Genomic DNA, 144,179 nt, shown 5'->3' with positions numbered 1-144,179 from the left:
TGCAATTAATTTTTTCGAAGAGAAACAAGTCAACTGTATAGCTTGAAATTTACGTGGGATATTCTACGAATAGCGAAGAAAAATCTAGCAAATTTTCGATGCATTAAGGTGACCAGTTTTCCAAAGAAAATATAAAGTACACCGAAAAAAAAATGAAGTTAATTTAACATTCTGGATGTAGAAAAAGTGTGCGGGAACTTAAAAAATGTTGAATTATCCACCACAGCAGTTAGTTCTACATTCTGGCATTGCTAAAGTAACCGCTGTAACGGGGCATTCAGCATTTCATGAGTTCTCGCACGCATTTTTCACATCCAGAATGTTAAATCGACTTCACTTTTTTTTCGGTGTATGACCGAAAATCTGCAACGTTGCAAACGGAGATACGTGGCCTCACATTTTGGCCATCGACGTTGTCCTTTAAGGAGAATTCTACCAATCAAATAACGAGTTGACCCCTTTTTTGCCGAAAGAATTGGTTTCCTTTTGCCAAAAACCGACCCATCAACTGGATTACATTTTGCAAAAAGGAACCAGGAGCATTGCAATGTCGCTCAAATTTTGCAACTTCTTTTGTCTTGGAAGAAAAAGTTTAGTAACTATTAACAGTTTCTATTCTACTCGTTAAAAACTATAAATTTAAGACACAAATTATTACGCAAATTTCATATTTTTTCATGCTTTCGGTAATTTTATTGGAGAGGATGAAGTTGCACAATCTTAGCACCACTGCAATGATTCTGATTCCGTTTTTCAAAATGCAATCCAACTAACAGACGAGGAAAATGAGAGGAGGTCATAGGGACTTTATGCCAGTAACATGGGCAACATCAGGAAGCCACTGCCTGGGCGTCAAGTAAAAACGAAATTGAGATTCCACGGACACGCCGTGCTTTTTTCCGTCAAGCGCTGCGTGTTGCCGCCTGCACAACTTCGGGCTCTCTTGCTAATTTCTCCCCCTCGAATTCATTATCATGAAACTGATTTACGAGCCTCCTTCCAGATTCCTCCGTTCCTCTCCCGTCCCCTCGCCAACTTAAATCTTCAGTTGCCAAATTGACAGTCGACTAGCCGTAAATAAATCTTCAGGGACAACGGACCACTAGACAAGTTAAGAATTTAAGCATTCTGATACACTGAAAAAAAATTCTCGGCGTTTTTACCAAGGTCCGATGGTACCTTTACCATCTCACTTTGCTTACCAATTATTGGTAATTTTACCAAGACAGACTAGTAAGCTTACCTAAAACCCGGTATTTTTACAGGTTTTTTTCCAGGTAAGAATACCACTTTTATTGGTAATCAATTCCCGGTAACTTTGCCATTTTATCTCGGTAATTCTACCACAGTCGATACAAAATATTGGCGTTTTTACCAAAGTCCAGTAAAATTACCAAGAAAGCTCAATAATTTTACCGAGATTTCTCGGTAAAATTTCCAATTCCGTAAATGGTAATTTTACCAAGAAAAAACTGGGATCAAATAGAACCCTGAATTCTTGGTAATTTTACCCTTTTCTTAGTAAATACACCGAGATTTTCTTTCAGTGTACAGGTTCCTTAATCAGAGTTTAACATGAAACACGATTCTCCCATTAAAAATTACTGAAAGCAACTCCTAATTAAGATTTAAACGTTTTTATTTTACATTGGTCACGGGAAATTTGAATTACCCGCTCACAAGAGACGCAATACTGTACGTGAGTCAAATCGCGCACTACAACAGTTTTGCCAGGCTTCTCAATCAAACATTGTTCATACCCCACCCTTTATTGTTCAAAGTGTAAACAATTTGCTGTAGCTGAGCCGAAGCGTCAAGATTGAGATTGCCGCATTTTCGCATCATCGCAGAGACTGCCAACGTTTAGTTTGCGATCTCACTTAAGTAGACCATTGTGTTTTCATGGGCGAGAGGTTTGAATTAACGCGTCAAGAAACATTAAAAGTCTTGGTTACGAGTAAATTTCAGTAATTTTCGTCGGACAAACCGTGTTTTGCGTTAAATTTTGGTTCAGAAACAAGTATCAGAATGCTAACCTTGACTAGTGGTCAACTCGTAGTAACAATTTTTTCCACGCGCAGCCAAGCAAACAGGCGCTAGGTTGCCACGAAAAGCCAGTCTTCTAGCTGATCATTAGTTTTTCCCGCCGATTTTTGGATAATTCAACGCGTAAAATACTCAAAAACATTTTGCCACTATTGGCCCATTTCGAGTTGACATCGCCAATTAAAAACGCCTTCAAATGCGCTTGATATTGTGCAACACACAGGAGTTGAAATAGTTGTATCGAACGAATGGAACCCGGCGTTTTGATTTTACGCGTTCCTTATTCCGAGATGAATGTGTGTGTTTGGCAGCAGAGAATAGTTAAGCTAGTTACTTTTGTGATGTAAAATTGTGATGTAGTTTTTGCAAATGGCTAAAATTATTAATTGTAATATAATTTTTCTTTTTAAAAAGTTCCGTTAGTTTGTTTAAAAGTGCGATAGACATTGAAACGATCGTTTTTCGCAATAATAACGGTGACGCTGGTTTCTTTTGCGTGTATTAGTGACATTCCATTTCTTATAGTTCTATATTGCGAAAAGTGATCATTTTAATGTCTATCACACTTTGAAACAAACTAACGGAACTTTTTAAAAAGAAGAATTATATTAAAATTATTAATTTTAACCATCTGTAAAAACTACATCACAATACATCACAAAAGTAACTAGCTTAAATATTCTCTGCTTCCAAACATACACATTTATCTCGGAATAAGGAACGCGTAAAATCAAAACGCTGGGTTCCATTCGTTTGATACAATTATTTCGACTCCTGTGTGTTGCACAGTATCAAGCGCATTTGAAGGCGTTTTTAATTTGCGATGCCAGCGCTGATTGGGCTGGGTCGAGCTCACTCTCTAAGCATCTGCCAATGATGGCAAAACGTATTTGAGTTTTTAACGTGTAGAATTTTCCAAAAATCGACGAAAAGAACTAATTATAAGCCGGAAGACTGGATTTCAGCGGCATCCAGGCGCCTTTAAATTTTTAGAGGGGGCATTTAAATTTTCAATTGTAAAAATTATCACACCTTTGACTTTACATTAAGTAATGGCTGTGGAAATTGTTCCGCCGGACTTTCTCGATGAAGTAAGATACAAAGTTCCCTCGACAAAATGTTTCCGACTGCTCTACATGGCACATCATTAAAGCAGATATTTTATGGACTGCAAGTATCAAATATTCTCTCAGTCGTAAACGTGGGAATAAAACGACTGTAGATCTCGGATTTTATGGCGCCTTCACAATTTGTAATAGGCCAGATAAGAGCAGCAGAATACACTTAAAAAGCCACTTAACCTGAGAGCTTTTGGTTCTGCATCACTTGAAAAATTCGTGAACTTGTTCATGTTGACTCATAAAAGGTTGCACACCTCTTGCAGGTATTTTTGAAAGAAAAAAAAAACCATTAAAATGTATGGTTACAATTTTACATTTTTCCTCAGGGTTTCATTTTTTTAAAACCTTTTTTTATTCAATATAAGTGATCTCTGTAAGTTGGCTGTTCTAGACGATACCTGTAGATTATCACAACGCACACATTTCGATATATTGCTTTCGGAAAAACACCAACGGATATCATCTCTTGAGAGTGCCAAGTTTTTCGCATTCTGTGTAGAATATTCTGTGAAAATAATTAACAACTATGACGTTCATTGATATTTTAGACGGATAAAATAAGAAAACAGATTTTGAAACGTCGCAATTAAGATACCTACGCATGTTTTGCGACTTTCAAAAACATCAATGCAAACAAGATGTACAGAATTCACGCATGGAAGATATGTTATATTTCCCATCTCATATCGATCGTGCTGTGGGTATTATTCATTGTTCTCATTGTGTGTGACGACTCAGTAGTGGCCTGAGTGATAACTCGCCTATGACACCATCAAGCAATTTAACTGATGTCTTCAAAAACATGAATGAAACATGATTATAAATTCCAAATTACTTTTCTAACAGTAAGTTGATGCATTCATTTACCCCACACCACATAAAAGCTCACTCTCACTGCGTAACAAAGACGAGGTCTACTGACCTTCTTTCTCCTTACGGCGGTTTTAGGTGCTGTTGATGGGCTAATCGATTTCCGGCGGCAGGAACAAGGGCTAAAAGGATACTGAACAAACAATTCAATGGGTTCCATTAGCAACATTCTTTGCGACATCGCCAAGATTGATCAAAGCATCAAATGTCTCTGAGACGAGGCAAATTTCGTTTGCCACTTCGGCAATATTAAGTAATTGGGTATACCTACATTACGTCAAACTGTCATGAAAATAAACGCCGCCGCACAATGGATCCAGTCAATCAGCGAAGAAGGACATAAAATGTTTAACCAAAACTACACATTTTACACAATTTAAACACACAAGTGCGTCAGATTTTAAATTTTAAGGGGTGCATCTAGAAGAAAATATCACGAGGAAACCACTGTTAAAACCCTCAAAGTCTTGTTGAACGGATTTTTAAGCTTTTAAAGTTTCCAAATTTTGTCCGACTTCCCCCATTGACTCGATCCATTGTGCACCATCGCTCACAAAAGGCACTAAAGAGTACAGTTGTACATATTGAGGAGGTGTTAAGTTTCTTGAAGGGCGTGAACAATGACGCATAACGTAAGTATACTTCCTCCTTCCGTATTTTCATGTCAACAATTTATCGGTCCCAGGAGGGGGAGATGATGTAACTTCGTTCAAAAATTCCTGAATTCCTGCCTACTTTAATTTTTAAACTTTACTTTTATACTTTGAATACTTTATTTTTTAAACGGAAAACTACTCAACGGCGATTCTTTAAAACTGCCGTGATTTTTCTTCTCTATGCGGAAAAAAAAACTCTGCAAAAACTTCAAGGAACGATGTCAATTGGACTGAATTTTGCAATTTGGAACTATTAATTCTGGCTGATCCGAAACAACACTTATGTGCATAGGAAAACTAATGGCGCATACGTTGTTTTTAAACCGGGGCAGAATTTATAGTTCCAAATTGCAAAATGCAGTCCAATTTGTTCTCCGAATTTGTGTGAACCGAACGTCCGATGCCCAATATTACACAGACATTCCTCTTGTTTCTTTTTTACCCAAAACCATTATTTCATGTAACTGAACCTCTGAACAGAACTGTTTCACTGGAAGGATCCCCGTTTTACAGGGTAAAAACTCATTTTAATGAAGGGTTTACTTTCTCAGCGCGCGGGCCATTGCGCAACGTAGCAATGGTGTCAAGGAAGGGTTGGGCGCCAAATTCCTAATGAATAGTGGCGGGGCTAATGAGCCATGACCAATGCTGCCATTTCCAGCTAAAATCGCGCATGTGTACGTCGTCTCCACTCCAGTTGCGTTGTTTTAGCTTATGAGAGTCGACCGGCGACCCAGGCCTTTAATTGAAAAGTCAAACGGATGCAGCGATCACGAGACCCCCTGCCCTAGTCCTACCTAGCAGTGCCAATTTTCCGATGATTCTCCCCTGTCCTCGTAAGTCTCGCGGTAAAAAATGTTCGTTTTCTACGAAAAATTGACAACTCTGGTTTCTTCCTCGTCGTCAAGGCGGGGAGAAGCTCCAGGAGCTAATAGGTTTTAAATTGATACCCCAAATTACTTGCCCCAGCACCCGCTGCCGGCTCTCCCGGCTTTCAAAACTATCAGAGACTCATCTCTCGCCCTCACACGAGGGGGGGGGGGGGGCGTGTTATTTAGTCTGCCGTGCTAAGGAAGAACGCCGTATGAACATTCGAGAGTTGCCAAATTTCTCTTGATAAAATATGTATTTTTGATGACATTCATGCACATTTTTATCTGAAATTTTCGGATATTTCAGATTAAGTTGCGTACAAAAACAGTCTGAAAATTTTAGAAGAAAATATTCACAATTTACCCTGTAAAGTCGGTTTTCGTCGAAGGAAACTTGGCAACGTCTGAAGGCTCATACAGCGTTTTTCCTTAGCACGGCAGTCGTCAGAAATGGGTCACTAAACCATGTGTTTTTTATTCACCTCCCTGAAAGTACCAGGTGAGTAGATTACGTGATGATTTATTGCGTATTTTAAGAGCCAAAATCCCGGACGCATCCACTTTTTTTATTATTATTATTTTTAAGGAAGTTCAAACGCGCCGGAATGGGGGGAAATGATGGGACTGGTGTATCACGGCAGTCAAATCGTCATTTCTTGTAACCAGATGAGGAATTCTCTACAAATAAAAATACATACATCCATTTCATCACTTTTGGCGTGATATTAAAACGCCGGGTTCCATTCATGCGATACATCTATTTCGACTCCTGTGTGTTACACAGTATCAAGCGCTTTTGAAGGCGTTTTTAATTTGCGATGCCAGTGCTAACTAGGCTGGGTCGAGCTCACTCTTTAAGCATCTGCCAATGATGACAACATGTATTGGAGTTTGTAAGGCGTAGAATTTTCCAAAAATCGACGGGAAAAACTAATTATTAGCCGGAAGACTGGATTTCAGCGGCATACAGGCGCTTTGTTGCAGTGAGGTAGTGTCTACACAAAGTATAATACATTCGCAAATATACATTTCAAGAGTCGAGAGGGATTTTTTTTTAAAAAAGGTTAGGCATTTATCTCGAAGCAGTAGCGGAAAACATTTATTGGTAAAAAATAAATTTTGGGAGCCTAGGAGGAATTCAGCGCACTAAAGATTTTGGACTAAAACCGAAAATAATGTATTTACTCTAAGGTTTTTACTGAAAATTTCATAATTTACCTTCCTCCGTATATACATTGTCTTCAAAAATGAATTTCTGAAGTTACACCACCTAAGTATTGGGCTCATAAGATCAAAAATCCGATCGGGATTAAAAATATTCATAATGCAAAATCAAAACGGCACAACTTTAACTTATAATATAAACTTTGACTTGGGCAATTTTGCAAGTCCAATTGCACCAGTGCGAAACTATATTTAGGCTAACTCAAAAAAAGTGTGTCGCATTCCAAAAAAATTTGCAGCTTTTTTCGGTTCTCTGAAAGTTAGAAAAAGTCACAACGTGCACTTTCAATCCCACAAGTTTCATATCCGCGCTCAAGCTGTGAAACTCTCTAATATCTCATTTTTCCCCGAAAAAAGTATTTTTCTTTCATTTTCAAGGATTTTCCATCATTAGACTTCTTACCTCTCGCACAGAGCCGTGCTTTTTCCGGCCTTCAAAACACAGCGTTAGACTTGGATCAATGGATTTAAATCCAATTCAAATGCAGAAAAGCTTCTAAGGGCTCACTGGTTTACGAGCACAAGTTGACGTCATAGCTGACAGAACAATTATACGATTCTCGGATAATTTAAAAGTACGTAGATGAAAAGTTTCCCTCGCTCGCATGTAAGGAGAATATGTTTCGTTGTTGGATGCGGATGGAAGTGGAAATAAAATCGTGACGTACAGATTTTTACGGAATGTTACCACGTATCCTTTTTTCTTGATGGTTGATTGATTCCTCTTGGATGATTGGTAAATGCTTAGAATAAGTTATGGAAGTCACTGAATGTTGCTGATATAATGGTTGTGAACATAAAAAAATTATTATGAAATGTATTAAATATATGTTTCATAAACCTATTTAAACAACAGATGCCATATGATCATTCACAATGGACCACATGGATTTTTGTGAATTAAAGGGTCATTTTCTTTAATTTTCACGTACACATAAAGCCATTTATACGAAAAAAATTGTGAAAAACAGCTCTCACGCGTTACCATAACATACACATTTGCACACTTACGGCAGTAATCACTTTCCACTTACACTTAACTTTAACTAAGTTAACTAAACAGCACACTTACGCCATCAACTGGAAAACGATATTTACGGATTAATGACGTTCTCCATTTTTTTTCATTCAACTTATGTTAAGTTATAATTTGTGTACTTTCTTACTACATAGATTTTTTAACTAAATCATTTTTCTTATAAACTTTCGTCAAGGACACATGTACAACCGCCTCAACATCTACCTTGTTAAGTGATTTTATTTGCTATCTCAGTGCAATGAAGTTGGATACTGTCAAAAGCCGTAAAAATATGTCGTCCTTTTTCCCTACTCCTCCATCAATGTGTGTTGTCATAAAAAAAAGTATAGTGCTCGAACAAAATGTAAACTCACAATTTCACCCATGTGCACCTTCAAATCAATTTTGCATTCCCAAAATTTATCGTGAAATCACGAGATACCACTGATTGAGGGATACGTTGGAAAAAAACAGTTCATTTTTTAATAGCTGGCAACCAATTTTTTCCACAGCGGTACGAGAGACAGGTGCTGTAAAGAGATAGTTTTTTACGACTTTGTTTATTACTTTTTTCCCTTTTAAATGGGGGAAAAAAAATCCGTGCTGTCCTCGGAATTTTTAGCCACTGCTGTTCAGTGGAACATGGCGTCTCGAGTGTGCATCATCAACTTTTTAGTGCTGACGCTCACGCATTTTTCAATGTCCGCTCTGACAGCACAAAATATTGTAAGTTTTAAAATTTCAACAAAGAATTTTCTATAACGCAAACAGCTCTGCAATAAGTAATGCCAATATATTTGACATTTTCAAAAAAAAATGAAAGGAGACTGTCTATTAAAGACGGACTTGAATTAGATGTTACATTTTTTTCCCCAAATTTTATTTACATTATGCCAAAAGAAGATCTGACGGGTCTCTTTCTCAAATTATGGACTTTTGAGTATTGATCACTGAATTTTTAAGAAAGTAACATTTCAATTTGCAGACATTTTATTTTCCGTTATACATACCGAGTACTTAATGAAAACAACTGAAGAGAACATTTTTCATTGAACATCATGGAAAAAGACATTTTATTCTGTTGCTTTAGCATTCAAAATCAAATATCTTCGGTTATCACACATCAAACAATAGGTCCTACCTAACCTTCACATCTTATTCGGACCTCTACTAAAAATTGCGAATTTCAAGAATTGCCTGTCAAAGGGAAAATATGTTTTCTCGCACGTTACTTAGTGTAACTTTTGAAGTGGGAACTACACACGGGATGTCAATATTCGAATCGGTTTAAACTTTTTTTATTCGGTGATTTGACAATGTGCGAAGCTTTTAACAACCTTTTTTTCTACATTCTGCTCCCCTTTTCATTTGCGTCACGTCAAAAAAAACCGACTTAATACAGTCTACGATATTGCACACAACTAGCCTTACACTCGATAAATTATAACTTGGTGGAATTTAGTTTGATGAAGAACGCATGACTTGGACTTTTTCGTTTTTTTCCATCCGAACAAATTTGGCTACTTTCGTGTCAGAAGATCCGACGATTTTCTGCAATAAATTTCTGATAATTTTTTATTTGGATGAGAAAAAGTCACGAACACTCGTTGCGAGAAATCCGAGCGGTTTTTTTTATTCTTATTATTTTGAGTGTGTGTCAAGTGTCAACTCAGAGGAGGGTCATTAATTTGGAAACTTAAAAACTGTAAATTTAGGCCGAGTTTTGTAAAAGGCGGATAAAGTCCTTTTGGCATCTGCTTTTTCTCGCAGTTAGTGCTAAAGAGAGTGAAATTTGAGGTAACAACTTGTAATCCGCCCTGCATTAAAATATGGCATTACAGAATAACAAAATAAACAATCAATTTACGACCACATTCAATTTTATTTTTTTTACTCACGTGGAAATTGAGATACGCCCTTGCGTCATCAGAGCGGTTCGTGCACTGTGTTATGTATTTACGCATCCCCACAGTCCATAATCTCTCACATTGTTCCACAGGCAGCTGCAGAGGAACTAATCTGGCAAGTGTCACTGTCCGACCCTTGTGCGAGCCAACCAGCACACCCGAAAAACCCGCAAAACCCCAACGACCCCAATGACACTTTCAACAAGGCAAAGAAGAGCTGCACGGATGCTTGCACCGCCTTCGAACCGCTGTCTGGCGATAGCGAACACTCGACTTGCCCCGGGGCCAAATACGGGGACTGCCGCAGTAATGGAAGACACAGAGCTTGCATGGTCCTCATTCCGAAGGAATCTGTTTTTGGAAAAGATTACATGGAGCCAATGAAGCTTAGTTCCTGCGCCAAGAGGCTCATCGAGCGCAAGACCAAAGAGGAGAAGCGGAAAGAGAAGGAGAAGAAACGGGCGGACGAAGAAGCTGCGAAGAAGCAGAAAGAGGAGGAGAAGAAAGCCAAAGAGTGGAAGAAAAAGTTCGGGGACAAGTGTTTATGTTCAGCGCACAATCAGCCGAAAATCGATGTTTACCTGTTCACGGGATGCCCGAAGTGCTACTGCCTCAGTTGCGTGAACGCTCGAGTACGTCAATGGAAGCAGAACCCGCAGCAGTTGAGATCCTTCAGTAGGTCTTCCTCTTGGAATTGGTATACCTATGTTCGATCCTTAAGCGGTACGTGGAGAGCTCCAGCAGCCAGCAATTCATGGAGGGCTCCGAACAGTTCGTGGGGAGCCACAGCCCCTACCAATTCGTGGGGCGCCACAACTCAGAATAATCCGCGGGGGGTTCCAGCTAGGATTAATTCGCGAAAAACCCCGGCTAATCTTGCGAAAACCCCGAATTATCCTTCGAAACCCCCGGCTAATTCTTCAAAAACCCCGGCTAATTCTTCGAAGCCTCAACCTGTGAAGGCTAACTCGAACAAACAAAATGGTGCTTTTAAGTATTATTATAATAATAATATAGTGGACGATCACCCTCCTTTGAACCTGCCAGTCAGGTCTGCCGGAGGCGGTTTTTAAAAGTTTTCGCGAGGCGGGGCCATTTGCCGCATTAATGTACGGTATTCTAGGGAATCACAATTTTTCATCAGGAACATTTTAGAACGAGAGTTATTGAAATTTCTTAGCTTACAAAAGCCTGTAGGATCATGCCATGAAAGCCATTTTCTCTAACTTTCAGAAATCGTAAAAAACAATAACTTTTTTTTTTTTGGGGGGGGGGGGGGGGGAGGGCATAGTGATTTCTTTTTTAAGAGAAGTTTGAATTTACAAGTTGGGACTCGTATAATGAACCACCAGACAAAACTGAAGTAGGAAAATGGAAGGAAAGGAAGGAAACGTCACATGATTTCTCTTCAAAATCTTACAGAGAAAACCATTCACAGAACGGGAAGTTTGGAAATCATTCCCTGAACGATAATTTACAAGTCTTTTAAATACAGATCAAATGGAAATTAGACTATACAAATTAAGTCATTTGTATTTTTGTCATTAATCAATATTTATAGAAAACATTTATATCTTGCTCAGGAATTAATTTTCAGACTTCCCGTTATGTGATTCTTTTTTCTGGCGGGATTTTGAAGAGAAAACACGCAGCGTTGTGCTTTAATTAGGCGCATTTATGCCGAAAGAAACTATATCACACACAAACCCTATGCACATAGTTAATTTTAGCAATACGTCCAAGTCATGCCTTGTCTAGAGGCTCATTACGCTTGGAAATGTTAAAAGTCAAAGTCTGTATTATTATGAGGATTTACCAGGTGACAAAATGAATTTATAGTAGCTTTTAAGCGCTCAGCCGATAGGCGGCGCTTTTTGATTTCGATTTGCCACTAGAGCTCTAGTATAGTAGGGCGCTCAAGCGGTCAAATGGCGCACCAACTCATCGATGCACGGAACGTCATTTAGGAAAATTTATTTTTTGATTACCTCATAATAGCTCTGTGAATACGATTAAATGCAAATTAGCGTGAGAAATAAATAACAGTCCTAAAACTCTCTTCGCTATGCGGTTTATAGTTATTCTATAATTACTTTCGAAAGTTCAAGATGCGCGTTCTGATTTCCGAAAACTTTTCCACCGGTGATAACTTTATTCGGAGACCTTAGTAGAATTCGCTTACATCTAGGTTATGTGTCTTTGACTTATTTGTCTTTGGCTCTGGCGACGGTAGGTAGTTGTTACGCGTTTACGGTTTCCTTGGTAACCTTTGTTTGCTATCAGCTGATGTCGAGTAGTATGACTATAGGAAGCTCCAACCACGGCATTCTTCGAAAAAAGCGCGAAAACTTATAGATTTGAATTTTCAAATTTTAAGAAAAAAAAAATTCTATTTAAGAAAGCTTTAATTTAGTTTCTGTAATTTAGTTTTTAATAAAAATTCTGAAATAAAGTAAATATATATTGGTTTAAAAGTTGAATATTTCTTCACTTCAGGCAGACCCTCAATGCTGAGCGCTTCTCTAATACCAACGTATTAGAGCTTTCCCGCTTGTTTTATCCTTATCTTTTTCACCATCATAAGTTCCATTAGTCTTCATGCTGTTTGTTCTGAACCAATTTTGATTGTGTGGCTTTAGAATTTTTTTGTATAGGGACAGTTAATAAAAAGAGGGGCAAATGATAGCATTCACAATAATTATCTTTAAATGAATTCCTCTTTTCCCCAGTTTTATTTCTTTTTTTTAATTTTCAAAACACAGGAGTGGGGTACTTCACCCTTTGAGAACTCCAAAATTTAATTTTTGCCAATATGTTCCTTTCTTTTGGTTATGTGGCATGAAAATCACTGTTCAGCAGTTTTAATGCCTCAATACTGTAAAAAAGCCCCTACTCCTAATTGCTTTCCTATCTTTTTAATTTATTAATTTTAAGGAGGTAAAATGTATTTACAATAAGTCATTGAGACTTGAATAGAAAAACAACAAAGATGATGGTGAAATTATCTGGTTGAAGCTGTAGTTTACTACAAGAGAATATTCGTAGGAAACATTCAGAAACCAGCGCTAGAATGAATGAGTATTGCTGCACAGAAAATATTTTCTAGCCTACGTGTAAAAGTCATCGCAAAATAGCGATGTGCATAACCCTCAAGTGCCCCTCGTCTCAATTCCTCATTTTCCAAAGTTACAACGGGAAAACGCTATCGTCGCAGAGCAGTGAAGTGCGTGATTACTACAATTCCTGAGGATCGTATTCGATCAGGAATCTAGTAACCACCAACATTGTTTTTTATCTGTGAGGGCTCACACGAAAAAAAGAGCCATGATCATACATCAGCAGCGGTATGAAACAAATATTCGCAGGTGAAGTACAGCTCTACCTCGTTTTGACGTTTTTCGAACAGCGTTTTTCCGGAAACAATGTTCATTTTTCGAAACCCGGCCGATCGTTTCTCACTATGCGGCGCTTCTCAAAATGACTTTTTTCCGGAAACAACCTTCTACTTTTATCCCCCCCACCCAAAAAAAAAAATCCTAGCGTAACGTAATATGACTTGATCGTTTTATTTTTTTAATCACGAACTAGCTGTAATTATAGAATAGTAGTTCGATTTTTGAAAATAAACAAAGCTCTGTCACTGAGCAGAAAAAGCGTCTCAGCTACTAGCATTTTAGTGCGAATTTTCCTTTTTTATTGCAAGAACCTTAAAAAACTTCGATCCGTAACGATAATGATTTGAGACTCAATTTTTTACAGCGTTGTGAAGTTTCTGATGAAAATATATTTATATTGAGTCGATTCTTTAGTTTTCTTTACTTTTTCCATTTTCTGATCTTTAAACGTAAGTTGTTGGAGTTTTACCAGTGCTTTGGGGGCCTCAGGCCTCAGCATTATTTCTTTATTTTTTTCCCCCTGATGAACAACACTTACCTTTGTGCAAATTATCGATGTATTTCTGCATTTACAAATACGTATGATTGTTGTACCATGATTGTTATACGTATGATTACATACCATGTAAGACAAGATAAAACCTTTATTTGGACGATTCAAAGGTTACGAAAAAAGAATCAATGAAACTGGTCAATCAATGAAAATCTTTGAAACTAAATTTAAAACGAAAACCCAATGGTTACCTCTCGAAGCACCCTTGTAATCAAGATTCAATCGGCAATAATGTATAAAAAAAACGCAGGAGTGCGAAGTGTTATTTGTAAACATTCCATCTTGCAATTCTGCGAATCGGTGGAGCCTGCGGCGATAGTGAAGTACACCTGTATTCATGTTGGAGATCGCCATATTTCTACATTTTTATACTGATGATTCGTTTAAAGGGTGGGGAAATCCTGGAATTTTCACTCCAACTTGGCCCCGTCACTTGGAGTTCGCTGACATGAAAAGCGGGGAGAATCGCTTGACACGCAACAGAAACCATGTTCCATGACATTATCTGCGACTGGAAGGCCTTGTTTTCAGGTGCCCTCGCCATGATTTTCGAAAAAATGAGCGGTGAACACGAACGTAGGATGTAGAGTGGTTTGGCAGTACTCCGCGCTCATGAGCAAGTACGCTGCCTCGCAAAGAAAGAGAAAGGTATTACGGAACAGTATGAGAGGAAAAATAAACTTTTACTGCATGTTGCTTTATTTTTTCTTCTTCCTTGTTTACGGGAACAATACCAAGCCGAAATTATTTAAACTTGATTTGAACTTTGCGCAAAAGTTAAGTTCCGTATCCCTATCTCTGTGTGGGCGAGGTCTTCCATTTGGAAAAATGAACGAAAAAATTAAGAAAGAACAAACATGAATGTGATTTAATAATTTTAACTTCCGCCGCCGCGCTGCGCTGACCGCAATAGGTTTGGCGCAATTCGTAAAGTATTCCTACAGTCTTGTAGGCGCTATACGTTTCACGCCGACCGCTGTTGACCGCGCCGTGTTCGACGCAATGCGTGAAGTATTCATGCAGTCTTGTAGGCGCTGATATGTGTTACATGCCGTCCGCCACGCCGAGGGTTTCTCCTGTTCATCTCAAGTTCTCGTCATCATTGCTCTCTGCGCCGCGCCGTTCCAGGCCAAATTGCGTGTTTGGTTTCTCTCTTAACTCGACTAATTAAAGGTGCTGTCTCTTGTATCACCGAAAGATGACGAAATTAGAAATTACTATACTCTCAGAAAATGAGAGATTTTGTCACCTTTTCTCGTTTGTAATTTTTTTCTGAATCCGATTTTTTTATACCTATATTTAGAAAAATTGCAAAATTTGCCACCCCCTAAATTTGCCGCCATGGGCCGCGGGCCCATGTGGCCACCCCCTAGATCCGGCCCTGGAAGCTTGGTTCTTGATTTAAGCTTAAATCTGATTGAATTAAGAGTACTTTTTCCTGTCGATGTTTTTAAGAGTCTGGACTCTAGATTCAATGTGGTTTTTTTTTCCAGTGTTTAAACCTATATGGAAATGTATCGATTCTTGGAGGGGCCAGGTGCTCCGACGAGAATCGATTATTTAGCATAGGTTAAATGGAAGAAATCCGGTGTTGCCAAATTGCTGGTCCGACTATGTTGAACGGACGTTGAATCATCACAAAAATAAATCATAAGTTGGAGGAAGGAGGGAATGACGATAAGAGCCCCGGATCGACCTGCTACACGACAAATCCGTTGTTAATTCAACCAAACGGTGCTCCGACTCGCCGAAAAGCGGGGGAAAATTCTCAACCCGTTGAAAACTAATAAAGATGCGATGCGCAGATAAATTAAACGCGAGGATTAAGTTGAGAGCGAAAGATTTACTATTGCAAACTTGAGAAGTTTCAAGTCAGCGGATGCTTCCGCCTCGACGATGTCAAATCGCATGATGAATTGTGAAATTTCAGTTTTGGAGAGGCACCGAATTTCGGAGTGTTGGCGGGAGTTGACAAACGTCCGCGTCAAGTTAAATCCCGCCTGCATTGTGAGTGAAATCAGAGGGGAAACTGGATACGCCTTGAAAAAAAGCGTATCCACGCATCCGTACAAAGTCTTGATGAAGGTAGATTTAAGTGTGCAAAAGCTCTTTCTCCGATGCACTTGTGCGCTTTTTGCCTCGCGTTTCTCAACCGGGGTTTTAAGAAGAGTTATAGGATTTGGAAAAGATGCGAAAGGATGTCTTTTAGAATCCGACGAAACTAAACCCTTTGCAAGGTGGTGTTTTTTCTTCTTCTTTTTTTTTTGTCGTCGCTATTTTTAAACAATGTACAGCTATGCAGTCAACTTAATTTCTCTAACCCCCATACCATCAAGACATTTCTAACGCGTTGAATACTTAGAAAGGGTATTTTTATTTTGATCGTCTAAAACTTAGCATTTCCTTTTGATACCCTAACGCGACACTGTACAAAATCAACAATTCATCAGATTAATGCACAATATAGATCTTCCAATTTTGAAATCCTATACCTATTTGAATCAGTGAGAACGAAAACACACCAACTCGAAAAAATGAAAATAATCAAGACACACACAAAACTGCATATAAGGTGAAGGAGTTGGTCTAAGAAAAATATGTTTGGTGCCTAAAAGCAAGTATTTAAGGAAACTTTAAATGTCCAAGTTGGCACAGATACGGTAATTTCAATGACCTTTACGAAAATTGTCTGTCCTTAGTGAAAAGAGAGCATTTTCGAGGTACCGAGTTGGTGTGTTTTGTTCTCACTGATTCATTTTACTGATGTACTTTCATTGCCTCTATGTAGTGAAAAATCGAATTTGAAGACCACTCTTACCCGCCCCCCTCCATTACCTTTTGTTCATCACTCTGTCCGATACAGTGCAAGCTTTTAGCTTAGTTTTATTTTACTTTAACGTCCTGATGTATCTTTCGACTGACCCCTATAATGAGGTCTCTTCTGAAAAATTAGGAGATGCACGATCTTTTTTAAAAAGCTTTACCATATTTTTTTCTTAAAATTTAATTTAATGTGTTTTCTCGCGAACCCGTGTTCTCGATTTTTGCATTTTCATACCTCAGCACATTTGAAAGAAAAGTAAAGAGACTAAAAAAAAGCTGTGATAAAGTGAAATACTCATTATGGCTTACATTAAAAGCTTTTTTTGTGGGAAAAGATACAATTGACACGATGGAGCAGTATTGTCCAAGTAAAAAAAATTCTCAGACTGGAAATAAAGTATATGATAGACTTTTCCGTCATTAGTGACGTCGCATTGCATGTATACATTTGTTGTATGTTGTATGTTGTTGTATGTTCAGAGTTTCTCTGTCGTGAGAGTAAAACTGGAGAGCGATGAAAAGACCCTAATGGTGAAACGGAATGGCGGCTCCTCCAATAAAATTCGAGCAAGGCGGATTTTTTTTAAGATGGGGACAAAGCGATTGTCCTCGGAATGATGCTCCTGCTTTCAAAATGAGCAGACAGTCAGTATGGCAAAAAATATATACGACGCATGTTAACGAGATGATATGATGGTGTATGCTCAGTGATATCGCATGTCGTCGTTTCATGGATGGAGGAACGTACTTATATTCCAAGGTTGCTAAATTGACTAAAACAATTAAATTTTTTACAATAATATATACACCTGCGCATTTTTTGCTGAAAATTTGTCGGATTTTTGCATGAGATCGGAAGAAATACCAGTGAAATTTTCTATGAGAAATTCCCAGAACACTTTTGGTTATAGTTTAATTTGCTCCGGGAAATTCGGCAACATTGGAAAGGAGTTACGGTCTTTCGTGAGAGAAACGACGATACGAAGGCGAGGAAATGTTCGACTGGTGGTGAGCAGCATGAGAGTCAACGCTTTGATACAACTATTCGTGCTCAGTGGATGTCCGCATTGCATAACCGATTATTTGAAGGCGTTTTTGTTTTCGATTCTCCTTTTACAGCAATGCGCGACGCTGAAACCGCAAACATGCGTATCTCGGTTGAGGCGTTTCAAAATCTCCGCTCCTATTTTATTTTGTGAAAGGAGACCTAATATACATCCTAGCTTGAAATGCTCGATGAATATTCTGTAAATACGGAAGAAAACTCAAGGGCGAGGGCCAAACTACAAGGCCCGTAACTTTTTTTCAGTGAGGAAATGAGAATACAAGAAGAAGAAACACAAGGTTGAGTAAATCAAGCACTCCAATTTTTACCAGAGAAGCATCAATTGGTAGTGCAAATCAGCGATTGGTCCTTGCAAGAACGATAATGGGCGGATTTAACTCTGCCGAAGCATAGAAGCAATTAAGCTTAGAAGTAATTGTACATGATCCTAGGTGAAATTTGTTTCTTGAATTGAAGAGCCAACGAAGAATCTACCCTTTCTCAGCAACTTCACCGATATAAAAGAAACTAAAAGCATCAGAACTTTGTGCAGGTTATTCACAACCCCCTCGCGATTGATCATGAAAGGAGCTTCGTTTTTCTCGAAACTCTTTTCTTCTTTTCGAAAATTCAGGATCATTAATTGATCAGGTCAGTGTTGCCAATTTTTACGTTGAGAGTCCGTGCACTTTACATATTTTTCCATTCAAAACGAGGAGATTTTTCTAAAAAATGACAAGCCTGAATCAGGTTGCAAGCCAGACTCTATCTAAGTGCCCCTTTGTTCGCTTCAATGCGTTCTTGAATTCCTGGCCATTTTGTCTTTAAGTCGTGAAATTTCATTCTAGGGCGAGCATAAATCTGATCCCCACAAGCTCACGAGCCTCGCAAGGCAGGTGTGTGGGGTGTGTAAGGTGTGTGAGGTGTGAAAGGTGTGTGGGGTGTGTAACGTGTGAGGGGTGTGTAAGGTTCAAAGCATGTGTATGAGCCTTACTAGTAAATCAGATGATTTTCTAGGAAGGTTTGGCAGCGAAGTATCTGAATTTCTCATTTTTCTTGGTGCCCTCAGACGCGCGCACAATAGCACCAAACACGCGAACAAAGAGAGTAATACACGAAAATGGCAAAATACGCATCAAGTCTCAGGCAAAGTTGGTTCCATCAACTGTGGTGCCAAACTGGTTGGTGAAATCGTAAATGTTCCCTCATCAATCAATTATTACTGAGGAAACATTTTTGATTAAAATCAGCTTAGCACACCATTCCACGAGCCTCATTATTTCAATTAAAAACCACGTACATTTAATAATTATATGAACAATCCTCAGACAATTATACGACTTGCCATCGAACGCATTCAAAATAAGGCCATTCTAATTTGTTTGTATACTATCCTCCTTGTTTTACAGTGATGGGGAAGAATCAGAATGATTAGGGAAAATCGATTCTTAATTCAAATTGAAATTGGAGATATTTATGCTAAAAGGAATCATATTGCACGGAAACCTTATGAACATAGTTCTTTTTTGAATCAGTAAGCGAAATTTGTTTTACTTTATTTACTATGTACAGCAAGCCTGATCATGATTTAGCAAACCGAAAGTCGAGCCATTTTATCATTGATTGTGATTTTAACGCAAGCAGCAAAGAAAAACAAATAAAGATCATATGTTTTACTTATTTGGAGTATATGTAGACATTTTTCCCGAAAAAACCATCAAATTTGGTTTGTTTTTGATAACTTAGGCAACTGTGCCAAAATGCTACACCTTCACACCTCTGGCAAACGACATAACTTTGATTTATGATCATTTTGCAATTTTATGTTGCCAGTTCTCGACCAAACCACAAACCGCCTCATATAGTGCAATCCTATGAAATGTATTTTGATATATTTTACAACAGCCACAAATCCTTTGGCTGCGTTTCAAGAGGAATTGGCTTGAAAAATATAAATTAGTCACAATTTAAATGAGGCATTTAAGAATACCAGCAGCATTTAAAGCAATAAATTAACGGTATCTAATAAATTAGTAAAATTGATGAAATCTTGGTCAGCATACAAATTCTTGTACTGAAGTCGCGCATCGCATCAAGTCGCATCGTATGAACAGTTGCGAGTCAATTTCTAATGGTGTAAAAACGCCTTCAATTCTGAATGTAGGCCAACTGCACTACAACTCGACTTGAATCTTTCTTGTCAGGCGCCAGAGCGTCCATAGCCCGGTAAGTTATTTTTCACATCGTTGAATGGGAAAACTATCACATTGGCATCAGTTGTTTACGAAATAGCACAAAATCAACTTGAATTGACCAGGACCAGGACCACAATGTTGCCGCATGTTTTTCGAGGCCTTAGTTCCATTCTAAGTTGGTTTTGTAGTATCGTTCCGGGCTGATTAAGTTGGTTTTTCTTATGAAACAGTTCCCATTATGCACTTTCCCTCCTAATCGAATATGATCCTAGAACTACGGAATCATAAAACGGCATTACCGGGTTTGACACAATTTCAACGAGAGAAGTAGTAATGGATAAAAGGTAACTTTTGAAAAGAGCTTGAAGCAAAAACGGTTATTTTTGCTCTCCCCCCTGGAATCTCTTCAAGCTTTGTCTATTGATTACTCATACTTATTGAGCGATTTTCGTCCCATATTTTTAGACCCCTAAACAATTTTTGGGAGCGATAGGAGGGAGGGGGGGGTGGAAGTCAAAACCTTAAACCTCGATATCTCTTGAACAGAGAAGGATATCGAGGTTCAGGTCGGACTAAAAATTGTCTAAAATTGCTATAAGATTCTAAAAGTCCAATTCCGTACTTACATTTTCAAATAGACATTTGTGCTTTTCCCAGTTTTTGAGTCGAGAAAATTTCTTTTAAACAAAGAATACACAAAGATTTCAATTTTCATTCAAACCAAAACCAGTTTTCTAAATTGTTTGTCTTTCTCTGCATCTAACGAGTGGTCTCTTAAGCTAAGGAACTAAATGGCTCCGGAGTTATGAGCGATTGAAGTTTCCACTTAACGCGTGCCGACCGATTTTCGCGCGCCAAGCCATGGTTCCAAAACCGGATTTGGTTGTCATTAAATCAGATTGAATGTTCTATCCTTGCAAAATAAATTTTTAGGGATTCTAGAGGGTTGCTGAGTTTAGAAATTACAGACACTTCCAAAAGATTCACTTGTATAATATTGTCATGGGAACGGAGTTCCCCATGATATTACAATCGTTCCGTTGCTTTCGCTATGGGATTCCCTATACCTCTGCGACCTTGAGCGTTTTGCCCAGTCTCCGATTTTTGGTTGATTTTCCGATGTATCAAAAACCGTTGTATTTTTTAACCAATCATGTCTCTACGTCAAGTTGTGTTGATTGCTAAAATTCGCTTTCAGCGAGTTTTTTTCCACCTGGAGATGTCGTGTCTGACTGGTAAATCTGCGCAGAACCACAAAGTTCCGTTTTTAGGCAAATTCTTTTTTTTGGGAGGTTCTGATTGGTTATTTTTCGCCATCAGTTTTCTGTTCGTTGGTGCAAAAGATCGCCTACCTCGGTGTTCTTGAGAAGCCGCCATTATCCCACCTCAAATTTGAAAAATAGAAGTAAAGAAATAATAACCATCGTACAAGGAGGAAAATTGCTCTGGAGGACCCGTTACGGATATATGAGCCAAAATCAGAACTCGATTGATGGATTTAATCTATGAATACAGAAATATTGCCTCAGTTTACTGCCGCGATAGCAAATGCATGGTGAGATGAACCTTGTGACACATGAAAGCATAGGCAAACAATGTCTCACAGAGAAATGCGCTTAATGATTCTCTCATATCCCAAAAGCGTCAACTGCGTCAAGGTCTCTTGTGATAAGTCCCGCCCATTGCCCGAGTCTTTTGTATGCTATTTTTACTCCGTGACACGCAGATTGGTTATAGCCTAGTTGACTAATCCGCCTTAGATTTTTGAGTACGTGCGGGCAATAGGCGATCGGGAGTTCGATACCCGATAATGGGGGTTACTTTTTAATGGTTGTATTGAATGTTTTAGACTAATCATCAAAAAATAATTAATACTAGATGATAAATGTACGAACATTTTCTCGTGAGTTAATATGTTAAACAAAAATACTGGAATATACCTCCTTCATATAATCAGCCACATGTTCCCCCAAATTAATGACGTTATTTTCTTTTTTCAATAAAGTTAATTTGCATTCAACGTTCGTAAGTTAAGCAAAAAGTACCTATTGATACAAATAGAAAGACATGAAAATAGTATGTCTAACATTTCAGTTGTTTTTTTTCTTTATTTTTTGTTTTTTGTTTTTTCAATAAAACAAATTGACTGGGACTAGAATCATTGTATTTCTGAAGACAAAAGCTAAGTTTTTTGATACAGAAATTTTATATAATCAGGGAGATGTTGACCCAAATATTGATGTATATTTTCTCTGTTCGCCCAAATTAATGATGGTATTTTCTTTTTTCAATAAAATTAATTTACATTCCACGTTCTTAAAGCAATATTTTCTCCAAAATTCAGCAAAAAATAACAATTTATACCTACGCAAAAAGTAAATAGATAAATAAATAAATAAATAAATAAAGCAATGACATGAAAGTAGTATAGGTAGTACACATCTAACATTTCAGTTACATCTATTTGAATGAAAAAAATGGCAACTTAGGAAGCACATAGGTCACTTATGATGCGTATTCGGGCATATGCGTAGAGTAAAAACATCATACTTTACGCCGAAAAAACGAAACTGAAAGTTAAATGCGTTAACTTCCGAAAACCATACATAATCCAACGAAAATAAATAATTGGTAAATATAACAGCTTTCTTGTATGCAAAGAAAAAAAATTAAAAATGTTAAAAAAGAGATGTCGACACAAAATTACATAGCCCCTTCAATTCTGAAGATACTACAAACGAACTGTACCTTAACATTTTCATATCCCAGAAGCAAAAGTTCCCATGACGAATATTGCTATCGCTAGCGATTGCAAAAACCAACTTGTTACAGCTTCGAATGGCTCACCGAGCGCCGGCCGGACCGGTTGGCGCTTGGTGGCCTCTAAAAAAATATAGCGCTCCGTGTACCACAATGCGCGTCTATGAAAAACTCATTTGAGCAGAAGTGCGCGTTTATTTCGATGTTTTCAGCAGTAAGGTCCCTTTGTGTGTGAACGATCACTAATGATAAGCATTACCCCACTGAAAAAATAAATCTTAACGTAAAGTTTATTCTTGATAACAGGATGGATCACAAAGAAGACACCATCGTAGTCACAAATGAATTATCCTTTAATCAACGATCCAGTTTTCTCAGGGCGTTGGACTGCCTCCAGCCACGAAATGGAGACGCAGTTGCCATTATCAGTTGCATCAACCGAACACATTACAAATGCCCGTGAAAGTACTTTTCACTATTTTTCTAAACTGATAAAAGTTTTGGAGTGAAATTCCGTGCCGAATCCTATATAGCACCTAAAAATCCCCACTGGAAAAAAAACACATTGGATCTAGAGTTCAGACTCTTGAAAACATTGACAAGAAAAAATACTCTTGATTCAATCGGATTTTCGATAGAATCAAAACGAAATCCGCTTAAATTAAGAGACTTGGTTCTTGATTTAAGCTAGATTCTGATTGAATCAAGAGTACTTTTTCTTGTCGATGTTTTTAAGAGTCTGGACTCTAGATCCAATATGTGTTCGGATTTTTGCTAGAATCAAAACGAAATCCGCTTAAATTAAGAGGCTTGGTTCTTGATTTAAGCTAGATTCTGATTGAATCAAGAGTACTTTTTCTTGTCGATGTTTTTAAGAGTCTGGACTCTAGATCCAATGTGTTTTTTTTCCAGTGCCGAATAACATGAATGTGGAGCGGCGTCTATTCTCCTTAAGTGGTAATTTACGCCATTATGAAGCGGGATCTACTCTATTTACGATGTGTCAAACTCTTTTATGATGATAATTTCGCATCGCATTCATATCACTCCGGATTTTTGGATGCTATGTAGACTCCGACACCGAATTTCTTTCCTCGGTTTTTAACAGTGTACCTGACTAAAGTGATAAATATTTCTCTCTCCGATGGTAGGCAAAAGCTTTTCCATCGGTTAACGCGGATAATCTGAACTTATCAGATGAAGAAAGTTAAAATTTATTAAAAACGGTGGCGCAGATTTAGCGGGGAAAATGCTTGAGCGTTACCTGGAGCGATCTCGGCACCCACCCTTGCTCGCTGCTTCTACCCCCTCCCGAAGACGCCGAGCGAGGCTGAAACTTTCAGCGCCGCGGGGCGCGAGCGATAGGGCAGGGGTCGAAACGCGGTTTGAAATTAACATGAGCAACAAGGTGCGAGATTCCGAAGTGTGCCGCGATACATTTACACCGCAGAGTGAAAAATAATATCCTTTTAAAGGTGAGAGTTGAGCTCGCTGTTAACAATTCGAATCACGGCCCAAGGTTGGGGGGAGAGGAGGCTGCCAGTTTAGTCGGGAATTTCGGTCGGATCCAGGAGGCATCTTCTAACTTTTAAGGCGTCCATACGCTCTCAAAATGAGAAGACTCTCGGTGCCCGAGATATTCCATTGTAAAACTACGATGAAATGTGAAACGTTCTCAAATAGGGTGTCTCAAAATTTCCGCTCCTCCCCTGTTTTTTAAACAAATTTACTCAAATTTTTATGCAATATTCTCAGAAGAATGATAAAGTAAAATTCACAAAAAACTTGGTTCAGTAACGATGATTTTGCAATAATCAACTATCATGTTTGAGAGAAAAAACATTTCGCTCGAAAACAAGTACTCCATGGAAAGGAGAGAATTTTTTTCTCCAGTGGGCAACTAGTCGGTGCAAAGCAGATAAATTTTTCCTCTCCTGGGTAACTAGTTTTTACTTAGGAATTCCTCTCCTCTTTTTTCATCCATATTCATTTTTTTAACCGAGCACTTCGCCTTCTGCTGCGTCTGCAGCAATTGTTGTTACAAATATGTTGTGCAAGCTGATTTCAGCTGATTACATACTCAACTCCCAGAAGGCGTTTTATGTGCGAAAGTGGCGCAGTCTGTCGGAGAACCAACGAAGTAGGGACTGAGAAATTCATTCCATCTGACTTCTGGTATTCTCCAGCAGGGTGCTCTACTTCCGCTCATAAAACGCCTTCAGAGAGTCAAGTATGTAATGGGCTGAGATCAGCACGCACAACATATTCGTAACAACAATTGCTGCAGACGCATCAGAAGGTGAATTGTTCAATTAAGAAAGAAAAAAAGAAAGAAAGAAAAAAAAAAAAGTATGATGGGTAGTCTGCATGTAACGAGAGGGTATGTATTTGATCGGCATGAATCGAACGAAAAATAAAACCGTGAACCGATCAACGCCGTTTCAATGGACAAATAAATAAAACAGCGGATCAAAATCTCAGTAGAAAACTTGCATTTATCATAAAAATTTCAAATCGCGATTTCTCGAAATTATGATTAGCCAAGATTTTGATTTTCACAATTTTGTGTCCACACGTGCCGTAGACTCATCCCCTACAATCCGTTTTTGAGTACATTTTTGGCGCATTTTTTTTTTGCTTCGCAAGACTACTGTGTATTATTAGATGTTTTAGGATAGTCATTTAAGAGGGTAACCTTTAACCTATATACTTCTAACAACGAGTTATCTAGTCTGCCATGGCATTTAAAAGTATAGTAATTACTAAAAACACGATGACTGATCTAGACTGGTCCAGCTGTAGGATCAATAGAAGCCTCCAGTGAATTAAAGTAAGCACACTGTTCAATATGACTCTTTGCTAAGCCTTAAATCGATCAAAATCCGTAAGTAACATGCTCAAAACTTGAATTCGAAATTCACACATCTCGAGGTAATAGTGTTGGTTCCTAATTCGCAAAACACATAACTCGGGGTTTTCTCCGTATTTCCTAACTGTTGGGCTATTTTCAAAAATACTAAAGGCATGGTGAAAAGTCTCTTATCATTTCTGCATCCAATAATTATTACCTTTTAAATCATCACAAAGAAGGAACGGAGACAGTTTTTTTGCTCTTCTGAAAAATCGGGGTTTCCGAGATACGTGGGATGGTAGTTTCAATATCATTTTACCCCGCATATAGGTTTTTTTATCGATGAACTAGTAATGCTAATTTCTAATCGCAAAAGTTAGACCAATTTGTATCGCCGTGGATGATTCTCAGTTGCGTTTTGTATATGGCAACGGAGAGGGCTCATTTGAACCCCAAAACCGATCAACGGCTGTATCGATACCAATTTTGAAAATCATATCAAGACCATATAAAGACGGCTTTGCCTGCTTCTTCGTGAATCCGCTCATCGACACAAAGCAATTATTTGCATATTGGCAAAGAAGGGCAAAATTTTGTGGGAGGAAAAGGCCGAAACGGCTGGCAGATTTCCACATTTATCGGACCATAAAGCAAAAGGAGTATTTGTGAAGTGGACGATTTGCAGGAAAATACTAAAAATAATTTATCCTCCGCACAGTATCTTAATTCTTAAACAATAAGCAACAGACGTTTGCTACTTGGCTGACACAAGGACGTAAGTACACTTAAAGATGAGCCTGGAAAAGCATTGAGATATATGGACGTATTTCTACCAAACAGACCTATGTGGCGATGAGAAATGTGGGGTGTGCTCTAGAAATCTGCATAAGAAGCAATGTGGTCAGTGGGCGTGGTTCCTTTTGAAGAATTGGCAAAGCGGGATATTGCATTCTATCAAAGAGACCTATGTGCAACTGAGTGCGGAACTCATGAGCCGCGGGCATGGCAAGAGAGCCTTGTGGACAGGGCTCATGAGTTAATGCCCCCCGACGAAGACGACGACGTGACGCGGAGGCTTTTTCATTGCCGCTGACGTCACAGGCGCTTTATTATTCTCATTCACTCTTACGGCCAGAGACTAACGAGCACACCCCATATTTCTCACTTCCACATAGGTCTGTTTGGTAGAACTACGTCCATATGGATTATAGGGTTCATGGCAAACTTTAATTCCGTCCTTGTGCCACGATGGCGACGGATTGGTGGATCTCTGAAAGTAAAAATTTTCGCCAGACTTGAGGATGACCTATCCCAGTGGCCAGGCGTAAATGACTGATTATCGGTATTTTTCCGTTTGAACCCATGGTAAAGAATCGATTATTAGGATGTTCGTTGCAAACAACCCCCTATCCATACTACCGTGCTAAGGAAGAACGCCGTATGAACATTCGAGATTTGCCAAATTTCCCTTGATAAAATGTATTAATGACAGCATTCATGCACATTTTTCTTTGACATTTTCAGATATTTTACATTAAATTGCGTATACAATTTTCTGAAAATTTTGAGAAAAAGTATTATCAATTTTTCAAGTAAATTCGGTTTTTATCGAAGGAAACTTGGCAACGTCTGAATACTCTTACGGCGTTCTCCCTTAGCACGGCAGCATAGGTTTAAACGGCAGATAAATCGATGTATCGCAAAGCACGCCAGGCCACGGCCTCGTGTCTGAACAAGAACGACGGTTGTAGAACGTATTTGGTACGGCACATGCGTGATTTTGACATTAGAGGCTTTCGTGATATTAACTTGAGCACGTGCTTGTTAGGCGCTGGTTATTACCGTTCGAAAATTGGCAGTGGTGAGTCATGACGGGGAGGATGAGGTCGGCCTCGAATACTCACACCTGAGAGTGAGAGCGCGTAGCCAACCCTTCGCCGCAGGGGGGGGGGGGGGGCACAGGGTCCTTGGGTGAGGGGAGGAAGGGGGTAGCGCCAACTTTAAGTGCTTACGCGCAGAATTTGATTAAGATTCCCGTCTCGCCTCGCTAACCTCTCCCCCCCCCCCCCCGTTTACACCCGATATCAGCTCGCCGAGGTATTTCGCTCCTTTAATTTATGCAAACTGCCACTCATAGGGAGACCGCTGCTGCCGTCGTGGAAATTAATAACCGATTGATACATTTCTTCATAATTTATCATTGAGATGTCAAAAATTGATGCTGGAATGAAAAATCATTCATAAATAATTAAAAGAATAGAATTCATATAACAGAGATAGCTAGTTAGAATAGAATAGTTTATTGGCTTGGTTTTAAACCTAACTCTCGTGCCCTTTTATTGCGATCTTCTTACGTAAGGGCGTGTCTCTATTCCCGCGTGAGCATTGGACAGCTTGGGGTTATAGGGCTTACGTAGAAATCGAAATACGCCCACGTTAGAGGGGCAATGGTTTTTGAGGAGAACATCATTATGCCAACGACACAATACACAAAAAAACAATACACAATACACACACAACAAATACACATAGACAATACACTGAAAATAATGAATGCACTCACGCTTCATAAAGTATGGGTCGGAGCCACACACAGACTGTATAGAACTTTATGCCGACCTAAGAATAGAGATACAGTCCATTTGAGTATGAGCAAATATCACATACAAAGAGTATGGACTCTGAGTCCATACCGTATGGATCCAGCGTCCATACTGTATAAACAGTAAGTTCATACGCCTGCATTTCCATACACAGATTGATTACAATACATCTCGGCTCTAGTCGTGAAAGCTAGACCGTGTGTAAGAGCAGTTCATACCTTAGATTTTCCAAGCAGTATGGACTCTTCACCACATAACCATTGTTTTCAGTGTAGGATGATTATAACACCTGGGACCTGGTAGATGTAACTATTGATACTCTGAGGGTGTCCGTGTTGCGTGCAAGATATTGAAGGCGCCTCGTATGTACTTGCCCTTAGAGCAAGCTGACTGCCCGCGGCGATCAAAAACGCGAAGATATTGCTCTGATAAGAAGTGAGAGCTATAAAAGCAGTAGGCAATAAGGCAAGAATCCGCCTTTGAAACCTTTTTTATCATGTCGTTATATGCGCGCAAACAGCTCAAATCAATATGTAAAAATGCTGAGAACCACTACACAAAAAAGTAAAGCAGATGCATAAAGAAGTAAAGTGGATGTTTGATCATGAACAAAACAAGAACCTCTTACACTTCCATATTATTTCCAGACTTTTTCGATGCACCTATCATGATTTTTGTGCAATTTTAGTAAGTCTATTCGCTGGTTTATATCTCTTGCATACAACAGACCATTTACGTCACTGTGCAAGCATTGAAACGTGATGAACTCGTACCAAAGATAATAATTTAATTAATTTTTTCTGCGATTATCTTGTCTGATCGGATCTTTTTTTTTGTTCACAGATAGAATTGGTTGACATGCACTATGGAACGGGAGAAGATCCTTTGAACGATCCTTTTCAGTTCGAAGAACACATGTTAGAGATCGAGAAATGCAAGACTGTTTCTCGAGGGTGCTTTTTTTTGGTAAGTTATTCTTGAATTCAACGTCATTACTGATTTTATTGAAACCTCAAGAGGACGTATTAACCGATTACGGAATAAGCTTATTCCGTAATGTAATTTTTAATTCTTGCACATTTTGAAAAGCAGAGACTCCTCTTAGTTCACAGGAATCTTCCTTCATTTTTACCGACGAAATTGGCCCTCCTACCCTTGTCCGAAGTTGCATATCATCACCAAAATGAGAGAATTTCCAACTGTTTATCAAAAACATTGTATAAAGAAAAAATTTTTAGATAAATTCTGCTCAATGAGTAAATTAAATAGCTGCAGTGAATTATTTTGCTACTAGAGCATTCCAAGAGCTTCAGGAACTGTTGATTTAATGAACCGCACCTGATGTTAATCAGCAGTCGTGCGATGATGGAATAACATACAGAATGTTATTTCAAAAGCATCGATAAGATGTTGAGCTAACCAGATTTGCACATTTTGTTTCAACATACTTAAAATGTTCAATTAGCAGTCACGACCAGTAAAAGAACAGAGAACAGAGAAACGTCAAACAAATTTAACATTCAATGTGATGTTAAAATGACAGACCTATTTTTTCCGTGAAGGCTCTCCATTGACTTTCGTCTTTCACTCGCTGCGATTAATCCGTGTGTATCTAGACCTTCAGAGAAAAGAGCGTTCAGCTCCAACCGAGTGTATTGAAAATCCTTTGCTAGGGTCCTTTCAATTCTTCATACAAAACTGAATAGAATAACTTTTAATTTTCTACAAAACCCGGGTGCATCAAATTTTTAGATAACAGTTTTTGCGTGCATGATATGGCATTGAATATCTTACACGCAATATCCTGAACAAAAATTCGTCGTCCTGAATCAGCGAGAATTTCAGCTCCCCAGCGATGAACTTGAAAGAGTCGTCTCTCTCCTCTCTCGGATATTGAAATGCGCGCGGTTGGAACCGAGGAAAACTTCATATATGAATATAAACTCAAGGAGTTGAAATTCGGATGCAAAAGAAATGAAAGCACCCCAGAGGCACGGGTGACTGAAATTAGCTTTCCTTATGCCTCGGTTGAGAAGCGAGGAAATAAGAAACGAAAGAAAGCACAGCTATGAAACTGTCAGTTTGCTAGAGAAAGAGTTTTTCACTGTGACCCCAGGCTCCATGTGTAACGAATTTCAGACCAAAAATACGGAGATGGAAATGCAGATGTCGTTACATGTACGTAACGACAGAACAATTTAAAACCGCCGTCTCGATTTGTGACACTGCAAATTTCCCAAGATATGGTTTTCTTACAAAATGTAACCAATCATTACTGGTGGGTGAAATTTTACTGATTTCTCAGGTTTCTCTCGGCAAATACTTTCTAAAATTGAATACATCGGTTTTGTCAGGTTGATGTTTAAACACTTACAAAGCATGGAATGAAAATCTTGGATGTCATAAGCGAGATAAGGTACAAATATTAAAGAACATTGTACTCAACTTGCGATTTGCATTGGCATGTGCCAATATTAGATAATATCTTAAGAAGAGAATTACTGTGGTTGTATTTTACTAAGGTACGAGTGCATAGGTAAAGAATGCCACTGTAGGTGCTACTGTCAAGGTGAAAGGACCTTCAGGGAACCTTTCAAAACTTTGATCTTTGCTCAAAGCATTTTGCTCAATGAACCTGTCAAAAGTCCAAGGATATTTTAAGGCATACTTGCATAGAACACAATTCTACACTTGATGTAAGCCCAGGTTTTGTCGAGAGGACTCACAATAACCCAATCCAGAGTTCGAAATTTTTTTTCAAACATTTTTAATTAATTTATTGATTTTTGTTTTTTGTTTTTTTAAAGAGTTTAGTAGGAAATGAATGGAAAGATTGTCCACCTCCGGTAACATTGCACGAGTCGCATTTTATACAAATAAGAAACACCGCTCAAAACTTAAATTTATGCACAGACGCTTTAGATCATCATTACGACTTCAGTTCGGAGCTGAAACAGTACAAATTGAACTCATCAATGTAAGTACACGCTTGGACTTGTCAATATCAGTAGTCTATTTTCTAACCATCACTGCAGGCAAAAGCCGGATGAAATTTCCAAGAATTAGGTGAACTTTAACCGATAAAGACCTGCTAAGTACTTTCGTCTAAAAAGTTATTTTTTTCAGCACAGAGGAACAACCGATTTGTGGTCAAATAGATTTTTATTTTTCGATACTCAACACTTTCTAATACTCTCAATAGCATTTGAAGCCATGGTAAGGATGCATCAACATCAATGATGTCATGAGCGTACACTGGAAAAGAATGTCGCTTGTATCTAGAGTCCAGACTCTTAAAAACATTGACAGTAAAAAATACTCTTGATTCAATCGGACTTTTTGCTTGAATCAAAAGGAAATCCGCCTAATACAAGAGGCTCGGCTCTTCGATTCAAGGAAAAATCGAGAATCGAATCAAGAGTATTTTTCTTGTCAATGTGATTAAGAGTCTGGACTCTAGTTCCAAGCGACTTTTTATCCAATGTGTAAAATGGATAATCTTTATAGATGGCAAACAGCACTCGCAAACGTCAACAGCGTTTTTCTAAGAGCTATTGACCTATCCAAGAGACACTTTATCTTTGTTTCTGTACCAAAAATAGGGAATTAACTCTTTTAAGCTCTGGTCCAGGTATCTCATTTTATATTTTCCCACCTCCAAGGGCTTTTGCCTGATTCCTTGACACATGATACCCTTAACTGGACTGAAATCTACTGCGAGATAGAGGTAAAAGCAGCGCTCTGGAAAATCAATTTTTATTGCAAGCGCATGATGTCACAATGCGTCGCTTGGCTGACACAAAGGCGTAACTACACTTAAAGATGAGCCAAGGAAACCATTGAGTTAAACGGACTACGGGGCTCATAGCTAAGTGTATTTACGTTATTTTGTCAGAGAGCGACGAATGAATCGGGAGCCTCTTAAATCTCAATTCGGCGGGAGCAGAAACTATAAAAGTCTGCGAGCAAAAGTTGACGACTTTGTTTCAAAACTCGGTTCTGCTCGTAAAAATATGCACACTGTAAAAGCCATAACAGTTTGATGCTCTTGCGACAGCTTGCCTGCTTGTTGCACTAAGAGCGCAGGGATAAAATGATTTACGGTTCTTGTACACGGTGAGCAACTTGCAAAGAGCTTCGAATTAGTCGTAAAAAGCCATTATGCCCCTCGGAGAGCTCCATCTTTCTTTTATCGGATCTACTGTGACTGTTTATGGCATCCAGAAGAGGGAGGCACCTTTAGGACGGATACTTGTGGGTAATATCAATTTCCGATGTTTGATAAGGATTCTTATAAAAGGCGGTTTTATAAAAGAGTTTTTCTCCTACCGCAGAGAAAAATATTCTTTTCAATCGGATAACGAAGTTTATTGAAACAATAAATGTCAACAACACACAAAATCTTCGAATCTAAGACATCTATTCGAATCTCGGAATGCCTGAACTAGTTTAATTCTTGTTGTAAGTATAGGTACGTGGAATAATTTCAAAGGTATAAAAATGATAAAAGTCAGTCTATTTGTATGCGATTATTCTGTGAATTGCAGTGAAACGTTAAAATCACGCAATAAATCGTTAGAATATCAATCTTTCTCTTTGCTCTCCTGTATTTTCTCAGTTTGCTCGCCGCAAATTGAAAATGAGTCTGTTTTGGGGGAATTTTGACCACGTATTTGATAAATATGATGTTTAATTAAATTAAATGGATAGGAATTTTTAAGCATGCAAACCTTATGCACATAGTGATTATTTATTTCAGTTCCACTTAGTTACTTTTATTACAAATACGTCTAATGCATAACATCAGAATGCTTTTTTATTATGAAGCGTGTCAGTATAATTGACCAAAAATGTTTTTTCTTTTCAGAGAATCACATCAACTGAGAGAAATCAATAGAATACTTAGAAATGCTGCGATAGAATTAGAAAAAATTAAGTCGAATATCAATCCACAGCTCACACGATCAGCTGTAGAGCATCACTTTTATGAAGCCTTAGGTAAGACCTTTCTACACTCATGAAACTAATACTTTATTTTCCAGCTTTCGAGAACTTTCAGTTTCAGAAGCCTTACAAATTATTATATTAATCGCAAATTTTCCGGTCATATTTGGACGGCCCACGATCCTTTGTACGTTAAACAGCTCTTTATAGTCGTAAACTCGAGAAAAGATATTCCTCAATGCTCATGTCATTTGTCTTTGACAATGATTGCTAATAAGAGTTATGTGAAAAACCAAAAATCTAAGAACTAATATGCATGCAAAAGCATGATAGCAGAATGAAATAGACAAAGTATATTTTGTCATGATTAATTAATTTGGGCATTTTTATGATCTTATTATAATATATAAAAAATTGTTCAGAAATCATGCTAATTGCAGTTTCTATACAGTCTCGCTGATCTTTTCTGTTTTTTTTCTAGGTTTAGATAAGGAACACATGTTATCGATAATCAGAGAATTTGACGGTAGACCACCTGATAAACCTTCCTACGAAAAAGATCGTCTAGATAAGTTTAAAACTTTCATTTCAAGTGCCATTCCTCAAGAAAATCAAATGACAATCAAGTAAGTATCAATAAATTCCTAAAAATTTATCAGTATATCGTGAAATGATATTTTATTGATTTGAATGTGCTACGAAATTTGCAGCTAATGGTCAATTAATGTGTTTATTTCATAGTAAACATATGGGATCTCACAAAAAAAACACGTTTATGTGTAATATATTTTTAATCTCTGCTTTGGAAAAAGTGTAAAAATACATTGATAACATTCCTCAAAATCTAAAAATGGATCAAACCTCTTTTGTAAGAATTTTTAATTATTTCTTTCTTTTCTCAGAGTACCTTGGATGAACGGGAACATTGACCCTGACTGTTCAGAACACGATACTTATTTGACTGAATTTCAAGAAAACGTAATGTTGAGATTGCAACATTTCATCAATCAAAGTATTGAGCTCAAACCAGAGCTGAACGCTCGCAATAAAGCAATTCAGGTAATTAAAGATGGGACTTTAACCAATGAAAATTGTGTAATTCAACATTTTCGAGATTCTCAAACAACTATAAGGTTTTGAAAATTTAAAGAAACGAGAGGAAAAAAGCTTTTTCACTTATTATTCCAAGTTTAATTTTTCGTGTAAATTCACACGAATTATATCAACCGTTTTTGTTCTGATTGAAACCATTAACATACCCAAATGCATTGATAATAAATTAAGCTATGCTCATCTCCATTGTGCCTTCCATTTACGCTCGAAAGAAATGTCTGTGCGCCTTCAAATCGTGTGCATGCCACATAGCCATCACTCAAGCACGAAAGTTGTATGAAGGCGCTATACATCATCGACTTTTGAGCATTATGTGTCCGGTGGTAAAGATACCAACTGATCGCGCCCGTTTCTGTTCTGTCACCCAAAGCAAGTGCTTCGTTCTTTTTCTCAAGTTATATAGATTTTTTTAAAACAAAATCACGCATTTGATAGATTTCTGATAACCATCCAGTTGCATTGTGCGTATGTGCGTGTTGTTGGTAATTAAATCGTCTCAAAAATATAAATGGTTATATAATTCCTGCTCGTTTTTTTACGATTTGTATTTTTTCGAAGGAAAATTTGAAAAATCTACGATGAGATCGAGACGTCCTTTCTACGGACGGCGGTATCCCCTTCCTCCGTGAGTCAAACTCACCCTCTTTTTTTCAGGAGGGAGAAAAGGATCGCAGGAATTTTTAATAATAGCACATTAATTTTCTCTAGCAAAGGTATAAGGAAGTTTAAATCGACAGTGAAATTAAGAAAACAGGTTTCTTGTTCGTGGTGTTTCAAAGTTTCTGCTATTATTACATGTAAAACACACTTTTGCCGTGTGGTATTACCCGGCTTTTTTCACGCAATTTACTTGTAACATTTAAGAAAGAGGGTTATAAGACATTTCGTCAACGATTTTTTGTCCGCGCACCGGTTTTTCCCAGCAGTTTAAGGCCACACGTTTTTACGGAAAGGGAAGTTTGGTCCACGTACCAATAGAGACTCAAAGTAAATTGGTCCACATGCAAATATAGACGACGATTGCTTACAACGTTTTTGGATAGAGATGCATAATGCCTTGAAAGAATAAGGGTTTGCTTGTTTTATATTGGGAGGGGGGGGGGGGGTCAAACAGAGAGAAATGTATGATTGAGATTTTTGGTAAAAATAAGGAAGCGTCAATTCCATGAGGGACAATTCACTAAAACTCTCTACAACTCTTTAGAGGTATAACAGGACTTAATTATCTTTCAAGAAATTCCCACCTTGTTATACCTGAACCGGATAAGTCTTTTGATTTACCTAAGCTAAAGGCTCTTAAATTGTTGTTGTGTACCCAACTCCACGTCGGCGCCGGCGTGCCGCTTCAAGCTGCTTTTTCGCCACGGAGGTGTTGCACAGTATCATACGAGATTCAAGGCATCTCAACGTATCATGATTGATGACATCAAAGGCACGAAGTTCCCTCCCAAATTGAATTGAGTGACGAAGACAAAAAGATAGCCGTAGCAGAAAACTTACTAAGTCCTAGTGTCCGTATTCAATACGTTAGATGATTTTTGAATTTCATTAAAGGAAAAAGTGACTTGATTCAAGCAGAAATATGCTCAAATTTACCGCCGATAAAGTTTCCTTATAAATCAACAAAGAAAATAATACTTGCGTTTAAAGAAGCAAAGATGCTTCTTTAAAAAGAAAAGTCACTTACATCAAATAGAAACCCGCTTTCATTCAGCGATTTTATTCTTCATTCAAATAAAAATCTTCTTGACGGCATACTCAAGGATGTTCCTGCCTAAATCGAATCACTTTTTTCTCTAATGAAATTCAAAAATTATGCTAAACGCAATTAAATACGGATGCTAGAACTTAGTGAGTTCTTGGACTACCGCTCTCTTTTTATGCCGTAGTATCTTGATTTATTTTGCAAGGAAAGCTCCGTACTCTTAAAGGATGCCTGCCATTCTTAATATGTTGGAGCTCCTTCAATTTCGTATGACCTGTGCAACACACCTCTGTTGTGAAACAGCTATTTGAGTCGCTGTAGCACGCTGCGGCGCAGCTGGCGGCCGCCGGCCAGCGCCTACAAACCTAACAGGGATACTTCACGCATTGCGCCATGCGTGAAGTAAGCCTGTTAGGTTTGTAGGCGCCAGTGCGCGTGTCGCGCCGGCAGCACGCTGCTTCGCTCTGTGCTGTGTTAGGCTCTAATGTTTAAACTCGCGGAGTCCAAAACGTTCGGGCTGAAAACCCAGCCTTCCTTAGTTGGATAAAACAGTAAAAAAACTGTAAACATCTAAAAACGTAGTACTTGGCTGTACCTTTCAAAGCGAAAACAATACTGATATCAATGTTGTGATACGTGGTTTCGCACTTTAGCCATCACCACGGTCCCTTTGCTATCATAATACAGCTATTATACGTATACAGCTGTGTCGTGAATCGCTAATCCCCTCTTTTGTCCCTTGGCAGGAGGTGCTCAAGGAATGCCTGATCCACCTCTCCTTCTGCAATAAACTAGTGCCCTTCTGCGAGAAGCTCAAGAACGAGGCGGCCCTGGCGACGATCCGCGAGATGCTCGCGTCGCCGGCCCCGAAGCACACCCCGATCATCGTGCAGGGCAACCATGGCTCCGGGAAGACCTCCCTGCTCATGAACGTCTACCTCAACTGCGAGGCTTGGTTCGGGAAGAAGGCCATGAAGATCCTCCGCTTCGCCGGGACCACCCCGCGCTCCTCCTACAACCTGGAACTCCTCCGCATCATCTGCGAGCAGATGAACCTGCTCCTTCAGCCGATGGGGCTATGCGTCCCGCTTGACGCCTCCTTCGACCCCCTCTACATCAACAACTGGTTCCAGACCCTGGTCCGCCGTTTCGAGGAGGAGGCCCCAAGCAGCACGCTTATCATCCTCATCGATGACCTGCACCGGCTCAACCCTTTGGACTCGGATATCGTGGCCGCCTTGTCCTGGTTACCTATCGTTCTTCCTAAGAATGTTCACCTTATCGCCACGTCTCTCTACGCGCCGGATGTGCTCAAGATGACGCCCGTTCAGAGGGAGCGCTTCAAGTCGGCCGAGTGCCTCATCGAGCTCCCATGTAATGAATGTAAGTAGACAACGAAACAAAAGCTCAATACAAGTGCTGCCATGCTGAGGAAAAACGTCGTATGCACCTTCAGGTGTTGCCAAATTTCCTTTCATAAAACGCGAATTTCCTGGTAACACTGGTAAAAAAAACCTCTTGGTTCAAGAGCGCAGTTTTTTGTCGCCGGATTTATGAGTCTGGACTCTTGTTTCAATGCAAAATCCGCTTGAAACAAGAGTTCAAGACTCTTAAATCCGGCGACAAGAAACTGCACTCTTAAGTCAATGCACCGCGGCATTGGTCCACGAGGTTTGTTTTACCAGTGAAATTTATGAATATTTTCCTCCCAATTTTTCAGATCATTTAGTTCAAAATTTTATTTAAAGATTCTGAAAATTTCAAGGGAAAATATTCTTAACTTACCTCAAAAATGATCTTTTTATCGACGGAAATTTGGCAACTCTCGATGTTTGTACGGCGTTCTTCCTTAGCGCGGCAGTGTAGAGAGTGAGCAGCCGGCTGATTATGGAAATTATACACTGAAAAAGAAATATTTGGAGAATTTACCATTCCTTTACGCTGTATTTTACACAGCGTGAATTCAAAGTCGATTCTGCCAGAGAACTGGTTATCTGTACCAGTATATAGTAACGTTTACCTTTATTTGGCTCTGAATTGAAGCTAAGTGAAATACTGGGAAGGGTGAAGGGATGGAAATTGGAGAACCTCACCTACTTTTTTCTTTTTTTAGCGGAGAGAAGGGGAGTGATCCAATTAGTTGAAATGGGTGGTTCTTATAAACTAAGGGAGAAGATGATGGACTTACTATAGGGTCTCTCACGAATTGCCGTTAGTTAGTCTATTGCCTACCTCCTTTATCCATTGCAACCACCCGCTTTCACCAATAGGATCCCTCCATACCTCTCGTATCTTCTTTGCCTATAGTTTTGTCTAACAATTTCAATAATTTGCCCGCTGGGCAAGTTGCTTTAGTCTACCGTGCTACGGAAGAGCGCCGTACGAGCCTCCAGACGTTGCCAAATTTCCCTGAATGAAAAACTAATTTATAAAGTAAACAGTGAACATTCGTCTTCAAATTTCTCAGATAATTTTTTTTGAAATTTTATCGAAAAAACCTGAAAACTTCAACGAAAAGTAGGCATGACTCTCCTCGACATACAAGTTTTACCCAGAAAAATTGGACAAAACTCCAATGTTCGTGCGGCGTTCTTCCTCAGCATGGCAGTACTTGTTGCTGCCTAACTTTGGATCAATAAGGTCCCGGGTTCGAGTCCTGACAGTGGCGAAAAATTTTCACGGAAATAACGGACGAATCTGCAGTATCACGTGTGCCGATCCTTTGATGTTCCAGAAGAATAACTTTTAGAGGTTACAAACTCTAGTTGTATTTAGAAGTTATAAACCTAAGTTGTATCAAACTCGCATTTATAAAATAACTCGATAGGATAGAGTTGGCCGTATTTTCTCAGTGGAGTAGATATAAAACCATTAAATCAACAGGGAAAAAAAGAAAAGAGAAAAAAGAAAAAAGTACAGAAGGCAGGATCGCCAAAATTAGGCAGATTTTCAAACCTACATTAGTCCTCGTCGGTTTATATTTCTTTTACTAATTTTTTGGGGATTTTTTTTTTTTTTTTTTTTTTTTTTTTTTTACTAATAACAATCCCTTCTTATTTTCTTGTTCCAGCTAATTTAGAGAGAGAAATAGAACTGAAACTAGAGGAGCTGGAGAAGAAGTACAGCAGAGTAGCGATGGCACGGCTCTGTTCGTTTTTAACTATTTCGGAGTTCGGCTTAACCGAGACGGAACTTCTGGAGCTCCTAATGCCAACAAGTGGTGGTAGTACAACGGCTTTGAAATTGGAGGACGGATTTTATAACTTTTTCACTTTTTATACTGTTATACGCTCCATGACCAAAGGTGAGCCGATTCTTTTGTTTTCAACATTTCTCATTACACGACTTGGACGCGAATGAGTCAGCTGCACTTGAGAAATACAACCGAGACCTTTTTTTAAGAGGAAAATCGCACCATAATAATAATCACGTTGATTACGTCAGAAATGTCTCAACTCTACTCCTCAATACAAAATTAGCGTATTACGTTCTTTTTTTAATTTACCGCGCTTGAGAGAAATTTTTCTTGATCGCTGGAAAATCACACATGGTTAAATAGTGATGTAAAAAATCCTAGCAAGTATTTATTTTCTTGTGATGCACAGTCAAATACTTTGAACCCGCTGACATTATGTAAAAGGAAATTAAGTAACGAGTGTTTATATTGCCTGTTTATTTAGATTAAGATTTTTTGCGTCTTTTTTTGGTGGATCCAGCAAATTGGCAACATTGTTCCTTCTCCATTTAAAGGTACGAAAATGTATCGATTCTCGGAGGGGTCAAGTACTCCGGCGAGGACCAATCATTCAACACAGGTTTAAGTTGAGGAAAACCAGTGTTGCCAAATTGTTAGATTTGCCAAGGGTCTCCCTCTCTAGGTAAACCTGATCACCGGCACCTGCCGCGGCAACTAGGAAAAACTGCTCTCGGACGCAGTAAATTTAAAAAAAAAAATGATATAACGACTGCCCAAAGTGAGCGTTAATGAGTGGATTATTGGTATTTCTGATGCGCTTAGCGTGAATTCCGTGCTATTTTACACATAAAATGTGAATCCAGTTGGTTATTTCTCTTTTGAGGAAGAGATCTACATTCTGTATTATAAAACTGTTTGAACGAATGCATATATCGAGACTTCAGCGAATTGACATGGACGATTGAATAACTCGCTCCTGCAGACATCATTTCATTATTCGCGGAAATATTCTCTCTCGTGTTTGAAGAAGTACATCATGCGCTTGCGAATTTCAATTTAATCCTCCCAGGTGCTTTTTTTTGCTTTCCACATCGATTTTTCCACACGCTCGACCCTATTTTTACAAGCTCCGCTAGATTTACTTTTCGGAAGCTGCGAAATTATCCATCAGCACTTTTTACGAAAAATCAGCATGTTTAACGAAAGCTCTGAAAAGCTCTTGGATATAAGTTCAGTCAATTAATGACCAGAAAACATAAACAAAAGAAGCATTGCATAAGGATTTTCAATTTTACGCGAAAAAATATTGATAATATAATCGATTTTCTTAATTAACACATACATTGAGCATGTTACATACATGTTTATTAACTACTACATGTTGTTTAATTTATTCATTACACGCTCACAATGACTTCCATTTCTACCTGCAGTTTCTTTGACGATGGAAAAATTCATGAGCGGTCGTATCCTATTTTGCTGGCAGCATAAACTAATTAGCAAGGTGGCACGGAAGCGATATCTAACCTCTCAAGATCTGCAGCGAGCTCTACACGGAGAAATAGCGAATCTATTTTTTAGTGAATTTAACAAACAGGAGTGCACATTACAAGTTAAAGAAGAGAGTAAGTAGCATTTTTTGACGACTCGTTCTCCTTCATCCCATATTTTTCTCTGCAAATGTTATTTTAAACCCTGCTGGTCTGGCCACAAAAAAGGTAGCTTTTCGTTAGTTCACGGCGGTATCATTTTTAGCAAAGATATCTTTTTCGAGTTAGGCCAGAGAATCAACTCTTGAGAATTGAAATCCCTTTGCAAACTGCGTATGGTTTCCCAAGAGTTGCATTTTTTTTTCTTTTGCCAAACTTGTGTTGTCGTCTGGAAATTTCGTGACTTGGACAAATAAACTTAGAATTTTAATAGCTTTTCCCAAGAACTACCTAAAACCTACCTAAAATGTCACGTTACCGAATAAATTCGTCATTTTTGGCGGTTGTTTTATCATGTTCATATATTCTCGTGTATTCTATTCATGTTCATGTATTCTCTAGCAAACTTAACATGTTTTGTGTACTTGTGGAGTAGGTCCCCTTTTTTTAGGAGATCTCGTATATTGAATTGTTTACCATCGTATACCTGTGGTATATGGTATATCTATATCTGTGTAAAGCCAAGAGCGTTTCCATAAAAGCCTAACATGCATTATTTGTGCTGAAGTAAAGTTAAGATATTTTTTTAATTTCATTACAAGCTCATAAAGACCATATCTTTTGTCTGTACAGCTGCAGCACCGGATGAAGGAAAACCGACCCCGTTTCAATCAGCTCTGCAGTATATCGATGTGGCTTATAGTTTAAGGCATGTTGAAGAATCTTGGATCCATCTTCTCAAAGCTGGTGAGCCTTAAGTATCTACGACGCAGTTTGAAATTTCCCAGATTTTAAATTTCGTAAATTTATTTGGTGAAATACTAAGACGATGAATTTAGCTTCATCAATTTTTTTATTTAAAATAAAATCCCCCCCTTAGAAACTATCATATGTATGAAAAGGCGGTTTTACCGCTCAGCAAAAAATGTGATAGAAAGAGGGCATAGCTTATTATCTTTTTATTTGTTTGTTCGTTTGTTTGTTTTTTTTTTTTTTTTTATTTTTTTTTTTTTTAGAATTTAGTGATTACAAGTAACATTGCGTTGATGGGGATTTAAAAAAGAAAACACAATGCAATCATTGTTGAGTAATTTCCCGCATTTCCATAGATTAAAATCAATTTTAAAAAAAAAATATATTTATATGAGAAATGCAAATGTCCACTCCTCCCTATGAAAGAATTTGTAAAAGTTCATCCTCGCAACAAAAGACCTTATTTTTCGTCTGTTTTTTTTTTCACAGGAGATACGAGGCGTCTGAAACAATTAACTTTTTGTAATTTCGACTTCCTCTTAGCTTCTGTTCGAACGATTTCAATCAGTTATTTACGATCAATCATAGAGCACGCCCGGTGTTACCTTCTGGACAGGGATTTAGAGCTAATTTATTACACAATTCGGAAATCAAGTGATGTTTTAACCAGAGACACTCTTCAGTTAGGAGCTCAAATCATCTGTTGGCTCCGGCCAGTTTCAGGTTAGTGTAGGCATTTCGATTAAATTGGTACCGTTTCATCAAACTTGTAGAATTTGACGTAGCAGCTATCAAAGTAAACAAATCTAGAAACTTCCGTTAAAGAGAGCGAAATAGAAAATTCATCCAGTTGTTTTACTATTTTATCAAACCTTTGGTAGCTTTAAAACGTTACTGATTTTTAAAATCGGATCCTTGGGATACAATAATCCAGATATTATCACTCTTTAGAGAAATTAATTGTTTCTTGAAATAGTAAGTGCTATTCAGCTTACATAATAGAGCTAAGAATGAATCGTCATTCTGGTCACTTAACTGAAATCAATCGCAGCATAATATAATTTACCTTCATGGAAAAGAGAAGAGAGGAAACAAATAAAAAACATTGACGGTTTGAACAAGACGAAGGTATGTTCGTTCTGAAGAATTGTCACGTATTGAAATTTCTTATTTTCACTGCACAAGCATCGTTATTTTCCCCTCACATATGAGGACTTATCTGTAACAATAGTGGATGTGAAAAATAGCCTTTTCGGAACACGCTTAAAAAACTGTTTTGTTCACACAAAAATTTAATATGTTTAGCTCTGGAATAATGTACAGATCTCGAAGATCACATCTCAAGTATTTCCTCATTTTCTCGATACCAAAACAGTTTTTTGAATGTGTTTCGAAAAGGTAATTTTTCACATCCGCTATTGTTACAGATAAGTCCTCATATACGTACCCATGCCTCGTATTTCAAATTGACTGCAAGTCGACTAAAAAAACATATTTTCATCCTAATTTTCGATTTATATTTTCAGACAGTAGTAAATTGATGAGCCAAATGATAACATCTGCGATGGCTTGGTGTGATGGATACACGGACCCTTTATTAGTTCCGCTCACAGGGTGGCTTCAACCTCCTTTACCTCTACAAATCAAACGTGAGTCGACATGAATATTAATAAGCTCTTCTGTCATTAGTCATTTAACTTCCGACTCAATGAAATCAATACTCTCAACAGTCATCGATGCCGCCTGCTCACAGTTATAAAGCCAAATGGCGCTCTTTAAAAATGACAGACATCAATTTTTGGCAACTTCTGAGGCACTAGTATCACAATATTCACGAAGAGCTCCTATAAATTTCTTTACAAATGGACGTATATATGCTAAAAGGAACTATGCGCAAGTGGAAATATGAGGTGTGCTCGTAGTGAGCTGGATAAGAAACAATGTAAAAGTGGATATAGTTCCCTTTGAGAAAATTTAAAAGCGGGATTTTCAATTAAATCAAGAGGAACTTAGCGCTAACTCGTGAGCCGTGGACATGTGACAAGAACGTTGTGGACAGGGCTCATGGGTTAAAGCCGAGCGAGATATGGAGATGTCTCGTTGCCGCTGACGTCACTGGCGCTTTAAAATCCCCATTCATTCTTATAGCCCTCAAATAACGACCACATCCCATCTTTCCACTTGCACGTGGTTCCATTTAGCATGAATACGTCCAAATCATGCTATGCACATCGCTGCTTTAAGCTTCAGTTTTGATAAAGTGAAGGACAAAAAATCCTCACATCCTATACCTGTCTGTAACTTTCCATGCTCAACAGATGCATTGATAGTATAAACAAAGATTTGAAGGCTCTCTGTCCTTTTGAATTCTTACAGTGCCGTCTGTCACTGCGCCACGTCTCACGTGAGTCAAGCGGCGACTGCCAGGAATGTCAAAACGCCTTAACTTCCGCGCTTATGCAACATGGACATCCGTGAAGAGAATAGTTGCATTCAGGCGTTTAAATGAAATGTGTTTGGTTTTCGTCACATGCGATACCAGCAGCATTGATTTCAACATTCATTTGAAAATGAATGTTAGGGTGAAATGGATGCGCGAACAAAGTTTAAATCCTCGCTTAAGTCATATTTTATCGTAACCCGTAGCTAATTTTCTATTGCAGATGTTACATGTAATGCCAAGGTGCTTTTAATCGAACCAACTCCGACTGCTCAACATATCGTCGTAGTTCCACAAAATGGGGATCCCCAGTTGTGGCACGTAATGTCAAATTCTCTAGTGCATACATTTAGAGGTAATTAATTTGTACTAATTTTACTCTTCATCCGGTCATCATTTCAACGTTAAATAGTTTTTTTGCTGATAACTTTCATCCCGTGGTGAGGCGTGAATGATCGATAAATCGATATCTTCCCATTTGTAGTTATGGTAAAGAATTGATTATCAAGGTTCGAAGTGTATCGAAGTGTTCGATCCCTGTTTATCGATCCTCTTTCATACGTTTAAAGAGCGGATTAATCGATATGTCGCAAATTAAGGCTCGTCACTGACATCTCTTTGAGTGCAGTGTGTAGGGTAAGCTAAATTTATCCACATCACGGAAAGACTAGTTAATACATGCGTGTGGACTTATTTCCGTGAAAAATTTTCTTACAACATCGATACTATTTTAATACACTTAGAACAGCTACGACAACTCTTAGTCTGACGAATTAAAAACGCTAAAGCTTTCTTTCGCTGACAGAGATATATGAGGGCGGGAATTTTTATCTCATTTTTTGGGGGTTTTATCTAATCTAATTCAATCTATCGTATTTTATGCATTTTATTATTTTGCCAATTTTTAAAAACCTACAGGCTGTGCAAAATATAAATTAAAGGGCGGCCAAATATATATCTGCCATTTACTCTGTTTGAATTCAATTGAATGCATCTTTCTGATTACTTTGCAATCTTGACTATTTGGCATAATCATTGGGATGAGGTTTTCCGATGTACAAGTAAAATCCTATTTTTTCCAAATGTTATTAATTTATACATTTATTTATTGTAGGACACACTGGACCTGTTCTGTGCATTTCGATAGTCAAATCATCTCAGTACCTTTTAACTGGCTCCGCCGACCTTTCAACGATCGTCTGGGATCTGAAGACATTCGAACTGAAATTCAAGATGGTGTAAGTTAAGATCACAATCGTATTTCATATTACCAACAATGCACCTTCAATGCCACAATTTAAGTCTATTTTCATTAATAAGCACTAATGGCCGATGTGCGAAACCACGTGCATCCATTTCAATGTTTCAAAATTCCCGCTCCTCAATTGGACTACATTTTTCAATAAGGAACTATAAATTCCGGCCCGGTTTAAAAACAACGTATGTGACATTAGTTTCCCTACGCACATAAGTGTTTTTTCAGATGAGCCGGAATTTACAGCTCCAAATTGCAAAATGCAGTTCAATTATGAATTTTTTTAAAAGCAACAAGTCAACTTTATAGCTTGAAAATTTTGCAGAATATTCTCATGACATTGAGAAAAATCGAGGCAGTTTTGAAGGAATCTAGTTGATTAGCGGTGTTAAGAAAACATAAAGAAAGTATGATAGGAACTCTGCAACGTCGCTCATGGAGATCCGTGGTTTTGCACCTTGGCCGTCGTTATGTAAATAAAGAAAGGAAAAATAGTTGGATTTTGTCTAATTTGTTCGATTTAAATTACATTAAATGACAATGGTCCATGCGAAGTGTACCTATAAAAAATCCCTCAAAATTACAAGTTCAAAAACGCTGCGCGAGTTTGAATGATCGCGCTGAACACAGTGCGGCCGGCGCGAAACGCATGTGGACCTGACACATATAGCGCCTGCAAGACTGCAGGGATACTTCACACATTGCGCGTACATCACGGTGAGGAGGCGCGCGCTGTTGACGCCTGCAAGACTGCGTGGATACTTCATGCACTGCGCGTACACCACACTCCTCTTTTCTCTACTTACTTCTTTGCCCGACACGTGCTCCTGCCAACATGAGAGTGTTTGATAGAGTGGATTCCTACTTAGTGGGATGAAATCACCCAGCTTATCATTATATTCTCATGGAAAACCTTACTGAACCATACCTTTCCTAACTTTCAAATATATCCAAACCGTCACATAAGTACATTTTAATGCCAAATTTGGCTGGCTAAGCTTCATTGAACATGGTAAAATGATTGAAAAATAATCGAGCTGCAAGCCGGAAATAAATTAAGCAAATAGTATTTCAAACTACGTAGAGATTAGAAATAATAAACCGAAACTTACAGGAAACAAAAAAACGTTTCGACCGCCAACAAATTGCGGTCTTCTTCAGTGCAACAAGTGGAAACATTTTACAAAAAGAAAATTAAAAAATATATTAAAAAAAACTACAAAACTAGTGGCAAACGAAGCAAAGCGAAAATACAAATCCATTGTAACTAAATCATGGAATAAAATCCAAACAAGGCAAAATTCATGAGGAAAGAAGAGTGATAGCAGTGATAAGAAGGAAGTAGGTAAATAATCAGGTTCAATATGTTTTCAATCATTTTACCGTCACATAAGTTCGGAAATTCTGTTATATAGTGCGGAATATATTCGTGTTTCAGAGAGCACATAGCCCCCGTGATATGTGTGACATCGGCAATGAACTCAACTGTGATGGCATCTGGAGGAGAGGATTCCCGAATTATCGTTAGCTCTTTGGTGACAAATGAAATCGTCATGAAAATCGACCACCATCGAGGACCTGTGACGGCTCTCCAGGCCACAAACTTCCTCGGGGATGTGCTCGTGTCAGGTACATGCTTTTCCATCCATTCTTACACGCAGGCTCGCCATATCCCATCTCGGGACCTGGTACCAATTTGAAGGTCCGGGCCCCAAGCACGAAGGGGGGGGGGGGTCCAAGGGGCATCCCCCGAGAAATTTCAGAATTTATACGACTATTCGGACGCATTTTGAAACTTCCATAAAGAATTTTTACATCAATTTCTTCGGAATAATTATGTTTTTTTTTCTACTTTCAGCACAAAATACTTGCGAATTGTTGCATTCAAAACATCTGGAAAATTTTTACTTTTTTTTTTGGGGGGGGGGGGCATATGATACTATTTTCAGTTCTAAGAGGGCCAGGCCCCCCTGGACTCCCCCTTCGTTTGTCTATGGCAAGGGAGTTGAGCCATGAGCCATTGAAGTGGAGGATGGAGACTTAGCATCTGACGACGGAAGAAAATGAAACGCAGTTACTAAAAATATCCCTCTGTACTGAAAATCTTGAAAATAGATAGAAATTTTCAAAGAAGTATACTTCTTTGAAAATTTAAGAAGAATTCTACAGTGCCCCAGCGTGTTTCTGAAAATTTATTCACCTTTTTCGAAATTTTTAAAGTAAATTTTTCACTTTTTCTTACGAAACAAGGGTTGCATGTGAATTCGTAGTGGTTTTTCACGGTTAACACGGGCCCCGGTACCAGGGACCCAGTATCCCCCCCCTTGTTGCGGGCCTGCCTTCATGCACGCTGGGCTTGTCGATTTCCTCTGAAATTTTTGCAGTGGTGAATGCACAGCTGAAGTGCGCTTCAGCTAGAATTGTATTTAAAAATGGGTGGTTTTTCTACGAGGATTAAAAATAAACGAGCGGTGCGGAATATAACAAAAGAATATGAACTATACAAAACGATAATCCGGGTATCGGAACTTGGCTGTTTTAAAAACGCCTTCAAATGCGGCGTGATACCTCACGCATTCCGGAGAGTTCAAATAGTTGTATCATTGCGCCGTAAGAATGTGACGGAAGATTTAAATGGAGATAGCCTCCATGCACGCTGGGCGTGTCGATTTCCTTTGACATTTTTGCAGTGGTGAAGGCATAGCTAACATGCGCTCCAGCTAGAATTGTATTTTGCTTGTAAATGGGTGGTTTTTCTACGAGGATTAAAAATAAACGAGCGGTGCGGAATATAACAAAAGAATATGAATTATACAAAACGATAAACCGGTTATCGGAACTTGGCTGTTTTGAAAACACCTTCAAATGCGGCGTGATACCTCACGCATTCCGGAGAGTTTAAATAGTTGTATCATTGCGCCGTAAGAATGTGACGGAAGATTTAAATGGAAATAGCCTTCATGTTACACGCCGAGAAAAAACATTTCATCAGCCTTGCATTTCCCACCATAAAATATTATTTTTACGAGAAGTTATGCAAATGTTTCAATTAATGCTTCAATTCTCGTCTAAACTTGCATATTGGTCTTTGCTTAAATCTCTAAAATTTTACCTCGAAGGTGGACAGCATCGTAATACCTAAATACCGTTATCGTTGAAGGGAAATGACAGTCTCTATATGCGATGATCTAACTGGCATATTGAAAACATTTAAATTGAAACATCAAAAACAGAAGAATCGGCTGACACGGTCAGAGCAAGATTGCCAATTTTCGGCAATCCAGGTGGTAAATAACTCTACCCTGGAGTACTAAGGAACAGCTCTGCGATGGAAATATAGCTCCCTTCTTAAAGTTGTTACGGACTTTTCTGTTAACGAGGTCATTTTATGACCTTCCTGAATTTTTGTTAGATGAATAAAATTGTGTGGCTTTGTCTTGCCGAATGTATTATCAAACTTACATCTCTGTCTGCTGAGTGTAATTCGTGATGTTCGGATTGCAGGATCTGCTGACGGCTGTGTGTGCCTTTGGGCGCTTGATAAGTTCTCTTTGCTCAATACAATCAATATACCAAGCGGAGTGAGTAAACTCAGCTTGTCTAGTGACTCTGTTTTTCTACTTGTTGCCTGCGAGGACAATCAACTATATTTACACACTCTAGCAACTGGTACGCTAATCCACGCACTCAGGGGTCACAGGCCGAAGGTATGACCAAACTATCATTCCTGTAATTATTTTCAATTTTTCGTATGAGACATAAGATCTGAACTGATGAACGATCCATTTCATTCAAAACCCCTGCTAATAAAAGCATATCATCTGCCTACATTGTTCCAAATGATTACTTCTCCTCTTTTATTGTAGACACTTTTATACGTCATATCGATGACCAAAGTGCAAAACCACGTATCTCTATTTCGTTGTTTCAAAATTTCCAATTCTCTTTTAATTTGTCGAAGAGAATACAAGCCAATTGCATTGCTTGAAATTTACACGCGTTTCTTTGGAATCGATTTCCAAAGAAGAAGTAAAGTTTGACAGGGGGTAATATGACTGGTATATGTAACTGGTACAAGTATAATCGGTGGTGGCATCGACATCGGGCCTGATTTCTTTACTCACACCCAACTCTCCTTAATCGAGTTTTCTCGGTCGTTTGGGGAAATTCCATACATACAAATTTTATGGCTGATACCTCGTTTAAAAACTGTATTTTTGTAAATGACAGCAATAATCAAACTTTCGATATGACAGGGAGTTTGCAATGCTGCAAACAGGGAAACGTGGTTCCGCACTTTGGTCATCGTTATTTGACTGTTTGACCTGATCCCATCTTCAATACGGGACATCATATCATTAGTTTCATCAGAGTACGGATCTTACCGGTATGATGAATTCAAATCCCTTCCTCCTCAAATAGACAAGCACAAATGAGGGTTTGAATTGGTTCAGTCATCGCGATATGATGGAATACTTAATTTTAAATAGATTAATTTTTGTGCTTCCCGAGGAACGATTTATTTATTTTACTGTAATTTAATCACTTTTTAGCGAACAGTTCTTTCGATTTCGTCATTTTTATATTAGATATTAGGAATGTCAGTATTGGTAACATATGTATTGGACAATACGATTTTTAATCATTATTGATAACGAATTTGTATCTGATTTTCTGAAATAGGTGCTTTCAATGTGTATAGCTGGAGACAATCGTAGGGCAGTGGTTGGAGGAATAGATGGAAGAGTTTACGTCTACGATATGCATACTGGCTGTTTGGCGAGGACAATCACGACCCCACACAACATGGAAGTTGTTCAGGTCAAAATTACAAACAGAGACGACTACCTCATTACTGCTGGTATAGTATTTTTATCAAAATTAGACAAAAATGCGCAGCACGAGACAAAATCACTTTGTAACCATGCGCTAAAATAGATGAGGGAGAAACAAGTGAATTGTATTTTGCAAAAAGGAACCAGGAGCTTTGCAATGTTGCTAAGAATGTGCAACTTCTTCTGTCATGGAAGAAAACCTGCTTATCCATTAACAGTTTCTATTTTACTCGCTAAAAACTTTAAACGTTAGGCAAAAATGACCATATGAATTTCACATTTTTTCATGATTTCAGTAGTTTTATTGCAAATGATGATTTTGCACAGTCTTAGCATCATTGCAAGGCCTCTGGTTCCTTTTTGCAAAATGCAATCCAAGTATCCTCTACCAAAGAAGAAAAAAATAACGGAATCACTCATTGTTAATAAAAAAAACTTCAAAAGAATAGATGGCCTGTCGGCAAAATTCTATAGTGGCCACTTTTTATGTTTTATAAAAGTAATACTTCTTTCCAGCTTCGTTCTTTGCATTGCAGGTGGAAATAGATTAACTTACTGGAGCTTCCGCCGAGAGGATGGCGTTGGTTTGGAAGAATATTTTGTTTTAGGAAAGCATTCCTCTCAAGTGAAGAAACCGCATACTGGTCCTATCACCTGCTTAGAAGTTTCGAGGGATGGCTTAACGGCTGTCACAGGTAAAGAAATATCATGCGTAATAACTTTGAAACAAATGTCTATATGCGACACAATAATTTTTTATTCTCCACTTGAAAGGGTGCATGAAAAAAATTTCTCCAGAGAGTGATGTTCCTCAAGTTAATCAAATTTTTGCCATCTGATTTTGTCGACAATGCTTCCCAAATACTCGGATTGGCCTTTCAATTTGGCCAAGTCCCTCGATGACACAACTCCAGCATTTATTTTTACGGAGCATGTGGTGCAGTCACACTGGGAAAAAAACACATTGGATCTAGAGTCTAGACTCTTAAAACATCGACAAGAAAAAATACTCTTGATTCAATCGGATTTTTGCTTAAATCCTGAACCAAGCCTCTTAATTTGAGCGGATTTCCTTTTGATTTAAGCTTAAATCTGAGTGAATCAAGAGTATTTTTTGTTGTCAATGTTTTCAAGAGTCTGGACTCTGGATCCAATGTGTTTTATTTTCCAGTGCATTTTCTCACACTGACTCCATCGATTTTGAAGACTGCTAAAGACTGATTTAAATCGTGTTTTATTAATTATTGGTGTGCTAGTGGCAGAATAAAAACCTACCAATAACTTAGCAATACTTCAAATATGAATAAGCTTAGTTACATCCTTACTGCATTGATACGCATATTGATGTACAAATTGAGATTAATGCTAAATGCACCTCTTGAGATAAATTCAAAATCGGCAACTTCTGGAATTTAACAGTGCTAAATGTGTTCAGATTATATTATTAGAGTATTTTTTATTCAGAACTAATCTTTCAATACAGGTGCAACAGATAATATGGTGAACATGTGGCAGCTAAATTCCCACGAGCTGCATTCTACAATGGAGGGTCACACGGCTACTATAACCAGCGTTGCCATTTCGCCAAACGGCCTTTTCGCAATCTCCGGATCAGAGGACAAGACCGCCCGGGCCTGGGGCTTAACTTTAGGACTTGTTGTCTCCGTGTTTACTGTAAGTAGGGCCGTCTTCTCACGGGCAAAATGAAGTCTATAAAAAGATACATCAATGCTATTATTGACAATCGGTAGTTTAATGAAGTACCCCAATCCGAAATGTTGTAGCGAGCATAGGGATTATCCAAGTTTCTCAAGAAAATTCCCTGACAATTTTCCGATGACTCTTCATTTGAGTGATTCCCATCCCCAGAGTTAGCATGCCATTTTAAGATGATACCACTATTTGACGACGTGAGAGGTCGTCTTGCATAAACTAATAATTGAAGGCGGACTGACGTGGTGTTAATGTAATCTTTTCCCCATTTGTAAAGATCTATTTTTGTATGTATTTCGAGTAGCATGCATGCAATTTTACAAGGATACCAGAGGGTTAATCATTTAGTTAATTTTGGTCTTTTCTTTTGTAAAACCTACTAATTCCAAAAAATGTTAACCAATTTAAATTCAAACCCCCACTCACCGCTTCTTCAGTATGTATATTTTAGCGCTTTCTGGCGCTTGTATTCTTGTTGATACGTTGATGTGTGTACCTTAATGTGTTTGTTTGACTTTCAGGGACATCAATCGATAGTGACGGCCGTAGGAGTTTTATCAGATAGTCGGAGGGTGGTCTCTGGTGACAAACAAGGGGTGATCGCTGTATGGATAGCGGACAATGGGAACTTGTTGCACACTATTCTGGGGCCGACGCAATACATGGCCATAACCAACAATATGAAGTACGCCGTGTCAGGGGACGGAGGCAACAGGTACGTGCCGGTAGACCTACTTCATCTGGGCCAAAACCTGAGTTAAACCGATTATTTTCCAAAATATGTTTCCAAAAAAACAGGTTTCCGAGAAAAACTGTATTACCTAGACCTGGTACCAATACCGTTCGCTCCAAAATATGCGCGTTTTTCAATACAGCAATTCTGCCGTGCTAAGGAAAAACGCCGTATGAACCTTCAGCCGTTGCCAAATTTCCTTTGGAAAAACACGAATTTCCTTGTAAACTCATGAATATTTTCCTACTAATTTTTACATAATTTTTTTTGCAATTTCACCCAAAGTCCCTGAATATTTCAAGGAAAATATCCATAACTTTCCTTGAAAATACACATTATCTCGGAAGAAATTTGGCAACTCTCGAATGTTCATACGGCGTTTTTCCTTAGCACGGCAGAATTGGATTGCATTTTGCAAAAAGGAACCAAGATCATTCCAATGTCGCTAAGCTTGTGCAACTTCGTTTACCTTGCAAATATAAACCGATCATCTAAAGAAGATTCATCTTCACTCTCAATAAAATATAAATTCATGACGAAAATTACCTCTGTAAATTTAATTTTTTGCATGATTTCAGTAATTGTGTTGCAAAGAATGTAAGTTGCACAATCCTAGCAGCATTGGAATGCTCTTGGTTCCTTTTTGCATAATGCAATCCAATTTAGAATTCACAAATAAATGTTGCCTAAAAATATATGCAGTAACCACGACTTTTGGAATGTTAATTTGGAAAGCACTGCCTTTTACACAGCCGTGAAAGACATCTGTTTAACGGCATGTCATTGGTTCGCGCCACGTGTTCCCAAGTAAGGACAAAAATTCAGCAACAAAGATACGAACGACGGCATTATCACAATTCGTCACCCCTCCGATGCACAGTGGATCGAGTCAATTAGAGAGGTCGTACACAATCATTGGCGGATCCAGCAAGTTAGCAACATTGTTTTTCTCCATTTAAACCTATGGAAATATATCGATTCTCAGAGGGGCCAGGTGCTCCGGCAAGAATCGATTATTTAACATAGGTTTAAATGGCGGGAATCCGGTGTTGCCAAATTGTTGGATCCGCCTCAGCACACAATTTTTTACTAAAACTGCAAATTTTGATGTTTATTTCGTCGCATTTTAAACTCCAAGGAGCGGTGCTTGAAGAAAATTTCACGCGGAAACCAATGGAACCACTTTTAGAACCGCAAAATTTTGTCTAAACGGAGTTATAAGCGTTAAAAGTTTCCAAATTTTGTCCGGCCTCTCCTATTGACTCGATCCACCGTGCGGCGCAGCGGGCGGCCGGCCAGCGCCTACAAACCTAACAGGGATACTTCACGCATTGCGCAATGCGTTAAGTACCATGTTAGGTGTAGCGTGCCGGCTCCTGCTGCGCGCAGCGTGCCAGCGCAAGTTTGTTAAAGGGTTATAACGTTTATAGTTCCGACCTCCCCCATAGATTCGATCCACCGTGTGACGTAAGGGCATACCTCAATTTCCACGTGAGCCCCGTTCTGCTAAGGAAGAACACCGTATGTACATTCGAGAGGCGCCAAATTTCTCCGGATAAAAAATGCATTTTCAGGAAAGTTGTGAATAGTTTTCCTTGAAATTTTAAGATAAGTTAGACTAAAGTGTGTAAAAAATTGTCTGAAAAATTGGAAGAAAAATATCCAACAGTATTCGTGAAAATTTAGATTTTATCGGAGGAAATGTGGCAACGTCTGAAGGTTCATACGGCGTTCTTCCTTAGCACGGTAGCGTTCTACATATAAATCCATGCTTTCTGGGGCGCATGCGGAGATCGAGTGACGCCTTTACGTCATAAGGACGTATTTATGCTAAAAGGAACTATATCACACGCAATCCCTATGCACATAGTTCCTTTTAGCATAAATACGTTCATAAGAGCGACGAATTTAGATAAGTAGGTATACTTTGCTTGTGCAATGAATCTAACGATGTTTAACATGCGTGTTCTAGTTTACGAATATGGCCCCTGGTGTCCCATCGAGATGACGAGAAGTTCAACGTTAGTCACACGGAAGAAATAACTTGCTTTGTCCTGACCATGGATTCGCTTCACTTGATCACGGGGTCACAAGATACGTCCTTGAAGGTTTGGCAGGTCATTGGCGGGAAGCTAGCCCAAGTAAGTTCTAGAGTTTCTTTTCTTTGGACTGCATTTTACAATTAAAAGCTGCAACACCTGACTGATCGGTAAAACCGCGTAAGTGCCTGGGAAAACTGATGTTATATGCGTCGTTTCTAAACCCAGCCAAAAATAGTGGTCTCTAGTTGGACAATACCCGATAATTCTAATCTAATTTAAATATTCTAATTCTAATCCGATCTAATTTAAACTTTGAAGAGGAAACGTGGAATGAAGTCATCTAATTCATGATCTGTGTTGTACCCCATCCATTAGTTGGTTTCAATTTTGCAATAAGGACCCCCTTTATTATGGCTCATTTTAGGAACAACATGTATGCCATTGGTTACCCTATGCAGAAAGGTGCTTTCATGGAAGAGCCAAAGGCAAGTTTTTTGTTTTTTGCTGCAAAATGTAATCCAGTTGTGCTCATGCCACAATCGTATTTTGTCGGTTGATATTCACAAGTTAAGAAAAACCATCCGCACGTAGTATTACTAAAATATCAGCTTACTAGTCATTTCATGCATACGCTAGAAATATACGGAGGTGAACCCTCTGTAACATGAACTAATGGAGGCCAGCTGCTTTTTGGTCGGGAGATTTGAAATTTCGTGCGGACAGACCTCTATGGTTTAAAGAAACCCCTAACTCTCGGTGCAACAAATTGAGGTACATTTTTAAAAAACAAACCGAGAGGAATTCGTCCCCAAGAAATCCAGGAATACCAAGTCATTTCAGTTCTGTAAACCGGATACTCCGTTTCTACTCATCCGGTTTTCCAATCAGAGTCTTAAGTTTTCTTCTCCATGCAATTTTAAGTGTTCCCGTTGAAATATTTTCATTGTCTCAGACACATGAATTTGGAAACCTACATTGATTTATCCCCATGTTTTATCCAGGTTTTAGTCGGTCACTCTGACACAGTAACGTGTGTAGCGGTGGCAATCACGAACAAATCTCTGGTTGTGTCTGGCTCGAGGGATAATAACCTAATCGTGTGGGATATGGACACAGGCGCTGATTTGCATCTTCTATTGGGTCATTTGGGTTGTATCACCTGCGTTCAAGTCGCTGGGGATGGCTCCATTGCAGTCTCAGGTACATATTTTACGCTTTCCAGAGGTTGTGTACCTGAATAAATAGATTCAAATATTTGTGAAAAAGCCCAAGACAATGGTAACATGAACACAAATAAAGGGGAAAACGAGGAACAATGCTAAAAATACAACACTAAATGGGCCCTCACGAAATGGGTCAGTTGCGCTGGTTACAGAACTGTGTTTTGATGCTAGATTTTTAGATCAGCTAAAAGAATATATGCATAACAGGGCTCACGTCATAATGCACATAGTTTCGTTTGATAGAAATACGTCCAATTGACGCTGTGTGAAATACAGCGTGAAAGAATGGTAAATTCTACCAATATCCTTTCTCGGTGTACCTTTTGATTCAACATTTTGTGCAGCATTGTAAACCGTATCTTCATTTTTTAAGCAGCTGATGTTCAGGGCAGGGATTTTGAATTACTCTTCTCCGGTCATAATCTTGCATTTTGTTTGAGCAGGGTCTGAGGATAAACGGATAATCGTGTGGGACACGAAAAAAGGGACGATATTATCTACCCTTCAGCTGCATTTACCCTTGATCGGCTTGGTCATGGCCCCGGATGCATCGAGGATCGCGGTTTACCTCCTCGAGAGCTGTTATCTTCCCATCATTTGTTTGCACAATACACCAGCTACTTACGTCAAAGCACCGGTCTACGTCACGCCTGCAAAAGAAGTAGAAGGTACTCGTATATTTTTTGTATACGTCGCAGGCAATCACTCGAATCAGGCATTTTGTCAAATGCCAAGACAAATAGTCAAATATCCTTACTTATATTGAAATCTGGAATTTTTACCCTAATTTTAGACAGAATGATTCGTTGCTGTCGTAAGAAAGAAAATATGCACCATGCAATAGCGTTTGAAACGATTTTAAGCGCTTAATACACATAAAATATGCAGCATACGACAGTAATTTAAACTTTATGATCCTGAATGCACATTTATCATGAAATTTTCAGCACGTCATAAGATATAAACATTTTAACATTTTAACATCTAAACGTACTTAAGGCATGTAAACAAGCAGTGAACTCCAACACAATGTGTTGATAAGGCGCGTCATTAACTCGCACATATCAACCCCTTTAGTTTTCATTTACAGAGATTTCAAAATAGGCAAACAGCATAAAAAGAGAATTCACGATCCAACACTGCGAGGTCAAAGACGCACCTTGACGAGACCGTGTATTGTGAAAGTAGAAAGCTATTCGATCGAATTTAAGTTTTTTGATCTGCCTCAAGCAAAATCTTATCAGATTCTTGAAGAAAAGTGCTACGGAATAATTTAAGCGAAGAAAGGAAAAATTCTGTCGAACTCCTAGAAGATAAAGTCGATTTAAAGGTATTTTGGGGCTAAAATACCCAAATCACCGGTAGTAAAAATCCCGTTATATTATTGAAAAGAAATTGACTCGATATAAATGCAATTGCATTAAATACGTCTTGATTTTGTTATTTTAAACGTCTTTCCATGCAAAGAAGTTCAACCATGTCGTTGCTTTATTCATTCATGAATTGAAAGTAAGCAATCTACATCCCGAAAATCTACTGATTTGCCGTAAAAAATTGCAGAAACTTGATATACCAGGTCGATGCACCCACTCGTTGAATTTACCAACCAATTTTGTGAGTGCAAATGTGTAAGAATCAATATGCTATAGTCATTTTGGGTGCATTTATTTTTCATGAAACAATAATAATTTCAATCCCGAAAAACCATCAATTTTCCGTATAAAATCGAAAAAATCAAAATATGTCAACTCCCCGACGTGAAAATTAGATTCTACGTATGTAAAATGTAAATACTTATGTATCGATATGCTGAACAGAACTATGTGTGGACAGTCAGAAGCCCGCGGCAACATTAATTCAACAGAAAAACTGTAAAAATTAGATAGGATTTTAGCCGCTTTGCCCGCCTCTCCTCGCTACTTACAACAAACCGTTCTTATACTCATCTCAAAATTTTTCTCAGAGCTTTGGGTTATTATCAGCTTCCATTTAAACTCCGGTTCGATGGCCGAATCGGCTGCCAAAAAAGCAAGCCACTGTTGAGGGGTTCTATGAGAAATTCGTGATATTATCGGCTCTCAGGAAATCACCCCATGGCTAAAATTGGTGGTATAAATGTTTAAGTGCTTAAAATAATCGTATTCAAGAAACTAAGGAATTAAACTATGGAGTCAATTTCTTTTTAATAATATAACGAATTTACTACCGGTGATTTAGCTATTATAGCCCCAGAATACTTTTAAAGCGCCTTTGCGTTCCAGAATCTCGACGGAATTTTTTTTTTTTTTTTTTTTTGCTTAAACGATTCAAGAAACATTGTAGTTAAAAATATAAAGATTTTTCGATTTGGACGTATGAAAAATGTTTAACTCGTTCAGGCACACCGTGTATTGTATGGAGTACTGCTGTTATTCGACCGTTGTCTTCAGGTCAAAATTCTTACAAAGAAGCCCCTTGCAAGAGGCAAATTTTTTGTAATTTCTCCCAGTTTTTTCAGCGTTAGGTATATAAATGAATTGTTTGTCAAATTTTGAGGTCAATTATATTTAATTGTAATTTATACTTTCTTTTTTTCCCCTTCATTTTATTTTTCGTATCGAGGAGTCGAGGTTTTGTTGATTTCTTCGGATTTCGATTACTGTAACTTCTCTTCTATTCGGCCGATTTTTATGAATGAGGTCTCTTTTTATTTGTGTTTTAACGGAGAGTAAGGAAAAAATTGCTAAATACATGCGAAACAATTTTTTTTGAAAATTGGATGAATCCTAGCGTGACGGTGAAATGGTTAATGAAGCGTGAGTAATTGGGGTACGGGTATCGGCCGCGTTGGGACCCAAGGCCCATTGTTCTTCGTGACGCCGACGCAGTGATCAGGAGCGTGGGGACGAGAGGGCTTAGTGGACTCCTGTATGAGCCACGTTTAGCAAATGGTCTAATGAGTCTCGAGGCTCATCACAGATTGCACTTACCACTATCCTGGTGGCCCCGGCTATCAGAGCAAGGAGTACCAACTTTTGAAAAGGATAACAGTGTTGTGGAGATATGTCAAAGCAACGTTGTGAACAAAACGGAGTGAGTGAAATTCTCATTCAAGGAGTGCCGAACTGGTCAGCCATCCTCGAATCAGTTCGCTTGCTTCCGCTTATATATGCATATTTTAAATCAGCGCGCCCCATTCTAAGGTTTTTTTAAAAAAAACCAAGAAACGTAGACTCTTGGTATTCATTACACATAAACTAGCGAGCCCCAGAATGAGAAACAAATTTTAATCATTATTATTGACGGATTAGTAAACTTTTTACACGCTTTGGAAAATCTCAGAAGTTCGCGGTAGTCACTTTTCGGTAAGGAACTAGGGGACTCGGTTATTGTATCGAGGGGGGGGTCGAAACGATCGCAAAGGCGGTATACTACGTATACGCGCCAAAAGGAAGAAGCAAGGAGAGTTTTCGGATTTGAAGAGTTATTTTTTCTAAAATATTAAAAACCCGTGAACTCCCCGCCATTTTACAGAATTCTGTAAACTGTCAAAATTTGACTACCGGCCTAGGCATTTAATAAAATGCCTGATTTGACCAATTGCCTTCGACATATTCACTCTCGTCTTAATAGGGTTTTCACAGCCCTTTTTCACATTAAAAATTCTCTGTTAGAGTGAGAATAATATCTTCTTAAAAGTTGCTCATTATGACGCCACTGATGATACTTATTAAACTGACATCCGACTGGCGCCATAGGTCCAACAGAGTCACGCTGACATCAGGTGGTGTATGTGCTTTACCTCATGCAGTCTGACTCAGTCTGACCCATAGATCGTATTCGATACGTCAATCAGGTGAGATTGCATCGATATCGATTGGTTTAACATGTAGATATAGCCTCCAATGTCAATTGAGTAATCTGAGGGAACGGGTTTTTTGTGATAGATTAATTATCCTTATGAGTGCAAAATGGCAATGCAATGTGAAACACTTAGGATTTTTCTCATTTTCAGCTTTTTCATCTTTATCTTAAATTTGTTTGAAGTTATGTTCTAGTGTTTTTAACCAAACGATACATCGAACCGCAATCAAATACGATCCATCTACATGAAATCCACATGTCTCTCGAAGAACTTGAGTACTTTGTATAATCTGATTGTTTTCTTTTTAAAGAAAGAATTGTGCTGTCTCGACTTACAGCCTGGTTAAGTGTGCTCCATAACCTTTCAATGTTTTCTGAACTCTATTTAACATAAATTTTCATTGCGAACTTCAGAAATCAGAACAACTGCTCCCAAACGACCAATGCGACGACTTTTGAAGAAAGAGGTAACTCTGGACACATACTCGTGGCAGAAGAAATATGCACATTTAACATCATCCCTCATGATGGCTGCTGCCGACGAGAGATTGAGAAGGAGGTTTTCAGTATCAGCAAGTATGGAGGAAATCTCAAAGATCCCTGAATCGATAGCGTCACAGGTACGAGTCAAGGATTCTTTTTTCGTAATATAACTAATTCTCTCCGACAATTTTGAGGAAATTTCCTCTTTATTACTCAATGAGATCCTCCATCATCAAGTGCTTTTGAAATCATTAAAGACACGAACCACCAATATTTAAAAATCACACATTATATTATTATTCTCCTTTGATAAATTGATACATATTTGTTCCCATCAATTTAAATGAGAGTAATCAATGCAGAGTGTGCTAACATTTCAAAATCATGAGTTAAAAAACGCTGACTATGCGAGTATAAATATTAAGGCCGAACAGAGCAGAGCGGCGCGCGTGCTGCCAGCGCGAGAGGCTCACTGTCGCCTACAAACCTAAGTGGATACTTCACGCATTGCGCGATGCTTGAAGTATCCACTTAGGTTTGTAGGCGCCAATGCGCGTTTCGCGGTGGCCGCCCGCCCGCCGTGCGGCGGCGCCTGAAGCAACTATTTCACAAAGGAAGTGTTGCACAGTAATATACAAAATTGATCGTATTAAGAATGACAGGCATCCTTTAAAAGTATACAGATCTTCCCTCGCAAAATAAATCAAGATACTTATCGTACACAGGAAAAATCTAAGAGCCTTTAGCTGAGGCAAATATAGAGGTTTATCCGGTTCAGGTATAACAAGGTGGGAATTTCTTGAAAGATAATTAAGTCCTTTTACGCCAAAGAGGTGTAGACAGTTTTAGTGAATTTTGTCTCATGGAATTGACGCTCCCCCATTTTTACCAAAACTCTCAACTATATATTATTCTCCGTTGGACCAAACAGACAAAACAAAAAAAACAAGCAAACCCTCACTCTTCCAAGACATTATATATTTTCATTCAAAAACGTCGTAAGTAATTCGTTTGTATTTAAATGTGGGCCACTTAACTTTGGGTCTCAACTGGCACGTGGACCAAAACTCCCGTGCCGAAAAAACGCGTGGGCGTAAATTACTGGAAAAAACAGGTGCGCGGACAAAAAATCGTTAACGAAATGTCCTATAACCGTTCGCTGCAAACACCTTGTCCGTCGATATTTTTCCATAGGTTTAAACGGCAGATCAACGATACATCGCAAAGCAAGCCACGCCAGTTCACCAGTGATTGAAACCACAGATTAAAAGCTTTAAAAAACTCTAAACCGTCGTGCGAATGTATGTATGCTCTTTATTGACTGAAAAAATGCTATAAACTGCTTGCATTCACATATTATGCTTCAAGACACTAAAGGTAATTATCCATGGGAGTGTTCAAATTCGATTTACTAGCCCAACTCGAGAAAAATGTCTCTACCTATCGAAAATTTTGCTCCCGTGACAAATGATATTTCTCTTTGATCGGTTGCATGTAGTATTGTCCCTCGAATGAAGATGCCCAATAAGCGAGAGATATTAAACCTAAAAAGGTAAATATTTTAAAATGCAAGATTTACATGCTTTTACTTTGAAGGTATCTCGTCCAAGACTACTGATTTTTTTTTAAAAAAAATTACGAAACTGATGTTTAATTTTTAATTTTTTTATCTAGGCATGTTACGGTCCAGAGCAAGCTGCCTTAGCTCAGTCGCAACATTTCGACCAACTAGAGGCGCTGTGGAACAGATCGCCACCCCGTCAACGCAAACATCAACAGGTAAATGGGACCAACCCTTGGAATTTTAGAGGCAGAACCCCATATCAGTCCGTCAACTTAACGTGCAGGGATTGTTGGGTCAGTTTCAGAAATGCAAGCCTTCGTTACACCGCGCCATCAAAATGGCAGTGATGAAATTTTGCACTTTTCATTTGACGCAACTTTTCAGTTTCTTGTTCGGCTATCAGACCGTATATCACAAACCAGTGCTGCATCGCAGAGTGATTTTCATAGTCATGCTGAATCGTATGAACATTCTGCTGCTGCTAAATCTCGCCCGACAGAATATTTATTTTTAAGAAAAGTTATGCATATTTTTCCTTGAAATTTTCAGTTGTTTTAGATTACATTTTGAACAAAATTGCTTGAAAAATGGAGGAGAACTATTTAGAATTCCCCCAGTAAACTGGTTTTTTATAGAAGGAAATATGACAACGTTTGAGGGCTCATAGGTTTTTCCTTAGCACGGCAAAATGTTGGCCAAGCCGTGTGTGTACTTTGTTCTACGCCTACCGACAGCAATTTTAAGCAATTGCCTCTAGCTTAAAAACGATTGTAAAATATAAATCCTGGCACATGAGTCGATTTTTGAAATTTTCTTACAGTTAACTGTAATAAGCGTAAGAGTTTGAAGAGTAGAAAACATCGAGTCACTTCTCCCGCTAAGTAATAAATTATTTGACGTCAATTATTTGGCGACTTAATCCATTCGTGTTGGCTTTACAGGGTCTGTCCAAGCAAAATTCTCGTTCAAGCCGCCAGCATTCAGCCGATGATGATGGGGGACCGTCACCCGTTGAAGAGGTTGTAGGTAAGGATATAAGACTCCATTTTTAAGTTTTCACCATTCGTACGTAGGTGGTTATATCCGTCGTATTCTATCCAGCGCATCTCCGTGTCTGAGTCTAAATCTCTTCCTTTCTTCTTATTAGCTCATTTTAATCTTTTTCCTCGTTCATCGTGAACATTTTCCACCAACTGACGGTCTCCTATAATGAAAATGAGAAGCGATAAATTTCGGAAGAACCGCATAACTAAGCACAACATTGAGGAGCCTATGATTTGAAAATACAACTGTGAGATTTCGGTAGAGACCTTGCGAGATTAAACGCGATTTTAAAACGCCTTCAAATCTTGAGTATGCAAACCAACATTGCCCTGGAGTTGAATATGTTGCATCTAGTCGTAGATGAAGGGGTTTTTCTATCCTTTATTTATTGCAATGAGAATGTCTCGTAAACCAAACGGAGCATAAGTCTTACACCAGCCAAGCAAGCGCCAGAATAAAGTGTTCGCGCACATTTTATAAAATTTAGATTATGTTCGATGGTTTGTTGTTACCTCTGTCAATCAGTCTGATGCTTTTAAAGTTGAGTTTAGGCATCGCTGCGTTAATGTCACAAATAAACATTCAACAAGATGACAAATTCTGATCAGTATCCGTAATAAATCATTTAAAGAGTGGCTTTCTTTCTTTTTTCTTTTCATGAAGCAGATTTGTATACCTCTAAATAATTAACAAATTCATTTTTGGTTAATACTTAGTCCCGCACGCCATTTCACATACTTTTAGTAGACATCCTAAGTGAAATCTACACGTGTATCTACACAATATCGCCATTTGATTCTACGCTCGCTCGCACGGTGTAGACAAAAACTTTAGTCACTGAATGCACACTCTATTCTATTATTTTTATTTTTCAGATTATCCTGGTGATTAGGCGGTCAATCAGCATTTACAAATTCCAGGACCAATGAAAGGTTGAACATTGTGATATTAATTTTAATGAATTAAATCAATCATTAGAAAAGATTCAGAGAATCAATGTATATCAAGTAGAGCAGCTCTCTCGTTCTCTCTCTCTCTCTCTCTCCCCCCGTTTTTTCTATCTTTTAAGAATTAAATTATAGTATTTTCCGAATCTTTGTGATATTAAGTTTATTGTGTTGGGAATCATTCTTGAAGGAGGCACAGCGTGGCATAAACGGAAGCAAGAGTTTTTATAAGGATATCTTACACAAAAAATTTCGATGTTGTATTTTTTCTCGTCCTCTTTTATTTTTATCAAGTAAAACATTCAATTTGTTTATTGTTTTACTTTAATCGACTTCTTGTCAATTTGATCTCTTTTCTCTGTTGTAAGAAAGACTTCATCTAAAAATTTCTATCCCGGTTTTTTTTTTTTTCAAAAAAATAAATAAATAAATTAAGGTGAAATTGATAAAATGTAAAGGTTTAAACCATTCAAATGATGATAAACGACTTTCAACGAGATTTATCAATAAGCCGTAAGATATTAGCATTTAAACATACTGAGAAAACATTTCGGTCGTATGAACCGCAAATACGATGGTCTATATTGGCAGTACTGTTTGGTTCATGTAAATGTGCGCTCGTTTCTAAGAACTGGGAACCATACTCGCGGTTCATGCAATCGAAAGTTTTATATGTTTTGGTTTCGTTTGAAATCTCGGTTTCTAGAACCGACGAAATGAACCGAGTAATGCTGCCGATGTTGAATACCACACTTATGGTTTATATGACCAGACTCTTTTCAGAATAGCAATTTTAAACAAGTCTGAACATTTTTCAAATAATATTTTTTTTATTGTTGGGTTTACAATTTACCGTATCAGGCCGCAAAACAAGAGACAATAGTCTATTGGGAGGATATGAACACAATCGACCTACGTAAAATACTTATCTCATTTTATCATCCAGATGTTTGATAAACTCTTGAAATTGGGACGTGTTTAATTAAGTTCAAAGGCTTCAAAATCCGGTGATTCAATTTTGATGTGCTAATTTGCAGCTTACGCTAACGTAACTATCTGTTCATGTACAAGATCTGCATTTTTCAATTGCTACGTATTTTCTATCCTAATGTGACAAAAAAAGACCATACGCAACGTTATATCTAAATATGTACTTTAAAGTCAAATTCTAACGTTCAATCTTGACATAATCAAGTAAAAAATGTCAAAAGGAATCATTTATTTTTCACACTATGTTCTCTACGGTAACTCTGTAGCACCAGATCCACATTCTATTTTTGGAGAGAGAACACTAGTTGCAAGTATCTCTTTGGAGCCCTCCTACTGCCTCATGTTACATCCACTATTTCTGAGAATTTCTTTACCGAAATTTTTGTTCTGGTGATTTTTAAGGTTATGTTAGGTGTTACGTACCCGATCGAGCACAAGCAATCAATATACAAAGATATATCAAGCACGAAAACTTGATGTAGAAGTATGATACCTGTATGAAATGCATCATTTCTCTATTGCTCTCCCAAATTGTGGACAATATTGTGTTAATATCTCACTTTTGCATATCACGGAAAAATTATAATTAACTTTTAGTAGAAAATTCATTCAGCAACTTCCGTGTTTGCAGTGGCGACCCTTGAAAGTTGGCAGCACTGTGTTTCCTCCATTTAAATGTATGTGAAACAATCGATTATTGGTGAGGCAGCTCATCTCGCCTAAAATCGATATTTTTGATGGATTTAAACGGGCGAAAAAGCGTTGCCAACTCGCAAAATCGCCACTGCGTGTTTGTATAGATCTGCCAACTTAATGTTCTGAGTATTTTTTCACCCTGATGCTAACCTCATTCTCTTCTTCCTAGTTTTCACTTTGTACATTGTGATTGACAAATCATTATTTAATTTTCAATTCTTGCAATAATCTGTGTACCTCCCTGTATTTGATTTCATAAAATTTAGCAGGTAAAATATGATGTACCTTTGTTGTAAATTTTTAGTCCTTCTGTTCCTCAGACGTTTGTTAAATTTGATAGATTAAATGTTTCTTGTTATACTTTAGTGCAAATAAAATATCAATTATTAAAATTACTCTCTTTTTTAGCGCTCTTTCGATTCATTTAAATTGTACACTGTAAAGGTGGCTGAGCTGCTAGAAAAGTTCTGAACCGAAAAAAGTCGACTCTTTTGTTTATATTATCTTGAGTAGAAAAAGATTCATTCAACAGGAATTTCCAACTTGCAAACGAGATATGAGCTAGTATTTTAAACACAAATCATATGAAAGTTAAATTATACATATCGATGGTGAAGCTACAGCAATGCATATCTCGGTTTGCGGCGTTGCAGACTTCCTGTCATACTTTATTTTCTACACGGAAAACTACTACGTCATTACTTATTAACAGTTTTACGGTGATTTTTCTTCTCTACATGATGAACTCTACATGATGAATACTCAGCGAAAACTTAAAGCCTTGATGTCGGTTTGGTCTCTTTTTAAAAATAAAATAGATCAGAGATTTCGAAACACTACAACCGAGATACATATGTTTGCAGTTGCTCCGTCGATATGACGTAATTCATATTTTCCTTATCTGACTGTGTCTCTCTGAAAAGAGACAATCTAATTTAGGAGTTAGTTTCAAGACTTTTCCTTTGTATGGTTAGTTTTTCTCGTGAAATTTTGAAAAAATAAGTCATGAAATGTTTAAGCACATACTTTGTCTGGTGGCCCATTCTGATACGTGTAAATTAAGTTGCATTTGACTTTTGGTCGATTTTTGATTCTCAAATTCAACCCAAATCCTGATTTACACTTAAGAACTCGAGTATCCAAGGTATAGGTAATTATTTTGAAAATTTACGGTTTTATGCAAGAACAAATGGATTGCATTTTGAAAAAAGGAGCCAGAAGCATGGCAATGTTGCTAAAATTGTGCAGCTTCTTTTGTCTTGGAAGAAAAACCTGATTATCTAGGGACAGCTTCTATTTGACTCGATAAAAGCTGTAAATTTAGGACAAAAATTACCATGTAAATTTCACATTTTTTCAGGGTTTCAATAGTTATATTGCAATGGCTGAAGTTGCCCAATCTTAGCAACATTGCAATGCTCCTGGTTCTTTTTTGCAAAATGCACTCCAAATAATGCAATGAATGTGTAATTTAGATTCGACTCGATGGTACACGGACTTTATGTCCACTTTTTTTACGTCCACAGACTTTTCGTCCACAATTTTTACGTCTACAGTTCTAAAGCCCCCACTATTGTTAAGTCCATTACTTAAACGTCCACTAAGTTAAGTCCACAAATGTAAAGTCCACTAAAATCAAATTCAAGCGTCATATTTTAGTCCGTGTGTAAAATTATATCGACAATATCGAAATGAGAGAATTAAGAGAGGAAGAGGTGTCGTTATCGTAACTCATATTTTAAATGAAATGTTAATTTCTTCTTTTGATTCATCTTTTCAAATTGTCTTTGGTAAATACTTGGTTTCATTTCTATGCTTGAAATTTCCGATATAAAATATGCCTTAAATGTACATTCTTTTTTTTAATGAAACTGATTAGGTACTTCATTTTAAAAACATTTACATTTTTAAAACGTGGTAAATATTTGTAAAACCTTTTCCAAGCAATGGCATCGATATGAATTTCAATGAGCCGTAGTTGTGATGAAAGAAACTATACAAAAATTAATAAAAGAGGAAAAAAACTAAGAAGCACGCAATTTTTTGTTTTTAACTTATTGTACATCGACCTCCTTGAGTCAAATACGTCTAATTCTGAGCATTTGGTTGCGCTTACACCACGCTGCAGCACAGTAAAAGCCCAAAACATAAAAGAATAAATTTGAATGATTTGGAAATCATTACATTTGACGCAGAACCACTATTATATTTACAAAAAACACATTATATTTTCCAGTAGTACATATTTCTTTTTCATCAGTTTAAAAGGGAATAATCAATGCAGAGAGTGCAAACATTTCAAAATCATGAGTTGAAAAACGCTGACTCCACGAGTTTAAATATTAGAGCCTAACACAGAGCGGAGCGGCGCATTAGCAGCGCAGAACGCGCACTGGCGCCTACAAACCTAACCGGATACTTCACGCATTGCGCAACGCGTGAAGTATCCCGTTAGGTTTGTAGGCGCCTATGCGCGTATCACGCTGGTTGCCTGCCGCGCCGCAGCGCTTTAAGCAACTATTTCGCGTCAGAGGCGTTGCACAATATCCTACAAGATTGAAGGCGCACGAAATAACTAGTTAAAGAGGACTTTCAATTTTGACTGCATCTGTTACTGAAAAATGTTTAATTTGGCGTTGGTGCGTTTTCTAGGCTCCAGCTTTGGTTTTCATCTTATCATATCCGTACAGTGTACACATGAACATATGTTTTTATCTACTCTTAGAGTCTGTTCTCTTTCATGACTTGATTCACGAGTGAAATGTTTTTAAGAATGAAGGTAGTAGTAGTATGCATTTATTTTTGAGGTGGTTCCCGTCATTTAAATGAGAAGAAAAAAATGTGGACATAACATGTCCACAATTTGGACAATTTTGGACATATTCATGGTTGGACATTAAATCATGTGGACTTAATAAAGACTGGACTTAACGTTTAGTGGACATAAATAGCGGTGGACATTTATTTAATGGACGAAAGGTAGGTGGACATAAAGTCCTGGAAGCGACTCAATCATTGATCGATCTGTAATTGCGATTAACGAAAAATTCGATTGATCCACTGATCGAAAAACTCTAAGCTCCAGCTTGAACCACAGATCATCGTCCTGGCCGCAACTTCGATCCTTGGCGTGCGCGGGGGAGGGGAGGAGTGAAGGGGGCAAGAGGGGGGGGGGGCGGTTAAGAGGCGCATACCCGCATCGCTCGTGCCGGCGCGGCGGCGGCGGAGAGGCGACAGATGAAAAAGTGGAGCTAAAAGCGAGAATCCGCTGGTGTAAAAAAATAATGGGAAAACAAACTAGGTTAGCGACCAGGCCAGGATAGGCAACTTGACTGTCGGTGCCACACCTTTCGAATGGTTCGTTTGGTGAATACCTCTAACGGGATGCACCAACCCGAGTGTCCTCGCTGATTGTGAGCTCTGCCGTCCTAAGGAAAAACGACGTATGAGCCATCAGGCGTTGCCGAAGTTCCCTCGACAAAGTACGAATTTTCAGGAAAATATGCGATTGTTCACTGAAAAAAAATTCTCGGCGTTTTTACCAAGGTCCGTTGGTACCTTTACCATCTCACTTTTTTTTACCAATTATTGGTAATTTTACCAAGACAGAATGGTAAGCTTACCTAAAAACCGGTATTTTTACTGTTTTTTTCAGGTAAGAATATCAATTTTATTGGTAAATCGATTCCTGGTAACTTTGCTATTTTATCTCGGTAATTCTACCACAGTCGATAAAAAATATTGACGTTTTTACCAAGGTCCAGTAAAATTGCCGAGAGAGTTCAATAATTTTACCAAGATTTCTCGGTAAAATTACCAATTCCATAAATGATAATTTTACCAATAAAAAACGGGGATCAAATAGAACCCTGAATTATTGGTAATTTTACCCTTTTCTTGGTAAATACACCGAAATTTTTTTTTCAGTGTTTCTCCTTCGATTTTTTGGATGATTTCGCTCGTAATCTGATCTATGAAATCTGGAAATTTTAAGGATAAGTACTTATATCTTCCTTGAAAAATAATATTTTCTGAGATGAAATTTGGCAACATTCGAATTCTAACACGGCGTTTCTGCTTAGAGCGGCGAGCCGCTCACGGGCTCCGGGCTCAGGAGCGAGGATGAGTCATAATCCCAAAGCACGCAGTTTTTTATTACAAATGCTCCCGGCAGAAAGCGCTCAACGAAAGTTGAGTCGCCGTTGGAGTTGAGTGGTTTTTAATCGGAGGAGAGATTGCCCCTCCTATTCTTCTCCCCTGGGGTCTTATTCGCATTTCTCAAAGGAGACAACTGGCATTTTTGTTCCCACGCCTCTAAGTTCCTTTGCGCAAATCTCGTAACTAAACTTTGCAAGCAGATTTCCAGCTTCAGCCGTTGCCAGATTTATCTTGGGTTTCTGAATCTGTGAGGTGGACTAATCACTAAAGAAAAAACCCAGGCTGTGAAAGCTGTCTTTGCGGACTAGATATTTACTGAGGGATAAACAAAAAGGGTTTCCAATTTTGGACATTTTAACAAATCGTCTCAAACACTGTAGATTAAAATGCAGCCGATTCGAACCGCGTTTAGCTGAAAAAAACCGAGCCAAATAAGCCACAGCCATCAAAGATTGTGCAATTTAAAGTTTCACGAAAGAACGTTTGTACGGATTCTTTTAGACATTTTAAGGAAATTGCTTTGCACTAATGCAGAATATTTACTGAAATTTGCACAAAAAGTGCACAACCGTTTTCAGTTAAAAAATTAAATATGCCGATTAAAGTCGACAATAGTTGTTGTGGCTTGGTTTCTTTCTGCTTAACGCGGTCCATTTGATCATGAGATAAATGAAAATTACTCTGTAAAGACTACAGACCAAAAGAGAAGATTGTGGCCGAAGACAATGTAACTAATTCCAGTAGGCCACCCGTGCAAATAGTTCCTGCCAGCTTTAAATGGAACTATTTTAAGATAAATTTACTTACGAATATTACTATCGAGTGTTTAAGTACTACCAATACATTCTCTTTCATAAAATTGTATTTTTTCATATTATGCACTGAGGTAGAAATCATGAATTTTACACGATTATGAGTTAAAATATTTTCTGCAATGAACATTAAACCTGCTTTAATTTTTTTCATGAATTTTGTCGAGATTGTTGTAGGTTCCCAAACTGAATCCATATAAAATCGATGATACTAAAATAGAATGTTTGAAGTATATTTGCATTTAGATTTTGGGAAGCTACGCAACTCAAAAAAAAAACGGACCGCTACATTCATTCAGCTGCTGTTTATTTTGAATCAAAACCAGTTAGCTTCCTCATTTCGGAACCGGTTAGGATTATCGAATAGATGATCAAAATTCTAAAAGCTCATGTATCAAGTCACTAATTGATAGTGAATAAGTGACCTGCCAATGGATGATCCAAAAACTGAGGACGATGACATGACTAGATTACTTAATTGATGCTCTCTCCTGCCAACTCTCATAATGCCATGTTAAGGAAGAACGCCATATGAATATTCGAGAGTTGCCAAATTTCCTTCGATAAAATGCTTATATTTGAGGAAAGTTATGAATATTTTTCCTTTAAATTTTCAGAATCTTTAGGTGAGATTTGAACAAAATTATCTGAAAAATTGAGAGGAAAATATTCATAAGTTTACCAGGAAATTCGCGTTTTATCAAAGGAACTTTGGCAACGCCTGAAGGTTCATACGGCGTTTTTCCTTAGCACAGCAGCATAAGCATCGAGCTTTTAAATTTTCAAATAATCTCTCTTCCCTTTCCTCATCTTCTTCTGAAGATAATTCAGTTTTGATTCATTTTTTCAAATTTTTAACCATAGATGGCATTTTAAATTTGACTAAATATTAAAGAAATTGATTTTATGTATCAGACAGAGTACCCGTGTAACTCTTTTTATCATCTCTTTTTACTCAATTCTTGTATTTTTATAATGCAAAACTGGCGCTTTCGAACAAAAAATCTAAAAAAATAGAGTGGAGCACAGTCTCAGCTCTATTCTTGTGTATAGCTAGGGCATATAAGCGTCGAATGGAAAAAAGACAAGAACATTTTACAAAAGAAAATGATTTCTTTATTTTTACAAAATCTAATCGACAAAATTCACGTGGAGAAATTAATAAATTAAACAATCATTTAATAAATAAATTAATATTATGTAAATGATGTATACAGCCTTAAGATATTTTATTTACAAATGTACAATTTAGAAAATAAATAAACTGAGCCCTCAAATCAAGAGTATCCTATCTAACGCGTATGGTATTACAGTTGATTGCTTAGAGCAAAACTCAATCATTCAGTCAAAAGGTTGGCATTCTTGAATTGCGCAAGGGCTAATATAGACTTTGGCAGCCTTGTCGACTGAGTGACAATATATTCGTAGTAACGTAGTATTTTAATATTCAATTTTTAATGGATTTCCACGCTTTAAGAGCACTTATAGTAATTTTAAAAAGTAATACTAAAAAAAGTAGTAAATCTACTGACAGTGTGGAATAAGTTATTATAACTTTCATGAATAGCGGACCAAATTTTTAAGTTTAATGGATTATTGACTCACTTAATCATAGTTCGGCACAATTCGTATTGAATGCTGAGTATTCAGTTATAAGACTTGTAAAATCTTAAGACCCCTATGTTTTGCCATTTTTTGCAAAAAAAAAAACTTTAAAAAATCATAACTTACATTAATTTTATGAATTTATGAACATATTGTAGCACCAATCGCATGTTTCGTCACTCCTCTTTCGTTAGGGCGTATCTCGATTTTCACATGAGCCCCAGAAAGCATGGATTTGAATGTGAATTGGACTGCATTTTGCAGTTTGGAACTATGAGTTCTGGCCCGGTTTTAAAACAACGTATGTGCCATTAGTTTCCATGCACATAAGTGTTTTTTCAGATGAGCCAGAATTTATAGTTCCAAATTGCAAAATGCAGTCCAATTAGGGCTCACGTGGAATTTGAGATACGCCCTTACGTCAGAGAAGCGACGATTTTACTCACGCTCCACAAATGTCTTCCTGAGGAAAATCGACAAGGGGCCAAAATCAACAAAACAAAAAAAAAATACAAATAATTCGCAGGTAAGTACTTGCCACAAGGAGACTTAATCAACGTTTTGTGACATAGAAGTTCTTCATCTATTTTGGGAAAGAAAAGCATCTTATCTTTAAAATATCATGTTGAAGAGAAGCATGATTTTCTTTTAAAAAACTCGCTGTAAGTAGATGGATCAACCCTGCCCGATAACGCTCACTTACAAGGCAGAGACGGTACGGGTGAAAATATCGTACATCACGGAGCGGTAGGGTTTCGTCTTACCCAAATTATTGATGATGTTGAATCATCTGTATCTTTCGAGTAATTTGATTATTATCTAGCCAAAATTAATCCTCTACTGACACAAATATTTTACATTTGGTTTCTTAAAATATTTGAACCTAACGTTTGATCAACGCGCCTCTGCTAGTTATTGTTTGCGTTATTTTAAGTTGTTATCTTACCTCCCTATAAATCGATGGCCAAATTACGAACTCATGTATCTCCATTTGCGATTTTGTGAACTTCCTGTCATTCTTAATTTTTTCGATGGAAAACTAGTCAATGTAATTTCCTAAAAACTCTCCTAATTTTTCTTCTTAGTAAATAGAATATTCTTTAAGATTTCCAAGGTATAGAGTTAGCTTGTTTCTCTTCAAAACAAAACTTAAAAAATGGAATTTCAAAACACTACAGTGGAGATGCGTGTTTTCATAATTCGACCATCGAAGTATTTTTCTCCTCTCGTTCTTCAATGAATATAGCTTCACTCTACGTGCTTGCGTGCGCAGGCCTCCTGTAAGCTGAAACTGATTGGAAAATAAGTCAATTCATCCATGCAATCTAGAATGCCAACTTTTAACAGTCTGTAAATTATCAATTTTCTACAAAACTACTATGGTCGTCCTTGGCAGAATTTGCCTGGCAACGTAACTGAACTTAACCTAAAACACAGCGTGATGTACACCTAAAATTATAAGATAATGAGAATAATGAGAATTAAAAATATAAATTAGCTGGAATCAATTGCAATAGAAACAATTGATTAGCACCAAGTACAGTGTCCACATCAATCAGTATCGAAAAACGATTTATGCAGTAATCACTACCGCTCTCTGACGCGTAGACGAGCACTGCTGAGAAATTTGAATGACTGCAACTAATGCACCGCCGTAAAAAAAATTTGAAATCTTCAGAACAAAAACAGAAAATTCAAGGCGCTGGAACACCTGTATTTTACTTACACTAAAATATGAGTATTGAATCAGACGTATGAACATGTAACCTCATGGTTACAACTCTTGGATGAATTTTATGTACTATTGATAACTAGTGATGAGATATTTAAAACTAGTCCAACTATTGTGCTTAAAGTTAAATCTATTTTGAGCACTCCAATAAATTACGAGACTAAATTAATTAGGACGACGTTTTTCCTTGTATCTTTTTGTGTAAAAAAAATTAGTCCGGATGGTGGGAACTCTAAACATTACCTAGATTTGTGCAAAATCATATGTAATTGTAGCGCTAGTGTCAAATTTTTTGCATTAAAACTAAAATACTTTGTTTAAGAAATCCAAAATATGACCCTTCTCAATCTGAAGGCTGGATTTTTCAACCAAAATATTTTAAATGCACCGTCCAAAATATTAAAAGCTATGTTTTGAACGAATTTGAGGTCATGAACTATCAATGATGAATATCAGCTGAGCAAAAAAAAATTACTCCTCACTTCTAAACTATCGATAATATTTCAGCTAGAGTTAATGTATCCAAACTATTCACTGATCTCATAACAAATTAAAAGATATTTTCTATGTATAGGATATTTTTAGGTGGGGACGTTCTTTATAAATTTCCCCAGGCCACAAGATAAACCATTTAGAAACATCAAAATTAAACCAAAATGTTTTGAACAGGAAAATTGTCATTTCAGTTTAGACTTGTCTTTTTAATGAGGAGCAAATGCTCGGAAAATTTCCAAAAATAACCAGAATATTCATTTGAAATTTTCTAAGATGAGGTCCAGTTTTTCAGTCCAAAGAAGACCATTTGCTCGTATTGCCTTCCTTTGAAATGGCGCCTCCAAAGAAAATTCATCGAAATAAATACCACGTTTGTTTATAGATTGCATTTTGCTGACGATCAAAAAATCCAAAGCAAACGTGAAAATACCCAGGTAAAAATTACAGTCTGTAAAAAACTAATTAGAAATTAGATACCAGCAAGTTCCATTGCTTAAGTCTTTTTTAGTGGTCTGTATTTTTTTACATTTAGATGTTTCTTGGTCGCAGACTTTACAGAGACATCTCGTCGTCGTATGCTATGGAATTCGTGCTTTTTCTCAACATGCTCCTTGTTTGAATTGCAGTTATCTTTACTGGTGCAGTCACTTGCGTTATTGAGACCACCATCATCGGTCAATTTCTTATTTGGCTGGCTTGTGATGATCTTATCGTTTTCATTGAAGTTACTGTTGATGGTACTAAAATCACTTTCGATACCCATGTCTATGTGACTGATGTCGTCATTGAGGTTGTAACTATCGGCTTGAGGTTTGCCGTCAGAATCACCTTGACTGCTTGTGCCGTCTTTACTGGGTTTGTTTTTACTGTCTTTCACATGAGCGCCTAACTTTTCAACTCCTTTCCTAAATTCCTTGTCCAGCTCATTGATGTGTCTCATGGCCGTGACCATTTTGCTCTGAATGGTGCCAAAATATCTCGACAATGTGTCCGCCGTGGTCGAAATGACGTTGACTGCAAGATTGATCTTGAACTCGACGACTTTCTTCAAGATATCAACGAAAGAAAGTGGCGTGGTGGGTTTTGTGAGGTCCGGATCCGATGGTTTTTCGGAGGAAATGGTGTCGACTTTGTCACCCTCAAATTGCTCCTCATCCTCGTTCGAAACGTCTGTTGCGTCTACTGTCGTGCTTGTGGTGGTGCTTTTCAGGCCGTCTTTAGCATTCTCAGGGGTGCTTACGGATGAACTTTCGGCCTGAGCTGTTGAGCTTGATGGCCCAGCTTTTGTGGCATCTGTTTTCTTGGTCGAAGATGACATCTCTTCTGGGAGAACTCCATCGATTTCGTTTTCGATCTCCTTATCCGACTTGCCCACCCGAACTCTCGAAACCTGACGCTTGTTCCTCCTAACTTTCGGTTCCTGTTCGGTTATCTGCACGTTTTCCAATTTCAAATTTCGCGGACCATGTTCGACTTGCAAGCTGTACCTATGATTGAAACTGTCTTGCTCGTTGACGTTCATCGGGACAAATGACTCGGAGTAAGTTTCATCGCTGGGAGTATGCTTTTCGTAGCCATAATTATAGTTGATCCTCTTTGGTATACCCTCCAGGGCAGAGTAGGTGGGCTGTTCCTCCTTGCTCGACGCTTGTGTCAACGAAACCGACTTGTTGTCTTCGGCTGTGATGATCTCATCAGAGGCGTCCGATGGTTTGATTTTCTCCATGGAAACGTTCTCCTCGTGAGTTTGGTAATCGACACGGTGGTTTTTGTGCTCCATGTCGCTGCTTCCACCATAGCCTACTTCATCATTATAAACAGTTCCGTGGCCAACCTGTCCGGAGTAGCTGTCATACGTCGAGTCGATGGTTGATGAGTATTTCGTGTTGGTCTTAACATCGGTTGGTGAGCCAGCGACAGCGGTGAACTTCTGGTCTTTCACGTCTGATGAGCTGGTCGGGTCCACGTACTTGTTGACATTCGAGCCATCCGATTCTGGGTCAGTGATAGCGTACGGCTCAGAACCTTGGTTATTGATACTTACTGAGGGGTATTTGGGGTTCACATCAGCATTGTAGTCTTTGTTCACGTCTCCAAGAGTTGAGTATTTACTCTCCTGCGTCATGTCTTCCTTGAATCCGGCTATTCCTGCTTGAGCGTAATCGTCGACTGTCTCGTACCTTGCCGGCTTGTACTTGTTATTCGGGTTGGGGTAGTAGCTGTTGGTGTTGGGTCGTTCCCTCGAGTAGGCGTTGGTGTATGGGTCGCTGTGGCTCATGCCGGCCAGGACTTGTCCAAAAACTTGTTCTTCGGCTTGACCGTGATCCATGTCTCCCGTCGTTGAGTATTCGTTGTAGTAGTAGTTATGTCCATCAGGTGCGTTTCCAGAGAATTTCTCGGTTCTTCGGGCAGCAATGCCACCACCGAACGGGTACAAGAGCAGACCTGCCAGACCGGCCGTCAGCATGAGTCCAACTATGCCGACACCAACGTTCGGAACAACCTCTCTCGCCAAGTAGTTGTAGATCCTTGTTGACAGGGGTTTGTTCTGGACCCCAGGGATCTTGGCCGCGGGGCTGTTATCCTGCTCGGAGACCTTGCTTTCGAGGTCGTTCTTCGTCGTCGAGGTCTTAGTCGGGCGCTTCCTGCGGGTCTTGTTCTTCTTCCTCTTCTGGCTGGGCCTCTTGGTTTTCTTCGTGGCGGTGATGGTCGGGGCCTGTGAGGGGGTGGCCGTCGTGTTGGAGGCCTGGGTCGTTTCCGTGACGTTGGTCGCGAGTGGGGTCGACGCGGCATCCAACTTGGGGGTCGTCACGGCGGCTGTTGTCGGGGAGAACAAGGGTGGCATTGTCGTGGAGATGGGTTTCGTGTTCTGCTCCTGGAGCTGTTGCTGGATCTTCTGCTGCTGCAGTTTCTGCTGGTACTGGGTCTGGAGTTTCTGTTGCTGCTGCTTCTGGAGCTGGAGTTTCGTCTGCTGAGTCTTCTCGTCTTCTTTGACCTGGGCGCTCGGGCGAACTCGCGGCGGCACGTGGGGGAATGTCACGACAGGAGTCCCAAACCTGGTAATGTTATCATTGACGGCTTTAGTTACTGGTTCGCTCGAAGACACGATCCTCGTGGGAGTCCGGCTGGTCGGTGCGCTCATGGTAGACGCTTCGATCTTGTCTTTTTGGGGTATACGCCCAACAATCACCGGTGTTTTATTCTTGAATTTCGAGTCTTGGAGTGTGATCAAAGGCTTCTTTTCACCAGTAGCAGGGTCAATCTCTGCCACAATCTCTTCGAGCCTCTCGGTGTATAGCTCCACGTAAGGTGTCGTGCTGGAGGTTTTGACGTTCGGGTTGATCATGGGCTTTTTCTCTGGTTTCTTCGGGCTCGCGGTTTGGTCCTCCTTTTGTTTGGTGTTGGCGTGCAGGGACTCGGTTGTCGAATAGTTGGGGGTAGTAGATGCTGGCTTGTGCTTTTTCTTTTGGGGGGCTTTGTTTTCAGGGAAGGTAGCAGGGGAGGTTTTTGTGATTTCTGCTTTGTTGGTCATCTTCAAGTTCGGTTCGTCGACCGCGGTGTTTTGCGTGCTGCTGTGTAGACCGTGGACGTTATCGTTGTTGAGGAGGATCCAAGTGGAGAGCCCGCTTTGAGAGGTCGAATCTTCGATGGGTCGTTTGCTGTAAGAGCCGATTCCAATGTGGCTTTGGGATGTTTGACTTTGCGGACTGGATAATTTTTCGTAATTATGGTTTTCGTCCTCCATGATCACAGGAACTGCCTCCCCTTTCCCGAGAGCTATCATTTCGTGGCTCAAGAGCTGATGTTTTATTTTGGGTGGAGTTCTAACATCTGTGACCGCCATGTCTGTTGCACTGGGCGAGTGCAATAGCTGCTTCGTGACGGTTTTGAGAGATTCCCCGATAGGAGTGGGTTTTGTGACGGCTGTTCGACTGGTTTCATCGTTTGTGCTGTTGACAGCTGATGTCGTCAGTGCGGATGAAATTTTTAGATCGGCTACAATTTGTGGGGGTGAGGTTTCCAAGAGAGCTTCCCTGCTCTCCTCCGTTGTGCCTCTGACGCTTGAGACATCTAGATAAACCCTGAAACAAACGAATGAAAAAATGTATTAGGATTTGTCATAAAAAAATTTCATTGGACGTGACTCCCAATTGCATTGCAAGACAACCATGGTGAATTCGATCAGAATAATATCTTGCTGTTAATAATGATATCAGTGTGATGGCATAGTGGCAAGGAGCCCTGGTAAAAATTGGCAGTAGAATCTGTGTTCCAAAATACCATAGACCTAAAGCCGGCTGTAAGATTTCCAATAGCTTCTGTAGCCGGCTGTACAATTTCTTATAGCCTTTATAGCCGATGGCGATTAAGCAACAGCCAGACGATAAAGTGTATGCCAAACGTTACTAAATACGGATACTAGGACTTAGTGAGTTTTTGGACTACCGCTCTCTTTTTGTGCCGTAGTATCTTGATTTATTTTGCAAGGAAAGCTCCGTACTTTTGAAGGATGCCTGTCATTCTTCATATGTTGGAGCGCCTTCAATTTCTTATGATACTGTGCAATACCTCTGATGTGAAATAGTTGCTTCAGACGCCGTGGCACGCTGCGGCGCGGCGCGGCGCGGGGGCGGGTAGAGAGCGCGAAACGCGCATTGGCGCCTACAAACCTAACAGGGATACTTCACGCATTGCGCAATGCGTGAAGTATCCCTGTTAGGTTTGTAGGCGCCAGTGCGTCGCCGCTCCGCTTTGTGTTAGGCTCTAATATTTAATCTCGCGGAGTCAGCGTTTTTCAACTCATGATTTTGAAATGTTTGCACACTCTGCATGGACTATTCTCATTTTAATTGATGAAAAAAAAAATATGTTTTAAAGGAAAATATAATGTGTGTTTTGTAAATATTAAGGTAGTTCCGTATCAAACTTAATGATTTCCAAAGCACACGAATTTCTACACAATTTCTTATAGCCTTTTATAGCCAATGGCGATAAAGTGTAAAGCCCGGCGATAGGAACTATAGCCCGACTGTATACTTTTTTATAGCTTCGTATAGCCCGGCTATATGATTTGCTCCGCTTTCTACAGCCAGCTATATGATTTTCAATAGCCTTTTTTAGTCGGCTATAAGAACTCCTATGGTATTTTGAAACGCAGCTCCTATCGCTAATTTTTACCAGGGAGTATTAGTATGATATCAATATAACACCAACGAAACAAAATACAAGAAAACGGAAAACCAAGACTAAAACAAACAGAATACCTAGAACGTTTCGCAGTGGTTTCAATCCTCTCCTCGACCAGGAAATGAAAATACAAAAATATAATAATTAAGAAACACATTGATTGAGACCACAAAGGGAGGTCATAGGGGTTTTTCGATTTCTATATTTCATATTTTATTTCCTGATCATGAAGGGGATTGAACGCCGAAACGACCTACGCATTCTGTTTGCTTTAGTCTTTTTCCCCCATTTTCTTGTGTCTTTTTCAGTTAAGTTATGCGGGCTTTTCTTGTATCATTTTTATCTTGTAATATCAGCACGATATCACTATGACCAGGAAAGTGCCCTGGCCCTGAAAAAATATAAACCTTCGATGCTGAATAAAACAGGAGGAAAGTACAGTGAAAGGTTAATGATGCAATAAGATATTTTGCGTCCAAGTGCTCTTGTAAAGGTTGCAAAATGACTGCCTTTAATACACTTGAACTAAAAATATGACGCTGATGGAGCAGTCCCGCATCCTCCCCCCTTTGTGTCGAAAACCGCGTATCCAAGTGGGAATTGCCATTTTCCTTGGGTGACTTTCGATTTAGAGGCGAAGTGGCAAAGCAGCCTGTGAATACCCCCTGCCTGCGATTCTCGTCGGCTGTCATTCAGGCGTTTTCCATTTCTTCCTCAGTGAACTGCCCGGACGCGACGACGCATGACGTCGCACAGTAGATCGAGTCATTTAGAGAGGTTGGACATGAAATTTTTGACTAAAACTGCAAATTTTGATGTTTCTTTGGTCACATTTTGAATTTTAAAGAGTGCTTGCGGTAGAAAATTTCACGAAAAAACCAATGGAACCACTTTTAAAACGTCAAAGTTTTAAATAAACTGAGTTCTAAGCGTTTAAAGTTTCCAAATTTTGTCCGACCTCTCCTATTGACTCGATACACTGTGCGTCGCAACGCCTATCGCACACGTGATGCCAAGATGGGCTTCCTGGCTCCGCCAAAATCATTCCCTTTGATTTTGCAGAAAGAATACATTGCGATAGTACCCTCGCCTTCATGGATATCTTGTGAAGTTCTAATTGTAATAGCCATGACCTAGATAACACAGTGCAATGAGAATTTTGGAATATTTTTGCCATCTAATGCAATAAAATTGCAATTTTTTGCCATGAAAGTTGCAATACAATGACCGCAGTGCGAAATCACGTAGCTTCAATGCCGTGTTTCAGCATTTCCGGTTCTTTTTCATTTTTTCGGAGAGATAACAAGACATATGTATGGTTCAAAATCCACGCAAAATATTTTGCTGACGGTGAAGAAAAATCAGGAAGATATTGATATATTAATAATTTACGTTGAGTAATTTTCCAAAGAACAAATAAAGCATGACGGAACATCTGCTTTGACACAAACAGAGATACGTTGTTTTGCACTTAGAACATCGAATATTTTTACATTAATTGGTCTATAAATGCCGATTTTAAACGATCAACAAAATGAATTCCAAGTGTAAGAGGGGTATGCAATTTGCAATGCATACAAAATTACAACTTATTTCAGTTTCATTGCAATAAATTTCAAAAGAGGAGCCCCTTCAATCAGTGAGTAGACAACATACACAACACTCCGGCACAATTACAAAAATTTTACCATATAATTGCAATTTGTGCCACTTGGAGACAGATGAGAGGTAGAGGCAACTTATGAGTGCTACCGGCCAATTAAAATAAATCCTTAGACACACAGAAGTCATTTAGAGTTGGGTCTAAAACGGTCTTCGTGTTAAATTGTTTAATATAATATGGACCGAGTTCAACAGAAAGGAACCAACTCACATAAAGTTGAAACAAGAAAAAGAGGTTTGAAGTTTTATTCCTCCATAGGGTTCAATGTAAAAAATTAAACTTTAACCCCTCTTTAACACTAATTTCTGTTTTTCTCGACTTTAGTTTTTGGCAGGGGAATAAATGGATTACACTTCTGCAATAAGTAACCAATATTTCTGGCCCATTTTAGAAACAACATACATGCCATGGGTTTCCCTATGTAGATACGTGCTTTTATGAGAGAGCCAGGAATAGTGGTTTCTCATTGCAAAATGTGGTCCATGTAAAACTAGCGGAACTCAAAAACATTCTTTACTCATTTTTTCCCAAAATGTGGGTTGGTGCCTTTCTGATGAACTCAGTCTACATGACACTCCTGCGCATTGTAGTGAAAAAACTTTTCGGGTCCAAAATCCCTAGCTTTGCTGTGTTTGTAATCGGACTCTGATCTGGACTCAGATGCAGAATGGTCCGGACTTGTAGGCTTCAGTTCCAAGAGCACAGATAGTGTGTGCCGATACAACCTGCTCCCGGACCCGCAGAAATTATTTGCCGGCTCTTTAGATTCTGCGATCTATCCGTTACCTGCGAGGTACAATAACCGTTCTCCTAGGTTTGCTCATCAGAGATAAACAGAACTTCGATTGCTTTATTTATTTAAGTATTTACATCTATCGAGCGTCGAGGGATTGCCATAGTGTCTGAGCATCATTCCAAATGAGTTTTCTTATTCCGGCACAACTGCGGCTCGATTGTTGAACCGTTATCGAATGACCTTGATCGATATTTAGATATATATCGATGTATATCATTGTGAAGATAGAAAGTTATCGATCAAACTCATTCTATAACGATTCAACAATCGACCAGCTGATTTTTTACGTCGGTGTTCTCTGAAGATGTTCTTAGGCGATTCTTGGAACCTAAACTTTGGGAGCCTATCTCTGTGTGGACAAGGCCTTCCATTCATAAGAAATTAACGAAAAAATTATGAAAGAACAAACATAAAATGTGGATTAATGATTTTAATTTCCTCCGTCGCTCCGCGCAGACCGCACTGTGTTTGACGCAATGCGTGAAGTATTCACGCAGTCTTGTAGGCGCTATGCGCTTCACGCTGATCGCACTGTGTTTACCGCAATGCGTGAGGTATTCATGCATTCTTGTAGGCGCTATCCGTTTCACGCTGACCGCAATGACCGCACGTGTTTGACGTGTTTGATGCAATGCGTGAAGTATTCGTGCAGTCTTGTAGGCGCTAATATGTGTTACATGCCGATCGCCGCACCGAGGGCTTCTCCTTTTCATCTCAAGTCCTCGTCATCATTTCTCTCTAAGTCGCGTCCGTTCCAGGCCAAATTGCGTGTTTGGTTTCTCTCTTAACTCGACTAATTAAAGGTGCTGTCTCTTGTATCACTGAAAGACGACAAAATTAGAAATTACTATATTCTCAGGAAATGAGAGATTTGGTCGCCTTTTCTCGTTTGTAATTTTTTTTCTCTAAATCTGATTTTTTTTTTGTACCTACATGTAAAAAAATTGCAAAAGTTGCCGCCCCCTATAGATTTGCCGCCATGGGCCGCAGCCCATGGGACCACCCCCTTAATACGGCTCTGTGTGAGATATTAATGATTTCAAGAATAACTAGTCCTGATGCATAGTCTGTTAAAAATTTGCTTCTAAATTCCAATTTTTAAGCATCAAAAAGTCAGTTTGAACTTTCTTTCCGCCTTAAGGATCCATGTAATTTCAAAATTTCAAACGCGTATTTCTCGAAATAGCAGCAACTGCATTTATGCGCCTTGTCTTCAAAGCCCCTCATATGATATTAATTATTACATTAATATGAGCCTCTAATCATATTATGATACTAAATATCTAACAGCAGTCTGCTTTAAAGCAGAAGCTATTTTTCCTGTCAATTCTCACTGTAAAAAGTCCACACTTCTTAGGACGAAGTACAAGCAAAGTCCAAACTTTTTTTAGGCAAAAAGGAAAACAGTTAAGCAATACTGATTGTTATTCTGTGTGCTGAAGAAATTACACTGTTAGCATGAAAATAAAAACAAGTGTGCATGAGCTAGACTCTATGAGAATTTAACAGTGTTCAACGATTCTGAAACTTAAGGTTTACAAACTCCTCTCAACATTCTCCCAGTGTCATGTAAAAATTTATATTTCGAGAATCCTGAACTCAATCTTAAAAAGATAAGTTTAGAAACGCAAAAAGATTACGTTATTCCTATAAACTCATCTCAATTAGCCGTTTCTCAGACAAGAGAACGTAACCTCATTACAAGGTTGCAAACGTGACTGTAATACTTTATTTTTAATGGAAATACTCGTATGACTATGCAGTCTCTGTCCAAAATTTTACAGATTGTTACTTATACCTACCTAATCGACAGGAAAAATTATAAATTTGTCAGTCAGAAATGTCCGGCAATTTCCTTGTAAAAAAACAAATTGCGAGTAGAAATTTTGCAGCGTTGAAATGTAGTTACGTTTATTCGTTCAGTAAACGACGAATTTTGGCACGCAGTGACGGTTCTATTGATTTATTACATATTTTTTTGCTTTCTGCATTCTATGAAAATGTACCGATTTTGCAAGATACAATTAATTGCAAGAGGTCTTGCAACATTTTTTAGACGTTAAATCGTATTTTTTTGGTACCTCTAATCATGTAAAGCCACCTTTAACCTTTCACGTAAACTAGAAATCTTTATATCTTAAGTCAGGACGAGAAAAATGCGTCCTGTTGCTTTGAACTTCGTCGAAGCTATAGGTAACCGCAACTCCGCCGCGCTAGGGAAGAACGCCGTATGAACCTTCAGGCGTTGCCAAATTTCCTTTTATAAAACACGAATTTCCTGGTAAACTTATGAATATTTTTCTTCCAATTTTTCAGGTATTGTTGCTGGCAATTCCACCGAAAAGTCCTGAAAATTTCAAGGGAAAATATTCATAAGTTTCCTCGGAAAAGAACATTTTATCGAAGGAAATTTGGCAACTCTCGAATGTTCATACGGCGTTCTTCCTTAGCACGGCAGACCTGTCTTCAATTTGTGGAACGTATTTTATTCTACCAGAAAAACATGATCCAATAATCTCACTCAATTTTCTCTTTACGTGGGTATTATGAAACACCACAGAGAAGATACAGTGTTCTTTATTTTTATTGTCGAAATCCGCGTGGATTCCATTGGTTTTATGAGCATCTGCTATGCAGTAAGACTATTGTGTCAGGTAATAAAAAAAATAGCGAGATGCTGGCACGTTTATTTCATCGTCAAGTATCTGAAAATTACCAACAATTTGTCCTGCACAGCACGGCAATAGAAGAGCCATCAATCCTCCTCCCATAGACACTACCAGATGAGGCGCGCTCCAACCTCATTTTCATGCGAAGCTGCCAGCTTTCCGAAAGTAAAATGACTAATGATGATGTTTGTATACCAGGAAATTATACCAGTAAGCGTCACAAAAGTTTTAGCAGTCAACGGTTGGCTTGATTAAGGTGAATTTTTCCTCAGCGTTTTGGAGAACGATTCGACAGTCGGTTCACTGCTTCCTTATTTCTCGATTTTAGGATTTTTGTAATACGTAATTTGGCCTGGAGCGGCGCGGCGGCGCAAAGAGAAATGATGGCGAGGACTTGAGAAGAAAATGAGAAGCCCTCGACGAGGCAGTCGGCATGTAACACATATTAGCGCCTACGAGACTACATGAATACTTCACGCATTGCGTCAAACACAGCACGGTCAACAGCGGTCGGCGGCGCCTCGGCGCGGCGTGAAACGCACAGTGCCTACAAGACTACATGAATACTTCACGCATTGCGCCAAACACGGTGTGGTCAGCGCGGCACGGCGGCGGAAGTTCAAATTATTAAACCACATTTATGTTTGTTCTTTCTTAATTTTTTAGTTCATTTCTTGCAAATGGAAGGCCTTGTCCCCGCAGAGATAGGTTTACGGAACTGAACTTTCGCGCGAAGTTCCGTGAACTTTAGCTAGTAGTGTTGATAGGGCTTACGCAAAAAATGTGTCCAACACGAGTGAACGCGTCTTATGCACCCCTCTCCCTCCGGCACGTTCACTTGATGGTTTTTACTGATGTTTCAAAATGAATGAGAAGAGGGCGGCCCATGGGCGGCAAGTAGGTAAATCCGGCCATGCTAGCTCATTTACTGTTCAGTTTCGTGTGTGTCTTGATTCTTTTCATTTTTCCGAGTTGATGTGTTTTCGTTCTCACTGATTTACTTAGGCCCACCACATGGGTGGAGATAAAAGACCCCTGGTACCGGGGCCCGTGACACACTACTTTGAATTTACATAAAACCCTAGTTTCGTAAGGAAAAGTGAAAAATGTACCCTGAAAATTTCGGAGAAGGTCAATAAATTTTCAAAACCACGCTGGGACACTATAGAATTCTCCTTACTTTTTTGAAGGTTTCTATCTATTTTCAAGATTTTTGGTACGTAGATTCTTTTTTGAATGTGAATAAATTTCTTTCCTTAAGATTAATGAGTATTTATTTACTTCATTCACTTTATCTTTATCTCTGACCTTAGTGATTTTCATGATCTTACAAATTATTTCGCTGCATGGTGTTAAGGGGGTGGGGGTGACATTAATGCGGGGCCCGGACCTTAGAGCTGGTACCAAGGCCCAAGATGGGATGTGACAGACTTTAAAATTTGATGGGATGTGATTTACATCATATTGTAGTATATCAAGTGTTTGTGCACAAAATTTGACAAAAAAGAACATTTTGAAGTAGCCTTCAAAGTGCGCCCCTGCTTGAATATCGCAAATCGCTTTACCTTCCGATTTTTAATATTCACCCTGTTTTCTTACTTTTCCGTCAATTTCAAAATTTTTGGGTCAAGTTTTAAGCATAAATATGTAACGTAATACAGCGTGATATATGATGCTTGGAAATTCTGGAGAATCCTGATATTATCAATTGATCAATCGACAATCGAATCATTTTCAAAGTCCTTCAGAACCACTTCAAGAGAATATTTTTTCACCCTCACCAACTACTTGACCGTGGTGAACATCTGCTTGAATTAATAAAATATCCTGTTGTTTCATGGCCTCCTTTGTTCCTTTGTTATCCCTTTGTTCATTTGTTTCCTGTGACACTGAGTTTTATTCTACGGCACTCGTGTTCTCTTTTCCTTGAAGCAAGAAATCGTCTGGTTGATATTGAAGCCCTTGTGACAAAAATTGGAGTCACCGGAGAAACTCTTAATTTTGTGGTATGCAGGAATGCACTTCGAATTTGAAAGCACAATGCGTTAATGTCTTGGCGATTGACATTTACTCTGAGGAGAATGTGACCTTTTTTGTCTGTCCATTTTTCGAAATAATTCCTATCCCTGATAAAAATGACCAGCACTGTAGTGCTGCCAATACCAATAAAACATTTGAATTCTCTACTGATCTCAACTGATGTCAGTAGAAGATTTTACTAATGTTAGTTGAGATCAGTAAGAAATGCAAATAACTTTTTGCCATTACGATACCCTTCCAGTGGTTGTTTTCGCCAGGATCTTTGTGTCAATACTGACGAATCATACAAATCTGGAATGAGCTCATTATTTGGGAGAGGATGTAAGTCAGTTTTTCTTTGATTGATTTTAAAATTTTAGTCAGGCGCACAGTAGCCTCCTTATTATCTGCTTGAATGTGAGAAGGCTAGGACAATGGAAAGTACTGGTGTACTTTGACACTCTAAATTCTTAAAACGGTAAAAAAAGAAATAGAACTTTTGATACAAATATGCCAAATGTGTTTTGTATTATTTTTCTTTTATGTTTTATTCAACGGAAAATGTACAACAAACTGATCTTTTTCAAATGATCTACCACCCGAGTAGCAACGACTGTTCAAAAAACTTTTAAAGACTCGTACATTTTGAGAAGACGACTTTTGGAAACCCGGTTTTGCTGGGGAAAATTGTTTCACCATAAGGACACCATTTTTCAATATTTCCTTCAGGAATCCCAATTTGGGTGCTTTTAAAAGTAAATTTTATAACTGGTAAATCTAAACCCCCAAAAAAATGTTGTGATACTCTTAAAACTATATTGCAGTTTTCTGACGGTAAACTGTTTAAAAAACTATCGAAAAATACTCTTCAAAAATTATTAATTTTTGGTTATCATACAGTATCGACAGGAGAACTATGGGAAAAAATAAAAACACAAATACAAGTCTAATATTTATTTTTAGTGTGCTCGGAGATTTTTTTATATCCCTCTTTGACCAACATTTAAGCAAACATTTCAGCCCCATTTCATAACAAATTGCTGTTGTCGGCACCTATCAGTACCTGTTTTTGGTGATTTTTGCATTGCTTTAATACAGCTCTGATATGAATGATCGTTTAAATAGGGTACTTTTTGCTGCATGGATGAGTTCAAAAATTTGGTTTTTAAGTTTCCGGTGGATAAGACTGTTTAGGGGCGGAGCTAGGAACTTTTTGTGGGAGTCTCAAGGGCACCTCGTCGAGGAGAGTTTCTGAGGATCTGCATGTAGGACCATCCCCAAGCTCCAAAAGGGGACTCGGAGGAGTACCCTAGCTCAAAGGGAATCCTCTCTCGGAAAAAATTAAAACATTGAAAAAGACTAAGATCAATTTTGAGCTGTTCTTACCAAAAAAGATTGAATGCATCTTCCAAAGATGAAAAATATGTTATATTATAACTTAGCAAAATCTTGCACGTTTCTTGGGAGATGCAAGTAGATTTTTTTTAGCGGGAGGAGGGGGTGGAGGTTGTAAGCCCCTCAATTATTCAGTATTCGACGACAAAAGGGCTATATAAGAATATGCTTGGTTAACTAATTCATTCACGGTTAAAAATTAATAAGTAACTTTCATTTGGAGGCAATCAATTTTATTTTATATCGGAGGACAACGTGATCTTAATGTAAAGCCAAGAAGATTGTAACTTTGTCACAATCACCCGCATAAATGCCTAAAGTTACACTGTTGAATATTTCCTGAGGAACTACAGACAGACTTGTCATTATTATTGTTACACAATATACAACACTTTAAATACTCAAGATACCATTATATACATACATGTTCTGTTTTATTTTGAGCTTTCAATTTACATAAAATATATTTTGTACTACGAATTTTTACATAAGAATAAAACATCATAATTGCAAGACCTATAGCTATTTTTATAAACATTGATTAGGTAAATATAATAAATAAAGTGACATAAAAATAAACAAAAAATTCCTAGAAATTAATGTCTTCTTTTTTTCTAAAAATTCCTAACGTCAATCAACTTTAATAACTGTTGATTAGGATCAAAGAATATAAAAAGTATATAGACAATTTGTTTAACAAGTTAAAAAAGAAAATAAAATAAATTAATGATACACATAATAGTACTAACAGAACCAAATATCTCTTTCCTCATTCTTTTTTAATACATTGCCAGCTACATAAAATAGATAAAGGAGTGCAATGAAAGTCTCTCTGTACTTTTTTTCTGATTTAAGGAACATAAGGTAAATATTATTATGTGATCATAATGAGAAAGAGGAGCAGCATGTTTTCGTGATGAATACAACCATGCTGAAATAATGCTAAAATCATGATAGAGTCAACAGTAATATTACATTTCGATGGTGAAATTTCAGAAATGCATATCTCAGTTTGCGCACCTGGTAAAAATTGGCAGTAGAATCTGTGTTCCAAAATACCATAGACCTACAGCCGGCTGTAAGATTTCCAATAGCTTCTATGGCCGGCAACACAATTTCTAATAGCCTTTTATAGCCGATGGCGTTCAAGCAACAGCCAGGCGATAAAGTGTATGCTAAACGTTACTAATTACGGATGCTAGGACTTAGTGAGTTTTTGGACTACTGCTCTCTTTTTGGGCCGTAGTATCTTGATTTATTTTGCGAGAGGAAAGCTCCGTATGTTTTGATGGATGCCTGTCATTCCTAATATATTAGAGCGCCTTCAGTTTCGTATGATACCCTGCAATACCTCTGGTGTGAAATAGTTGCTTCAAGCGCCGTGGTACGCTGCGGCGCGGCGGGCGGGCAGCCAGCGCGAAACGCGCATTGGCGCCTACAAACCTAACAGGGATACTTCACGCGTTGCGCAATGCGTGAAGTATCCCTGTTAGGTTTGTAGGCGCCAGTGCGTCGCCGCTCCGCTTTGTGTTAGGCTCTAATATTTAATCTGGCGGAGCCAGCGTTATTCAACTCATGATTTTGAAATGTTTGCACATCCTGTATGGATTATTCTCATTTTAATTGATGAAAACAAATATATATTAAAGGAAAATATAATGTGTGTTTTGTAAATATTAAGGTGGTTCCGTATCAAACTTAATGATTTCCAAAGCACACGAATTTCTACACAATTTCTTATAGCCTTTTATAATCGATGGCGAAAAAGCAACAGCCAGGCGAGAAAGTGTAAAGCCCGGCGATAGGAACTTTAGCCCGGCTGCATAATTTTTTATCGCTTCGTATAGCCCGGCCGTACGATTTTCTCCGCATTCTACAGCCAGCTATATGATTTTCTGTAGCCTTCTTTAGCCAGCTATAAGAATTCCTATGGTATTTTGAAACGCAGCTCTTATCGCCAATTTTTACCAGGGCGGCGTTGCAGACTTCTTGTCTTCATTTTCTCCATTAAAAACTACGACACGTCATTTCCTGAAAATTTCAGTGATTTTTATTCTCTGTGTGGTAAATATTCTGTTAAAATTTCAAGCTATAATGTTGTTTGGATCTATTCCTAAAAAAAAAGACTCCGCGGAGATTCTAAAACACTGCAACCGAGATACTCATTTTTGAAGTTTCACCGTCAATTTGCAAGTATTCAGTGTGATAATAAGGTAATAATAATATTAAATCATACTTAAAACGACAAGCAAACCTAAAGTCAAAAAATTGAAATTTTAACAATATAAGAACAATTTTAAATTTTCCATGTCAGCTTCGAGCTAAAAAAAAAATACATTTTATCCTAGAGTCCACGCCGAATACTGCCGTGCTAAGGAAAAACGCCGTATGAACATTCGAACGTTGCCAAATCTCCTTTGATGAAAACCGAATTTACTGGTAAAATTGTGAATATTTTTTCCCAAAATCTCCACGCAATTATGCACGCAATTCAATTTAAAATATCCGAAGGTTTCAAGGAAAAATACGCATGAATTCCGTCGAAATACATGTTTTATCAAGTGAATTTCGGCACCTCTCGAATGTTGATACTGCGTTTTTCCTTAGGACGGCAGAATATGTTTACGACTTTTAGACTGCGATAGAAAATCGTCTGACGCCACTTTTACATGCCAAGTAAATACAAGAAATCAAGATGGCGGGTCTTCTGTCGCAGTCTGAAAGTGCGTAAACTTACACTGAAAAAAAAAATTCTCGGCGTTTTTACTAAGGTCCGTTGGTACCTTTACCATCTCACTTTTTTACCAATTATTGGTAATTTTACCAAGACAGACTGGTAAGCTACTAAAACCGTTTTTACGTTTCAGTAAATACCACTTATGGTAATCAATCCGGTAACTTTGCCATTTTATCTCGGTAATTCTACCACAGTCGATAAAAAATATTGGCGTTTTTACCGGGGTCCAGTAAAATTACCGAGAAAGTCAATAATTTTACCGAGATTTCTCGGTAAAATTACCAATTCCATACATGGCAATTTTACCAAGAAAAAACTGGGATCAAATAGAGCCCTGAATTCTTGGTAATTTTACCCTTTTCTTAGTAAATACACCGAGATTTTTTTGTCGGTGTACTTGGCGTGGACTCTATTTCATTTTGACTGCAGGAAATTTGGAGCTATTTTAATGTGGAATATAGTTTATCAGCAAATGGATATAATAGGAGTCTTGTTCGATGGCATCTGCATCTGGTGGAACTTGACTGTATCTCTTCGCCGGGCTCGAAATGGGAGCAGATTCATTGCTCACGATGATTCGAGTTTTCACAGAACTGCCCGTGTTTTCAGCGGCAGTTACTCTATTCATTCCCGAAGTGGGCTCCGAATCTCCCACGGATGGCCACGGTCGAAACGGCGGTTTCTGCACGCCGCACAATGGAACCAGTCAATGGCAGGAATCGGACATGATGTCAGGAAATTTTAAAACCTCACGTCTTCGTCAATACGAAGCGTACACGTTTAAAAGTGGTTCCGTTGGCTTTCTAATTAATTTTCTTTCAAGAAACACCCCTTAAAATTCATAATTTGACAGCGTGAACATCAAAATTTGCATTTTTAGTGAAAATCATAATGTCCGACCTCTCCGGTTGAATCGTTCCACCGTGCGCCGATGCGGAAGAAAATAACTCGGGGAAATTGGAGTGATAGTGGGAAAATGAGCAGCTCCAGAAAACCGACGGAAAGCAAAAGCTACTTTCTTCGGGACTCACTCATTATTTCGATTGTCTTTGGTGCACTTTGGAATTCGACGATGTTTAGGTTCTCGTTACACGATCGAATTATGAATGAATTCCAAACAAAATAGAGCAATGGGCAGTGGAGCACTGGGCAAAGGGAGAGCTAAAGTGTGTTTTGTCTTGCTCTTCGTCCAATACATGCTCAAAATTTAACGTTTAATTTGATTTAAAAAAACTGACAGTTTCTCTCTGAAAGACCTCTCTAAGGGACATATAATAATACCACGATTATGACCTCAATTTTGAAAATTAGTGTATGAACTTGAAAGTTCATTTCGGACAAAATTGAATGCATTGTCGTATTTTTTGACAAATATCTGAATAAGATTGATTAACTCCGAAGTTCTATAATTTTAACACAGCGTTTCATACTTGTCCGTATATTCTTGTTACATTTACATTTGTATAATTTCGTTTCTTTGTTTGTCTGATTTTTTATGGAATTGAAGAAAAAATCTGACGGGATGTTCTTCATACAGTAATTAAAGGTTAAGGAAATTCTAATCACAAAATGAGGTCAGTGATAAATTCAACACATCCTAAAACTGATGCACGCGTGCTTAGATTTTAAAAGGAAAATTGCGAATGCTAGCAGAAATGACAATAAACAACTTTACCTACAAATTGCAGAGTGAAAACTGTAAAACCTGTTGTCTTCCAAAGCCAGACACTCTGTTGGGTATTCATTCATAATGTAGCTTGATATAACAAGAGGAAAATTTTGTAACGAGAGGAAAACTCAATGAACTATTTCGATCAATCCTCACTAAAATATTGCAATAGTATCATTTATAAATCCCAGATCTACAATCTGGGTAAAAATGTACAATGACTGTGAGGGAAGTTTTAACTTCTCGCTAATAATAAATCATTGGTCAGTTTTCAATAGCCAAAATCCGGATAATCGATCAACTTTTTAGAGCGGCCTTAAACACAAAAATACAGTATTATGCTAATAAATTTTTTGTTTAGCCTTTAGATGGTGGCTTTACTTTAACCTGATAAAAAAAAACTACGTGGGAGGGCTAAATTTTTTTCAAACGGAGCCAAAAATCGACTCACTTCAAGTCACCGTGAGAGAGTTTCGCAATGAGTGTGCTCCCCAAACAGGAACTCAGAAATACATTTTAATGTGAGACCTCTCCTAAAAATTCATCTTCATATTCGGTTTTCAGCTATCAACTACAAAGTGTAACACAGAATCAGCACAGGATCTATCAGCACGTGGACTCAATGCAAAGCTGTGTATTTTTCACCGATAAAAATTGTTCAAAAATATTACGAGAAGTTTAAATCGTAACGGTGACTTTGCAAAAAAAATTGTATCAAAAACAGTTGAGACCGATAAGAACGACGACAGATTTAATTTGCACTTGTGGACCATAAAAACGCTTTTAGAGGGTAATTAAGCTGCTACCTAATGTCTCTGGAGCAACGTGCCACCTTTTCCACCAGGTGATAAATCAATTATCAAACGTAGCCTCTGCCGTAGCGGTTCTTTCAACCGCAGAGGCAGGTCGTAAAAGATTCATCCATTTCAATAAAAAGAGAACGAGGTGAGAAAATATTGCGAGAAAAAATAAAGTTTCTTCGGGTTTGCCAAGCTGTGCATACATCTTCAGTTTGAAAATGTACGGAATAATTCAAAATTTTCAGTAAACTCAAAATTGATGTTAAAAGTCGAATATTTTGGAATCTGCGATGCGTGAAAATTGTCAGAATGTAAGTTGTAATGCGGATGAATAGAGAAAAATACATCTGCATCGCAACATTAGTGAATAAATAATAGTTTTAATTTGTCCCCTTCTGGAGAGGAATTGACTGTATTTTTATACTTATCCTGCTTTAATTTGGTTGAGCTTTCATTATTATATTTTTTTAAAATGTATGCTCTGAAATATTTAATCAGAGTGATTTTATGAGGCCTCTTATGAGGGAACAGTATGGCGCAGTGGGTAATTTTTTAGATGATACTATTTTAAGTCCCTTCGTTCTTTCCATAATTGTCACAGAGATAAAACATTATTTGAAACTGTGTAAGCTTGCAACCATGGACTAATTGACTGATCGTACGACGATCTGGTTCCCTCAGTTATTACCCGAGATAGGGTCGAGAGCAATAATTTTGCGAATGTGAAAAATTATTTGTGCCTTTTTAGGAAAGAGATGAATCCCAAAGCGAAATTTAAACAGGTTTCCTGATGGAAATCAATTTAAAGAGTACATTTGAGTCTACAAAAGATTGAGAAGAACAGTTACATAAAGTTTCAAGCTACTCTTTTCGTTTCAGTCCGACGAGCTAATGAACTGTTACTGATGAAAAAAAGTTACGGTCTTGAAAAATCCTAAAAATAAGATGTGCCCTCTAACTTTTTATGGATTTCCATGTCGTGATAAGCACATACATTTTTGCACGGAAAGAATATTTTATGGCGGAAAAATTTTAACACAATTTGAGACGTAGAATGAAGTATACTTGGTGATATTTTTTACGCGAATCAGCGGTTATTATTTAGTTCATCGGTGGAAAAACAAAAGCTCAACCGATGTTCACAGTTCATAGTATCATGGGTATCATCCGATTAAATCTTGTGGGAGAATCTATTACGATATTAAATAAGAGAGCTCACGAATGTTCCCGGATAATCGTATTTAATCTGGAAAAAAATTGTTACGCTGGAGTGATAACACGACGTTTTCACTTCGATATTGAAATTCGAACCGAGGAAAATGATACCGGTGATAATGCCTGATACAACTATTTGTGCTCCATGGACATCCGTGTTGCGTGTTAAAAATTGAAGGCGTTCGGTCATTCTTGCCCATAAAGCAGTGCTCGTAGAGACACACTGTCACGACTCAGTGTGTCGGTGAGATATAAGTTCTTGGTATGTAAAAATTTTGCGACAATATCCGTTCCTGTACTTTTCCCTTAGTTTTTTGCTTCATGGACTCGAGTAACCAGAGCGCCTTCCATTTTACCATAGGCAACACGCGCGTCCATAGAGTACGAATAGTTGTATCAAGGTGTTCTCATCAACATGAAGAAATGCGTGTTTCTGTTAACTGAGAATCAACCATGAAAAGCCCCGCCACTGTTGTTCCACTGAAGTGCCGTTAAAAAAGATTAAATTTAAAAATGTTAATATTTTAATGCTGTTTGGAAAAAAACGTTGATCGATCTGTTTTTTTTTTTTGTTTTTTTTTTTAAAAATTCCTGATGCCCAACTTTATCAGTTGAAGTTACTCGGAGATTAAAACTGTTGTTAACTTTACGCTCTGACGATCTAGCTTCACGAACCAAGATACAGCTCTGTCTTTTTACTTTCCACGTAGGTTAACCTGGTATAATCCTGAGCGAGAAAGGGGGAAATTCGGGCTTAAACATAAATCTTCGTTGTCATGGCACTGTTACATCATATTTCAAAAAAGGGTGATATAATATCAAATTTTAAAAACATAATATCATTTGATTTTAAATTGCACGGCAACTAAAAGGCAGCAACATAGGGTCAAAAATTATGTTGGAATTGGTTCTTGGCTCAAAAAAATTGCATACCCAACATAATTGTGGAGTGTGAAGTTGCAGGTGCTCCCAACTGAATAAAGTGTGCGCTAGGTAAGAAATGAAGTCTGTGGACAGTTCTTGATAGTTAGATTAATTATGAGCCATCTTGACTCTTCCCTTTATTTTCATTTCTACCCGATGAAGACGCCAGATCTACTGTCGCACTGCGGAGGTAGGCTAAATGAGTTGATGCTAACTTTATTATGCGTGTATATACTGTACATCTCTTTGCCAATTCTAAATTAGGCGGCAATTTCCTGATCTAGTCTATTCTCGCAGTTTTTGCAACTTTGTTTTTCTATTCTGTATTTTACAAAACGAGCCATGTTTAAGCTTTCAGCCTCGCACAGAACATAGAACGAGCAAAGAAAGTATTAACCAGTTCGCGATCCGTCAAAAGTTTAAAAAAAAAAATTAGTGGCAATTCCTGGTGATTAACTTTCGTGACGAGCTATGATTCTTGTAGTGTGAAAGTTTCACTAAGTAAAATATTGCACTGGTTGTGATCCAAAAGTTCTGATAGACTGCGTTCGATGTTTATAAATCAAATACTTTAATTTGATTGTAGCAGTAGAATGGTAACAAACGGTAATCGAAACTGGACGTATTTATGCTGCATGGAACTATATGCAAGTGGAAAGATTGGGTGCGCTCATTAGCGGCTCACGAGTTAGCGCTCAGTTCTTTTTGATTTAATGTCAAATCCCGTTTTTCTATTTTCTCAAAAGGAACTATATCCACTTTCACATTGTTTCTTGTCCAACTCACCACGAGCACGCCCTATCTTTCCACTTGCACATAATTCCTTTCAACATGAATACGTCCAACTGAGGTTTTAACCAGTAGTTAGACGAACGTTATAGACTTTTTCCAGAACTGATTCACTCCAATATAATTATGTTAACTTGCGGCAAGACGGAAACACCATCGCAATCACTTTCAAACCACCAAAATGGCTCTTCTCTTCCGCCTCTTCCTCACGTGTTTCCGGTTGATAGGGATGGACGAGCTGTGGGCCGTGTCCCGCGCATACCCGAACAGATACGGCCTCGCGAACGTCTCCACGTCGGGGAAAGGCTCACCCCTCGGCGGGTACCAGGATCCGGATCTATGACCATCCCCCGAGCGCCCGAACCAAATCGCGGGGAACAGCCACGGGAACAAGAACGCGAACATGCTCAGCCCGCTCGTCAGAATGATCGACAGCGGCGCGAACATCATCGACCAGAACGTGAACCCGATCGGGTTCAGGATATTCATCCCGCCGAAGATGGATGCAACGTAGTCCATGAGCGACATATCGCCGTCATCCCCACCGGCCGCTGCCACCGTTGTCGGCAGGGCTGCGGCAGCGCCGGTTTGGTCAATGGCCACTCCGCCACCTCCCCCACCTCCACCGCCCCCACCAACACCCCCAGCAACGTTGCCTCCACCGATCGCCCCGCCTCCACCACCGCCGCCGCCTCCGGCGGCGGCGCCTGCGACCGCGCCAGTGGCAGCGCCAACAGCCAGACCGGCGGTTGCTCCTGCCGCCACGCCTGCAGCAGCACCAGCTGCCACTCCGGCTGCAGCACCTGCCGCTACACCTGCAGCACCGGCTGCTGCTAATGCGCCCGCCCCGAGACCTCCCCCGGCACCTGCAGCACCTGCGGCACCTGCGGCTCCTGCGGCAGCTGCACCAGCAGCTGCCGCTCCCGCCCCCGCTGCAGCGGCACCTGCTGCTGCAGCACCCCCTGCAGCAGCAGCGGCGCCCAAGGCACCGGCCCCTGCACCACCTCCTGCAGCACCACCCACAGCATCGTCCTCAATTACCCCTCCGGCAATTTCCTCAAGCGACTGATCACTAGGCGTACCTATAACAAGGATAGCCGGGGATGGCTGGCCGTTGAAACCAGTAATGGGGTTCAAAGGACTCACGTCGTCCGTTGACGGGAGGAAATTCACCGGTACATTCACTGGTTCGATAAATGTCGGGCTTTCTCCGTAGTGATGGCTTGGTTTGGTCTGCTCGATCGGCCATTCTAGAGGTAGGTCTGGTTTTGGGTAATCGTAGCTCGGTGGGCAAATTGTGGTGGAACTCGAAGGGTACGGGAGAGCAGTCGTGCTTTGCTCGATTGCGTTGTTGACCACAATCCCCGCGGTGGAGAGGGTTGTGCTGTATGAGGGCGGGTACGAAACCGGTTCTTGGTGGCCGTTTATCTCGACGTTGGGTTTAATCGCGCCGTGGAGGGTATGCAACAAGATTAACTCGTCTAATGACTCTGGCAGCACGGGTTTCTCTATGAGCGGGGATTTTAGCGCTGGTATTGACGTTTCGAAAAATTGTTGCACGATCTCGTCATCCGGGGTCCTAGCAACAACTGACGTCGATCGGTTCCTGATTCTTTTGATTCTCGAGCTGACGGAAATTGGAATCCACTTGGTGTCATCGTCAGGAGAACTCAATGTTCTTGGTTTTCGACGCTGTGTGTTGTTGCGAAATGGTTCGGACTTTTCGAGGTGCAACACTGGTGGTATTGCTGAAGCAGCCAGTTTCAGATTTAAAACTATACAACTACTTGATTCATTTTTCAGCCTAATTACGGCGACCGTGTCGTGTTCGTTTAAGACTCTCATAAAAAATGTGCAGGATTTCTGTCCCCGCGTTTGATTTTTGTCTTTTCGACTGGTGTCTATCGTTTTAAAATGGCCACAAGTGCAACGGTATACGTCTCTATCAGGCAACGCTCTGCAGTTTCTCAGGTACCATTTGAAAATAGCAAAGAGCGTAGCTAGGCGCGGTTTAGCTTTGCTGATTCTATACTTATCAATTATCTCAAAAAACCTACTTAAATTCCCGTTATTTTCAGTCTGAGATTTGTTCGCTAGGATGAGCATCTCTGATATGGCTGAGTCGTTGAGAATGAAATTGAAAAATGACTTCATCTCGGGACTGAATGTGAAGTTTTTGGAATTTTGCCTACTTAACACAGCCTTGCATTTATTGTCAGTGCCGTTGTGTAAAGAGTACGATTCTAATGTAAAATACCTGTTATTTGATCCGGAGGAGTTAACTTTTTCGTGTAAGTTAACTCTCTCTACTTTTTCAACGATGCCAACCCCTGAAACAAAGTAGACATAATAAAAGTTAATAAATTTCTTTAGGAATTTTTTAGAATGCAAGATTACATTTGTGATAGGATCTATGAAAGAACACCTTAGCTGCCGGGGGCAAACTGACCAGGAGAGCCGAATTTAGAAGAAAAAGTCAAAATCAGCGATTTTGAGTTCGCTACGGAGGCTCTCTAGAAGCCTTAGGAACAAGCTTCACGCAATTTTTATTTAATTTTCTCACCTTAGATGGCACTAACTGGTTTTTTATGTGTGTTTGTCGAAGTTCTAAACCTAAATTGGACGTATTTCTATCAAATGGAACTAAGCGCCATAGGGGGAGGAAGGGAGAGGGGGGCTTGGATTGGTGGGTGTTGCGGAACGCGATGCTCATTCCGTCCTATACTCGCAATGCTTTTCCATGGCGCTTAGTTCCGTTTGACAGAACGCGCTATCCGGGATGTTAAAATCCTCAAAAGGAACTCAATTTGGCGCTTAGTTCCGTTTAACAGAAATACGTCCAATTTTACCTAAAACTTAAGAATTTCTGTCTTGCAACTTCAGAAAGTCATATATCTCTCTGAATTGTTGAGCTATCGAGGTCCTTTGCGACAAAATGTCCAAGTCTTCTTTCTCTATGCAGTTGTACCAATATCTGATTCCTAAGCAAGATACATCCCGTCTCTGAGGGGCTGATTATCTTTTCCACACAAAGTACATTTCTGACAATTTTTCCGATAATCGTTGCCGCACAAAATCATTTTCGCGCAAATGATTTTCTGTAGTATGTGGCATTGTCGAGAAAAATGTGAGGCATATTTAAGAAAAATTAATGCACAAAGATTGAACAAATTATTGATGTCGCCAGATGTTTGAGATCTGATCTGTGCGAAAATGATTTTGTGCGGCAACGATAATCGGAAAAATTATCACTAATGTACTTTGTGCGGAAAAGATATTCTGCCCTCTGAGGGGTCGTTCGTAGAGTACGCCACGCTGTAATACGGTAATCCTGCGTCTCTTGTCACCCACCCATCGCGCAGATTGCAGATCTGTATCCCCTGAAAAATTGCTTTTCGCTTTTGTAAGACATGCAGCCCTTCCCCATTCAGACAGAAAAAGAGCGCGTTTTTTTTCGATATGTATTTGAAACTATCAAACTTCATTCCTGAAAACTGGAACTTTTCAAGAATCACCCTGTTTACGCCAACTTCTACGCCTCGTTCAAGCTCACTCCCTCCCTCTACCCCTCCCTCTACCCCTCCCCTGTCCCATACTCATGTGATAAAGCGTCATCCATCATAGCTATACCCTTCTACCCTTCTGCCAGAACTAGAGTCCTTTTATACTGCATGAGAGCAAAGACTATGCGAATCCATTTCTAATTGGTTCCCGCATTTTAGGCCTTCACAGTGTCACAAACGGGAATTTAAAATTACATGTTCACCAATTGCAAAGATTATAAACTGAAATGGACCGGCGAATTGGAGGCACGGCAAAAAAACAAATGGAATGAGAGAGGGAACGAACACAGGAATTCTGGAATGGGTTGATCAAAGATTACAAAAAACATTCGATTTGTGTAATCTTTATTCCCGTATGCGACATCCATAAGCTGCGCTGTCTCAACTTTCTGTATAAAAGGACTCTGGCCAGAACGTGTGGTAATTTATAAGCGGCTTCCAGGCTTCATTTGAAGAGGCCCTCGCTCTTACGCTCAAACTTGTTAGATAGTACTAATATTCAATGTTAGATAAGCAGAAAAGAGGGAGAATGGTTAGAGGAAAGTGTGACATAAGTGATTGATTCACCTGAGATTGGCTGGCCGTTGGCTTGCGGTCGCGCTCGCACAGAATCGAAGGATAAAAAAATCGCGAGGACCGGTAATAAACCGGAAAGGCTCTTCATTGTTTCACCACGCTAACCCTGAAACAGAAAACAAAAGTTCCCATCAGTCATTGTTTTACGATCAGCAGGAAGAAGTAGGCCAAATGCGGAGTGAGTGAAATGCAGCGCGGAAAAACAAACCACTCCGCGTTGGAGACAATAAACTGGTGTGTCGCATTTTGAGGAAAAATGAGATGAGGATCTTCTTAAATTTTAAATTTTCTCTCATGAATTCAAAGATAGTAAAAATATTTTGAAAATTGAACATTTCGTTAAACTTTGTTCTTGTCCATTGAATCTCATGGGTAAATAAATCTTCAAACCCTGCTTCTTGGTTCAAACTTGATGCAACTTATTTCGGCGAATCCCCATCCCAAGATTGCAAAATCGACAAAAAATTCAATTTTTAACGAAAATGTACATGTGCAATTTTTCCCCAAAATATTTTCAATTTTTGCCCAAGAGCAGAGAATAATCAGGGAAATTTTCGGTTAGGAGTGCCCAAGATTCTCTCGGTAGAAATATACAATTTGCGTGAGAAATTTGGCGGCATTGGATGGTAGTTACGTTCCTTCGTGAGGTAAACAACGATCTGGACTGCATTTTGCTATTGGAACCATAAATTCTGGCTCTTCTGGAAAAACACTTATGTGCGTGGGGAAACTAATGGCACATACGTTGTTTTTAAACCGTGCCAGAATATATGGTTCCAAATTGTAAAATACAGTCCATCTGTCGTACGGATATTTTTTTAATCCGATCAAGACCCCTTATGACAAGCGCAACTGACCCATTAAAACGAGGTATGTTAAGTTGAACTTCTCCGTCTTGAGGAGGAGATTTTCTTCCTCTGACGAATTGACACCGAGGCATACAACGTGGACTTTCAAATAAATCACTGGGACGTCCCGGCGGAGTTATGCGGAAAGAAGCAAAACTCGGCCATGCGGCACGCCTCGTAAACCTGGGCGGTGAGTCATTGGAAGTTCGGAATTTCTCAGAGGATTTGGAGGACCCGGCTTCTTTTATTCTAGTTGGCAAGATCCAGAGGTTGCCCCGCAGGTTCTTGCCCGTGGCTTGTGCCTCTTCGTCTGTCCGTTAGGTCGTGTGACCGATTCGTATTCTGCCGTGCTAAGTAAGAGCGCCGTATGTCCCTAGTAAAAATTGGCAGTAGAATCTGTGTTCCAAAATACCATAGACTTTCAGCCGGCTGTAAGATTTTCAATAGCTTCTATAGCCGGCAACACAATTTTTTATAGCCTTTTATAGCCGATGGCGACTAAGCAACAGCCTGGCGATAAAATGTATGCTAAACGTTACTAATTACGGATGCCAGGACTTAAAGAGTTTTTGGACTACCGCTCGCTTTTTGGGCCGTAGTATCTTGATTTATTTTGCGAGGAAAGCTCCGTACTTTTGAAGGATACCTGCCATTCCTAACATATTGGAGCGCCTGCAATTTTGTATGATACTGTGCAATAACTCTGGTGTGAAATAGTTGCTTCAAGCGCCGTTGCAGTGCTTCAAGCAGGTACGCTGCGGCTCGGCGCGGCGGGCGGGCAGCCAGCGCGGAACGCGCATTGGCGCCTTAAAACCTACATACGATACTTCACGCATTGCGCAGTGCGTGAAGTATCCCTATTAGGTTTGTAGGCGCCAGTGCGCCGCCGCTCCGCTTTGTGTTAGGCTCTAATATTTAATCTCGTGGAGTCAGCGTTTTTCAACTCATGACTTTGAAATGTTTGCACACTCTGTATGGATTATTACCATTTTAATTGATGAAAAAAATATGTAGTAAAGGAAAATATAATGTGCGTTTTGTAAATATTAAGGTGATTCCGTACAAACTTAAGGATTTACAAAGCACACGAATTTCTACACAATTTCTTATAGGCTCTTATAGGCGATGGCGAAAAAAAAACAGCCAGGCGATATAGTGTAAAGCCCGGCGATAGGAACTATAGCCCGGCTGTATAATTTTTTATCGCTTCGTGTAGCCCGGCCGTATGATTTTTTCCACTTTCTACAGCCAGCGATACTATTTTCTGTCGCCTTCTTCAGTCGGCTATAAGAACTCCTATGGTATTTTGAAACGCAGCTCCTGTAGCCAAGTATTACCAGGGGTGCCTCCAGCCGTTGCCAAACTTTCTTCAACAAATCACGAATTTTCAGGAAAAATGTAAATATTTCTCCTTCGATTTTTCACAGGATGTCGTTTGCAATTTGATCTAAAGGTCTAAAAATTTCAAGGAGAAATATGCAAAAATTTCTTCAAGAATAAATATTTTCAAAGAAGAAATTAGGCAAAATTCAAATGCTTATTTTTACCTAGCACGGCAGTATTCGATAACGCATGCTGGCACTGCAAATTCTACTCAGTGGGCGGACGATTCCAATCTTAGCCAAGATAGCCATCTCTTTTAGGAAGTTAGGGAAAACACATTCGAAGAGAGGAGATTCAATCCGTAAAAAAAACTGTTTCGCTTTAAAGAGACTCAAATTGTTTCGCCTTAGAAGCTTCTTCTAAATCTAGATCTTCATTCTCGGCAAAAATCACTATTACTTTGCAACAGGATTAGAGTGAGAGACGTCACTTATCTCAACTTTTTATTTTATTTTGCGAGTAAATTCAATAAATATTTCAGAAAAGTAATGCTAAGTACAGCGTATCTAAATGTCACAATCATTATCACATGACATCACACGCACAGATCATTTTGTATAAATGATTTTTGCTCAATTCGGATAAGGAGTGGTCACTTCATGAAATGGTTTACATTTCTTGGCAGCATTTAAGTCTCCAAGTTTTGCTGTGTGTCCCGACTCATCAAGGCGTTGCATAAAAAAACCTCTATGTCATAATTTGAAATTTGCAATGTAATCTTTATTCCCGTTTGTGACATGACGGAGACCTAAACTACGGAAACCGAAATCAGAATTGGATTCGTATTGTTTTTACTCTTAGTATAAAGGGACTCTGCTCGGAGTACACTGGAAAGAAAACCCATTGGATCTAGAGTCCAGACTCTTAAAAACATCGACAAGAAAAGTACTCTTGATTCAATCAGAATCTAGCTTAAATCAAGAACCGAGCCTCTTAATTTAAGCGGATTCCGATTTAATTCAAGCAAAAATCCGATTGAATCAAGAGTATCTTTTCTTGTCAATGTTTTCAAGAGTCTGGACTCTAGATCCAATGTGTTTTTTTTCCAGTGTAACTTAAAATATAAGAGACGTTTGCACTAATTTGTACGAGGTTCGGCCTTCTTTTTATCCAGATTTCCTGGACTACAGGAAATTATCAGCATTGTAGAATATACTTTGCTTCGAAATCTTGGAGAAGATGGCTTTTGCTCCGATCGATATTAACTGCGCTTATTCATACAGGTGTGGACTTATTTTGCTGAGATGAAAAAAACCAGGGAAGAGAATGAGGACACCGGGCGAGGAATCATACCGTGGCGCAGGAAAGCGACTCTTCATGAAGAATCAACACGCGACACATGGCAATAGCGTGCACCTAATTCTTAATTGAGCCTAATTTACCCCCAGCGCAGCGCATCGCGGTGTCAGTGCCGGTGCCGGTGCGACACTCACCCGCTCCACGACACACTCCAGGTGTCGCCGTCTGCCCGCAACCCGCGTGACGACCAAGCCACTCTAACGGAGCATCCTAGACCAAGACGTCGTACTCCTGACGTAAGGTCGTACCTCGGTTTTCAAGTGAGCCGTGTAATGCATATAACCCCATGCTTTCTGGGGCTCATTAAATAATCAAGATACGCCCTTGTGCCAGAGAAGTGGCGATAAGGTGATTTTTCCCAAGGTCGGCTCACACGGCACAAGAGCCAGACCACATCTTGGCCGTCTATTTCTAGCTGGTCGAATTCGAGCACATAATGTGTTGAGGAGCAGGAAAATTAGATTACAGAGTTATTAGGACATGCGCTCTTAAAAAGTTCACTGGAAAAAAACACATTGGATCTAGAGTCCAGACTCTTAAAACCATCGACAAGAAAAAGTACTCTTGATTCAATCAGAATCTTGCTTAAATCAAAAACCAAGCCTCTTAATTTGAGCGGATTTCGTTTTTATTCAAGCCAGAATCCGATTGAATCAAGAGTATTTTTTCTTGTCAATGTTTTCAAGAGTCTGGACTCTAGATCCAATGTGTTTTTTTTCCAGTGTTGAGCACAACGTAGGAGCTCTTCACCACGTTTGCATGATTAAGATACGAAAATGGACTGATTTAGTGGCTACGTCATTGTATCGAAGCACTAAAAACATAACCTCATGTGCAAATTCTGTATAGCTAATTGTGTTAATTCAATAAAATTTAGCCATTGACAGGTCATAAATGGACGCGCTTAAATCAAAGAGAACAATGTCAATTCTGATATGAGCCTTAAAATCTATAAAGGTACATGCATGGCAGGGCTCCTGCCACAATGGATATTGTTTCTTTTGATTTAAATGCATCCTAATCAATTAAGGATTCATTACACGAGAGATTTCAATTACAAGGAACACTTGGACGGATTTTACCACCGTGGCGCAAAGAGTGTGAATCAGAGACAGGGCTATATGTGCATTTGTTTACAATTGGAAGTATTTGTGCTAAAAGGAATTATGTCACATACGAACCCTATGCACATAGTTCCTTTTAGCATACATACGTCCTATAAAACCATGTCGTGGCCATTAAATCAGAGCGTAGACCACAAGACGAGTTAAGTCACCGTAGGTCAAATCAGTTATTAAAACAACCAATACAGTAATTTAGTATTTAACTCTTTAGAGACTACGATTTGTTTTAGTCGTCCAATTATTCATGTCAAACAGCCTGAAGTTTCCTTGTTGGAAAACTTTTTTAACGGAGAAAAACCGAACAAATGTGGACTGATTCATGATTCTTTAGCTCTGGATGGCAGGGCTCACAGTCAATTTGTCGAGTCCAAGTGACCTCAGGTTAGGATCGACCGGCGGAGCCAACAATCGAGGAATACGTCCGCGTGATGTCACTGATTAAGCTGTCCCGCGTGGAGTAACGGACTGAAAATACAGACCTCAGACCCCCTCTCGCCTCTCCACTCTGTCAAATTGGATCGATATAGCAGACTGGCAGTGTAGCAAATTTGAGCCGAAAACCAGGGGGGACACTCGAAGGAAATCGGCCAGTTCCAAATTTCGTCTGCTGGCAACTCAGGAGGAATGACAAGTGTGAAGTTTGCACTGTCAAGGTGAGGACATCTTACACAACCGCAGCCGTTATTCGTTAACGCGTCCACTTCGTGTCTCATCTTCGAAGTCAGGTGAGGTAATGCGATTTGATTTGCTTAAGTTTCATTCCGAGTTACAGCTCGCAGATCGGCCGATTTAACTTTCCTCCGCGATCAGTTCGACGCTTGCAGACAAATAAACGCATCCGGACCGAGTTAATCAGAAAGAGACCAACCCTCATTTTCAAAGAAGCTGAGTCAAGATTATTTTTTAGTTCCACTAGCCGTATATTTTCTCCTGCCAAAAACTGAAAGTCGACAAACAGAAATTAGTTTGTGAAAAGAGGGGTTAAAGTTTATATTTTTTACATTGAGCCTTATGCAAGAATGAAACTTCAAACCTCTTTTTTTTTCAGTTTCAGCTTCATGTGGGTTGGTTCCTTTCTAATTAACTCGGTCCATTTCAAAGTTGTAATCTTTTCATTTGAGAATTGTAGTTCACTGAGAACTTTTTCACTTTGAAAATCCAAAATGAAAACAGGCCTAATAGTACGGTGGGTACGATCGAATAATGGCCAAAACCCTGCACTTTTTGATTGGAAATTGCCGCTTTCAGGGATCATTCTTATGGTCATAAGAAGCCCTTTTAGAAGGGGAAGCACTCTGGAGTCCGTGCAGGAACCAAGATGGCGGCCGTTAAAGATGGCCGCCGAGCGTTTTTTCAGCGCGCTATATCTCGGAAACTGCGTGTCCGATTTTCGTTTTCTTGGTCTCGTTTTGAAGCTAAAATGCTTCTCCAGAAGTCTACTTCATAAATTTTTTCGCCTAAGGCACACATAAATGGTCATTAGGAAAATTTTGAAATTTTGAAATTTCACCCAATTTTCAAGAGCGTATAATTATTTAACACGCAAGAAAATGGCATTTTTGCCTTAAGTAACGGCGATGGGAAATTATCTGACGTTTAATTTGATACCAAAACAATTTTTTTGCGTCAAAAAATGCACCCACTAGAGCAATTTAAGTGAGCGTCGCGGTACGCGGTGCGCGGTGAAAACGGCGGAATACGGGCAATTAACGCGCTACGCAAGTCATACGCGCGCTATATCTCGGCACATTCTCGTCCGATTTTCATTTTTTTGGGCTTGTTTAGAAGCTATGTTGAAAGTCAATGAGTGTTACGGATAAACTTGCGTTTTTCCTCCGACTTTTCCGGGTATTTTCCGAATGAATAGAAAATGTTCAAATTGCCAAAATTTACAACGACGAATAATTTTCAATCGGGTGGAGAAACAAACCTCCTCTAGTGTTTTGTAGAAAGATCATTTTCCGACGTTTAAAATGATACCACAACCATTTTTGTGCGATGATAAATAAATCCATGAGCTCAATTTGAAGCGCACCCCCGTGGCAAGCACTTTCCGTTGGTAGGCGTTTTGACCCGATTCGTCGTCGCGCCGCGCTTTATGCAACCTAAGTGGACGCGACTTTGCGTGACTTCCCGGATTCTAAGACAGATTCTTGATAAATTGCGATGTACAGAGGGTTATCTCACTTCCCATAAAACTTAATTTGTTTATCAAGATGAATTTTCATCGGTATAGTTGGTATATACGGAGGGGAAAAGAGACAGAAATTCGTAAAAATCAACATGAAAGCGTATTCTCTTTTGGCCTTGGGGTATTTGTTGTCTGGTATAAGACGTGATATGAAATGGTTTGAAAGATCAACTAGCTGTTTTCGATGTTTTTTCTGGGAAGTTTTGCAATGACGGAGGAAAGGTGGAACACGATAGGATTATTTTGACCAAAAAATTACTTCGTACTTATTTAAATTCATTTGGAAATCTTGAGAGAATATGAAAATGATTTTGAATTCCGTAATTAATGGACCACTAGATAAGGTACACATTTCAGCATTCTGATACATGTTTCTTAACCAAAATTTCACGTAAAACACGATGCACACCACAAAATTTACCGAGATTAACTCCTTACGAAGGTATTTAATGATTTTTGATGCGTGAATTCAAACCACCCGCTCATGAAAACTCAATGCTCCACGTGATTCACATCGCGCGCTAAACGTTATCATGATAGTATCTACCATGTAAGCATCTGGCAACCTCAATCGTGACGCTTTGGCTCAGCTAGGTATAGCAAATTGCTCATTTGCGAACAATACATGGTGAGACATGAACATTGCTCGACTGAGAAACATATTCTCTCAAGATTTCCAAATGAATTTAAATAAGTACGAAGTAATTTTTTGGTCAAAATAATCCTATCGTGTTCCACCTTTCCTCCGTCATTGCAAAACTTCCCAGAAAAAACATCGAAAACAGCTAGTTGATCTTTCAAACCATTTCATATCACGTCTTATACCAGACAACAAATACCCCAAGGCCAAAAGAGAATACGCTTTCATGTTGATTTTTACGAATTTCTGTCTCTTTTCCCCTCCGTATATACCAACTATACCGATGAAAATTCATCTTGATAAACAAATTAAGTTTTATGGGAAGTGAGATAACCCTCTGTACATCGCAATTTATCAAGAATCTGTCTTAGAATCCGGGAAGTCACGCAAAGTCGCGTCCACTTAGGTTGCATAAAGCGCGGCGCGACGACGAATCGGGTCAAAACGCCTACCAACGGAAAGTGCTTGCCACGGGGGTGCGCTTCAAATTGAGCTCATGGATTTATTTATCATCGCACAAAAATGGTTGTGGTATCATTTTAAACGTCGGAAAATGATCTTTCTACAAAACACTAGAGGAGGTTTGTTTCTCCACCCGATTGAAAATTATTCGTCGTTGTAAATTTTGGCAATTTGAACATTTTCTATTCATTCGGAAAATACCCGGAAAAGTCGGAGGAAAAACGCAAGTTTATCCGTAACACTCATTGACTTTCAACATAGCTTCTAAACAAGCCCAAAAAAATGAAAATCGGACGAGAATGTGCCGAGATATAGCGCGCGTATGACTTGCGTAGCGCGTTAATTGCCCGTATTCCGCCGTTTTCACCGCGCACCGCGTACCGCGACGCTCACTTAAATTGCTCTAGTGGGTGCATTTTTTGACGCAAAAAAATTGTTTTGGTATCAAATTAAACGTCAGATAATTTCCCATCGCCGTTACTTAAGGCAAAAATGCCATTTTCTTGCGTGTTAAATAATTATACGCTCTTGAAAATTGGGTGAAATTTCAAAATTTCAAAATTTTCCTAATGACCATTTATGTGTGCCTTAGGCGAAAAAATTTATGAAGTAGACTTCTGGAGAAGCATTTTAGCTTCAAAACGAGACCAAGAAAACGAAAATCGGACACGCAGTTTCCGAGATATAGCGCGCTGAAAAAACGCTCGGCGGCCATCTTTAACGGCCGCCATCTTGGTTCCTGCACGGACTCCAGAGTGCTTCCCCTTCTAAAAGGGCTTCTTATGACCATAAGAATGATCCCTGAAAGCGGCAATTTCCAATCAAAAAGTGCAGGGTTTTTTTGTGTACCCACCGTACTATAAAAGGGGATATATGACTCCTCCAGCAGCAAGATTATGGACAGATCGCTTCGTGGAGGGCTAAGGGCCCAAAAAAGCAGCCATTCTTCTAACCAACTTCTAACACACAATAATTCACTGTCAGTCTGCAGAGTCTGCAGATTCTAATTCTAACCAAAATGGTCATGAATGTACATAAATGAGCATTCTTCCACAAAAATGAGTCAATTTATGCAAAAACTAAGTCAAATATGTACTTTATAAACGACGGTTTTTAACAATTGTATCAGTAAATCGCTCTGGATTATTGAAATTCATAGGTTGGCTGCATTTCTGGGCCCTAACTTTATTCGCGGAGGCATCGGTGAAGGCCTGATGGATTTTAGGAGTTTCACATCTGTCTCTACTCTCCCTATATAGGCACTATAGAGTCTATGAATGTTACAACTTTCCTCGGTGTTCGTACCACGAGTAACAAGATTAATAAACGCAAGTTAGACGGGCGAGACGGTAGTTCCGGCCAGGAGAGTCGAGAGGCTGGCGTTCGAGAGGCGGTGCATTATTGGTCGTCTCGATCGAGTAATTGGCAGCGGCCCGACTCGGCTCCAGGAGTCCTGGCTCTTCATTTCTGGGCAAGAATTCGGCAAAACTAGGGCGAATGAATGCCAATGTGCCAGGGTGAATCAGCAGGAATTCATCCTCCATTTAAAATCCTCACTGATGCGACGAGCAACGACATACAACCGATTTTTATTTCGTGCCTGCGTACCGTGATCGAAACTCTACTTCCGACTCAGCAGCCCAATTATTGGATCCGCGTCGATACGGAAAGACGAGACGTAGCCGCAACTTAACCATGCAATATATCGACAGTGTAAGTCCGCAACCATCTCGTTTGCGGTGTTTCAAAATACATCCGGTTAATATTACAAGGACATTTTTGTATCTTTCGATATTTTTCACCGGGTGCATCTTCTTTAATGAAAATGGAGGCTCCGTAACACTCTCTTCGATAGTTCAATAGTCAGTCAATCAGTGTTCGAAACTCTCTTTGGAGTTTCAGGAGCCATGTAGCGCATTAAGCTCGATTTTTAGGGGCCATTGAAGATTTTTAGGGGCCAAATTGACTCTTTGCCCATGTATCACGGCGCATTTAGTGACAAGTTAGACGCAAGATGTTTTAGTTACAGAACTAGTAGCTGTTACTTTTGCGAAATTACAAAAAATCACCAAACAGTAAAACTAGGATTTTTTTTTTTTGGGGGGGGGGGGGGCAACTTGAAGCTTTTCGATCACAGAAGATCATCCTCAGAGGTATAAATATTGCAAATAAAATGTTGTGGTGAAGTGTACATATGGTTGATAGAAACAAAATAAACTAATTATGAAGAATAAATACAAAGTAATACACATTTTTGGTAATGTTCCATAACTAGGCATTGTATTTGCAATGTTCAAACCTCTGAAGATGATCTTCTGTGAGCAAAAAGCTTCAAGTAAAATGTAACTACATTTTAATGCCTATGTGGCTGACTTTCATAGAACATGATAAAATTCTTGAAAAAATGATTGAGCCACAAGCCAAAATAATTAAAAAAAATATTTCAAACTACATAGAGATGAGAAATAATAAAAAACATACAGGAAACACAATGAAAACAAACGTTTCGACCGTAAAATGTTTTTGTAAAATGTTTCCACTCGCACTGAAGAAGACCGCAGTTGTTGGCCGTCGAAACGTTTGTTTTCGTTGTGTTTCCTGTAAGTTGTTTATTATTTCTCATCTCTATGTAGTTCGAAATATTTTTTGTTCACTGGAAAAAAAGCAAAGTGGATCTGGAGTCCAGACTCTTAAAAACATCGACAAGAAGAATAAATACAAGAAATAACCAAGCCTCCAGTCAAGATTCCCAAAGGAAAGCTTGGAGACTTAAACGCCGCGTTAGAAAAGTAAAGTATTCCATGTCGTGATAAATCCCTGTCGTCCAGACCTGTTCGCCATGAAACCCACACTAGAAAAATAAACACATTGGATCTAGAGTCAAGACTCTTAAAAACATCGACAAGAAAAAATACTCTTGATTCAATCCGATTTATGCTTAAATCAAGAACCAACACGGAAAAAAAAGATTTCCTGAATTTAAGTAAACGCGTCTACTTGGATTTTTTACTTATTTCAAAACGGGTTTGACTTGGAAGAAACTAACGGTTTTCTTAATGTAAGACAACATGATTCGCTTGAAACAAGCGAATCGTGTTTTCTTAAGTATAATAAACGTTGTTTTAAAATAAGCCAACTTTTGCTTGAATGAAGAAACCAGTTTCTTTAAAATTAGTAAACGGGGAGAACGCCTTCTGAGTCCGGCCGTTGCCTCTTTTTAAGTCAACAGCATGCTTGGTAGAAGAAAATACGTTGTGTCGAAAGAAGAAACCGGTTTCCTCAAAATTAGTAAACGGGGCTAACTCCTTTCGAGGCGACCAGATGCAATTAGCAATACGCCCGTTGATTTTTTACAATTCAACAGTTTGCTTGGTACAGTGAAACACGTTGCGTTTAAAGAAGAAACCGGTTTCCTCAAAATTAGTAAACGGGGCGAACGCCCTCAGCGGGGGAGGATGCAATAAGCCAGACGCTGTTGCCTTCTTTTAACCCAACAGCTTGCTTGGTAGAAGAAAACACGTTGTGTCGAAAGAAGAAAACGGTTTCCTCAGAATTAGTAAACGGGGCGAACGCCCTCAGCGGGGGAGGATGCAATAAGCCAGACGCTGTTGCCTTCTTTTAACCCAACAGCTTGCTTGGTAGAAGAAAACACGTTGTGTCGAAAGAAGAAAACGGTTTCCTCAGAATTAGTAAACGGGGCGAACGCCCTCAGCGGGGGAGGATGCAATAAGCCAGACGCTGTTGCCTTCTTTTAACCCAACAGCTTGCTTGGTAGAAGGAAACACGTTGTGTCGAAAGAAGAAAACGGTTTCCTTAGAATTAGTAAACGGGGCGAACGCCCTCAGCGGGGGAGGATGCAATAAGCCGGACGCTGTTGCCTTTTAATAACCCAACAGCTTGTTTGATGAAAGAAAACACGGTACGTCAGAAGAAGAAACCAGTTACCTTAAAAGTAGTAAACGGAGTGAGTCCCTTCCGCGGGGAACGGATGCGGCATGGGACATGTGCGGTTGCCTACTTTCAATATAACATTTTGCTTCGAAGAAGAAACCAGTTTCCTTAAAATTAGTAAACCGGATGGTGACGCCTCCTATGAGAATGATACATGCAATTGCTACCAGATGCCGTTAGCATCTGCTTAAACCAACACCATTTATGACGGAATAAAAGGAGACGGAAGTTAAAAAATCAAGATGCCCATTATATTTGTCTACAAAATAATTTTTCTTTAGGGAGAAATTCATTTAATGTGTCCTTTGAGAAATCACTCATATGCTCGGCGTCGACAAAAAATTAAATAAATAAAGAAGTAAAGAAGGAGAGGAAGAGGAAATATTTGCGTTGTTTTAAATAGATCGGCACTGTGCATTTGAAGTTTTAATTTTTATTTCTAAATGAAGGGGGCCTCATATGGAGGACTTAAATACTTAAGTAGATTGAAGCCGGGAGTTTTTTGCATTGCCTCAGTTCAGTTTCATCGGACAATGTATTTCCTCGCACTAAAAAATCGCAATTTTTTTTACTTATTTCATTCCTTACTTTTCCTGTCCTGATGAATGAAAGATCCCTCGCAGATAGAATTAAAAAGGGTCAAATAAAATGCATGCTTATGCTAAGGGCCGAGGAAGAAATTAAAAAATGTGGAGAGAATCATACTTTTCAGCATGTCACCCACCAAGTTGACAGATGAAGATAATCGAATAACTCTGCTGCTACGTAGTGTTTACACTGTTCAATATCGATTTTCCGGGTCCCTTTGATTTATGAACGCAACGATGGAGTGGATCGAAAACAAAATACAGTTTTTTCTGTATTTTCGAAAGGAATTTGCGAGTGCAAAATTGTTGATATTTAAAACTTTGATTCATTTGTGTTCGGGGAAATTTTGGGTCGAAGGGCCTGTCGGGACCGATCTTTCCGCCCCCCCTCCCTCCACAGTCTTGTACGGATACTCATAAGAGCTCAACATTTGTTACCGTACTTGAAGCATTTGACCCTATTTACATTGTTTCCCTGCAAAATAGGGTGGATCCAGCACTTCTTTACCACCTTCCTATCAACTTTAGAGAGTGTAACGAAAATGAAGTGCAGCTATACAATAAAATATTAGAACGTCACGCGTGTGATTATGTAAACTGAGTAAAATATAAGAGTAATCGAAGATTGAACTTTTTTATGAATAAATTGTGACTGTCCACGGAAAAAGATGCCTTAATCCAGAAAATCTCAAAGCTTATTTTTCAAATCTTATTTTTTAAAGTAAGGAATTAGAACTATTAATGTTTCTTTTATAGTGCTCACATTCTTCCTTTTCCGCCCGATGTGAATTAATTAGAACTATTGAATAGAACTATTAATATTCTAATTGAAATAGAAAAGTCTAATAAATGGTCCAGAATAGTCTTGAATATTATAATCGAATTGAATAGAACTAGTAATATTTAAAAAATGTAACAATCTCAGTCATCAAAAATAAAAAGTTATTGTTTGAAGAGTTCCATTCTTTATTCTTATTTTTTTAAAGTCAGCGATTCTTCAAGAAAAAATGAAGAGAGAAAATTTTAAAGAAGGCGCATTGCTTTAAATTCTTTTTAAAGAGATTAAAAATTAATATAAGATGGGAAAGAAACAAAAATAAACGTAAAAAAAAGTGACAACAATAACACGCGTATTTCTTTTTTGCTCCAAATTAATCTTTTCGGGTTCAAAAAATCTTAACCCATCAGGTCTCACGCATATTCACTATCATAATAATGGTGAGAGCCTAAGTCAATGACTTATATAGTGTAAATTCGGCCGACGTAGACATAAGCCCCGATGGCTAAGTAGGTAGGGTGTTAGGTTCGTAAACTGTAGGTCCCAGGTTCAAATCCCGATAGGTAGGCCAAAATTTGCAAGTCGGTACTTGCCATGTCGAGTCTTCGATACTTGCAGATATACAATTGAAAATTTTTTTCATCAAAAATTCGATAAATTAAACCATTTTTTGCTATTATTGATCAATAATAATACATATGATATGGGTGCAGTGTGCATACCTGCAGTGACTATTTACTAAATTTAAAACAACAATTGGCTAGAAATAAGTAAACACGCCTGGGAGTTAGGCAACATCCATTCATGCCGGGCGTCCCCGTTTACTAATTCTAAGACAACAGTTGGTTTCAATACAATAAACGCGCATTCCCGTCCAACACGCCGTTTACTAATTTTAAACAAACCATTAACTTGAAGCCAGTAAATGCACGTGGGAGTTACGCAACTGTTTCCTATTTCTAAGTAAACAGTTTACCTAGATCAATACGACGGATACTCACTTCAAACCAACGATAATTTCTTAAATTTAGGAAATATTTTCACGGCATGGAATGTTTCCTTTTTTTAAGTAAACGCTTTCTTCTTTTAAGGGGACGTGGAGCGTTGGATTGAGAAAACGCTATTTCTTGATCCAAGGTAACTCCGTTGTCTTAGTTCAAACCTCCGTTTCTTGTCGATACTTTTTAAGTATCCAGTTTACTTGGTTTAAGACGGCTTCGCCTTGTATTTAGGAAACATTTTTTTCAGTGAAGTCTCTTAATTTGAGCGGATTTCCTTTTGATTTAAGCAAAAATCTGATTGAATCAAGAGTATTTTTTCTTGTCAATGTTTTCAAGAGTCTGGACTCTAGATCGAATGGGGTTTTTTTCCAGTGTTAAATTAATTTTTGGCTTGTAGCTTAGTTATTTTTTCGACGATTTTATCATGTAAAATGTAACATTGGTTCATTTTACATAAAAAATGCAGTTATTATTGTCCGTCGTGTTTTTCTTGTCAACCGACTGATCGACTATTGAATCACTCTCGCGTGCACTGAAGATCCACTTTTACACGAAAAGTGTAATTTTCGCGAGAAGCGGCAGCGATGCGCGGCAGTGAAGGCGAATGCGACTAACGGAATAATCCGAGCATACTCGCTACTTAGTTGCCTGTTGGCTTCCGTTATGCTGATAACATTATTCAAATCTGCCGCTGCGGTCATCAACGAATTATCCGGCCGCGTATCGCGTATTAAAAGGGATCAGAAAAAACCCCGCCCCCCCTCCCTCGGAACAACACGCACGTGCACCGTACGCACGCGCCTGCGCAGTTCCCATGCGCAGTCCGAGCTCCACGTCGACGTCCACATGACGTAAGGGAGCACGTTTATTTCTGCGTGAGCCGCGGAATGCATAAACGCACACGAAGAGAAGGGCTCATGTGATACTTGAGATACGTCCTTACGTCGGAGAAGTGAAGATATAATCGTTTCGGCCGTTTTGCGAAACGTTGCCGCCTTGAGAGGCCCGTCTCAGGCCTCCATTGTTCATAACGCTGTGTTAAATGTGTTACGATCAAACTCTGGAAACTGTTCGACATTAATTTTAATGGATCAGGTGCGCTGATCGTATAATTGTGTTATGAACTTTAAACTCATGGATGAGAAAAAATAATGAGATTCGTCCCAACGCCTAGTTTCTACAACCAGTGTGAACGGATGTATATCGATCGCCCTTAAAAACATTATGGATGACGTCATCCACATCGTACATTGTTCATTCCACATTTTAGTACATTCAATTCATAGTTTCCATGGTTTCTTCCATCGTTAAGGCATAAATCGGTGCTACACACATGTGATCGTATTTCTGCCAAACGGAACCATGTGCATTATGACGTGAGCCCTGTTATGCATGTATCTTTATGGGTCTCAGGGCTCGTGTCATAATGCATATGGTACCGTTTGGCAGAAATACGTCCATTTGTACTGGTTGCTCCATTTCAAACACGAGCGAAACTAAGGTTAAAGTTATCATTGTAAGCACCATCACGATGGATGACGTCATAGGCCGTGTTCATTGGAGGGTAGGATTCCTATTAATTTTTCTTTTTCAAAATTGAAATACTACAATGAATCACTGTTTTTTGGGTTTTTTTTAGAAAGATATTCTAAAAACCATTGAATAGAGAGAAAGAGAGAAAAAACCATCATGACCTTTATTAACAGCAAAAATTGTATCTCTTTGGACAGGCGCCGAACTTATAAAAACCTCACGTACAAATTGGACCCCTAAATCATTTCAACACTATCTAATCTGTTTTGATAGACGAAAACAGAGACTAAACGCTGATTTTAATCGCTTGCTTGTGAACGACATTTAAACGAATTGAACTGCACTTCGCAAGAGGAGACCAATATTTCTCGCTCAGTGCCGAGACGAAGATCCCAAACTTTTCACTGACAAACAGTCGGAGCGCTACCGCTTTGCTGCTCTGATATCCGAATCTGCCTCTAGATATCAAGATCGGTAAAAAAGTTGACTTAAAAGTTGGTTTTGCATTGAATCATTGTCCCACTTTCAGGAGCACGCACATGCAACACGCAATACATATAACGAAGAGACTTAAACGCAAGGGTAGGAAAATAATTCGATTGAATTTCGCACCAAGGAGCAAAACGTCGATCTTAAGGTTTTCAAATTTTGCACTGATCCCACATTTCGCTCTTAGGAGCTGGCTTACGCGACTCGCACACTACATACAACGAAGAGACTTGAACGCAAGGGTAGAAAAATAATTTGATTGCATTTGGCAACGGAAAGTAACGTATGCATGCATTATTTGCTGAGCTATAAAAGCAACTAGGTGCATCGGGAAACCAATGGTGCAAAATAATGATATTCTAAAATACGCCTGGAACAGTGGTATCAGATTGCAAAATGAATTCAATTAGTGTTGATGTCGAAGGCAGTTAGTCAAATCAGGCATTTTGTCAAATGCCTACGCCGGTAGTCGAATTTTGACAATTTACGGAATTCTGTAAATTTATGGCGAAGAGTTCACGGGTTTTCAATACTTTGGGAGGGACAACTCCTCAAATCTGCGAACTCTCCTTGTTCCTTCCTTTTTACATGCCTTTAGTACATTTAAATGTTAAAATGTTTACGTTTTATGACGTGCTGAAAATGTCATGATAAATGTGCATTCAGGATCTCAAAATCGTTTAAAATATCATTGTATGCTGCATATTTTTGCGAAGAATTCTTTCTTACAGGAGCAATGAATCATTTTGGCTAAATTAGGTTAAAATATCAAAGTTTCAATCTAAGTAAAAATATTTGACTATTTGCCTAGTCATTTGACAAGGCAGCCTGAGACAGGTTGCCGAAGACAAGAATATGCCGGCTGTCCAAAATTTTGCTGATTTGTACGCGTAAGCTGAGGACAGCCCCGTAAAATTTGTATTCAGAAACGTTCACTGTCTCCCTGGAAAACACATTTTGCGACAGAAAATTTTCTAATGTTGAAAGGTAGTTACGCCCTTTGTTCTTAGGAAGAAGGAGATGTGGAACTGATGGTTGGCAACAATGCCTTTGCCGTGCCCAGAGCCACAGCCGTTAAGCCGGCGTCACACCGCACCTCTGCGTGACGCGAGGAGCCCAGGACGAATGCGCGCATGCGCACGCTCCGAGCTTCCGCAGCCGAGGAGGCTTTTCACCCGCCGGGGGAGGAGGGGACCGCACTTGCTGCACAGTGACCCAGAGGCCGTTTCACAGAGGACCAGAGGCAGAGGGGAGACGGCCCGTGACCTTGAACAGTTATGATCCAATTAAAAATATCGCTCGAAGCCCAAGAGGTTGGACACATCGTCGACCTCACCCATTCGCCGAACATCCCGAGCGAGCAGCTCCGATTAGACCAAGCCCCCAAATGCGGCGACCAACACTGCCGTGCTAACACCGCAATCACACGCTGAATGTGGGAGCTGAATGTGGCTTGAATGTGGAAGTCATCGGCCCGATGCCTGAATTTTGCGCGTGACGTGCAAAATTCAGCAACCATTCTCAGCAACCATCGGGCCAATTTTGAATTTGACTGAACTATTCGAGTAGATTTGATACACATCTGGATGAAAATAACTCGAATTTGCTAAATTTCAGCCGTTGGGCGATGACTGTTGACTTCCACATTCAGCTGCTAAATTCAGCGTCTGATTGCGGCATAAGGGAGAACGCCGTATGAACATTCAACAGTTGCCAAATTCCCCTTGATAAAACATGTATTTTTGACGATAACCATGCATAGGTATTTTTCCTCGACATTTTCGGATATTTTAGAGTAAATTGCCCACAAAATTATCTGAAAATTTTGGAGAATTTCCCAGCGAATTCGGTTTTTATCGGAGGAAACTTGGCAAAGTCTGAATGTTCATGCGGCGTTCTTCCTTAGCACGGCAGCATAGGCTTTACGTCAAGACAAATTAGAGTACAGGAGGACACGAGGGTGATTTGGAGGTTAGGCGGCCATGGAGCTTTCAGGGGGGACGGAGCGCTAAAAGCAAAAAATGAGGCTTCTTTTCAATCACCTCTACTATTGGCTAGAGGATTGGCGGCGAAATCGGGACAAGTTTGAAATTCAAATGTAGGGCGGGAACTAAATAAAATTGCGGAAACAAAGTATTCCAGGTTGATTTTAGCCCAAATTCACTTACCCACTCATATTTTGTTTCCTTTAGGTTAGTTTTGGTCCGTGTCGTCGACCGATTAATTTCATTTGGGAGTAACGGTCATATAGAACTGTAACGGCCTGTTTGAACCTGCAGAACCACCATTAGCAGAAGAAAAACTAACTTTATCTGAGATTACTGCCTGTTACCGAGCAAAAGTAGGTGTATTATAATGGGACGCAGTCCAAACTTTCTTAATATATTCGTTTTAGGCATTTAAAATAGGTTTCGAAGAAGAAATGTGGAAAAATCAAGAGGACAAGTTCAAATCAAATTTCCGTTTGCCGCCATGGATTCCCGCGCTCATTTACACACTCACACAAGCACCCACCGCCAAACCAGGCTTCACTTTTTCCCCGTGCTTTTAGATACGAGCACTCCGTCTTTATGTCTTTGTTTAGGGCCCATAAGGGCGGTTAATCTATGAACTAAAATATAATCTGGAGTGGAAAAGGAGTGCGCTTGTTATTTGACAGCTGTAAGAATGAATGGGAGGTATACAGCGCCAATGACGTCAGCGGCGAAGACGGAGACGAGGAGATTCGAGTTGCCGTCTTTCACTTGTGAGCCCTGTCCACATGTCCAGTTCACATGTCTTGTGGACAGGGTAGATGACTATTTGCACCCCACGGTATGTTTGTTGCCTTGCCATGTGCAGCACAGTTCCTCTCAATGAGTCGCGCTGGTCACAGAATTGTGTTTTGGTGCTTGATTCTAGTAGATTAGCTAAAAATATTAAGATCTGTCCAAACCTCACTTTTCTACGATCAGTACTAACGGAGGTATCGCCGTTTGAAAAATCGGGGTTTTGACGTCATCCACCGCGGTAGGGACACCCTTGGTTTTTCCCACCTCAGTCAGACCATCATTCAGGGAGACACACATAAGCACTGGTTACTATACGTGAAACGCGGATGAAAGCAAGATGGAAGAAACCAAGGGTCTCACTACCGCGGTGGATGACGTCAAAAACCCAACTTTTCAAAGGGCGATATCTCGATTAATAATGAACGTAGAAAGTTGCGGTTTGGATGGATCTTAGTATTTTTAGCTTATCTGCAAGAAAAACAAAATTCTGTGATTAGCGCAACTGACTCATGTTACAGCACAGGCTGTGCTGTGAAATTGAGAGGAACCTCAAGTGGACGACATCTGGCAGTATTGCCTGTGTGGCAAAATTGGAGGGGATATCTAAAAGGATATCATTAAGGCAATATCTTAATTTTAAGGATTAGGCGTCTTGAAATCTATGTAGTACAGTTCAGAAAAACGCACAAGCTTTCCATCATCATTAAGCTTTCAATAAGTCCATGAGAGCCTGCACATTGACTCACAGGCAGTACCTTTCGGCAACATATTGATTTCTTTTATGGCGAAGTCTCTGTCTAAGTAAGTTGTTAGATTAGTTACCGCATAAGGAAGTGCATGCATTCTAGTGAAAAATATCAGGTTGCTACGTGATTCCACCGAGATTTCTATTCCTCCTCGCTTCTGATAACTACTTCGCCCACATGGAAGAGGACACTTTGTTCCAAGTCTGGAGCGAGAAACTTTTTTGGAGAAAAACTCTCGATTCGTTTCCCACGTTGAGTATATGCATGTTAAAGACGAAAGCCATATCCAATTTTCTTTCTCATGGGGGGGGGGGGAGGTGTCAAACATGAACGGCTTGTATAGCAACTTTGAAAAACTTTTTTAACGTTTATTTTACGAGACAAAAAGTAAAGTAATTGTTTAATTTTTCTTGTGAATTATAACGCCATCGCTTATGTCAGTTGATCTTCTGAAAATAGCGCCTCGCTAACTTTCGTTCTAAAAACGAAGTAATGGTTTTGAATTTTGAACGATTTCGATCAGTTTATTATTGTTCACTTTGAAAATCCAAAATGAAGACAGGCATAAAAGGGGACATATGCCTCCTCCAGTATATTAGAGTACCGATATGGCGAGAGTATGGACAGATCGCTTCATGCAGGGCCTAGGACCCAAAAGTGCAGCCATTCTTCTAACCAACTTCTAACACACAAAAGTTCACTGCCAGTCTGCAGAGTCTGCAGATTCCAATTCTAACCAGGAGGGCCAAGAATGTACATAAATGAGCGTTCTTCCGCAGACTGAGTAAATTTATGCAAAAACTAAGTAAAATATACGGGTGATTTCACGATAACAGGAATAGTTAAAATGTGAAATACCTTAGAAATAAAAGTGCACCAATTTTAACAGGATTTCATTACCTCATTTTAAAGGTATTAAACTTCCTTTTTCCAGCTTTGGCACGCTCTATTTTGATTCAGTGCAAAGTTAAAGTGATTGATAAACAAGCCATTGAATCAGGTATCAGCGCTTCCCGCGGGACTGCTGGAGGTCCACGCAAACATGGCGGCCCTGCCAAATTGTGTCGGTTACGTAACAGACACAGCGTAACCGACACTCAAAAATGTGAGATTAAAGATGATACAAAAGATGAAACTTGGCAATTCTTGAGTTATGAGGTGGAATTAATGCTGCCTTAAAAGTTTTCTAAACTTTGGAGACTTCCTTTTAGTTTAATACTATTAAATTGAGGTTTTTGCGTAGTGAGGAATTAGTGCTACACACGTAAAAATCACTGGTTTTCATAATAATTAAAGTTTTCATTGTAAAAAAAACTGACTTATTAGTAATAGTTTTGTCAGGAAGACTTCAGCAAACAATTTGATGGCACTTTTGAAACTCCTGACTCCATCTGGCGAGATAAACACTGCACTTTATACAACTGCAAAAATTTGTTGCCAAATGTGGCGACACCTCTTTCTTACGACTTTTCTCGCTCAATAATAAACATTTCAGTTCAAACTGGCAATTTTCTTGAACACTAGAGTCTCTTTTCAGCAAATATTGCCATAGAGTTCATGATCAGTACTGATTTGTTACCGCAAATTGCTCTTTTGCTTCAAAATCGGGGTTGGCGACGCGTAACCGACCGGACATTTTCGGCCTTTTAAGTCTCATATTATTAAATATAATAATAATTCATCATATTTTTTAGCATGGATAGGTTCAGGGACATCATTCCTATTGATTAATTAATTTGGTTTTCAATCGTTTTGCCCTATGTCGTTCAAAACCCACGGCGACACGACTATTCCTATTATCGTGAAATCACCCATACGAGCTTAATAAACGACGGCTCGTAACAATTGTATTAGTAAATCACTCTGCATAATTGAAATTCATAGGTTGGCTGCATTTTTGGGCCCTAACTTTATTCGCAGAGGCATCGGTGAAGGCCTGATGGATTTTCGGAATTTCACATCTGTCTATACTCTCGCTAAATAGGTACTCTACAGTAAATAAGATATATCACGTGAACATTACAACACAGTCTTAGGCCCTTAAGATTGTACGTGACTTGAACGCAAGATCAACAAAAATAGCGTTAAAATAATGTCGAATGAATCCCTCTATAATCATTGGGGAAAAGTAATTTTTTTGTCACGTTATTATCCGTTGTGTAAGGCGGGTCGAAGCCATCAGAACTTACAATGATGGAAACTTTTCTCCGTAGAAGAAGCGGAAGGAAGCGATCTACTTTGAGCTTTGCAGATTGCGGAAATCCATCGTCGAAGCGGAACATTTTATCAGATAAGATCTCACCGGTGAACTTGTTCCAACTGTCCCCTTACTCGCTCATTCATTTTCTCACTCACACGCTCGCAGTTACGTGCCCGGCTACACGCGCATTCACTCCCACACTCTCACGCCGCGTCGGCCAATCATTCACAATCAGTGCCTCAAGAATGGGACGTTCATCAATCTCGTGCACTGTGCATGTGCAGGATCGTGCACTTAACAGCGTTGCCAGTGCAATCCTATTTTAAAAGGGTGACACATATACTGCCGTGCTGTGGGAAAAACTCGTATGAGCCTTCAGGCGTTGCCAATTTCCTGCGTCAAATCACGAATTTTCATGAAACTTTGTGAATATTTCTCTTCCGATTTTTCAGAGAATTTCGTTCGTAAATTAATGTATAACGCCTCCGAATTTTGAAGAAAATATTCATAAATTTCTTCAAATATAAATACTTTCTGAGAGGAAATTTGGCAACATTTGAATACTCCTATGACGTTTTTACTTAGCACGGCAGTATACCGTAACGTATTTTACATTCGCGCGACCGGATTAACGGTCAAAGTCTGTGTCCCACGAGCAACCATTCTTTTGGACGAGAAGTTACCTTAAATCTTGTTAAATGATGGGGATGAAATGCGAGTTAATTCATTTAGGAAGAGCCTCGCATTGATAGGATTTTTTCGTCCTCTTTTTAGGCACTTAGAAATTCTATCGACAAATGACTAAAATGTGACCTCATAGTGAGACAAGCCTTTGACACAAAGTTTAGCTTTGGCTCAAAGTTTGTTTTGGGCGATGCAACATTGCACATTTTACATTATTCACGATAAGAAAAGCATATATACATGCTTCAAATGTAAATTCTGCGTCCTGTATCACCAAAACCAGATCCAAACTCGAACCAGAAATTAGAACAAAAGGTGCTCACAATATTAGGTTCCAGTTCAACCACATTTCAATTAGGTTCCTCTGGATCTCAAAAAGAAGGGGGAATTTTTGTGTGACTCTTCCTTCGCCGCTTGTAAAATTCAGATGAAGTGCGACCCTCAAAAAATCTCTGGGATCAAATCTGTGATGAAGTATCAGTCACGCTAATCACAGAATCTAGTTCTTATAGTTGAAATGTATACATACTTTTGCCGGAAATTATAAGATTTGACGAAAAGCCACACTTTCATGCCCAGTGGTAACGAAAACACCGCCCATGAGATAACCTGTGATCGACATCATGTACCACGACGGTGCATATCATAGTTTCGACTATTTCTTGCACACAGCAGCATTGTTGCTTTCCGCCCATTGCTGCTAATCAAATCAGGGCTAAAAGAGGCATCGTATGAGCAGTGGGAACATCACTGTCACTGGACTTTTGAGTAAAGCTATATTTCTCCATCAATATTGGACGTATTGACTCGACAGTTTGATGAAACTCATTTTTTTCTGGGCTAACAATGTGTATTACACAATAATACACGATTTTTCGAGGATCAGAACTGACGCATTTGTCATTTATCAGAACAGCCAGCACTGCCAGCACCGAGAGCCGGGGTTTTTTCGATATTTGAGACGTCTTTCAATATCAAGTCTACTGATCGTGAGTAAAAAGTCTATTTTACCAATCAAATCCGAGTGATTATCTCCCCTTTTGATTTGTCAACCGAAGCATCCAATACATTCTCTTCTTCTCCTCTCAGCAATTCAATGTTTTGGACAGCAGCGTCATGCCTGAACGATTTACTTAATCGATCTCCTGTCTCAAACAGTCGATGGACGCGACGTGGTCAAATAAAGGGTCGGGCAGGCTAATTATCATTAACTGACATCAATTAAAAAAAAGAGTGACCATGATTAGTTGTAAATTTAAGGAAACTCTGAACTCAGGACCTAGAATTGCTTAACGGTAAAATGAATTAAAAGACGTTTAAAGACGCTTATCCAGTGACCTGAGTTTTAGACGACCAAACAAACACTCATAGAGTAATGGAATATTTTTGCGGTTAGAAACAAAATATTTCAGCGACCCAAGACTGCAACACGGGATTTTAGTATTCATGAAACATGTAAAAAGGTGATAGAAGGTGTATGTTACGGTGTTCGATATATTGCTATATGGGCAACAAAACTCTAAACTTCATAGAGCAGTCTGGCGAGAGGTCAGAAAACTGAGCGTCATTTTTCTAGTAATCCTCTCAATTCATTTTCATCCTAACAGTCATTAATTGGCATGCGATAGTTTTTCTGGTACAAAATAGAGATGGAAAACAGCTATTCAGAGTGTCGTACTCATTTCTTGCACTGGAGTAAAACAATTTCAAGTAACAATGTAATGGACAATTTGCAGCAAAAAAAGTAAAAAAAAAACCATTAAAATTCTGTAAATGTGATCCTTAAACCGAAACTACGAAAAGAACTGAGCAAGAGGACATTGTTACTGCCGTGTAATTGAAATTTTTGTCAAATTTTAGCTTCCTATCAATGTCACGGTGAGCCGCCATCTTGTTCGTTTACTTACGGCCGTAAGAGCATCATGAAGCCTAAAAACTCGTTGACCAATCAAAAAGCGGCACAGTTTTCCTGTGGTAAAAAGTAGAGTCCCTTTATACTGAGAGTCAAGACAACACCCCTCATGGAGTCACAAACGGGAATAAAGATTACACAAATTGAATGTTTTTTGTAATCTTTGATCGGCCCATTCTCAAATTCCTTTCTCCGTTCCTTCTCTCATTCCGTTTGTTCCTTGCCGAACCCGTGATTCCCTGGTCCATTCCAGACTATAATCTTTGCAATCGGTGAAAATGTAATCTTTATTCCCGTTTGTGACACTGTGAAGGCCTAAAATACGGGAACCAATCAGAAATGGATTCACATTGTCTTGACTCTCAGTATAAAGGGACTCTAGTAAAAAGATACGAATGGCCATACTCTGTCTATGAAGGTACTCTACTTTCTGGCGGTGACTTGGCAACGGAGTCTGATTTAATCTGCGTTACGTTGGCCGGCCGCGCGGCGCGGTGCGGCGCTTGACCTAGCCGCCGGTATAGGGGTCACGGTCTTGGCGAAGTTCTGCTGACCCATATATGGGTTCTCACGGCGGCCGCGGTGCCGAGCTGCGGGGGCGGGCCTCGGCGCCCGGGTGCGGGTGCAACGGCCAGACAACAGCTCGCTCGCCACTTCCGCCATCCACAGCGCCACCCCCCCCCCCTCCCCCACCCCCCACATCGCGAGAATGACGTAACAAGACGCGGCACGCGCCCGAATCTAGAGTCCCTTTATACTGAGAGTCAAGACAATGTGAATCCATTTCTGATCGGTTCCCGTATTTTAGGCCTTCACAGTGTCATAAACGGGAATAAAGATTACATTTTCACCGATTGCAAAGATTATAATCTGGAATAGACCAGGGAATTATGGGTTCGGCAAGGGACAAACGGAATGAGAGAAGGAACGGAGAGAGGAATTCGAGAATGAGCCGATCAAAGATTACGAAAAACGTTCAATTTCTGTAATCTTTATTCCCGTTTGTGACTCCATGAGGGAGTGTTGTCTTGACTCTCAGTATAAAGGGACTCTGCCCGAATCATGCGGGGGTCCCATTTGGAATCGGCGGCCACCGCCCATTCGGAATCCTGGGGACAGGGTCGGAGGCTAAATATTTTCAAGTCCTCACAATTGAATCAGTGAGAACAAAAACACACCAACTCGAAAAAAATGAACATAATGAAGACACATACAAAACTGCACAGTAGATGAAGAAGTTACGTGTAGGAAAAAGATTTGAATCAGTGAGAACGAAAACACACCAACTCGGTGCCTCGAAAATGCTTACTTTTCACGAAGAACAGACAATTTTCATAGAGGTCATTCTGAAGTTACCGTATCTGTGCCAAATTAGACATTTAAAGTTTCCTTAAGTACCTGCTGTTAGGCACCAAAAATCTTTTTCTTAGACTAACTTCTTCACCTAATATGCAGTTTTGTGATGTGTGTCTTGATTATTTTCATTTTTTCGAGTTGGTGTGTCTTCGTTCTCACTGATTCATTTTCGGCGCAGAGAGACATGTGCTTAAAGATACTTTAAAGGTCCAAGATAGAACAAATGCGCTAACATCAATGAATTGTATAAAAATTGACTGTCTTCAATTAAAATTGAGCATTATCGAGTTGCCGAGTTGGTGTGCCGAACCCATAATTCCCCGGTCCATTCCAGATTATAGTCTTTGTAATTGGTGAAAATGTAATCTTTATTCCTGTTTGTGACACTGTAGAGGCCTAAAATACAGGAACCAATCAGAAATAGATTCACTTTGTCTTAACTCTCGGTATGAAGGGACTCTAGGATCACCCAAAGTTGTTTTGACTACCGATCAAGCTTTTCCGAGTAAAAAGGTGAGCAGTGTAGCGAGAATCCACGATATAGAAAGAATATAGAGCACGACACACAGTGGATGGAGTGAATAAGAGAGGTCGGACTTGAAATTTTTTACCAAAACTGAAAATTTTGATGTTTATTTCGTCACATTTAAGCTTTAAAGAGTGCTCCTGGAAGAAAATTTCACGAGGAAACCAATGGAACCACTTTCAGAACCTCAAAAGTTAAGCTTTAAAGTTTCCAAGTTTTGTCTGACCTCTCCTATTGACTCGATTCCTTGTGCGACGCTTGCGTCAGGCCGCGCAAGAACGTGCTCAAAAAAGAAATTGCACTCTAAAATCGATTTCAATAAGCGAGTGAGCAAGAACGAGCGGAGGTGGTGGAGGAGAAGGGAAGAAGGGGGAAGGAGGAGTGTTGGAAAATTGGAGCATATCAAAACACAATATCATGGTAATGTTCTGAATTAGCCCTCCCGAACTCAAGCAAATATGACTCTGACCACGGCACTGCGCTCGCCGGACGGGACGGGTAAACACAATTAAAAACTCGTCTCGCATCAAGCTTCCACTACTGAAAACCGCGGATAAACACTGAAAATGTTGCCGAATCGTAAGCCACCGCTCTACTAGCAGAATAATGCTGCCTCCAGTGGGGTGGCGTGCTTTGCGATAAACCGATTAATCTGCCATATAAATCTATAGAAAAGGATCGATAAACAGGGTGTTCGCAACGAACGTCTTAATAATCGATTCTTTACCATAGTTTCAAATGGGGACATATCGATAATCGATCATTCACCCCTCACCACTGGCTGCCTCACTAAGGAAGAACGCCGTATGAGTCTTCAGACGGTGTCATACCTCCTCAAATAAAAAATGAATTGACTGGTAAAATTTTGAATATTTTTCAAGTTATTCGCAACTCAATCTAGAATATCTGAAAATTACATGGGATAATGTACAAATCGACGGCGTAAGTCCGGAACCACTTATCTCGTTTGCGGTGTTTCAAAATCTCCGCTCCTATTTTATTTCTTTAGAGAAGAACAAATCGACAATATTTCTTAAAGTTTTCACAGAATTTTCTCGGCATCGGGAGGGAAAATCATGGCAGTTTTAAGAATTGCCGTCGAGTAGTTTTTCATTTAAAAAATAAAGTTGACAGGAAGTCAACGACGTCTCAATCCAAGATACATGCTTGCAGACTTACACCGTCGATATCTCTCTTCAAGAATAGATGTTCTCCCAGGGGAGATTTGGCAACGTTTGAAAGCTCATACGATGTTTTCCCTAGCATGATAAGAAAGTGTTGGGCTTTTTCACCACTTCCAAAAACGGTTCGATGGTCCATAAATTGATTATTTTTATATTCAAGGATAGATTTCTTGAGAATTTCCAGGCCTCACATACCGCCGAGACTAATGAAGCAATATAGTGTGTTTTTTTAATAGATGACTTTTCAAGTTCTCCAGTACATTAGTTGCCTAAGCAGCGAAATTGAAGGCAAACTTCAAATAGACGATACCAATCAATAAGTCAGAAAAAATCGTTTATTTGTTTAATCAAAGCGTAAATAACTATTTTCAAGTCAATAGCATAAGCGCTCCTCTGTATGTATGCTGCCTATAAGGCAAAATTGAAGGCAAACTTCAAATAGACAATACATATCATCAGGTCAGCTAACATCGTGTAACATTTAGCAGAACTGAAGGAGAATTTCAGATAGGGGATACCTGTCGATAAGTTTACGCTTGGTCGTCTGACTTTATCGTTCCTTTTTAAGCGTTACCAGTTATGCAACTTTAGGAGGTCTCAGAGCTTATAGTGTAGATTAGCACAGAATCTAATGGCACATGTGATGTTTCTAAAATGAGTCAGAACTGGTAGTTTATCATTGCAAAATGTAGTTCAAATGTTCCTACCAAATCCAGGAGTCAGGCCGATTAGCCTACGGAATAGGCTGAATTGCTCGTAATCTACGCAACAGCAACAAATCTTCCTACCTTTTTACAATTAAATGCATGGATTTTGCCGCAACAACTGGCAACGCCTCAGATCTCACTTTGAAATGCATGTTTGAACTCACGTATCTATTCAACCATTGAATGGCTATGGATAACGGCGTGAAAAGTCATTTCAAAAATTAAAAGTTTTGAATAAAGGGCATAAACAACAAAGTCTATATAACATTCACCTTGAGACCAGCATAAGAACACTGTTGCTTGCCGCAGTATTTTAACTCTTAGGAATGGAGCCCTCAACATTAAAATGTGTCAACGTCGGTTGAAAAAATGAAAACCATAAGGTTGGAGAAGGGAGGGGGTACAAACCGGCTTCGGTGCTTCATGCTGCGCTGCACCAAAGAACGCAGTTGTAGACCACGGTATTCATCACTGATTCGACATTGTCTCGCAGTAATGATTGAAAGTTTCCCTTATTGCTCGCAGCATTTCTATTGTGCTTTCAATGGTCCCATCCACTCCAGTCGTAGGGTCCAATGATGGAAGTATTTGTCTTGCCGCTTGATTGGCCTCCAGGCCCAGGCACCGATTCATCCTCTTAAAATAACCGTAATTGAGTTTGGCCTGGAGTTTTTTCGCAACTTAACACACTTAACACAGGCGCACCAGACTCAAATACTACGGATTCTACTTTCAAAACAAAAATCAAAAATGGATTTGCAGGGAGAGACCTTATCTTCCAGAAAAGAACTTTCCAAGAATGCCCAATTTCGAGGAAATTTCAAAATAGACGATTTTGAGTTCTCAACGAAAAACGCTCACCAGAAGCTTTGAGATCAAGCTATGTCCGGTTTTAATTTAGATTTTCTTACCACTGATAGCGTGAGGTACTCCTTTCTAAGTGCATTTTAGAATTCCTAACTTATATACTGAAAATTTCCTTAAACCTGACTTATACTAACTTTAAACTTTCACCTAAAAATGTAACATAAAACTTGGGAATTTTATTTTGGTACTTCAAGACGTCATTACTTCCCCAATGTTTGAGCTTGTTATAGGAAATGCTGTAAGACTAGTTTTACTTGGAATCATTAATATCTCAATTTCTTCAAAAATTGCACTCATGAGCCTTGTCCTCCAAGCCCCTCAATTCAAGTTCATAGTTTGGCTGCCTTTTTGGGCCCTAAGAGCTCCATGACCTAACCTCAAAATTCCCGACATGTCCGTGCTCCCCCCATATGGACGTATTTCTACCAAACGGAACTAAGTGCATTATGACGTGAGCCCTGGTATGCATGTATTCTTATGGGTCTCAAGGTTCATGTCCTAATGCACATGCTTCCGTTTGATAGAAATACGTCCATATATGTACTCTGACGCGAGAAATTCATCTCTAAGCGACCAAATTTGGAGCCTAAAAATCTCAATCCAAGTTCTGCGACCGCACAGTGGATCAAGTCAATAGGAGCAGTCGGACAAAATTTGGAAACTTTCAACGCTTATTTTTTCGAAAATATGAAACAAAAGAGTTTAAATGTAGTTCCATTAGTTTTTGCGTAAAATTTCCTATTGGTTACACCCCTCGAAATTGAATTTTTGACGGAATAAACATCAAAATTTGAAATTTCAGCCAAAAATTTCATGTCCGATCTCTTGGTATCGGCTCGTTCCACTGTAGGCCGAAGCCGATCCGCGGAGGCCCTCTGTATGAAGGCCCAGGCCGCGGTCTCAGTCGGCGGTCTGCGCGGCGATGCAAATACGACAAATGTACGCAGGGTTCTCATTGGACTTACGCGCTTTTGACTCAGCACCGTGGCCGGGAAGGGGAAGCGAAGAGAGGAAGAACCTGCCGCGTGGCCGCACAGTAGATCGAACTAATACAGAAGTCGGACATAAAATTTTTGACAAAAACTACGAATTTTGATGGTTATTTCGTCACATTTTCAAGCTCAAGGGGTGCTTTAGAAAGGAAATTTCACGAGGAAAACCAATGGAGCCACTTTTAGAACCTCAAAGTTTTGTATGAACGGAGTTAAAAGCGTTTAAAGTTTCCTAGAGTCCCTTTATACTGAGAGTCAAGACAATGTGAATCCATTTCTGATTCGTTCCCGTATTTTAGGCCTTCACAGTGTCACAAACAGGAATAAAGATTACATTTTCACCGATTGCAAAGATTATAATCTGGAATGGACCAGGAAATTACGGGTTTGGCAAGGAACAGACGGAATAAGAAAAGGAACGGAGAAATGAATTTAAGAATGGGCCAATCAAAGATTACAAAGAACGTTCAATTTCTGTAATCTTTATTCCCGTCTGTGACTCCATGAGGGGTGTTGTCTTGACTCTCAGTATAAAGGGACTCTAAAGTTTGCTAAATTTTATCCGAATCCTCCTATGGACTCGGTCCAGTGTACGCCGGGCCGAGTGAAGATCAAGGACCGGGAACTTGAACTGGGACACACCCTCCACGACGACCGACCGCCAACCACACAACAACGCCGCAGCCGCGTCGCCACCACTTACACTACCACATCGCACACACCGCGCCACAATTATCCGGCCGTCTTGGTGGTGGTCGTAGCCGCGCCGCCATGGCCCGGGCACCGGGTGAACGTCCAACAGTCTCGCAGGAGACGAAATTATTTTCGTGTGCATTGAGGAGCTAGTAACAGTCGAGTAAATTCAACATGAATCCTCAGAGTTCCGAAAAAAACACCACGTCGTCACCTTCCGGCCAAAGTATCACGAGCGCCATGCGACGTTTAAAAATTCCCACCGCAATTTTATTTCTCTACAGAGAAATTTTTGGTTGGATCTGTTCGAAAAGTAAACTGGATTTCATCGGCAACACAAAGAAAATGCGGTGAAATTTTCGGGCAACCTCGTTGAACCATACTGAAAAAAATCGTATGCTGTTTCAGCACCCAGGATGTCAAAAATGTGTCTGGTGATCCTAGGATGCTGCCTTGATTGCCCACGCAATTGAATTTGCATTCACTGGATGTAAAGTTAACTGCGGGGACAGTAAAAACAGCATCTTGGGATTACCAGACACATTTTTGACATCCTAGATGCTAAAACAGTGTATTATTTTTTCAGTGTGTCAAAATTGTGCTTAAATGCTGATTATTGACATTGATAGACAAGGCAATAGACATGTCGAAGGCAAATAGTCAAGTTAGGCATTTTGTCGAATGCCTAGGCAAATAGTCAAATATTCTCACTTAGATTGAAATTTTATTTTTTACCCTAATTTTAGACAAAATAGTGCGTTACTCCAGGAGGAAAGAATTCCCGCAAATAACTGCAAGGGCAGTAAAGGCAACATCTTGAGATCACCTGACACATTTTTGACATCCTAGATGCTAAACCATGGATAGCATGGCCAACAGTTCTGGACGACAGGGAGTTATCACGATATGGAATAGTGTACTTTTCTGACGCGGCGTTTAAGTCGCAAAGCTTTCCTTTGGGTTTCTTGATGCATTAAAAGTGTTAGACAAGGAAAATTTTTCACCATGGATAGCATGGCCAACAGTTCTGGACGACAGGGAGTTATCACGACATGGAATAGTTTACTTTTCTAACGCGGCGTTTAAGTCGCCAAGCTTTCCTTTGGGTTTCTGACGCATTAAAAGTGTTAGACAAGGTAACATTTTCACCATGGATATCATGGCCAACAGGACTGGACGAAAGGAATTTGTCCTGACATGCAATAGTTAACATGTCTAACGCGGCGTTTAAGTGTCCAAGCTCTCCTGTGTATGTTTCCCGACTCATTAATGTTTCAAAACATTCCTCATTGTACTTGCTATTAAAAATTTGACCGATCAGTGCATTAGAATAAACATTCTGTCCGAGAAAACAAGTAAGGACGAAGTAAATACTGCCGACTCAAACTTGAAAATTCGGAATTTACGTAAGCGGATCCTTTCCAGATTGAGATTTTGTTACTTGGATTGATAAATCATTGCCCAAAAAATTACAAAGAAACTTGAAGGAAAACGCATGATTCCAGACAAAGTCTGGACAAAGAGTGGCGCTTCAAAAGCAACATGGAGCGGAGAATTGCGAGTACCCGCCTCGCACCAGCGCGCCTTTAAATTTGCAGATGCAACATGGCCATCCATCAAGTACGAATAGTTGTATCTCTGCGTCGTGCCGTCATCACAGCGCTTCCTCTGCCTTGCTCCATTTTTATCTCGTTCGTTTGTTTCTTAGAGTGGCGCTTCAAAAGCTACTTGAGTGACACAGCAGAGGATAGAAAAGACGTAATCAAGACTCTTTTTTTAACTTCTCTCCCGAACCTGAGCGATATCTCACTGGCAACATGGAGCGGAGCATTGCGAGTGCACGCCATCGCCCCTTCAATTTGGCAGATGCAAGACGCACATCCATCAAGTACGAATAGTTGTATCTCTGCGCCGTCATCAACGCGCTTCCTTTCCAGACGGAATTGAATTATTATTATTATATTAAAAATATAAAGTATCAGCGGAGCTCTTGAAACGTCACAGTCGAGATACGTGTTTTTCACTTTCACCATCAAAATGCTCCCACGAAAGCGCCGAATTCCCGCCGAAATCGTCTCTTCCCTCGCAAAAAAACGTGACCTCATTTCAATATTGCTAATATCCCTCTTCCAAATTGCAGTTACACTAAGAGAAACTCGAGCATTTCTAGCTGAAAATTTCACTGATTTTCCCTCTGACCCCGAGCAAAAATCAAGACACTTGTGAACAATTTCATTGGTATATTCTTGCGAAAGATTGAATTGTTTGAGTAAATTTTGCAAAATTGAAAAACAGTCAAGTTCCTTTGTGTAAGAAACGGCAAAATGATTGCATGACCGGTGGTCGAGACCAAGTCCCTACTCTCCTACTGTGCGCGACGTGGAGTTGACCACTCCAACCGTCAAGGCATTGAACTTGAATTTCCACTCAGACTCTCATAGCACGCTCTGGCTCTGTTCAGTATTTCTTTCTGTCTAGGCTCCATGATACAATGTCTCCATCGACAGCAAGTGCCGGTCAAACCAGATGACTTGGAAGAAGAGCCAAACTTTGTTTAACTTTCAACCTCTTCCATTTTAAGAGGCGTAGGCCCGAACTCATGATTGTTCCCCGTGCACGTTTTTCCCTCGACGTCTGGAGGCCTCATTCGTGTATTCATTGTTTATTCAGTGTGACAATATGGCACCTAATAGCTAACATGACGGGTCCACCGGACTGCTCATTAAATCAGGCTCCTAAGAGCACCGACAAGGGTCCCAGAATTTCTTCATGGAGGAGGGGGATCAAGCTTGACCGAGTGCTTGGCTTTATATAGTCTATCGATGACCAGACCACAAAAATACATATCTCTATCGCAATGTTTCGAAATTTCTGCTCTTATTTTATTATTTTAAGAGAGAAAAAATTCATTTTTATAGCTTGAAATTTGTACAGAATATTCTGCTAACAGAGAAGAAAAATCAAAGATGTTTTAAAAAAATTACGATGATAGTTTTCCAAAGGAAAAATGAAGGAAGACCGAAAGACTGCAACGTTGCAAGAGGAGCTGGATGTTTTCGTATTATTTTTAACCATCGCTATCTTTCACTGGAAAAAAAACACATTGGATCTAGAGTCCAGACTCTTGAAAACATTGACAAGGAAAAGGACTCTTGATTCAATCAGATCTAAGCTTAAATCAAAAGGAAATCCGCTCAAATTAAGAGGCTTGGTTCTTTATTTAAGCTTAAATCTGATTGAAAATCTGAAGAGTCTGGACTCTAGATCCAAAGTGTTTTTTTCTTTCCAGTGTTTGAAAATTTAAGAAATAAAAATGAGGGTGGAAAACGATCATTATAGTTTAAACTGTTTCCTGCGTTTGTATGAAAAACTGGGCATAGATACTCTGCCTTGAGTCAAATCTTAATTTTTGAGGGGCTCCAGCAGTACTCAACAATTTTAACGAGAGGTCTGATACTTTTTATAGGCGGACTTCAACCCTAACCAACATCCTCAAGTACACTTTTTTTTCCCGGTGACTATTTATGGTGGTCGTTTAAAATAACGAGTATATTTGGCTTCACCTAGCGCCTTCCGTAAAGCGGAGGAAACCTGGCAATGTTGCGACAAGCCGTTTCAAAGCTCTGCGGCAGAGATACTCAAAGCTCGAGATTGCAGTCAGAGAAAAAATTTTCGCTATTACTTGTCACGTTACCCACGCCTGACAGTTTCTGGAATATAAACTAATCGCACAGGCCGCAAGGAGAGTTCATTCGCGTCTTTGGTGTTCCTTGCGACTGCGCCTTCTCGCCTTCTCCAGGGATGCCACATTTTAAGAAAAATCATCCCGCTAAGTTATATTGGGCACAACATGAATTAAATGCTAAAATTTGAAATTCACAAATGTACTTAAAATTTACACATATACGGATTAAATTCATCACAAAGAATGAGCCCGATTTACAGTCCAATTCGAAGAAGGCTACAGAATTAAATGTGATGAAAACTCCCGAAGATGTTGATACAGCTGTCTTGGCAATCCTGGATTTACTTGGAAGTGCCATTGCACTATGTCTGCTGCTCTCACAACGACAATATTATGACGGAGGATTGTTGTGATTATTGCACACTCACGGTGGAGCCATAAAAGCTCAATGGAATGGCGCCAATTCTAACGGAATTAAACTGAGTGAGTCGTTTAAATAGAAGTACAAGGATCGCGACTTCAAAGACCACGGGAAGTTTGTAAGTGTACACTCAGGTGTGCAATATTCCGCAAACTTTGGATTGGTCGCCGAGGCACATTCCGCGTTATATGGCAACCTTAACATGGTTGAATTAGGTCCTATAAATGAGTGATTTAGGTCCTTCAGGTACGCGACCGTGCTTCGATCGTCCCGTTTCAATTCCGCACTGAGGGCTGATTATTGAAACTGATAGACAAAACTATAGACAAAGAAGATGAAGGGAAAATGGAGCGATGATATTGGATGTAAAACGTAGTTGTTATAGACTGAGGGGAACATGATGCACCACCCATAGTGTCTCTCGTGGGTTGCCATTAGTGGAGACTAATTATTAAAATGGATAGACAAAGCTATAGACAAAGAAGATGAAGGGAAAATGGAGCGATCATATTGGATGTAACATGTAGTTGTCATAGACTGAGGGGAACACGATGCACCACCCATAGTGTCTCTCGTGGGTTGTCATTAGTAGGGACTGATTATTGAAATTGATAGACAAAGCTATAGACAAAGAAGATGAAGGGAAAATGGAGCTATCATATTGTATGTAAAACGTAGTTGTTATAGGCTGAGGAGAACACGATGTGCAACCCATAGTGTCTCTCGTGGGTTGTCATTAGTGGGGACTGATTATTGAAATTGATAAACAAAGCTATACACAAAGAAGATTAAGAGGAAATGGAGCAATCCTTTCGGATGAAACGTGTGGTTGTCGTAGACTAAGGGAGAAAATCGTCTCTTTCCCGACGAAAGAACGTAATTATATTCCAAGGTTACCAAATTTTACCTCGCCAATTGAATTTTTACCAAGAGAAACTTGATTATTTTTAAATAAAAATTGCGATGATTTTTCTTCGGATCTCATGCAAAACTCGGACAAATTTTGGACAAAAATTGCACAGGTAATTCTTGTAAGAAACTAAATTGGTAGAATCAATTGAATGTTGAAGTCCCCGAAAGTAAAAGCTTCCGCCATTGCCAAGATAGTGGAGGGTCTCATGTCTCTGGGAAATATTAACACCGCAAACGAGATATGGATTGCATTTTGCCAAAAGGAACCAGAAGCAATGCAATGATGCTAAGATTGTGCAACTTCATTCTTTGCAATAAAACTACTGAAATCATGAAAAAATATAAAATTTATATTTTAATTTTTGTCTAAAATTTACAGTTTTTAGCGAGTAAAGTAGCCACTGTTGGTGGATAGTCAGGTTTTCCTTACAAGACAAAAGAAGTTGCACAATCTTGGCAGCATTGCAATGCTCCTGGTTCCTTCTTGCAAAATGCGTTTCATATCGATGGTGAAACTACCAAACCACGTATCTCGTTTGCGGTGTTTAAAAATCTACGCTCGCATTTTATTTTTTTGAAGTCGACCAAATCAATGTCATTCCTTGAAATTTTCACAGAATTTTCTCCGCACAAAGAGGAAAAATCACGGAAATTTTCAAGAGTAGACGTTAAGTAGTTTTTCATTTAAAAAATAAAGTATGACAGGAAGTCTGCGACGTCGCAAACCGAGATACGTGGTTTGGTAGTTTCACCGTCGATATGTGGCTTGGAAGTTTCGTCGTGGATTTACGGAATCCGAGGTTGCGGAAACGGTGAAATTCGCGGAGCATGGCACCGTTGGGCGGGCGACCGTTTCGGTTTCACTCGGTGGGGTTTTGCGCTTGCGAATCTTTATTATTTTCCGATCCATCGTTACTCTCCCTTATTGAAAGTTGACGTTTGACCGGTCGGTCGCCGCACGCTCATGACTCAGCAATAGCGCCTGCCACTCAAGATCCCTCAGATTCGGATATCCTCGAAAGGCCTAGCACTCGGCTAAGATGGACGACTGCTGGATGGAGCGAGCAGTGGGTCAGTTTCCCATACTGCCTTGCTATGGAAGAACGCCGCATGGACATACGAGAGTTGCCAAATTTCCTCCAATAAAATGTTATTTTTACTGGAGAGTTATGGATATTTTCCCTTGAAATTTTCAGATACTACAGATAAAATTGGGATTGAAATCCTGTAGCAAATTGGTGGGAAAATATCCACAAGTTTTCCAGGAATTTCGTATTTTCTCGAAGGAAATTTGGCAACGCCTGAAGGCTCATACGGCGTTCTTCCTTAGCACGGCAGCATAGAATGTAATTTTCTTTTAGTGCTCGAATCCTAGAGATTAGCAAAACCTGTCAAACCGCTGAGTTTCTACGTTCAATATTCAAGAGGTAGCTCTCTTTGATAAATGCTTCAAAAGACATCATTCATCGTGTTGGTGTTACCTCTCCTCTTGTCGTTTTTTCTTTCGTCCCATGACTGATGAACATAGAGAAAATGCCCAGTTCTATGCATCGTGAAATCGTGATGATTGACAAGCCGAAGTATGAAATCAGAGGAAGCATCTACATCTACAGCATGCAAATGTATGGATTATGTTATCCATCGTATTGGCAGAACTGTTCTATTTGAATGGATCTGATGATAAAGTCTGCAGCTAGATTTACTGGTAAGCGACCGTCTAATCATTCACTTATACAGGCGGACTTTTTAAAGGAAGCTATCTTCATGAAATTGGGACAAAAAAGTAGTTTTTGAATTTTGAACGAATTAAAAACTTCAAACTGTCAAGACTTCGAATCATTGTCAGTAAGAAAAATTTTACGTTTTTTGTGTCCAAATGTTCGTAAAACTTCTCTATACTCACCAATAACAGGAATTCGCTCGTTTTTCTTTTCTGCGCGGGTTAACTCGCTCAGCAGTTCCGGCTACGGCGAGGGCTTCTGAACGAAACTCGTGAAAAAGAAAACCAAAATCCAGCACAACTCTGAGTGAGATCAACGTCTCAATTTTTATGAATTCGGTATTGAAGTCTCTTCCTCCGTAAGGAGTTACAAATTTTGGCTTCCAAAAATGGGAATTCTTTTTCAGAAACTCCCTTGAAAAAGACCCAGATGGCATATTAATACAGCTGTAGAGAGACGAGAATGATCAATTAGCTGTATTTCCCATTTGAAGCTATATTAAAGCATCGATCATTGAGGCGTTCGTTGTGAACACCCTGTTTATCGATCCTTTTCCACAGGTTTAAATGACAGATCAATCGATACATCGCAAAGCGCGCCACGCCACTGATGCTTTCCCATCAGAATATCTGAGACGCGTGCCCTCCACAAGGAAAAATCACCACCGCTGATTATCCAATTAGGCCCCTCCGCCAAAATCTCTCTGTCAAGATCGGTCATTAACAAAAACAGGTTAAGTGTTTCACGAAGCATATCGTTAGAAAATTGGGAGTGTTGGCCCCGCTCATCAGTGACACATTCATCACGGAGCCATCAATTTATCTACCTACCATAAACTACTCCTCATTTTGAGGCGTGTTCGCTGTTCGACGTTCATGAAATATTCGTGTCCAGATGAGTATTTTGGTTTTCTGGCGTGTATGTCACCATCTAATTTGTCTTGGCGTTTATCGCGATCGAGTTCATTGCACCGTGACACATTGGCGAGTCTTGAAAGTTGGCAACACTGGTTTTCCTCCGTTTAAATGCGTGTAAAACAATCGTTTCTTATCGATTTCGATTTATTCAATTCGATATTTTTAGTGGCTTTAAATGGAGGAAAAACAGTATCGCCAACCCGCTACATCGGCTACATGGAGACGGAGTGAAATTCGTTCCTTGGGAGTGCATGTCACTCGGTATGAAAATCCAGAATCATAGGACTCCGGCCGTTTCATACGCACCGGAATGAATCACGCTCTGGATTTTATTCCATGTATTAAACGGTGTAATCAAACCCCATAAAATTGTTTCTACTTCCTGAAGCGTCGCTTCCTTCAGAGAATATACCAAGACAATAAACCCAAAAAACACCACCATAACATAAAACGACACCATTTGTATTGGTGGCGAAAAAGGAAGAGAGCAATCCATCTCTATTTCCGCCGATAGCGGTCATTTTTATTTTATTTCATCCTGATTTTTAATTACTTTAGGACGAAATCTATACACGATCTTAAATTAATTACGATTGTTTTAATGGCGTGCCATGACAAATTTCCTTGTCATGCTTCTATCTGGATGTGTATCACGAAAAAAAGATTGTATAATTTCAAGTTTACTCCTGGCTGATTTTGGTTTCAGTCAAACGTATGGTTGCATCAGTGCGATCGAGTCAGCAAGAACATAGTCGAATCAACCATACCTCTAACCGGTGCAACCACCTATTCAGGCTGACGCAATTAGCCAGGAGGAAAGTTGAAATTGTAGGAATTATTTCTCCATAGGATGATTTCCGAGTTAAATCGTGGATAGGTGGCATTCAAGATGAAATTGCAAGATGCCATTCACCAGACGACCTCTAGGTCGATAGACAAGAATGGCGATTAGGTGTCGCAGAGCGCCCGGGCGTGCTGTAAAAGCGACTTGTATGTATGTGTGATTTCTGAGTGTCGAGCATCCTGTAACCGATTTCAAGTACAAAATACTTTATTTCTACATGGCAACAACGTTTCAGAGCAGTTCAGCGAAATGACGGTTTGAATGGACATGTTTTCTAGAACCCTCCGACGCAGCTTGCACAAAAAGCTTTCAACGTCGGAAGGGGGGGGGGCGGAGTAGGGGCAAGGCAACCGTCCCGAGGGGAGAGGGGGAAGGGGGGCTTGGACCGGCCGCACCGAGTCTGGGCTACTTTTAGTCGCCGTCCACAGCAATATTCTCGGACCTAATTTATTTTAAATACAGTCTACTATCACTAATTGGACGCATTTCTGCCAAACGGAACTATGTGCGTTATGACGTGAGCCCTGTTGTGCGTGCATTCTTATGGGTCTCAGGGCTCATGGCTTATTGCGCATAGTTCCGTTTGGCAGAAATTCGTCCAATTGTGAGCGTCCGACCGTGAAAAGCGGGCAAAACCAAAACTCCAATACTAACTTCTCACAGATAATCGATCAGAGCAGGTGCAGGGTGTGGAGGGGGTGGCAGGGGTGGAGGGGGGCATGCGAAGATGAATGGAACTGAGGCGTGGTGGTGCGTACTCACCGCGCGGTTTTGTTCATTTCGTGAAATAGACTGTTTGTTTTCGGGGGAGGGGGGGGGGGGGGTCTGTGAATTAATGTGGATTGCGATCGCCGGAAAGTAGATTAAGAGTTCAACACTGCGATATTAGTTGGAGGCATGAATGACCAGAATTTTCAGCAGACGTAACAGGCTGGTTCTTTTAGTGAGGAGGATATTGCATCTCTAATACGATTAAGTGCCGGATGGGTCGATAGAGAAGAAAAACCCGAATAATGGATCAACTATTTTCATTAGTGGTGGCTGATTTTTAATCGATGTTGAATAAACTGGATCGATAGATCCCTATCTTGGCAATGCTATTTACCGATCAAGGTCATTCGATGACGATTCAACAATCCACACGCCGCACAGTGGATCGAGTCAATCAGAGAGGTCGGACACGAAATTTTTGACTAAAACTGCAAATTTTGGTGTTTATTTTGCCATATTTTAAATTTTAAGGGGTGCTTCTAGAAAAAAATTTCACGAGTAAACCAGTGGAATCACTTACGGAGCTCCAAATTTTGTATGAACGGAGTTAAAATCTTTTAAAGTTTCCAAATTTTGTCCAATCCCTCCAATTAACTCGATCCACCGTGCGCCGGGAGACTTTAACGCATGGATAAGAAAAAGAACCAAGGAAAAACGAGTCGAAAGGGGACTCTTTTTGCAGAAAAGGTAGGGTTACTGTAAGCCATCTTTCACCTAGCTCAACTCTTCTTCTTAAACGACAACAGCATCAACAACAACAACAACAACAACAGCAAAACAACAACAACAACAACAACAACAACAACAGCAGCAAATAAACATATATATTTTGAACATCTTTAGAATCCTGTGTTTTTTGGCGTACGCTAAAGTAGTGCCGGTTTTTTTTAATCTAAAACAAGGACAGTTGAACCATTTGGATCGAATTTAGCAAAAAGGAACCAGCGCGATTACAGTGTTTTCAAAATCGTTTCCTCCATCATTCAACGCTGAATGATATTCGATCACAAAAATTCGCTTGTAGCGTTGTTCAATAAGCCATACCTTGCTCTAGAGGCCCATTCGCGGCAACAATGTACCTCCATCTGCATACACGAGAACAGTTTCTTTTTGCGTCTATTACGGGGAATAATTCGCAGAGGCCGAGAGGTATCTCCCACGCATTTGATATTCTTCATTCTTGGCACTAATCTAGGTCACGCTTGTTTTCATTCGGCATATCCTCCATTCCCTCCCTCCCCTCCTGTTGCGACCCATTCTTACAACGTTGCTAAATTGTTCTGGCTAATTGTTCCAATGTTTCATTCGAACGTTTGCTGTCGGTGAACTTTTACGCCCGATTTTGCAACGAATGCCCCTCACACAGAATAACGTTGCAGAAGTCAATGATCGCTATAATTCTCGCAGACTCTGATATCCCCCGTGTTGCCTTTCAACGCATTTTATTTTTCTTTTTTAAGCTTTCCTACTTCTTCACTTTTAATCCCTAGATTTGAAAGCACACTTTCACTTTCAAATGATGTCTGTAATTTTTCGCTACCGTTGACTTAATTTTCGGTCAAAAAATCGAACAAGAATCGTTTTTGCAAAGAATAAACTACATGTAAATCGAAATATATAATGAACTAATAAATGGATTGCATTTTGCAATTTGGACCTAAAAATTCTGGCTCATCTGAAAAAACACTTATGTGCATAGAGAAAATAATGGCACATACGTTGTTTTTAAACCGGGCCGGAATTTATAGGTCCAAATTGCAAAATGCAGTCCAAATTAATATTGCAGGGTAATGTTGTACTTTAAAGACGTTTGCTTGGTTGACGGATAGAAGCAGATTAGATTCATAGGTTCTTTCAGATAAAACCAGTTAAACTATATCTTAGAGTCTTCGCAATAATCTCAAATCGGTCTTGTAAAATGAAGTCCAACTTTTTCGAAATAAAGTACGCATGTGAACAAAACGGACTGAAGAATCACGAAGAAGTAAAGATACAGAGACGCTCCATGGAAGCAATATCACTTTCTGGCCGCATATCAATTTCCAAAAAGCAAAATCACGCATCTTCATTACATTGTTTCAAAATGTCGGTTCCTATTTTATATTTTCAAGGAGAGACAAGGCAACTTCATAGTTTGAAATTCATGCAGAGTATTCCTCTAACAGAGAAAGAAGATTATGGCGATTTTCAAGAGGTGACAGTTACAGTCGGCCAGTTTTCGAAAGAAAGAATGAAGAAAGACAGGAAGTCTGCATCATCGCAAACGGATATACGTGGTTTCGCACTTAGGTCATGGATATGATACATGAAAGGCATCGGAAGGTGCGCTGGCGCCGGTCGTAGCCGGGGAGCGGATGGAAATTTCTTTTATTTCTAGAAGGTAAAAGTTACGACACACTTATTATCAATGGCGGCTCCCGGCCGGCCGAACCCGACCGTATACTTTCAACTGAGCGCTCCAAACGTATCGAGGAGTAAATGACCTTACATTCGAAATTCATCCTTAAGAGTCCTTGTAGCAGCATTGAAGAAGCGTTAGTTTCACAAAAGCATAGTTCTCAAGCTGAAAGAAGGAGCTGGAAATGGGAGTTGTGGAGTGTTTGTTGCATCATGGTTCCATGAAATGTACGGGGTTTTCTTTCAAAATTTAGCGATCGATAAGGTTGAAGCTCAACTGATATTAGTTTACTTCAACTATCTCGAATTGTTTGATGGAAATTGAATGTAAAATTCATATACACTTATTTCGTTGTGACTTTTCAGTACGGTCTCAGGAATCTCATGAGCAGCTCTCGTCTTAAGTGTCTCCGGCAAGAAAAACAGAACGTGCATAGGTTCCACGATCAACAGAAGAATTATTTCCTTTAAAGCGAAGAAAAATTAAAACCTATCCTTCAAATATGATGGATCATGACGATTCAGAATCGCTGTCTCTTTTTGGATACTGGCTCCGCAGAGAATTCCAGCTCTAAGCACATTCATTGGATGCCCGTGTGGATCCAAACTAAAATTTGTGATTGTGAAAAATTCGTTTTTTCCCCAGAAAAAGGAATGTAAATCCATTCCAAGGTTGCAAAATTTACGCGAAATATTGATTTTTGTGCGAGAGTATTCAATATGGCCGCATCCTGTCCAAAATTTTGCTGGCGAAACTTTTAGTAAAAAATGTCCAGAAGTAGTAGAATTTGGATAATCCTTGCAACGATGAAATATAGCCACGTCAAGTTTTTGAAAGATGTGCCCTCACGGGTGTAAAAAATACACGCACAACAAGTCTGCCGTGCTAAGGAAGAACGCCGTATGAACAATCGAGAGTTGCCAAATTTCCTTCGATAAGATGTTCATTTTTAAGGAAAGCTATGAACATTTTTCTGTTTGAATTTATCAGGAGCTTTAGGTGAAATTGCGAATTAAATTATCTGAGAAATTGGAAGAAATATATTCATAAATTTACCAAGAAATGTGTTTTATCAAAGGAAATTTGGCAACACCTGAAGGTTCCTCCGGCGTTTTTCCTTAGCACGGCAGAAGTGCTGTTACGACAAGAAAACCTTTAAAAGATGACGAGTTAGTGAGAGAATGAATATGAATTCGCTGCTAACAAACACTCCTACAGGAGCAGTTGTACGTATCGCCGGGAATAACCAATACAAGCCGGGACGTGATGAGACCTTGAAATGAATAGGTACAGGCACAGAGGTGGAGAGGAGACCTAGAGACCCAGAAGTGGCTGAGGAAAGTTATGAACATTTTTCTTTTAATTTTTCAGGAGCTTTAGGTGCGAAATGGCGAATTAAATTATCTGAGAAATTGGAAGAAATATATTCATAAATTTACCAAGAAATGTGTTTTATCAAAATAAATTTGGCAACACCTGAAGGTTCCTACGGCGTTTTTCCTTAGCACGGCAGAAGTGCTGTTACGACAAGAGAACCTTTAAAAGATGATGAGTAAGTAAGAGAATGAATATGAATTCGTTGCTAACAAACACTCCTACAGGAGCAGTTGTACGTATCGCCGGGGATAACCAATACAAGCCGGGACGTGATGAGACCTTGAAATGAATAGGTACA

The 144,179-nt window shown here is 39.3% G+C and overlaps 2 protein-coding genes across 2 annotated transcripts; one reads left to right on the top strand and one right to left on the bottom strand.

Moving 5' to 3' along the window:
• The first annotated feature begins 28,786 nt into the window (after positions 1-28,786).
• LOC109031926 (protein qui-1) lies at positions 28,787-63,827 on the top strand. Its single transcript, XM_072302212.1, has 26 exons — positions 28,787-28,905; positions 30,747-30,916; positions 32,807-32,937; positions 33,365-33,509; positions 33,786-33,942; positions 36,448-37,084; positions 38,772-39,005; positions 40,331-40,522; positions 41,180-41,293; positions 41,789-42,022; positions 42,826-42,948; positions 43,963-44,094; positions 44,854-44,977; positions 46,433-46,623; positions 48,499-48,701; positions 49,678-49,855; positions 50,366-50,524; positions 51,313-51,503; positions 52,064-52,257; positions 54,248-54,416; positions 55,319-55,517; positions 55,984-56,208; positions 59,798-60,003; positions 61,541-61,645; positions 62,372-62,456; positions 63,350-63,827. Exons 1-26 carry the CDS (start codon positions 28,798-28,800, stop codon positions 63,364-63,366), a joined length of 4,623 nt encoding a protein of 1,540 aa, XP_072158313.1. The 5' UTR covers positions 28,787-28,797; the 3' UTR covers positions 63,367-63,827.
• An 8,378-nt stretch (positions 63,828-72,205) lies between these two features.
• Positions 72,206-100,019, bottom strand: LOC109031956 (uncharacterized). Its single transcript, XM_019043819.2, has 3 exons — positions 99,903-100,019; positions 98,030-98,102; positions 72,206-77,991 (listed from the first exon to the last, which is right to left on the bottom strand). The coding sequence occupies exons 1-3, from the start codon at positions 99,997-99,999 to the stop codon at positions 74,403-74,405; spliced, it is 3,759 nt and encodes a 1,252-aa protein (XP_018899364.2). The 5' UTR covers positions 100,000-100,019; the 3' UTR covers positions 72,206-74,402.
• Between the last annotated feature and the right edge of the window lie 44,160 nt (positions 100,020-144,179).

The sequence above is a fragment of the Bemisia tabaci genome, chromosome 7 (genome assembly GCF_918797505.1).
Source record: "Bemisia tabaci chromosome 7, PGI_BMITA_v3".
NCBI classification, from domain to species: domain Eukaryota; kingdom Metazoa; phylum Arthropoda; class Insecta; order Hemiptera; family Aleyrodidae; genus Bemisia; species Bemisia tabaci.
This window is presented reverse-complemented; position numbering and strand designations above follow the sequence as displayed.

Coding starts and splice junctions, on each gene's coding strand:
- LOC109031926 (XM_072302212.1), top strand. CDS start 28,798: ATGCACTATGGAACGGGAGAAGATCCTTTGAACGATCCTTTTCAGTTC. Junction 33,943..36,447: donor CTCGCAATAAAGCAATTCAG/GTAATTAAAGAT, acceptor GTCCCTTGGCAG/GAGGTGCTCAAGGAATGCCT. Junction 49,856..50,365: donor CGACTACCTCATTACTGCTG/GTATAGTATTTT, acceptor TTTGCATTGCAG/GTGGAAATAGATTAACTTAC.
- LOC109031956 (XM_019043819.2), bottom strand. CDS start 99,999: ATGAAGAGCCTTTCCGGTTTATTACCGGTCCTCGCGATTTTTTTATCC. Junction 98,103..99,902: donor CAACGGCCAGCCAATCTCAG/GTGAATCAATCA, acceptor ACTTTGTTTCAG/GGGTTGGCATCGTTGAAAAA. Junction 77,992..98,029: donor TCCTCCGGATCAAATAACAG/GTATTTTACATT, acceptor CGTTTGTTTCAG/GGTTTATCTAGATGTCTCAA.